This window comes from Archocentrus centrarchus, chromosome 4 (assembly GCF_007364275.1).
Source record: "Archocentrus centrarchus isolate MPI-CPG fArcCen1 chromosome 4, fArcCen1, whole genome shotgun sequence".
Lineage (NCBI taxonomy): Eukaryota > Metazoa > Chordata > Actinopteri > Cichliformes > Cichlidae > Archocentrus > Archocentrus centrarchus.
The window spans coordinates 18,298,717-18,442,895 of NC_044349.1; the positions used below are offsets into that span (position 1 = coordinate 18,298,717).

Sequence of the window (144,179 nt, forward strand, 5' to 3'; positions counted from 1 at the left end):
TTTAAAAATCATGCAATTGCATAATGTAGCAGGAGGAAAAACAAATTTTTAACAAGCTTCAGTTTTTCACACAAAACCAGAACTTTAAAACTGATTTGCAACACCGTTAAACCAACTGCTCATTCTATGTAAAAGAAAAGTGAATGAGAATGAAGAGACAACAGTAATATGACACAGACAACCCAAAAACCTGAAGGTTTCTACAGCAGATACAGTGCTGTTGAGTAAGATGAGGTGGGGCAGTGGAGAGGGGCTCTTCCTTAAGTCCACTATCACAGTTTTGAGGATATTCAATTCAAGGTTGTTCCGACTGTGCCGTAGGGCCACCTGTTCAACCCCACGTCTGCATGCAGACTCATTACTGTCCTTGATGATTCTATGACCATCAGGTCATCTGAAAACTTTTGTGTAGGAGGAGATACTCTTAAAAGAGAAATCAGACAGTTTTGAAGCAGACATGGTTTTTGATTTTTATGGGCCAGTTCTGGTAACTTTTTGGTCACAGTGGATCTTGTATTACCTGTGTCACAGTAAACCCTTGAGGCAAACTTCTCCCAGACTACCTTTGGTGCGAAACCAAAAATAAATACATCTGGTGGTTAAAAGTTACCACTATTATTACATTTTCTATTTGACTGTAATTCACGAGGGAATAAAACTGGATTTTTTAATCCACTATATTTATCGGAAAGAGAATTACTAGTTGCATACTGGTTAAAAATGCATACACTTAAAAATAACTAATATTATTCTTAAGGATCAAAGAGGTCAAACTGTTAAACATTTCTCAGAAGACACAAACATTGCTGAAAACTTTGTATATTAGAGCTTAGTTTTTCTTTCCTCCCACCCCATTAATCATTTCATGACTGAGATGACAGATGTATCTCATGGCCTCTTGGGGAGGGAATGACCCCTACATGAGAACCACTGGACTGATCTGCCTAATCATACAGCTGCATTGCTGAAGCCTCACCTCAGTGAGGTACATTAACAACGATACTTCCATAAATAATGATGCATCACTAAATACCTCCCATATGAAAAAAAATGACACTCACACGGGCCATATCTCCATGTGTGTATTACTTCTGATCCTTTAGAAATATTTTGCTGATTATTTATTTGTAATGAAATATTTATTTTTACCTTGACTGTTACTTTTACTAAAGGCTTGGAATACTTTATCCACAACCAAATCTAACAGACTGACATAGCTGTGTAGTGGAGGAAGTGTGACCAACAAGCTAAATGGAAACCTTGGGTAGTCATATTTGAAATTTATTCAGGAATGTTTCAAGGGAAATAATATAACTCAGGAGTTTAGGTGGTAAAGTAAGCAGATTTAAAAGCTAAACACAGGGAAAAGGAGGAATGTGCTGCAGATGGAGGAAGCATGGAAAAGGGCCAGCACACTGGACAGGCATGACCTGAGACACACCGTGTGGAGATAGAAAGGCCCACTGGAGCCACCTGAGCCTTGACTCTGTCTGAAACAGGAGTGCTTCGTTGACAAATCATCACTTAGAGACTCTGACAGGGCTTTCAGCAGACCTTACTGGCTCTTCTCTGCTCACCAACCCCTTGACACACAGCTCCCAAACCCTACGCTACAGTGTACGTCAGCACTGTTATTAAGGTAATTTGCTGATTACACACACAATTGTCTCACCTAAGTCTGCCAGACGCATATCAATCGACAAGTAGGTTTTCTTAACTTTGTGTAGATTGTTCAGGATCTGGACTTTTTATTTCTCTGAGTACATCCTTTTGTTGAGTACTGGGGATTTTCTTCTTTTATATGGATTGAAACTGTTGTAATTTAACCAGTCAAATGTGCAATATTTATAATATTTAAACCCTTTCTTCTCCTATAGATAAAAAGATTATGTGAGTTACGGCTGGCCAAACGTGACAGACACAAGCTGAAAACTCATGCTGAATGCTTTTGTTTTGAGGCCTGATGATGGATAAGTGGACAATGTGTCACAGACAGGTAGCTGTGAAAAATTGCACTTGTTATGCCTGTAGACAGGCTGGTATCTGTGGAATTCAAAATACTGAAATTCCTTGTAGGTTTTTTGACAGTCTGTCCTCCTTATTGGAAGTAACAAAAGTATGTATTAGGTTTATTGATTTTTTTTTTCCTGTCTGAATCCTCAGCATTTTAACTGTCAGAGAATAAGCAACTTATGTGTGTTAAACCATAGCACCTGTTTACAGCTGTATTTCTATTTTAAGTTGTATATTTTCTCCCTGAATCTTTTTAGAAAATGTTTCAAGCAGAGCTTTCAATGAGAATTAATATTGATTGGGTTAAAAGTCAGAACTGAAGACTTCCTGTCCAATAAAACTGGAATACTTGACATGTTGATTTTTAGGATTCTGCAGAGCACCTTACAGTAAATAAGAAAGGCCACATGTTGTTCATGTTGCTGATGAACACAAACCAAGAGAAAATGTGTATTGCCCAAGTTGGTAACAAGGACAAAAAAAAATTAGTTTCACAAAAAATGGTATAACAAGATGAAATGCTGTTTTCCTGATGTTTTCTTGTCCATGTTGTCAAATGATTGTTAAATTTCTTTCTTTCTTTCTTCTTTGCAGAATGTAGCAAAAGATTGGAAGTGCAGACGTTTGTCATGAATCAAATACAGAATCTCGGGTTCATGTTTAATGTAATGTTTAATGTGGTAGCATATATATATATATATATATATATATATATATATATATATATATATATATATATATATATATATATATATATATATATATATATATAATACTTTTGTGAGCCACTGTATATATATATATATATATATATATATATATATATATATATATATATATATATATATATATATATACAGTGGCTCACAAAAGTATTCATACCCCTTGAATTTGAACTAATGTGAAAGACCAACACAAAGCGGTATACAATTGTGAAGTGACAAGAAAAGTATACATGATTCAAAACAGTTTTTACAAATAAAAAACTGAAAAGTGTGGTGTGCAAAAGAATTCTATTATATTCTACTGTACTTGAGCACTCAAAGCACTTTGTACAACATGCCTCATTCATACGAGCACTTCTGTATTTTGCCCAGGGATACTTTGACACACAGACTGGAACAGCCAGGGATTGAACCACCAACCTTGAACTACTCTGCCTCCTGAACTTACAGCCACTTTGCACACTGACATGACACGCAAAGCCACATGTAGGAGCACTCATTTTGGAAATGCTCTTATGGGTCACTTTGGAACAAATGACTGATATGGTAATTCGGATTGGAGGACATGTTGGTATGAACCTTGGTATGAGCAATGAACGGCACAGAGCAGGTACAAAGAAAGTTATGGAGACAGGTGAAAAAGAGAAAAAGGTCGACATCCTGTTATCTGTTTAAATCATAAACATACTAGAAAATGATGCAAGTAACTGACAGTTGTTATATGTATAAATCTGATGCACCTGCTTTTGTTTGGTAAGGTCAAAAATGTCAGATAATGGTGAGTGCCAGCAGTTCATTTTCATTTAATCATTTGCACATTTCCAGTAAAAGAACACTTTATTTTCAGTTGTTTAAGTGAGGGAAGGTCATGTGACTGACATTTACAGGAAAATGTAAAGTTGAATAAAGTATTTTATTATGAAAATAAACGTTTGCATTGAAGAAAAGTTTTTTGTTTGTCTTTGGGTTTTTTTGTATATGCTGTCAGTTGTAGTTCTCAGAAAGAAAATCAGAGTTGGTAAAAATCAGTACTGACAGGTCACGGGTGAACAGGAAACAGGAACAGGATCAGGAAAATACGAATGTTCTGGAAATCTGTCAGAAACATATTTATTAGGCAAATAACAATCTGAATTCATGTTTTTATACCCAAACTTGACTTGGCTGAGAAGTCAAAAATTAATCAATTATAACGTCAAGCTACTAATACTTTTTTTTTCTGTTCAGGAATCCAAGTAAATAACTGTAATTTGCCATCTTAACAAATAATAATGCATTTTACATTTTTTTGTACATACTGGTGGAATAGCTATTATAGAAACATAAAAAAATATCTTGGTAAGTACCAATACTGTTAATTTAGGGCGGCAGTGGCATAAACCTTATGTTGAGTGGTGGTATAATAAATTTGCTAACCGCTGTGTATACATTGCTCAAAAAAAAATTAATTAATTTTTTAAAAAAATGAAAGAACACATTTTATCCAAGGATGTGCGGAAGCGAATGGATGGGATGGATGGATGGACATTTTATCCAGAGTATAGCATCAGGTCAATTAAGCTTCTGGGATGTTGATCTGGTCCAAACGAGGTATATACTGGTCAAAAACAAAAAAAAAAAATTAAAGGAACACTTTAAAAATACATCCAACACAATGGCGGGGAAATCATGCTGGATATGCATACTGGTAATGGACTGGGTAATATGTTAGGAACAAAAGGAGCCACATCGTTTGATGGAAATGAAAATTATCAGCCTGCAGAATTCCTGACTGAATTCAAAGACATTCCAAAAATCAAAGCGACAAAGTGCAGCAGGCTAGTCTGTTTTGCCGAAATTTTATTGCAACAACTCAAAATGGTACTCAGTAGTTTGTGTGGATCCCTAGGTGCTTGTATGAATACGTGAGAGTGAGACAATCAATGGTGTCCTGGGGGGGATCTCCTCCCAGATCTGGACCGGGGTATCACTGAGCTCCTGGACAGTCTGAAGTGCAATCTGCTGTCATTGGATGGACCGAAACATAATGTCCCAGAGGTTTTCTATTGGATTTAGTTCAGGTGAGTGTGGGGGCCAGTCAGTGGTATCAATTGCTTCATCCTCTAGGAACTGCCTGCATGCTTTCATCACAAGAGCCCGGGCATAGTCTTGCAGCAGGACCCACTGGTGGACCTGCCAATTCTGGTATTCTAGGGCAAATGCCAATCAGGCTCCACGGTGCCGGGCAGTGAGTGCAGGGCCCGCTAGAGGATATTGGGCCAGCTCTCCTAGAGTAACTGCCTGAAGGAGGATTCTTTGAATCTGGACTGCTGAAATTATGAAATATTTTTGGGATTGTTCATGTGACCTTTCTGGTACGGGACAGTCAATCAAATATCCACCAAGTTCAGCCAACTTTATGGAAAATAGCTGCACCTATGGAATCAATGCAGAAGCTTCTTAGACTCCTTAGTCAAAATACCGATTTGATTAGCTCATCTTAGGGCATGCACAATCACACTGATGAATATTTCAGTTCTTATTTATAGGCTTAAATCAGCTCCGCTTTTTAAAAATGCATACTTTCACAAAAGTTCCATGATAATAATATTAACTGATTCAAACAAATATTCACCTTTGCAATTAAAGCAGTCAGAGAGATAATAAAGGGAAGGCATGCTGTTCTGGCCTTTGATATTCAGACTACATCTCCATTTCCTTATAATATTGATTTTGGGTAATCACACCAAATTTCCTTCAAACGTTCTATTTATGGCTTTTTGTGAACACCGCTGAAGTGTAAATTGCTCATACTTTTGTGCTTGGTTGTTTGATGATGGCAAAAACTGAAAGAAGTGATGAGGGGAGAGGGACAAAGGTGCTGGTTGAGGTGAGCGGTCTTCCATCAGTACAAGGTGATGAGTTTATGCATCCTCACTCCTCATAGGCTCTGGGGCCATGACCTCCCATCCATCCCCTAAAAATCATTCATTTCACTTTCATAAGCGCCAATAATGACTTTGCTCCAATGAAAGGGAAAGAGGGGAGGCTGAAACACTTGTTGGGAAGAAGTGGAATCTTCTTCCTGAAATGGCAATTGGTTGTGCTCTTACAGACTGCTGCAGCAGATATATAGCTATTACCAAGGTCACATAGGACAGGAACAACAATAATTTTCAGCCTCTCATGTAGAAACGCTGCTTCATGCAGCTGGCACTCAAACAGATTGACACACGCCTAAACATATACGTGCATGCATAGCGACTAATCGCTCATGCTCACATAGTGGCGAATGGACCGATGGCTTGGCGCATTGTAATATGCTTGGGAGCCTGTACAGGGATTAGCAGCTCATTTCAGTGGCTGCACAGTTGGCCCTGGCAGTCCCCCAGAGGAGGGAAACAGCTGTGTGGGGAGTATGTGTATGAATGTGTGTGTGTGTGTGTGTATAAGGGTTGGGGGGGGAATCAGTCTAGAGAGTGAGTAGTAGGGGGCGTGCGCTTATCTGACACCAAGGGGCAAATTTGAGATGGTCCAATACCAGCTTAACCAATACACACCAGTGCACCTAACTGAAACGGCAGCTGACTGAAATGGCTCTCGCCTCTCAGGAGAGGTCTTATCACATTGCTCCTCACTTTAAACAAACTACAAGTTTGAGGGGATTTAGAAAGGCTTCAGCATGGGAATATGAGGAAGCATGGAGGCATGTGTTGGAGAACATTTGTGATAATTAAAAAAAGACATACAGAGATCCAGCTTTGTTTTAAAATAAGTTTCAAAAGGAAGAGCACAGACAATGGTTTCTCTCTTTTTTTTTAATAACGTGGTCAGACACAAAAGGCCCCTTACTTTGTTGTCACAATTACATGCGAGACCCCTGAGTTTAATTATTTTTTCACAGGACTAGCTGCTCTGGTGGCTTCTGGTGATTGGATCCAGGTCGAACTCATGAAAATATGAGACAGATCTTGAGTGAAGAGAGGTCATGTGAAGATGTGCAGTGGGGATCTCACACAGACCGTGACTGGGAAGAAACAGGGGGTATCTGCTAAACACATATAAATATTTAAGTAGAAGTTAGCTCCTCTATCATCTGGAGACTCGGTTTCTTTGCTCATGCTTCTGAGGTGACAAGGTGTGAATTCTTTGATTTGATGACCTGAACCTGAGCCTCACTGACTCTTCCCACACCCACTCCCCCTGTTTATGTAGCCCCTTTTGCAGTATTTGCTTTCCACATCTCATCCTTTCAACTCACATGCAAGAGGTGAGAATAAAACAGAAGTTTACACTTAAACTCGCCGGCCTGATTTTAGCTGTCATTGTTGCTGTAGTATAAATGCTGCGTTGAAGCAACTTTGTTGTTACAGGTTAAGATTTCATGACTGCTGGTGGGCTCACTTCCGGAATCCTAAAACGTCAGCTGTCAGCTCCAAAGCAAACACTGCCGACTCCTCGAAAGGGAAAAGGAAATACAGAACAAATCCAGAGTTCTCTACTCCAAGAAAACCACTAACAGAGTAATACAGTATGACATGAGTCGGGGACTCATTCCTCTGGTTATTTCCCAGGCACTCCCAGTGTTTTAGAGAAGAGAACTTAAAAAAGAAAAAGATCTTCCCCAACCGATGTCACAGTTAGTCATTTTTCAGACAAAGGAACTTTTAACTGTGTTGTGTCCATTCTATTATATCAAACACCATGAACTGTTGTGGCATTTACATGAGAAATGGGACTGGTGGTGAGCTTAGGCTCCATCTCACAGTTAGCATCTCTCTAATCCAATCTACTGCAATGGTGCTGGCATCTCAGTACTAGGGCTACAGCAGCAGGGGACTGCTTTGTTAGGATAGGAAGGGTGTTATAGTTTTGAGACCCCCAAACTTCAGAGAGGTCACTGGCTTTGCTTTTCTGGCTTCCTCTTACTGTGGCGACATGAGGCATCAGATGAACTGTCACTATGTATTCAAAGGCAACGCTATCCACATAAATAAAATATTTTAGTTGAGTAAGCTTCCCTCCATTGATAGTAGTCATGTTATTTCAGTGCCTGTGAACAAGGACACACAAGAAGCCTATTCAAATAAGTCCTTCCTATGTCCTCACACCTGTTTCTAGACACCGAATGGAGAGAAAACACATAAATATTTACTAAGCCCTCAGACACAAAGATGCAATTGCTTTTATTCAGGCCTCCACCTATTGTAGTCCTCCCCCCCAGTACACAGAACATCCTCAGTTGAGGTTTCAATGTTTGGGTGCTGGAGAGGTTTGAGAAGCACCCTGGTCTCATTGTTCCAAACACAACAGCTGTGACTTAATGAGTCCATTCCAGTGATCAAGTCTTTGCCCAAGTCTGAGCTGCTTCCACCGCCACCTCCACATTGACCACATGACCATTGTCGCCAGGGTATTCACTGGGTTTTAATGGTAAGACACACAAGAATGCAGCAGTGGCTGAGCCTTTGCCACCTCAGAGAGATGGTGGGAAAGCTGCTGAGCTCAATTCTAACATCTTATGTTTACCATGGCAAAGCAGTGACCTATAGGGTTCACTCTAGTAATTTCTGGAGTACCTCCCGCACACACAGACATATTTACTAAACTTTTTTTCTTCTCTTTACCCTAAGAGCGTTCACGATTGCTGTGAAACTGTGGCTGTCGGTTTCATTTTGAGAGCCAGCAGTGTCTGAAATAGAATGCATGGCACCCTCATTTAACATGGACACAATAACGAGGATGAACTTCTTAGATGTTTTTCTGTCAACAACATATCATTACCCACAAAAAATGTGCTCAAACTGGGTTTCTCTGTGATCTCTGTGGCAGCAGTTTGAGTAGAGCTGAATGAAACGTGACGCAGAACAAACCTGCAGCCTGGCAAGGGATGTTAGGATGTTGCCATAGCTATCGAGATGAAATCCACAAGTAGTTGTTTAATTAAATCCAAGCCCTTTTGTAGATTTGACAGTGAATAGTGTGACAACAATAGGGGCATAATATTAAAAGTCTATCATTAGACAGTTCTTGTGGAGCCATGCAAGTAAATTCATTTTACTTCCACAATGAAGTGATTTTACTGAGACGGCTGGAAACAAGCTTTTTACGAATAAATTATTCACACAGATGTGGCTCATAACAGGATTGCAAAACGGCCTTACATGACCATAAACCCTTCCCACTGTCTTTTATTCCCCCATTTGCTTCAGCAGAGTTTCACTTATGTTACAAGGCTAATCGTGTGGAGTGGTCTCTATGAGTTTATCCTTGAAGAGGGGAAAAAGAGTACCTGTCAGCCCGCTGCATATGCATACAAAGTGGGACGCTTCTTTCTTAAGGACGACAGAAACAAGACTGTATTAAGACTGGGAGCAAAGACGCTGCTGAAGAGCCTGGAGTTACACACCCTTAACCCCAGGAATAGCACAGCATGGAGCTGTCATTTGAGTCAGGTATCATTATCGCAGCAGGTCTGCGTTCTTACTGGAGGCTGACAGCTTTATGATTTGATTCACTAGTGCTGTGAAGTAATTAAAAAGGAGGGTTGCATTAGAACGTCTCGAATATAAAAAATAGACACCTGAAATGGCATTATTCATGTCTCCATTCAGGAAATCTATATGGAACATGTCAATAATCAGACTGTGTATGCTGAAAAAAGAAATGAATATCAGTTGCATAAACAGTGCATCTACCAGCATGCATGATTGCCTTTTAAAGATGTTTTAATTAATCTTACCCATTTTGTATCACACTACCATTATCAGACATCATACTGTGAATGAATTCCTGTCATGTGCTCTCTTCATACATACTGAGCCAGTTAACTCAGACAAATATCTGTGTGCGTGACCCCGGACATGAATCTTAGGGACAAAAAGCTTGTTGAAAACCAGCTGGGCCAAATTCGTGATAACCTTTCCACCCGTGCGGTTCTTCCGGGGAGGCACCTCTCCCTGTGCCTTCCACTCATCTCCTGGACATGCCATGCAAAGTGAATGACATGATATTAAAGCACTTCCTCATCAAGATTGAGAGCAGTACATTCCTTTTTTGCCTGCAAGCAGTCAATTATTTGACAAGTACACATAATGAACAATGCAAGACTAGTCGGAATTTAATCAAAAGGCAGAGACAGGGGCCCAGTGCAGATGGGAAATGATTAACACAGTTAATCAAATATCCCAGCGTTAGGTTAAACATGGCAAGCCTATCCCATCGTCTGAAATATGGATGGGATCCATTGCACATTTCCATTTTTCCATTTCCTCTTGCCTGTGGAACATTTATTGCATTTATTATACTGACCCCTATTTATTCTGCTTCTTTCATGAGAAGTATTTATGTTAGTCCTGACATCACTGACTAATTTCTCCTCTTTGGTGAACCCTAATGCAAACAAATTTGAGGTGGCTTTAAAGGAAGTGGTATAAAGTAGCATTTTTCTGAAGGTTATTTCTCTGAGGTTTGCTATTGAGAACATTTGTAGAAAAAAAAAAAAAAAAACACCCACACAGAGTTTGTAACACCGGCTCACAAGAGAAAATTCAATGCAGCAAGCAGGTCAAAGCATAATGGGTAAGAGACTGTACAGATAAGACTTTTAGCTTTCCTTTTACATCAGATAGACAGAACTCATAATTTAACAACAAAAAGAAAAAAGAAAAGGGGGTCAATTTTGCTTTATGTACTGCAGAGCTGTTAAAGACTATGAGCACTCAAATAGTGTGCTTGGTACAGATTGTACTTGTGTTTCAAATGACTTTATATTTACATTGCACAAGGAAAAATTATACTTATTACATTGTTTTATACAATTATTAGTTAGACTGTTTTACCAATTAACATTTTATAGACGAAAAATTTAAATAAACATGACAAAAAAAAAACAAAACATATAAACGAGAACACAAAAAAGCCCCTTGGGGTAACATTCAGTAACTGACCAACTACAGCTGTAATTACCCGTTAATGCATCTGTGTTGTTGATGACGATGATGTTTTGTTGTTTACCAGTTAGATTTTAGTCACACTATTAGGTTTTCTGGTGTAGTAAAAGTTCAAATTAAGAAATCCGTGTGGATTCTCATTTTTGCGGTGGTCTCAGGTGTGCTGTGATGGAACTTTCTTTTTTTTTAATCTTTTGAAATATCGCTTTATTTTGCAAACACGCAGAAAGTCTGGAAGAACCACTATTGTTCGTTTCCCACTTTACCGTGCAACAGTAATTTACCGTGATTACAAAGTATCTCTTGAGAAATTGGGACAGAACAATTTAGTTCATTGTCCTCAGAAATTAGCGTGTCTTTTCCCCCTATTGGATTCATCTGTTCTTCAGTGTGCCAGGATGAACACGCCACTAATCAAGCAAACTATTCGATTGGCTTGGAAAGATTTCATTCGGACTAATTTGGCTTAATAAACAGTTGTGTCGAATAATTGTGACTGGTGCAGTTCCAGACCTATTAAGGCACCAGTATTAAAGGATATGATTTTGTTACATTTACATACGACCTTGCACATTTGCACACAGCATGTGTTTTCTGAAGCGTGTGACTGGGAGCCCACCTTTAAAAAGTAATCAGCCCTCAAGAGCAATTTGTTTAGTCATATGTGCAAGTTTTGACAAATTGAACAACCTTCGACACTGGTTGTTGACTTAGTAATAAGTTTAAGCATCTAAGGCAACAGACGGCATAAATTTGGCCATCTTTTCTGCCTTGGTGAGCAGCCTCTGTATTTAGAACAGTAATGTTTTATGGAAATAAGCTATATGTATTTAAAACTTATAATTGTGTTCCTTTATACTGGCACAAAGCAGTTACTTTTAAATTAGCTGAATTAATAAGAATGCAAAATTGAAGGGAGGAATGTCTGTCTAGAATGATGAATGCTTAAGTAAGATTTTGCTTCAATTAAAATTTCAGGCAATTATTCTAAAAGATTATTGACCTCTAAAGGGACTGGTGAGGTCACTTATTTTCCTCTGTCTTTGTAGGCTAGTATTCATCTTAATTAGAGAGAACAATTGCAGGCGTTTTCTGCTCGTACTGGAGGGTATTAACGCCAACAGATTATCCTCTGCACAGTTCACTAATAAAGCTGATTTCTATTATTGTCTTTCCAGGTAAAGAGACATTTTGAAGCATTGTCTTCTTACACAGTCTTCTCTCACGCTGCATGCTGACCTCTCCCTCTTCAGCAGGACTTTTTTTAGACTTTGCTGTCCTCTCAGCAGGCACAGGAAGGTCATCTTTGTGTCAGTATACAGTTCACTGTATGGCTGTTTTGCTCTGCCATTTCTGTGGATACACTTTGTCCAGTTTTAATAGAAGTGAGTGATAAAGCACAGTGGCTTCTTGGATTGTGTGAAAGCGAATAATCCTCCTAGTTATTTGCTAAACTTACAAAAACAAACTTTTTTTTTTCAGATTGGTTTGTTTTTGTATTTTACAAAACACATTTGGAGTCTTTCATTCAGTGAATATTTGGCATATATTCATAAACTTTACATCCACAGGAGGCAACTGAAGAATAACTGAGCTACAATACAAAAAAAGTACTGTAACATTCCCTGAAAATTTCTAAAGGTGTGTGTGTGTGGGGGGGGGGGGGGGGGGGGGGGGTTTTAAATGATAATAACAAAACTTGATGAATTGTGATCGTGAAAACAGAAATTGGGCACAACAAAAAAAAATATGTTGCTTTCGAATGCTTTGCAATCATGAATAAATTGATTTTTTTTTTTCTTTCAGTCAAGCCATTGCAGAGTTTACTGAGAATTCTTTGGGTTCTCAGTGCAAAACGCTGCAGCTTTTGTTTAAAAAAACGTGTCCACATTTACAGAACGCAGAGTACCATGCTGCAAAGTGAAGCAAATTGGAACTGCTGGCCTCTGCTGAACCATATTACTGGTGACCATATATCATTTTTTATAGGTCACAAGTGAAGCACATCTGTTTCCACTTGGCTAAGATTCCATATAAAACATTTGAATAGAGATTGCTCACCTATATCTGTTGCTCCCCCGTGCTTGTTTAAACCAGCGTGTCTCTCATATATCAAACCTCAAAAAGAGCAAAAGGCCTGTTTTGTAACAGAAAATTGTTTTTGTTTTCTTTTTTAAAAAAGGTTTTATAGCATGAAGTTTAAGGGGGTGCTGTGATTCTTTAATGTTTACACCGTGACACGGTTTGCTTTAAAATGATTTGTTTATGTAGCATAGTATTTTAAAAGTCAACGTATTTGACAGTTGTGCAAGCCAGAGCCCAACATGCTCACATGAGACCTTTTTTTTTTGGTCAAAATTTGATCTCAAAGCCCCTGATGTGTTTGACTTCTTTTTAGACTTCTTTTTAATTGCTTCCTGTCTGCAGGGTCAATTATAAGTCCTGGGCCCTTTAAGGGGGAACTGGGGGAGGCGGGGGAAAAATTGGGAGGTGACTTCAGCAGCTTTTTTTTTTTTTTTTTTTTTTTTTGAACAGACAAAGTAATTAAATCACTGAAATTTGAGCAAAATGGTGAGATCATTCTTTGGGACTTTGATAATAGTTTTCCTCGGTGTGTCAGCTCTCAGCACACACATGTTGTCTTCCATTAAGAGACATCTCGAGCTACCTTTCTTGGGTGTGTTTAAGAAATAGAAAGTGGCAAAAGACAAACAAAACTGTATTGATTTAAAACAACACTCATACTCTTTTATTAATTATTGACTTAGGCGCGGTTGCACGGTGGTGTAAATACCCCACTGATAATGTACTTAACACAAAATATGAGCCTTGAGAAAAACACTCAAAAGCTGTCAGCAGGCAAATTAAAAACGCATAAAACAAGCTTTCATTAACATATGGTAATCCATTCATTTTTAATTAACCCAAACCACAAAGTAAAAACAAAATAATGCCTGAGTGTCACCCAGCACTTTATAGTTTGAGGAACATAATGGTGAGTAATAATTTTACTCTGTTTGAAACTTTGCAGCATCTGCTGAGATAAAATTTGCAAACTTAAAAGGTGACTTCAAAAGAAGATCTATAACCTGCATAAATAAAGCCAGTTAAACGAAGGCGGGGCTCAGTTGTCTGGTCACGCCGAAGCCATACGTGTGAGAATCAAATTTCAGCAGAATGCTTTCAATTCTATGCAAATTAACCATTTCAAAGACAGCTATTTTAATTTGTCACAGTAGCAGCAGGTCTATTAATGAAGGCCACATTATATTCAAAGGACGTCCTGCTTGTGCATGCTGGTTCACTGTAATGGCTTACTTTATTCCCACCAGTGTTTCCCATTCTGTGACTATTGAAAATATCAAATATTGCACCATTCAAATACAGACTGAACTTTTTTGTAAAACCTGCTAAATTAACATGCTAAACAATATAACTTCAGTTTTTTTTTTAAAGAATCCCCTTTAGTCCCACTTGCTTCTCTAAATAAGCTCTGTACTCAGTTCAAGCTGAGCAGACACAGGGAGACACCTCAAGGTGCTGCAGAAGTGAGGTCAAAACTCCGAGCTACATGGTTGCCCGTGGCTATATAAATATTAACCAAGACTCCACTGTGGAGGGAGGCCTTCTTTGATTACGAGTCTACTCCAAGAGTTTGATATCCAGTGAGACCACTGAAGCCAGCTTTACAAAATTGATGAGAGAATACAGAGAGACTCAGGAGGAGTTTCACTTGATTTGGAACAGATTCATGCAAACGAATCAGGGTGAGAAACATCACTGGTTCACATTTCGCATACCTGAAATTTCACTTTGAACTTTTCATCTGTATAGGTTGGAAGAGATGTGAGAAAACCCTATTTTGGTTAACTAAAGCCGATTGTTTTGTACGTTAACGATTTAGGTTACAAAAAAAATTAACAAAAACCCAAAAAAAAATGAGCAAGTTTAAATGACGCCTTAATTACAGAAGGTGTAATTGGAATTTCCTTTTTTTTTTCACCTCAATATCCCAGTGTCTTGACACAAAGCCTTTTTACTGCACATCAATTCATGCTTGATGTGCAGTAAAAAGAAAAGAAACCAAATCAAGTCAGAATTAAGTTTGACCACCCACTGCTCTTAACACATGCACCCTTTCCTGTAGACACGCATTGACACGGTTTTCCAAAGTACTTGGCAGGTAGGTTCTTGGAGAACTTGCCATAGTTCTTTTGCGGATTAAGGCTGTCTCAGCCTCTTTTGTCTCTTCATGTAATCCCAGACTAACTCCATGATGTTGACATCAGGCCTCTGTTGCGAGACCTCTAATTATTCTTGTCACTTAATGACTGCGGCTGTATGGCTGGGGTCATTGTCATGCTGCAGAATGAATCCTGAACAGATCAGACACCTCTTTGATGGTACTGCATCACTGAATTGAAAATATAAACATCTAAAATGCTTAAAAGATTTTTTGCACAGGACTGTATATCTGTACATCTCTCAAGTAATTCTAATAAAAGTAGACGATAAAGAACACTGAATGCATTTGATTAGAAAATGAATGAATGATCAAGGGTAGACGTGCTATGAGGTGATTACCTTGGTGAGGTCTTTGTCCATCATCATTGCAAGGACACAGATTTGTTGGAATCAGCAGCAGTCTTGTGACTGGTCATGTGTGCCCTGGGTACCAATCACGCGCAAATATTTTGGGAAAGAAACAGTAAGCACTATTAAGCGACAACTGAAGGTTAAGAGGCAGCCGTGGAACCACATGGGAAGTAGGACGGCACGTTTACTCTCAAAATGCATGACATAGGTCTGTTTGACCTAAAGCATCCATCTGCTGTCTGCTGTCATTTTCAGCTGGAAACAGTGCAGTTGTATTGGCAGCAGATCTGCTTTTTTTTTTTTTTGTCATAATAATGAACAAAAATAATAAATAACACAATGTACCAAAATAACCCCTATCCCAATTAGTTACATTAGTTACTTCATTCTAAATACAGAATATTGATGAAGATACATATATACCAATATATGCATTAAAAAGATCAAAATGAAAATCCTTTATTCCATATATACTGTATAATAATATTGATATGCAGATAAGTCTATCATTAGTGATTAACAGTGTTAAGGTTCTTAGAAAAATGACCTAAATGTGGTCAAAGAATGCTAATTATCTCAGGAGTACTACAGGATACAAGCTCATTGATCCGGTGTTTCAAAGCAGGGGATTTTTCAGATTACTATTTAATTATACATTTCCCCCCCTACGTCACCTGCAAGCGGGATGAGCTGCTCATGATGAGTCATTTTAAGTGAACTGACATCACCCAGTGTTCGAACTTTAAGATCAAAGTTAATGTGAGATTTGGAGATTTCAGACACTCTTGTGATAATTACAGAAAGCGTCTTGGACAGCTTCAGAGCGCGTAAGAGTCCTGGTAGATGTTCTACAGCTCTGTCAACATGGCAGAGACCAGAGCGTTAAGCTTGATTGGACACTAAGGAGAATACTACATTCTGTTAAGCATTGTGTTTTGGTGCATATCAATAAGCCCTGAATTTTGCTGGTGGAAAAGACTCCAGCTCCAATCCCCAGTTTTGCTTATTTGAAGAGGTTATTAATAAAGCTGTTGTTTATGAAAGATTTTCAGCCCCATGTGGGAATCACTCTGTGTCAAACAGATTTCCATTAAGGATTTCTCAGGTATATTCCCAGTGTCTGACTTAATCCATTGTCTTATTTGATTGGGGACTATTTTGAATGGCTATGTTTTATACTATTAGTTAATCTATAGTTCATCAGCGATTTTAATATCTTTCCTAATCACGCTTTGCAGTATATATTCAGTAAAATGACTAGAAATGTTAGGATTGACATTATAAGTTGCATTGTTTTGAAACCCAGGAGGGTTTGAAATTCCTGACATGTGCCAAAGGGACTCCAAAGATTTTTCCATTATCACAGAAAGTTTATTCCTCGAGGCCGGGAAAGAGATCGGTAGTTACTTATTTACTATGCTGAAAACACACATTAACATTTTCAGGTTTGGTTGATTAACAGTATATAGTTGATATTTGAAAAGGCTTTGATAATTATGATGTTGTTTTTCGCCTCGACGTGTTTGGGTTGTGTAAGAGCCAGCAGGTATCATGCGCCATTTGGTGAGTGATTATGTGCAATATTCCGCTACCTTTGCAAGATATGATTACATGACAGTTTATCATAACAATTGCACATGAACAATTTATGTGCTGGTCAAGGAACTGACTGCGCAGGCCAGGATCATACACCAACAAGGTTGTCATTAGCAAAAACAAACCTAATATCTTTGTCTTCACCTGTTTATAATTTATAGTGCTGTGCATTTTACAATTCAGTGAGCTGAGTACATCCATAATAATAATATAAGTCTAATGCCCTCTGTTGACAATCTGAGGAAACATATTCAAATGACTCCAAATGCAAAATGGCAGTTTAAGCTGTTGCAGCCAGAGAGAACACATGTGTTTTTAGTCCTGCCTTATGAATAAACATTTCTCCAGATATGGATGCCTGTCACTGGATGACCTTTCATTACATATGTTTTCTCTCTTCTTTTTTTTTTTTTTTTTTTGTCCCTTGCAAAAACGGCCTGTATTACTATGTAAAATTATGCTTATGAAAACATAAGTCTGCCCCTCTCCTGCATTCACCTTCACCTGGCAAGCATGACTCAACTTCACATTTCCCCACAGTGGGTGAAAGACAGTTTTTTTATTGAAGCCAGGTGTGTGCCTATGTTCTGCCTGATGTTTAAAGGACAGCATTCCTTAACCAGATTATGGCATGCTTCAAGTATTAGCAAGATTCAGATGGAAACATGGAACAGCTGTGTTTATTGGAGATATTCTGATACCAAAGTAGAGGCCCTATTAAAGAATGCCAAATAACAGCTGTACTGATAATTAGATTTTCAAACTTTCTTAAATATGTTTTTTGTTTAAAATCATATATTGGAGCTCAGCTTCATTGCAAAGGGAAATGCTGTGCAAGATGAGCTATAATAATGTGCATTTTACACAGTTTTATCTGTAAGGAGTGCCAGGGTCAAAGTCCCGGTAGCCTGAAAAGAAATCCATTGACTGCTGAATGGTGTCATGAATCATGCAGAGGAGTGATGAAAAAAGCAGCGAATAAAAAAAACAAAACACATTCACAACTGAGAAGAGGTTCTTGGTTTGAAAAACTGCTTGGCTCTACACACGCTTGGCTCTACACACCAGCGGCAGCTTGACCACCGCTGCATGGGCCAGTGTGCTGTCCAATGGGGCCAGTTTGAGTGAGGGAGAAAGTCTGTCTGTACTTCCATGTTCCTTTTGATGCTTGGTAGTATTACAGTAGAATGACTCCACTGTCATTGGTTGAATAGGCTGGACTGCCTACTGTGACAGAGTATGGGCCTCTCATACCCAAAAGGAAGGCAGTGTTGCTTCTTTAAGCAGAAAAAGGAGCCAAAATGAAGGGGGTGTATTGATAAAAAAAAAATAAAAATCCTTACTTTCTGTATGATGCAGTGGAATCTCCCCTCTGTGTGAAAATAAGCTGAGCTGAGTCCTCCTGGGCATGATAATAAGTTGATGAGAATAGTCTCATACGTCTAGACTCCGAGCCGTAGAGGATCTAGAATCCATGTCAGGTTTTAGCGCAGCCCTTCGCTCAGACAGCTCCTGCAGTCGGCAGCCTGGTATCAACTGCACTGGCGCTGTTCACTGGAAGCCCGCTCTGCGCTGCTTCTTCCAAGTGGCTCAACACTGTGAGCGGGATCTTTTCCACAGGCTATCCGCTGAAACTTGCCCAGTCCCCACAATATCATTCAGGGGAGCCAGGAGAGCAGCACCGGCGGCGGCTACAGTAGCGGAGAGCGGTCTTCGTCTTCTCCCCTCCATCAGACACTGAAAAGCCCCCACTCTTGTCTGTCCCTCTCAGTCACTCAGTCCTTTTGGTCCCCGAGCTTCGCTTCTTTTCTTGACTCTTGTTGTTGCCGCTGCGTCGGAGAGTGAAGGCGCACAGGAGCGCCGAGAATATATGAGCCGCTCAGAGGTGTGCATGAGGTGTTGATGAGTTAGGACTGAGCGCAGAGCAACACCTTGTGTGCCATGGAAGTGTGCGCCCGGTGCAGGGGAATGTACGGGCTGAAAGGGAGACCCGCCGCTTGATAGCCAGCCTCTGTCCCAGATAAGGCGAGCATGCCTCAGACCTGCAGACTCACTCTCTTCGCTGCAGAGGAGATCCCATCAGACTGCACTTCCACAATCTGACATTTTTTTTTTCCAATTCTCAATTTCCTACCCACTGTCTTCAATTCAGCCCCGTGTGGCTACACTGCTTTTCGAGAAAGGTAAGAGTAGTTTCTTCCCCCCTTCTTTTGCACACCCAAACTTATGAAACATCTAAACAGAAAACTATTTTGACAAGTTGATGTTGAGTATAGTAACTTTTACCTTCGTTCTCTGTCACTTTTGGACCTTACATTTGCTTTCGTTTAAAATAATATATGCTGCGACAGTTTCCGTGTACAGTGTAGCTGTTTAGCAAATTCAGATTATTAAAAAGGCAACATAAGTTTAACGAGTCTTAAAAACAGAACACCCGAGTTTGTAGTAGCGTACCGACGGGCACCGTGGTTAATTGGGGTGCTTAATCAAAAAAAACAGAACCAGATGTGGACTGATTTGTTCGGCTGCCGACTTTGAATGTCTGAATTGAAACATTTTAAAAGTGTGTGTGTATGAGGAGGGGGAGAAGCAGCGCATTTCTATGAACCAGAACATGTAAAGCATCATTTAATTGGGATTTATGCCTCCAAAGTTGAGGTGGAGTTTGGTGGTGGTATTGACCACTGAGGGTTTTTAAATCCACTGATGGGTCTTGTTGCTTTGAATGGGGATTTACGCTGGAAGCTGTGACCTGAGAAGTGTTGTCTGCCTGTTTCTGGAGAGCATTCACAGACTAATCCATTATAATTGGGGTTAGGCTATTTGTCCAGAAAGAAAGAAAGAAAGAAAAAAGAAAGATTGGAGCCTCAGCTACCAGTGCAATAATTCGTTCCCCCCCACCAACCCGAGCTAGCCTGTGATGCATTTGGCTCCAATGGTGGAAAGTGACGTTGAAATTAAATGGTGAAATAAAAAATGAAAACATCGATAAAATGGGAACTGATTTGGCTTGCTTACACTTAACTCAAACCCAGTGGGCGCAGAGTGGCAGTAAAATTAGATCCTTTTACTGCACATTTATTATTTAGGCCCACCGATTCCAAACGTGTCTTGTCAACCATGTGTTAAAGAGTAGGCAGGAGACGCGCACATGCGGTGCGGTGCGTGCCTCTCCTTTTGCTGTAGAAACACGCAGCGGTCAGTCGGTGATGCATGGCTGCCTGGAGCGGAGCAGCAATCTTCAGTGATCGATCAGAGGATTGGGTTAAATTTAGCTGCAGCAGACTTCACATGCCTACAGTTTTTTTTTCTTTTTGTCTTGTGTGTGTGTGTGTGTGTTGCTTATTTTTAGATATTTTTCAAATAAGAGAAAAAATAAACCCCCAAAACAAAGTGATTGTTCAGCTGTCCACAAATCCAAGCTATTAATAAGAAAGTGGTGAATTTTAAGGAATTCATTAGAAGCATAGGTGCTGCTCCCTGAAGACTTTTTTTTTTTATATATTGTGGACTCAATTTCCTCATACTTGTACATAAAAAAAATGTTAAAATTAAGCTAATGCAAGTGCAAATTCCAGCTGTTTGGAAGGAACATATTAGCATATCAAAGTAGTCCTTGCGCAATTGAAGGAGTCATATTATTCTGCCACTGGTTTTGGCTGAGCCTGAAAGGCTTCAGAATGAGTGTGTGAGCCAGTAAAACTCAAACACTAGTTTCTTCCTCCATTCTTGTGCGCAGGTCCCTGTGACATCTTGTGTATAACATATGTGTCATAGCGTCCTCACCACAAGGTAACCATCAGTCATTTATAGTAAATAGTGGGATGAAGGAGGAGAAAGATGAAATTCAAAATGCATAAATTCAAAATGTATTAATGCTCACTTAACTGGATTCATATTGTATTGTTTCATTTGGGAGTCTGAAAAAAAAAACCAGGTCTATCTACACTCAGTGGAAATAATGTAATCTACCTGTGAATGCGTCCTAAAGAAGGAAACTGTCTTCTCAGATGTCGTTGCCTGATATCTTAAGCCCGGCCATTATGAGTAGTTTACCACTGAGTCTAGTATGAGAGCACCTTTTTCAGCCTACAGCCTTGTTTCAATGGAAGTGCGTCCGGTTTCAAAGAACTGAAGCTGCTCTTGATATGTCAGAGCCCCAGATTGCCTCTATTCGCTTGTGTGTTTGTCTCCACTGGCAGATCAATAAAGCTCGGCACACTCCTGTATGGGTTTGAGGGAGACATATCACTCTTTTCTAAACTTTTGTGTATCTCACTGTCATAGAACACAAGGCTCTCGAGCGAGTGTGACAGGGTGAATGGGTGTGAACGCATCAAAATTTGTCACATTACGGACTGGATGCTCCCATTTTCTGCTGGGATGTTCCCTCTCCTCACAACAGCAGCTGAGGTTTTTGGTTATTTAATGTGTGGATTAATCAGATATAATGCAGCCTTCATTGCCTCTCCAGATTTTTGAAACATACCAACAAGCCATGCAGTTCCAGTCTGGTTTTATTAAGGTAATTTGTTATTGATTTTATTCACCATGAGCGTACACGCGCCGATCAGTGGTGACATTTGCTCACTTTGCTTTGTGTCTCGGTGCCATGAGTGTGGATATGAGCCTGCGATTGGCGAGCCACCATGACTGCTTTAAAGGTTGCTTTGTGGCTGAATGGATCACTCGTGCCAGTCGTACACTATCAGGATGCTGTTCATTTATGTGGGTCCATCTTTGTTGTCCTTCCTGAGCACCGTGGTCTTTGTTAGCCAACAGTGTGCAAGGAACAATGACCAATTTAAAAGTGCAGTTGTTACAAATGATGTGCTAGCTGCTCCATAGCAAAATCAAAGACATGATGGAGGTTGTGAGTGTGTCAGCAGAAGAGGATTGCAGGGAGTTAGAGCGCTTAGATTTACATCCCATTGCTTATTTGGCGTGTAAATTGTGGGTTTGTGTTTTCAGATGCAATCTTTTCTGTTGCCTTAACCACCTACATGGAGTCATACTGTGCGGATAACTGCTTGCCATTAAAGGGAATAAACAAGGCTGTAAAAGAAAGCTATGGCAAATTTGATGTAACGTGCAGGGCTTTGGTGGGCCAGTGTACCTCCCCTTTCAAGACTGATTTTATTTTACGATTGGCAATCAGTAAAACGCTAGTGCGCTAGTGTGTTCCCCTCCCTGCCATTTTGTGAAACATTTGTTTCCACTTGCCAAAGGCCTCTGGTGCAGCGGGGGATTCGGTGCCCCTGAAATGGCAGGTGAAACTTTCTGCTTGCCTAAATAATTTCCTAGCAGAACATTACTCTGCAAGGACTTGGGAGTGGAAAGTAGGGCTCCATTCAAAGTCTGATGACAAGAAACAGCATGAGCGTTAGCTGATAGATCTCACATTGGTTTGTGTGCACTGGCTAAGTGGCAGTCTCCCTGAGCTTATCTGGCATCTCTTTTTATGAAAGGTATTTGGACGATAAGGGTGTTGCAAAACTGGGTCATAAAATCTCCCTCTTTGTATGTCCTCTGGTCACAAGATGATTGGGTGTTATATACATTGCCCTGTTTCCTGGTTACAGTTTACGTATTTTACATTGTGTTCAAAACACTACTTATTAGTAGTGTATGTTTAGGTCACACTAGAGAGAAGTGAAAAAATACCTATTAAGATATCACTGGGGGTGAGTGTGGGGGGGTATCAACATAGTGTGATTTAAAAAAATTTGTTTTATGTTCATTTTATGAGATATAAAATCTAGAGATTGCAAACAAATTTGAAATGGTTAAAAAAAAAATTTTCTTAATTTTAGACCTGATACACTGGTTATTTTTGATGCTTTTATTTAAGTTGTTACATTTATTACTATTGTAATTTGAAGAAGGCTAAAATTTAAAAAAAAGACACACACACACACACACACACACACCAGCCCGGTCTCATTTTTGTGCTATGTGAACAGGACTTGTCCTTATCTGTGCACAGCTGCAACACTATTTGGGAAAATATTCAATTTCAGTGTGACAGAGGAGAACTTGGGAGGCAAGGCTCTAAGCAAACAGCAGTTATTGCGGCTCTGCCATAGCAGCGGAGAGCAAGGCCTGGCTGGGAGAGAGGGGGGATCTGCGGACGTCTGCCAGGGGAAGGAGTAATGTCTCGACTGGATTATAGGCGAGCGAAGCACATCCACATTTAAAAGCCCCTTTTCCAACAAGACAGGGCTGTTATTTAGGGATGGCGTGAGTAAACATGCCAGAGCAATATATTTCCTCCATATAGGCTGCTGTTGTCCTGACAATTGTGACTCGTTGCAAGTGAGAAAAGTTTTTCCCTTTTTTTTTTTTTTTCTTCAAAAATAATCTCGCAATGGGATATGGATGTTCTTCAGTATATTCAGACCGACCTTCTTGCAGCAAACAAAAATGGTAAGCAGTGTTCCAGCGTTTCAGTATCCTTTTACTTTTTTCAAGTAGGAGCGCTTTCTTTTTTTTTCTTTTTTTCATGTGTTTTAAATTTATGAAATGATTTACGCACCTAGTTGTTGACTTGCTATTTAGCGGTCTTGTGAACTGTGACCCTCTTAAAGAAATTTGTAAGAAGTAGAAACATTGCACTGAAACAACCAGTAGTATGTACTCCAATGGATAAAAAAAGGAGTAAACAAGAGGTTATTGATCTACTGAGAGTTAATTCAGAAAACTGTAGATGCTTTTTTACATTGAAACGTTTAGGAATGCTTAAAAAAAAAAAAACAGCCCTGATTTCCAGTGTCGTAATAGTCTAAAGAGTCACATTGACCTGCAAGTAAATCCACACCCATAAATGTTGCACTTCCTTATTTTCAGCTGAAGTCCTGCCAGATACATGACAAGCAATGTTTTAGGTTTTTTGAGCGCGCCCATCGCAGCATATTTTATTCTATACATTTATTTGGTCATCGGGTTGATTTTGGAAGTCTGAGGTTTCTTTAATTCTATTTTATTTTACAGTATGTAGTTAGGAAGTGCAGAAGCTTTGTTCTTGTAACGTAGCTGCCAAGTCAGATGGAGTTGAGCGTCTGGTCTGGGAGTTTCAGAGGAATATCACAGGCATGGTAAGTTGCTAAAAACTAAGCTAATCAACAAAATAATTGTCTGTTCAATTGCTACCATGCCAGAGACATCAAACACAGCCGAGGTTGAAAAAACAATCAAATTATCTCTTAATGATTGCTCATGCTGACAGATGAGTGCTTGTGAGTCGGTTTTGTTTGTAGGCGACATATGTGAGGAAGAATGAAATTTTGTGGTCTCTCGCTCATAAATTCTGTGTAGATTTTAATAATCTACATAGATATCCATCATCACCTGTAATGAAAACAATTTTATCTTATTATGTGGTTTTTGGCAGTGAAACAGAGAACTGTATTAGTCTATTAATTTCCTGCAGTGAATCATGAATCCTGCTGCTTTTATCCTCACAGCACCCTCCATGTGTGGTCCACAAAAATGTTTCTATTTCCTCTCCAAACTAAAGTTTGGCCCCTATGCCGGCATTCTCTCTCTCTCCCCCCTCCTTCCCCCCCTCCTCTCTTTCTCTCTCTGCGTAGATAATGTCTCTGCAAATGATTTAACCGCCCTCGTTGAGGCTCCTTCCAGTAATTGAACAAGCAGAGACTGGGTGCTTTACAGGAAAACAATAGTCATATTATCTCAGATCTCTACTACTCTCAGATTCAACAAAACACAAGGTTGGACTGGACTTTGTGGACTACTTCGAGTCTGAATTGAAGAAAAGAATCAGGTTGGCTATCTCTTGTCAAGGAAAAAAAAGGGGGGGCGGGGTGCACGGGAAAATGGGTGCCATTACTTTTCTAGGCTCGATGCAGTGAATGTATTGCATGATTTGAATGCACGTCTTGCAAGCTTCACATGGGGGTGAAGTGCAGCCTTAGGTTCTACTGTATTGACTTGGGATGCATGCATGATTGTTAATAACTGATCATAAATATGTCTTGACAAACTGATAATGCTCATAGCAAGAATCTCAAAATACGTGCCACTGGAATTATCATGTGCGTTTATGATTATGTGCAAGTATTGCGCCTAATATTATTATTATTATTATGAAGCTGATGATGAGGCCCATCCTTGAATATGAAATTGTGACTGAAACCTCTATATTTTAGTGTGATTGCTTCAGGTTGGTATTTGTTTTGTTTTTTTTTGTTTTTTGGCAGAGCAAGGGGAGCTTTGATTGTGGTGCTGTGGAGCTGAATTGACCTTGTGTGTCAGAATGAGCTTTTTCTACGCCTTGTTTCATACAGAGCACTGTTAGACTGAAATGGCCTTAGGAGGAGTTGTTCTTGACAGAGATGCATTGTTTCAGGCAGCCAATAAACCACTGCACTGAGTGGCTACATCTGTGAACCTCATCTTGACTACAGTGTGGGGCTAGCAACAACACGGCAACTGTCACAGCTGCACCTGCTGCTGTCTCAGTACAGAGCCTCCCTCTCTGTTACCCAAAGAGTCGCATCACTCTTTTCCCTGTGACAAGCCAGAGGCAGTGGTCTCTGCTTAGGTCAACTGAAGAGAAGCTTCTTGGGAAAACATTTTGAAAACAGAGGACAAAATGTCAGTCGTCACCCCCCCCCCCCCCCCCCCCCCACACACACACACACACACACACACACAAACTTAAAGAAAAGAGATGTTAAAATAAAGTTTCTGCCCTGAAGGCCGGGATTCGTTTCCGCTGGAACTTGGTTATAAAATTCTGAGTGTAAAACATAGCAGGGGATTTAAGAGTCCTGGTTTAGTAAAACATGACCAACACTTGAGGGTCCATTCTTCAGCGCATTTGTCCAGCCACAGAAGCAGTCTGGGGTATGATATGACAGCAAGCTGTCTCTCTATAATAATATGAAGGATGAATACAGATAAATGGAGCTGACTCTTCTGTACACACACACCCCATGTTTGTGTATTGAGGCCATTCAGAAGATGATCTGATCAGCTACAAAGAGATTCAGGAGCATTAAAGGCTTTTAAATCTCATATGTACACATATTTGCTGCGCCGCTGTTAAAAGTCACAAAGCTGAGCTCCGGTATAGAAACACGCAAGTAAAACTCGGGTTTCTGCAAACACTTCACATGCTTCAGTAACTACCTGAAAGAGAATGCAAGAAGCAAGAAAATATTTTGCAGAAAATGACTAGTGAATCGATTGTACATGATAACACAACCATCATGCTGTCTCAGAAACAAGATTATTGGAGGGGAACAATGCCGAGAGAATTTTCAGCCAGGAGAAGTGATGCAACATGTCCACTTTCCTGCCAAATTGAACTTAGGAGTGTGAAAAGCAATGCAAGGACGTGAGGAATGGGTCTGACGTGAATGCAGATAGTGTGGGATTAACACAGGGGAAGATTGAGCGACAGTGGCCGGTGACTTCTCTTTACAGCTTTGCTTGTACAGCTGTGCCAGGCCTGGCATTCATTGCTGCCTGTTGGATCCAGCTCCTCCTCCAGTGCCGTGGGGGTGAGGTAATGAACATCTTAAATACTGCAGAGAAGTTGCTCCTGAATGTGTGCGTGTGCGTGTAGATGGAGACGTCAAATTATTCATGTATTTATAATGAAATTTGGAGTGCTCAATATTGACACCTCGGTGCGTCTCTGTACTGATTTGATCTTTTTGGCATTTGCACGGGAAAAATACATATACAGGCTGCCCTAATAATTCATCATGCCTCCTTCTAAATGAGGTGTGAGGCAGCTCCGCTGGTGTGAATTCTGTTATAAATCACACATACCCTGACTGGTTTATCCATTAGGCCGACCGGTTTGTCTAATTCAGTCCCTAGCAAACTGGTTTAAGTAATTAAGATGAGTGTGAGAACTGCAGCTTATACTTCACATCTGTTATGTTGTGACTGTGAGCAGGATGTGTAGAAGCAAAAGTAATGGTATTATTTGCGCAATTGCAACAAAATTGAGTGCGCAACATGATAGGTTCCTCACAGCAAGCACAAACAATAGTGGCGTGTAATAAATATTTAGGGCTAAAATCAAAATGCCCTTTTATAGCGATTGTTTTATTACTGGACAAATGTCCAGTGTTTCTATATGTGGCAAAAAGGTTGAATTTTATTTTCTTTTTTGTTATGTTACAATGCATTTTAAATGCTTTATGCGGTTTAAAGAATATTTTCTATGCACATAAAATATTGCTTAATCCTTCAGATTACTGTAAAAAATATATATAAAAATAATAAATTTAATAAATTTAAATATATGTGGACTTCTTTTTACAGTGAAAGTCAAAACTTTTATCTTTTTGCATTTAATAACTTTATAAAAAATAATTTGAGGTGTGTAAGCAGCCCTATTTTCAATTTTTTTTTAAAAAAAAGTCTAATTTCAGTTTGTTCTAAAAAAAAAAATAGGTGAGGTTTTAGGTTTGGTGGATATTTCGTGAGTGTGTGTGTGTGTGTGTGTGTGTGTGTGTGTGTGTGTGTGTGTGTGTGTGTGTGTGTGTGTGTGTGTGTGTGTGTGGCATGAAAAGAGATAAATGAGGCCAAAAAATGTCATGAATTGCCAAGAAGGAAACGTCGGTAAGCCAATGAAAAAAAAAAAATCATTTTTCCTAGTTCATAGCTATGTTTTTGTTCTCAAATGAAACAACTACTGTGACCATTAAAGCGAACATACATTTATGTCCTTATAAATCACCCAGTGATAAAGTGAAAGCAAGGTTAAATGATGACCAGACAGAAAGCTCTGAGCAAGCTGTACAAATTCTCAAGTACAGCATCTGTGCCCGGCAACACGTTTCATTTTTAGCTTCAGCATCAGCAGCTGAACCAATGTGATGAGTGCTATTTTGTAGTAGTTGATGGAAATGGGAAAAAAGCTGTGTAAAGAGGACAGTCAAATGGGGGGTGGGGGTGGGGGGGTGCTGGGGGGACTGGTGCATTTTTTTTTTTTTTTTTTCGTGGCAAAAAGTGGAGCCAGTGGCATTTCTGTCATTCATCAGCCCAAGCTGATTACTAGTGAGTCTGGAGTGAGCTGACAGGAAACGGCTCCTGCAGCCATTACCATCAACCCGGCCCGGGGGTAGGCGAGAAGCTTCAACTCCAAGAGGCAGAGACCTGCCTAAAGGATGGAAAAGTTTTCTCTGCGGTCCCAGAAAACATCTCCCTGAGTATCCATGTGACGCAGTATATTTTGTTTAAATGTTGAACTTGTTTTTTTTTAAAGATCTACCTAAGACGAACATTTGCTCTGTAAATGGGCGTGTTGAAATGTAGGTACCAGACACCAAAGCTGAGCCTTAACAGTCAGCGAGAGATGGTGAATGTTGCAGACGCTGCAACGCCTACTCACTTTACAGTTTCCTGCAAGGGCCAAAAAAAAAAAAAAAAAAAGGGATCTTTTATTCTCTCACCTGAAAAGGCTGTAGGCTCCTGTGGAAGCAGTGTGGAAAAGGCAGGATTGTGCAGGCATTACTCTGGGACAGTGCGAATATTTCCTTAAAGTCACTGCACACAAGGCTTTCTCAGGTGCCTGCTTGATATTTAAATGGTAACAGAGTTTAGACGTTTTGCACAAAAGACAAAAAAATGTGTAATGAAGCGTTCATAACACAATTCATACAACTGGAGCATGCAGCAGTGGCCTCAAAAAGTGCTAAAGGTTGCTGCACATATTTTGGTGTAAAAAAAAAAAAACAGGGTGACATTACTGGTGACTGTATTGATGTTTTTTTTCCTTAAGTTACCTTTTATGACATTAATTCATTTACCCATTTGTCTTAAGTGTTAATAAAAAACAACATATATGTGTTGCCCACGGTGAGTTTTAGGTTGCACATTGCGTCATTTCTTGAATCTTCCTGCATTTTCACGTTTTGCAAAGACTGATATTTAAAGAAATCACTTTTCTTCAAATGGCCCAAGAAAGCAAAAGGTTGCAAGTAGCATCTCATCGTTAATGTGGAAATTCCAGAAAGTTGTGTGCTACACTTTCAGCGGCCCTTTAATTAATTTTGTAAATGCGTAACCGTTTTCGCTGTTGTAAATTCACCTCATTCTCACCTCTCTTTTGCATCCTTGGTATTCACGAAGATGAAATGTTGTTAACAGGAACACGTTAAACTTAGCTTTAACGTTTCATCCACGCGGCTCAGTTCACGTTTCTCCATATTGACGCTTGTTGTTGTTCAGAGGATAATCTTTCCTCCCCAACAAGAGCCCTTGTCAAAGTATTGCCTTGCTCTTTCACTGTGGGACTGTGTTTTCTCACTCACTTCATATTCATAGTGAGTCTTATTCTTCTGTCATTATTCTGTAAAACTTAGAAATGTAGCAATTACACTTCAATGGATTACCTATGCAGACATGCGGAGATTCAAATCTCGGCTTCGTACTACCTCCAGCGCGGCGGTTCAAAGCTACAACGTGCCCTGCAATCCGCTATCGTTTAGCAGAGCACAGAATTGGTCAACCTCTCATAGTTTGTTTGGGAATTTGAATCCCTTTGGTATTCAAAACAGAAGGACCTTATGACAGGGAGATAATTTCACAGTGAATGTTTTATCGCAGTCCGTTCGACACTCTCCTGTATTTGTCTGCTCACTCTCCTTGTGTCTTTGGATTCCCTGACTTTGGTCCAGTTATTCAGAGGGAAAAAAATAACAACAAAAGAAAGCCCTGTTTATTTCCCCCCTTTTTGTTATCACAAAAGCGCAAACACATATTAAACATACACAAGGTGCAGAAGCAGTGATTGCTGTATCTGCTGTCCTACTGTGGGTGGCAGGGGACGATAACATAAGCCACGGATTCATTTACATATTTTTTTTTATTCATGTCAAGCCCAAATCATGGTCAGTTGGGAATTGGGGAATATTTGTGAAAAGACTTGTTTTTGCCCATAATGAACATTTACTGTTTTTTCTCCTGTGGCGTGACACATGTTTAGATTTGGGCACAGGCAAAGTACAGCAGCACTGCTCTTACGTCTGCTGAATGCAAGTTTTCCTTAATCATCCGAACTGTAGCTGAAACTTTTCCTCATATTTGAAAAAAAATCTAATCTCTCTCTTGGTCTCAAAGAAGACTGATCCATTGTAGAGTGAGCAGGCAGGAGTGAGAACCTATAACACCTTAGTTATTAAAATTGGGGCGATGGAATGAGCCAATCTTGGCTTGTTTGCATCACAATCCCCCTCTACAGTGCTGATGTTATGCAAATGAGCACTGTAGAGAAAGCTCGGCCCCAAAACTGTCCTCTCCCTTTCACAGCTAAAGGTGGGGAGAGGGCAAGGAGTAGTGACACTGGAACCGCACAAGGAAATTTAATGAAGCAGCCCGAAAATTCAAAGCAACCCAAATTACTCGGCTTTTGTCATGTTGCTGTGTATACATGTCACATTAGATGCTTTTTTTTTTTTTTTAACTCTACAGTCTCATCCCTTTTTTGTTCTTTTACTGAAAATATGTATCATGTTATTGTGCAGCAAAGATTCATTTCTGAGCAGCAGCAAAATGCCTTTTAGACGTTTTCTGGCTTAAAAAAAAAAGAAAAAAAGGCCAATATACATTCATCAGTTTAAAAAGCACCATTACCTGTCATGCCAGTACTGAGTGAAGATTTAGGGCTGACAAGTGATTGCATTCAGGAAAGACTACACCCACTTCTTTTGTCTAAGCTTCCTGACGAGACACAGTGCTATACCTTGTTTTAGCTTGACGTACGCCGCTCCCCCTGTCTGACAAAGGCATTCATGCCATCTTTTAGATTGAAAATAGATTCAGCACTACTGGCATAGAAATGTGCTTGGATGAAGTAGGCTACAGTACATCCACTCCACTGCTGAAACAATTTATACAGTATTGCTTTTGTTGTAATAGGAAGGTCTGTTGCTTTTTTCCCTACTTTAGCGATGACTGAGATTATGCAGTGTCCCTTGTTTTGACCGTGTTTGTCCTTCCCCAGGGCCATACAAAGGTTAAAAGCATTAATTAGATATTAAGCACAATGCCTCTAATCTGAGAGAATCAACACTCAAATCACAACAAACAGAAACATAAATTTCCACAATAGCACAATAACTTCTTTACGGGATTTTATGGAACTGTGGCTTTCTGATGCATCAACAAATATAGAGAAATTGTATTAGGGGCTGTCAGTGCACTGCAGTGAGTTGAATTCAAGTAAAAGCTTTTATAAAGACATTGTTAAATATAAATCCACAAAGGAGCAGATGATCCAGACTGTCTGGAATGTAAATTCAGTGTATGCCAAGTATTTACTTAATGACATATCCTTCATTTGAGGCGCATTTAAAACATTCCTTCTTTTTTTTAGTTTCTCTGTTGTGATTTATTTTCACGCTCACTCTTCTTCATTTAAATACGCCTCTCGCAAGTCATCATCTCCGTTACTTTCTTCATGTTTTGTGTTGCTGCCCACTACCTTAAAAATTAATCATCCTGTTTAATAACGCCTCACGATCACAGTGCATTATTGATGCTCAGTCCTTAATAGAAGGATGAAGCGAAGAGTTTACCCATTCAGCTGCTCTTTTTTTTGGGGGGGGTGGGGGGGTCACAAAAGCTGCTTACTGGTGCATATCCATGTAAATACAGCACATTATTATCATAGACAAAAAAACCAGGCCTTGTGCTTCCAAAAGGTCTTAGTCTCTCTTTTGCAAACAATCGCATTGTTTTAGATGAGAAGTGACTCGGCTACATACAAAAAACGTGTCCATGCAACACGAATGGCTCAAGCATCATTTACTCCAATAGTTGTTTGTGGCTGTGCATCTTTTCACATCTTCGTCGCCACTCCTAAACTTGCACTCACCACATTACAAACAGTGATGAAATCTGGCTAAAACTGAGAAGATGAGTTTGGGAACGTGTCTGGGCTAAATGCAGAGCACATTTTTCTTTACCCCATAATGTGTCTGACTAATTTTGCCATCGCACAAAATGGATGGATGGATGGACATTGAGTACCTTAACAAATGTATCTTTTATGGTGTACTGAGGTGCTCTCTCTCGGCATCAACTCTGCAAAGTATTTATGTGCCCACACTAATTGGATCAGGTTTCACGACAAGGGACTATACACTACATATTGCATGCATTCTCTGTATTTCAAGGTGAATCACACCTTGTCAAGGACTTATTGGACTTGATTGGCAGGTACTATCACCATGAGATGCCCATATAATGGCAGGGCTCACTTACCTGACCTACCTATTTATCTTGCTGTATTAATGTCAGCCTATTAATTCCTAAGCGGAGGAACATTTGGCAAAGACACCGTTTAACAGCCCTGGCTGAATCATTCTTATCTCTGCAGACCTGAAAGGAATAGTTTTGTGCTATCAGCAAGTGGAAATGACATTTTGAAATTTCATTCGAGATAATCCACTTCACTTCCCAGTAAAACATCAAAATTAGAACAAAAAAATGTATGGAACCGGTATTAAAATTGTGTTACCGTGGCAAATCATCTGGCTATAATCCATGTGGACAGACAGGTGTAGGTATCTTTCAGCACTAATAGGATTTTTCTTGCATTGCTAACGTGATTATGAGGCTATGGATTTAATATATATTCAAGCAGAGGGCGATAACACTGAGTGCCTAGGAATGCAGTTGAGAAGTGCCATGTGAGCTCATTGAAACATATTATATACTGACATTCTTAAATGAGGGAATCTTTACTGATAAACACGAGTTTCACCACATATAAAACCACACCAGACCTTAAGCACGTTTTTTTTTTTGTTTGTTTTTCATATCATGAAGTAAAATATATAAAATAGAGGTGGGGAATTAAAATAAAGCAATGCATTGTTTCTCTTTCTCTTAGACAGTCCATTCATTTTTGAATGTATTGAAGTGCTGGAGTGTTTCAGGGCTTGGCTCATGATTGCTTTATTTAGTAGCCATATGTCCTAACCAGTGGGGAGCACCCTAATCGATTAATTGAGTGGCTCATAAAAATGATGAATGGTGCAAACACTAAGAGCAGTGAGCATGACAAGTACCACGCTTATGTCACACTCTCTGCTTCTCTCACGCACGCTACTCCCTTTTCCGTGTAGCGTGGCTTGCATCATAGCTAGATAATGATTCATTTAATCCAAATATTGTGATCAACAGATTCAAAAACAATTGGTTTTATTTGCCCTCGGATGATGAAATGTGTTAGATAATACAGGAAAGCTCTAAATGAACTAGCCTCCCAGTTACAGTGTGACTAAAGGAGATGGAAAAAGTCCAAGCAGTCCTAATCAGACATCTCTGGCCATATTAGGGTTACGCTGCAAAAATCTTCCATGCAGTTTTCTCTCTTTAAAACCAAAACAACCTTATACTTTGCATTCCCTGCTCCATTAACCATTTACTACCCATTGTCCCCTCTTACTGCAGCGTAGTCTTGTTGCGCAGCATGCGTGTTTGACCTGGTATTTCACTGGCTTAGCTCCTGTCAGGGTCAGGGCTTGTGTTTGGGGCACCGGCAGTCACACAGTGTTTGGTTGGGTGTCATTCAGCTCCTCTGGTCCTGTTCTGCTCTCAATCTTTCCCTCAGCAGAGAGGTCAGCCTCTGATTCCTTCCTGGCCTATATCTGACTCAGTGGGGGCTCCAGACTCATCTGCTCACCAGCCCAATCTCTGTGCTTGCAAAATTACATCTTCAGCAGTGTCAAAGCAGGGACGCAGTTGAGAATATATTTCTTCCATATTTGAGACTGGGTATTCTCTGACTGAGCCTCATACTTCTTTTTTTTTTTTCAAACTGGGCAAGAGAAATACAGATAACAGAATCCTTATACTATATATGAATTCATGTATGAGGATACTTTTGGGAAAGCCCAGTAGAAACCAAATGTGTTTCCCTACATTCAACATGTGGTGGTCTGTTGATTCTGATTTACATTTCAGTGAATATCTGGCCCTGCATTTCCCTTCCTTTGCATCCCTGTGATGTTCTGTGACAATTAACATCCCAACTCTTTCTTGAGGTTTGTTGAAAGCTCAGGGGCTAATTCAAGGGTCAAGCAAGACTTGCAAGCTGTCAGTCTCTTATTGTAACTCATGTCCCACTCCCCCACTCAGGTTCTTTATTCTGGGTCCCCCTCTATTCTCCCAGACCTCGTTTTATAGAATGGCCCAACTCTTCTTCTATTCTCCTGTGGCCCTCTAACAGCTAGAGAGGGACAACCAGGAGCTTTGTCCAAGAAGCCCAGCATTCTTTCACATCTGCCTCTTGTTTTCAGACCCCCACTGCATTTAAATTTCAAACTGTCCTTTTCAATCAATCCTCTCTCCCTCTCTTCTAATACCCCCCACCCCCCTTCCTCCCAGTCACTAAGCCTTTTATTTCTTTTTCTTAAGAAGACCAACTGCTCCTGCAATTCCTAATTTTGTCACACAGTTGTTGATTATAAAGCATTCTGTTGTATTGCCAGTATATCAAGCACACATATGTTTAAAGCCCCTGGGCTCACGCCCCTGTGGCTTCTACATTTTTCAGAGTACTTAAACATCTGTCTGCAATGACTTCATATTTAGCCCAAACAGTCTGATGCTTGTTGACATTTTAGCAATCTGTGCTTAACAATCACAGAACACTGCCTTGGTCATGCATTTCGTGAAGCAGAAGGACCCATGTTGACGCTCATCGTTTGTGCGTCCCCGCATAGAAACTCCAAACGTCAACACAACACAGCAGCATCAGAGGTGCCCGAACCTGTTCTGAGATCGCACCGGAGTCGAGGGCTATTTAAGAAAATGGCCAAAATATGCTCGCTGGCAGTTTCCGTTACAAGACGAAGAGAGAGAAAAGAAACCCCCAGCTGAGAGGGGAGACCTCAGCATGTTTAATGAGGAGAACGGCAGTCAGACAGTCTTCCTCCAGCCTGCGCCTTTGGTGTCTCAGCATGTTAAACACTCACAGCATGATACAAAATATATTAAAGTATAGGACTGTTATCATCGATTACAGAACACCCGTCCCCATGTACCAGGCATCTGCAGTCGTCTTTTTTTTTTTTTTTTTTGTGGCGGGGGGTCTCAGCTGCCTTGAAGGCAAAAGTGTTTAAAGGCATCTTGTCTTTGTCTTAGGATTCTGACACAGGAGGTGTGAGCGTGCTGTCTCTTTTTTTTTTAACACCAAGCACTGATGACAAGGAAGTAAGAATAAATCATATTGATTCAATGCCATAATCTCTGCCTGAGACCATCGTGTTTACATGTGCAAACACAATGCAAACACCCTCAGCCACGAAGATGACACACATACACCCAAACGTATGTTTTAACCTATTTTGAACATAGCTAGGTATAAGGTATCAATGCAAGGTATAAAATACTGCATTGAGTTAATGATTTAGTTGTTAAGAGGTAATTTAATGTGACTGAATGCCTTTAAGTTTTCCCTCAGTAAGTTTGAACAAGTTTTTGGGTGTGGCAGCTAATTGAGTCAACCGCACTGCTGCTGGGAAAAGCAACATGTTTACAAGCACTTTATTACACTATATTGTAAAAAGTATTTGCTCATCGGCCTTCACACGCATATTAACTTGAGTGACATCTTGTTTTTAATCCATTTGGTTTAATATGTCAGTCCACCTTTTGCAACTATAACGGCTTCAACTGTTATCGGAAACCTTTCCACAAAGTTTAGGAGTAGGGCTGGGCGATATGCACCAAAAGTAATATCTCGATATTTTTTTCTTCCCAAAGGTATAAACAAAAAGGCACTTTGAGTCAAAGCTACATGTCCCAAATGTCACACAGACATTTTTATTAACATTCAACTGTAGATGTTCATGAAAAATTGATAAAAAATCAACTATTGGCATATTTAAATAATAATGCTCCTCAAATAAATCAATGCTTTTTTTCCTCTATAAAAAGACCCTTAAAAAGACCCTTAAAATGTAAATAGAAAACATACAGAGCAAAAATAGCAAAAGGCTGACTTATTCTTTAAAAAGCCAGTCTGGTGAAGTCTGCTTCGCTGGAAAGTGCTTCCTCCTGTGTGCACTCCTGTACATCCAGTACTGTGACAGACTGAATGAACAAAATTCCATCTGCAGGATTTTAGCCATCTCAGTAAATCCATAGACATATGCGCTGTGTTATCACAGTAACGGGCCCACCCGGTCAATGCAGCGTCTGCAAGCACACGAAAAAGACCCACTTCCGCTATTAAGGTCACATAAATTAAAGTACAAACCAACTTCTGCTACGTATGGCGGCGCCGTCTTAGCCGGGGACTCTTGGGGGTCCGGGCAATGCCAAAGCGTACAAACGGACGCAGTATGAAGGCTGTATGTACACAAAACACGGCGACAGTGGAGGATTTCAGTTTTCCGAAACTCTCCAACCTCACTGGAAAAAGTTGCTAAATTTGTCACTAGTCGCTTTTTTGGAAAAAAGTCGCCAGCGTGATCTGAAAAGCCACTAAATCTAGCAACAAAGTCACTAAGTTGGCAACACTGCCATGCTGTCGCTTCCTGCATGATTTACGGGTGAAGTGGAGAGAGGCGGGGCAGTGTGAAGTTGTGCAGAGGCAAACTGGGAGAAGAGAAAGGTGAACTGGTGGAGCTACAAGTATGATACACCTACACTATATCGATATAAACGATATTGTCTCATCTTATATCTTGTATGAAGATATATCGATATTTTTTAAAATCAATATATTGCCCAGCCCTATTTAGGAGTGTGTTCATAGTCATTTTTGACCATTCCTCCAGAAGTGCATTTGTGAGGTCAGACACTGATGTTGGATAAGAAGGCCTGGCTCACAGTCTCCACTCAAATTCATCCCAGTGGTGTTCTCTTGGGTTGAGGTGCAGTTCCTCCACACCAAACTCATGGATCCATGTCTTTATGGACCTTGATTTGTACACTGTTAATACTGTGTGCACACAGTCAAGTTGGAACAGGAAGTGTCCATCCCCAACCTGTTCCCACAAATTTGGGAGCATGAAGTTGTCCAAAATGTCCTGTTATGCTGAAGCATTAAGAGTTCCTTTCACTCCAGACAACAAATCATTGTTTTAGAGTCCAGTGGCGGCATGCGTTACACCACTGCATCTGATGCTTTACATTGCACTTGGTAATGTAAGGCTTGGAAACAGCTGTTCAGCCATGGAAACACATGCCATGAACCTCTTTACACGCTATTCTTGAGCTAATCTGAAGGCCACGTGAAGTTTGGAGGTCTGTAGCGATTGGACTCTACAGAAAGTTGCCGACTTCTGCACACTATTCGCCTCAGCATCCATTGACCCCGCTCTGTGATTCTATGTGGCCTACCACTTCATTGCTGTCATTCCCAGTCACTTCCACTTTGTTATAATACCACTAACAGTTGACTTTGGAATATTTAGTAGCGAGGAAATTTCATGACTGGACTTGTTGCACAGGTGGCATTCTATCACGGCACCACACTGGAATTCGCTGAGCTCCTGACAGCGACCCATTCTTTCACAAACATTTGTGGAAGCAGGTGCCGTTTACATGAGACCGTTTTCATTTTGAAACAGCATCGTTTTGATGCGTTTCGGCCTTCTGTTTACACGACAACGGAGTGAAAACGATGTGTTTCGGAAACGGGGTCCAGAGTGGAGCGTTTCAGAAACGCACCGGCTTGCGTTCTCGTGTAAACACTTGAAACCGGGGTGATTTGAAAACGCTCGACTTGCACATGCGCACAATGGTTGCGACGGTCATAGTATTTCGTGCACGCGCAAATTGATAAACAGTACTCGCGGATTCACGAGTGCTTCTTATGCTTTTTTGTGTTTTTACCGTTTTGTAATTCAGCGTTGTGTGCACCAGCGATCCAACCTCATCGTCAGTCCACACAAAACCTCTCACATTGGCCGTTTTGTAAGTAAAGAACAATTTGCCGCACTACCTACTGTGTCACTCCACGCATGCGCGTCTTGCATAAACAAACTTTGCAAAGAGAAAACAACGCCAACTTGTGGCCTGGCATGGGAACTACATCGTTTTCATCGTTTCACATGTCATCGTTTAAACGCGGATCGTTTCTGAAACGCTATCGTGTAAACGTATCAAAAATGTATCAAAACGACACCGTTTCCAGTGAAAACGGCTTCGTGTAAATGGGGCCGCAGTCTGCATGCCTAGGTGCTTGGCTTTATACACCTGTGACCATGGAAGTGATTGGAACACCTGAATTCAATGATTTGGATGGATGAGTGAATACTTTTGGCAATATAGTGTGACTCAGGTAGCACCGTGGTAAGGCAGTAGACCTGTTATTGGAATAAACATGTTAAGTAGGTCACGGTGTCTTATCACGGGTGTAAGCTGAGTAGGACTAGTGCAAATCTTTGAAATTGCACTTGCCACGTACTCTCTATCCAGTAGTTTCTGTTTTCCGCGTCTGTGTGCACACAGAGGTCACAGAGGGAACCTGGTGCAAAGTGGGACTGCATTTGATAGCAGTGACATTTGGTGACAAGAGCGGAAGAGCTCGTGTAATAAAACAGATTTTTCGATTTTCCTCCAGGGTAAGAGCCTGCCTGAACGTCGCCTTCTCAATGTGCACATGTTCTTCTTGAAATAGATTTAGCTATTAAACACTCAAACACATGAGTAAATTATGTGTGTCCTGTTAGGGAACCTAATTTTATCAAATTGTTAATTTTATCTGAGTCTTCGTAGTGTATTAGTTTGTGCATGACACTATGATGACATCATTTGCCACACAAGGCATGTAAAAGTATGTACGAGTTTTGTTTTTCCTCCTAAGTAGACAAAACAGTAACAGATAAGACTAAGATGAAGATCCTTAAGCTTGTATGGCCACTATCCACCAGCTTTATTGTTAGACAATCAGCTTAAGATCTGATTACACTGTACGTTTAGACCTTGAGCTTATTGGCTGATTATATGTAGCCACTTGCCTGATAAACTGAATCAGTGCCACGTGGACTGATTAAAAAAACTAAAAGAAAAAAAAAAGAGGTCAGAGTTTTATTGGAATCCAGCATGTTTGATCAACTTTCATTTGTTAAGCCTCATGACTGCATATTATTCCATTGAAACTAAATACCCGGTGGCTGTGTGTGTTCTGCTCCTGTTAACCTCTTTTAAATGGCTCTAAAATTAGAGGTCTCAGGTGAGGCACAATGTCATAGTAGATGAGCTGATTATGGCAGGTTTAATTATAACTTTGTTGGCTAATGTGTGCGCTCTGCATGTTTTCTCGGTGATAAATTATTACACCGTCTGAGAACTCAGACAAAATAGATCAAAGACCCTTCAGGCCGTGGATATTCTCCAGTGTAGAGGAGACATCTGAAGCCGATTTTTTTTTTTTTTTGCAGTCCTGACTGTACATGACAAACAAAATTCCTCACGGTCTTTTCTTGTTAGCTGCAAGTATAATGGATAACATTCAGTCCCTTGAATCTTAACTAACAATTGCAGGCTGAGGACTCAGAAAAGAAAAATGGAACAGTGTTTTTGAATGTGCTAAAAAAGAAAAAAAAAAAAAACAGTTTCTAATGGGGTCCTATGAGCCTTGTTGCCAGAGTGATGCCATATCCCATGGTGAATGTGCTAATGGTCCATGGGAGTGAGAGGATTGAGCTTAGCCCAGCAGTGTAAACACACAGACAAAGGGAGCCGTTAGTTGTGTGAAACACATGCCTGGGCGCGCAGGTAGGCATTAGGTTTCACCCTACACAGCCTCAGCGCTGTATCTGTGGCAGGGAGGAGGCCATTTGCTTTTGTAGCGAAAGAGAGCAAAAACAAACATTCAGACTCGCACAACAGAGGCAGGTATGGATGGGCTGCGGAGAGAGGAATTTTGGTTTGGAGAGATGTAAGGGAAGGGGGCTGGAGAGATAAGGTGGTTTGTGGTCAGTCACAACAGAGGGAAGTGACCATTTGCTTGGTAGTGTTTGTTTGTTTGTGTAGGGGGTGGAAAGAGTCATAAAATATCACTCAAACAGAAGTGGAGCTCTGCTTGAGTCGAAGTGGAATTCCAGTAGTGCATACCTGGCTAAAAGTAGCTACGTTACTCAGATTTTTGCATCACATATTTTCCGCATTTTGTAAAATATGCGATGCTGAATGTTTTATCGGATGTGCAACCTTTCTAAAATGATAACCCAATGTTAATACAGCTTCCATATTTAAGAAAACTACCTCTGAAATTGAGGCATTCCATTAATTACTCAGATAACAGCAATTGATCGAAGCTGTATTGAGAGGATTTTGGCTGATTATTATTAATAAAGGCCATTATCATTAATATTTCTAGCATTAAATGTTACTGTCACTAACTTCAACATTTTTATATCATGGCAGCTCTTAGGAAGAGCCAACCAACTTTTTGCTCGGTCAGCTAGGTGCTTTTGTTGCACAGAAGAGAGAGAATCTGAAAGATAAAGGTACCACGTTTTAGCACATCAAAAAGCTTACTGTGATGTTACTTTGTGCCGTGGGACAGTGGCAAAAAAAAAAAAAAAGAGAGTAATTTAAAGGGTTTAAACAATGTTCAAAAGCTGTAAATGTATTCTTTGAAACTGGAACAGAAAAAATCTAATTTGACACAGCTTTGATAATTTTTAGCATCACTTGGCTATGGGTCTTGAGAAGGTGGACAGGGCGGGCCCCATCTATTTGATGATGGTGCTGATCCCACTCAGCTCAGCCCTCCACCCCCCCCTGCCAGTGAAATGGTTAGCATTGAGCTGCCATCAAGGGATTTCCCTTCGCGGGATTATTGAACTTCTGGGCTTATTTTAGTGGCTTGCATGGGGTTCGTGGCATTTCACAGTTGTCACATTTCTGCAGTGGGACGTATATGCAGCATCAAGTGCCTTGTGACATGAGTGTTACAGGATGAATTCCACTGTGAAATCGCACAGGGACAGAGTTCACACGTAGAATTATTATCATTGCTGAAGGGAATGTCTTTTTTGTTTTTTTTTTTGTCTTTTCTGCAGGTGAGAGGATCAATGATGAGCATCTCTGAGACCACTTGGCTTGGACTTTTCTAATCAGAACCTGTTAGTCACAACACAAATCTGCCACACAACATCAACACCTGGCACCATGTCTTGCTCCCTGTGGAAACTACACACTTTCTGCTGGTTTCTCATCACTCTAGCCCAAGTACACTCCACAGAGGGTAAGTAGCTCTTTTCACTTGTGTCAAAAACATACTGATTTGTTATCATGCTACGATTTTTATAGCATCTATGGAATCAGTGTTTTTTTTTTTTTTCTTTTTCAAGCTCACTAATAAAAGCCAATGCCAAATGTTTTTTTTTTTTAAATACTAGTGTCTTCTACTGGAATATAGCATAAGCAGTTAAATTCTGACTCAAGCCAAATCTGCTCTCTGAGTGCAGTCACTGCTTGTGTAAGTAATGCAGCTTGGAGGACAGTGGGCACAGGCGGATGGGGGATAATCTTGAGTGGTTTCATTAGTTGGTAAATTGTGATTTGTCTGAGATTTTCTGCTTGAAAGCGTCAGTTGTTCCCAGTGGCATCAGAGCTGGATCCATTTTTAAATTCCTCACTAAAATGTTCTGTCTCATGGCAGGCACACACAGATTTCACACCTCAAAAAATATAAAGCTCGAATGTGTTTTAATCATACTGCATTAAGTTTTGATTAAACCACTCTCAGCTGTAGCGTAATTACAAGATTTATGCATCCAAGCCTTATCTCATAAACTGTATCCTCTACTTATTAGTGTTTAATCACAAGACTGGAGGTGCTTTACTTTAGATGTTTGATTATTGGATTTAAAATAAATCAACGTTGGCATCTTTTTAGTGGAGTATAAGATGAGTCTTTACAGATTTGGTTCGCTGATGCCAACTGTTTAAGATTTTGCCAACTGTTCACTATACCTGCTTTATTACATCTTTAAAAAAACTTAATAATGTAGGATTACTCATTCAAGTTTGCAAGGTAATGATTTCTCAAGATGCTTAATTCACACTGTAGCAAGTCACACTGGCACAATATGTTAGACCATATGGTCTTCTCTTGTATCACCTGGGTTCAATTTGATCTTTTATGTAAGAAATGTGAAACTGTATATGAAACAGTCACACAAATTATGTCAGTGTCTTGACAAGCATAGGCATACATATGTATATGTTTTCTATAAATGTTGGCACTTTACTAGAACCAAATTCGAAACCTCAGGCAAAGAGCAATTACGGGACCCATGTATATACATGTAAATCTATTTAAGGAAAACCTCAGAGGTTTTCCATTCCATGTTGTATTGCCTCTGGTGTTCATCGGGTGCTCCACAAAATTCAGTCAGCAGCGTTTGCAATAAAGTCAGTGAGGGATCTTGTCGATACACTAATGGTTTTTAAGATGCAGCCACTACAGCAGTGCAAAGGAATGAACTTCATGTGCTGCGTGAGTCCACTCCGGCATTTGTCTGCGGCAAACAGAGAGACAAACACGGTGAAATGTCCACTCAGAATCAGGGGGCAGGATGGATTACACAAAAAAGAAATAACCCCATTTATTTTATGACATTTGTCATTCACCTTTTTCTCTTTTTGGTTAGCATCCTGCCCACACCCCCACCCACCTTCTTCCTTTTCCCATCTCAGCTGAGAAACAGTTCATTACAAACAATATCCTCAAGTAAACATGCTTCATTAAACTGCGTCTACCCCTAATATCTTTTTAATGCATTTTTATAATTGAATTAAATGGGTTAGTGCAATGCTGTAAATAGTTTAAAGTTAGTTTTCCAGGGTGGGTTTTTTTTTTTTTGTATCTAAAGGAAGAGTCATACTGATACTGACCTTCATCTATCTCATTCCGTCACGTTTGGACTCTTGTCCATGGATATCTGTATTTATTCATCTGACTCACAGTGTTTCCTAGACTCTCATCTCCAGTTCCCCCTTTTTTTCCCCGCATCCTAACCTCTCAAAATGCATTAATTTCTACAACCGATATGCTGCATACATTTCAGACAGCACTGTACAAATGCCCACATGGGCCTCGTTATGACATAGATATTATGATCACTTATGATGATATGAGACTAAATATTATCTGGGATGTTGGCTATAATATAGACCCGTTTTTTTTCCAGTTTCAGTCTATAATTTAGCTTTACTTTTATTAAAAAGACATCAAGTGAAATTTCTTTAGCATAAGAGTACTCAGGCCATTAAGACAGTTATAAAATGTCCCTTGTGCCACTGAAGAGAGATTCCCAATGTGGAAAAATTAGGAAGGACAAAACTTGACGAAAATATCTTGGCCTCTGGCAAATTCATTTTGACCTTTCGAATACTCCTTAAATTCATAGAGGTGAGATACTGAATTGTTTGAATGTCCTATTATAATAGAAAGAGTTTACTGGAATTCTACCATAGATGCCAACAGAGCAGATTTCAGCTTATAGGTGAGTGTCAGGCTTAGCACATTAATATTCACAATGCTGTATGAATGTTTTGCCTTCCCCTAATTAATTATGTTTACATTCTTTAATTTACCTGGTGATAGAGAGCAAGGGCAATCTAAACACAATGATTAATAGAGTTCTATCTATCTATCTATCTAACTGTCTGTCACGTTAGTTTGCATCAGCACAAGCTTGCCCGCTGGCATTCACAGTGGTCTTCTTTAAAGCATTGAGTTTATTTCCTTTTTTCCCATTGGTTTTCCCTGTGGAAGTCACCATGGCAACCCACCTAAAATGAGGTGAAGGTGTAATTTACGAAGTAATAATATTTTTTTTTTCTCAAAATAAAAAAAAACTGTCATGGTTTACCCTTGCAATACATGATTAAACTGGCTCACATATCTTTCAGAATAATTTAGTCAAGTCTGGTGGGGTTGAAAAGATTTGTATGTATCAGCGACAGAATAACAATTCACACCTAGCTCTGCCACACACTCGCTTCAAAGGCTTCCCAGTGATTGTTAAAATTACGTGGGGCCGAACTGAAGAGCAGGGGATTCTGTTTTATAAGTGTGATAGGAGGGTGGGGGGGAAGAGTCGCAACACGACTTCCCCTACACTCTTCTTTCTACACCGTTATTGTTTTGAAATGATCTGAATTATCAACAAATTCTTGAAACTATCAACAATTAACAAGCAAATTTACCGTATTGGATACTTTTTAGGAGGTTTGATTGATTTTCTTTTCCATGTGACAGTTTCGCAGTTTACAAAATGTTGACATGTACATGCTCATGTTCTATAAATCTGTTTTTCTTATATTTGCTAATAATCTTAAGTAGGTCATGTGGACTTTATGCAACAAAAAAAATCAACTTCAGTTATTTTCTCATGTGTATTGCTATTTCTTTGCAGTATAACAGCTGTTCTTTTTTTTTTTTTTTTTTTTTTGGAAAAGTGGCAAGCAAGCTTGAGAATTTGCAAGAAATAGCCTGTTACTGCACCATGGTCAATGATAAGAGAAGGGTTTTAAAAGCTGTCACACCAAAGTCAGTAGAGAGAAAGAATCAAGGTGTTTTGAAAATATAATTACTAGAAATAAAAGCCTTGGGCATAATGTGAACCAGAACCTGCGAGGGCAGGGCCTACCTCCTCCCCGTGCTGTGCCACCACCTGTTTGACCCGTTCACCCTTTTCTTATAACCAGGAACACATATTTATTTTTCCAACTCGTTTCCTTTTTCCTGCGCCAGTGTCTTAGTCACAAGTATTAGGGCAGGAAGATAGTGGTCATGAAAAGCAGATAACTATCTAACAAGTAAATCCAATCAGGTAAACTATAAATCCTGTTATCATAAGCCTAGTCTTTAGAGGCACAGCCACTTTAGCTCTGACTAATAATTTGCTTTTCATTCTGTCCAGTGGATGCCTCTTTCTAAGTTGTGTACGCTGTCTTAAAAATAACAGAATATACTCTGTTAAATAAATAAACCAGTTTTTTTTATAGTCATTTGTGAGAGTCGTGTCCATGGAAAGAGAATAGCACCCTGCTGCGTCACCATGCTCCAGTCCTCTGATCACTTAATTTGGCATTTAGCTATGAGCCAGCCTTTGAAAACATTGGCCCATACCTAATTTGTTAACAGGAAACAAATCCATTTTTACATAATTATTTTCTGAAATGTTGTTTTTTTTTATATATACTTTCCAATTCGCTTATTGTTGAAAACAAAAGGCTAAAGGGCTTTTTTCTTTTGTCTTGTGTGTCTTAACCAACTTCTGTTGGTTTTGTTTTACTACCTTCTGTGTGATGTCATCGTGGTTGTTTGTGGCAGACTGGTTGTTTGTGGAATCTGGCTCCCTGTGGAGCCAGGCAGGCGTGGGGGCCTGTGTACGAAGGCCCACCATGCTGTCATGTCTCTTTCATCGCCAGCCAGGCTTGGCCAATAAGGAGATAAGGAGACAATGACTGGGAGAGCAAGCAGTGGCAAGGTGTAACCACAGCCCCCGGGTCTCCTCCCTGCCGAGTACTTCAAATCCTCATTAGGATTTTCAGCAAAGGAAGGAGGGATTTTCTGGATTAGGGCTTTGTCACAGCTGGCTCCAGGTTGGTATTTGTCATGCACAAGCATGGTGAAATACTGACATCTTGGCACTCTCCTTTCTCCCACCCAAACACTGACATTCCCTTCACCTGGCTACTGAGGCAGTCAAAAGATGTTCCACTAACCCAAAATCTATAATTATTAACTTGCTGCCCTTGCCAAAGGTTTTTAACAGCTTTCTAGTGGTCTGTGCTATGTGTCTGTGGATTTGGACTGCTGCATCAGCATTCTTCTTAATGGTTATTTATGCAGAGATAACCTTGGAAAGCGTCATTAGTTTGTTGTTTGCTGTCACCATCCATAAGTCATGCTGAGATCTCGGGCCACGACACAGACGTGGCAGCTCAGACGTTAGATGCGATGCCTCTCTTCAACCACAGCGGTTCTTCTCTGTTTCACTGTTTCAGTAATGGCAGGGACACTAAGCAGTCTTTCACAAAGCTGTATACCCCATAATGTCTCACACATTTCCACAAGTATATATATATATATATATATATATATATATATATTTTTTTTTTTATAAACTGAAGCAGAGGCTTTTCTGTTGCAAATATGGTTACTGGTTTAATTAAGTCATGGGTCTTACGATTATCTGGTACAAAACAACAAGCCTGTGTTTTCTTGACATGTTGCTCAATCTCTAGCATGGTCCTTAATTGGGTTTCAGGCTTGTCTGTGAGAGTGGTTCAGCATGACAGAGTCTCAGACTTAGTGTGAAACCTACCTTGTCCCATCATTCTCGATGCTGATCTTTGTGGATCAGGCGTTCATACGCGTCCCACAAGCCCTCTGCTTGGTGGGATCTCAGGCACCCTTAAGATTAGTCATTTATCCACATGTCCCTGTCTGTCTTCTGTTTTACCGTCATGCTTTGACTCACTTTGTTCTCGCCCAGGTAAACTCATGTGGGTATATCCCAAACAATCTACACAACATGTTCTGATAACCTTATCAAGTCTTTTCTCTAAATCCCAAATATGGGAAAACAAATCTGTCTTATCACTCTCCAGTGCAGTGGTCTATAACCAAAGACTGTTGTTCATGGAAAATTTATTGTTTTGTGCTTTTGTTGGTAGTCTCTAATGTGACCGTGGCAGATGTGACTCGAAGTATGTGAGCATCTTCATATAAGCAGGTTTCAATTTGTTGCAGATATGCCTCTATTTTTAAAAGTTGTCTTTTTGTTTGCCCTTGTGTTCTATATTTGCTGCTTGCTGTGCCTCAAACTTGGGCTTGCTGCAATATTTGATGTTAAAGATTCTGGTATATCTAGCCAAAAAAAAAAAAAAAAGAAGTGTTGAGAAAAGTCCTAAAGCTGCCCGCATGGCAGCAGAAATAGCACAGGCCCATGTGCTAGAGCAAGTGTGTGTAGTGGACATCAAGGACTACAGACAGACCTCATGCAAGGACTACTGATGAAGTGTTGTCTGGAAGGGGAGGATGAGTAGAATGTTTTTGATTATCCAGTGTCGATAGTATTTCAAACAAGAAACAGCATGAACACCTTGTCCCAGACAAATGAACTAGCTCAGCCAGTAAAAAGGCAAATGTAGTTTTTTTTTTTTTTTTTGCTGTAATGATGTGAAATTTCAAGATGATTAGACTGCAGAGTTCAGGTCACATGGGTAGTCAGATAGACTTTAGCTTTTTCTGTAAATTAGAGACTGATGAAACTCTTATGAATGGACTTTTACTGTGCACTCTACGCGGTTTTCCTTCATAAGGTGAATTGCATGTATTTATCAGTGCGAGTAGTTCAGTTCTGCTGCACCTTCTGATTTCAACAACAAGCGCAGCCAAGGCATGAATGCAGTGAAGTAGTCCCGAACTGCTATTTATGAAGCCGTCGACTCATTTCAACGACTGAAATATATCATGTAAACAACAACAATCTGCAGGTGCTTTAAGAGCGTGTAATCACGTTTTCATTGTGAGGGCCACTGTTGAATGACGCGCTCACAGAAAAGTGTAGGTATGGTTTGAATGTCATGCAAAGAAAACTGATTGCAGGACATGTAATGACAGATTCTGTTAAGAGAGCATAATATATCTAGAGCCTTATGATTTCACAGATTTTTACAGTTCACTCTCAAGAGTCACATGTAATATATCCCTGCTTGCCCTTAGTGGAGTCCTGTTCTTCATTCCTGATTTAGAGCAGCTATAAATCCTAAAGAGGCTCCTGTATTTGAGAGGTGGTGAAACTACACCCATAAATATACAGAATTTAGACCCACGACCTTTTGAAGTAAGTCTAAATTCCATGTTTATGAAGCTTGTTAACTTATAGTATTTCTCCATGTTCAATATTTATTCTTTTGTTCAGTGTTTTTTTTTTTTGTTTTTTTTTCTTCTTTCCTTAGAAAAGTGTCTCATCTAAAACCCATGTGAGCAAATACTGCAAAAACAGGTTGCAGTAAATAATGAAGCTGTTAAGTTAATTGCCCATTTACGAATGCCCCCACTCAGAATGAGGATGCCACGACATGTTGGTTTACTTGCTGTCAAACTTCATGCGTGCCAGCTCAGGGTGTTTATGCTCTTGCAAATCACTGTGACTTGACCCCATGTGACTTAGCTTTTGACTTCGTGAGTCAGAATGACCCCTGAGTGTGTTTTTATGTCAGGGGCTTTGGCCTCTGCTTTTAAGGCCCACTCTTGGGTAAATGGAAAATTGTAATCAACGACTATTTCTCTTAAGGACATGCTATAAATCAGTATCAAATGAATGAAATGAGTGATATCAGATCAACCCGCACCCCCTTAGTGTTTTTATTTTACTTACCTATGCTTCTTAATTGGTCTTGTACCATAATTTCTAACCCCCCCCCCCCCCCCCCCCCCCCCCCCCCCCCCCCACACACACACACACACACACACACACACACATCATCATCAAACCCCCACACCATTATTTTAAATAGCCAGCAAGCAATAAATAAGGTTGATAACATGAGCGACATCTAATAAATTCTTAAATGACAACTTCAAAGTGCTCCTGCTGTGACATGTGTGAGGGCTGGAAACAGATGGAGGAGTGAGAATTTTGGGCATCAGGCTGAGTCTGTAGACGTGATTCAGATGAGGTTATTCCAAAAGTAAAATTTTCTAATTAAAAAAAAAAAAGTCGGTGTAAACCTTCATTTGAAAGGTGTGATGATTCATTTGAGGGAAAATCACATATAAGATAGAAGGTCATCGAGGTAATATTTAGCCTCTGGAATATAATGAATAGCACCAAATAAATTCATGATAAATGGAGTTAAATTCAATTTCAACTTTCTATTCAAGAATTATGAGAAGGAATATTTGTACCAAAGGAAATCTTAAGATAACTATCCCATGATTCAAAAAAAAAAAAAAAAAATCCTTCATCAAAAATATCAAATCAAACCAAACAACTCTTACTCTTGTTTTGTACTTTGGAGTTGTGCATAACCTTGGATGAGGCCATTGTGTCAGAGTAAAAAAAAAAAACAGCATTTTGTCACATAACAATCTGCTGAACCTAGAAGGCAGCAAGTCTGCAGTCTTGTCTGAGTAAGAGCTGCATAAAGAATTCAGTTGGAGCAGTAGTCGTGTCATCGGGGCATGACTACCGTGTTGGTCAGGGAATTTAAATGCCAGGTGGGGGTCAGTTGAAGCACTAGCTGAATAATGTGGCACAAATGCATACACATGAGGGCCGAGTCTCGAGGAAAGGAACCACCGCTGTGGCCTGCTTGAAGAAGTGCACTTTGGGAAGGCAAACATGTAGCAGATGGATCCTTCTCATTTGTGTGTACTGCCACTGGTGACCCATTGGGAAATGCTTCTTTACTGAATTGAGGAGCATCAAATGCTTCATTGGAGCAGAGAAGGAAGTCTGGGCTACCCAGCGCATCTCACTCCAATTTTTACATTATTTGTAATGGAAACTGTGAAAATGGTATGGGCCTGACAAACATAAACTAAATCTAGTCTGATTGGGGTTTAGCAAAAAAAAAAAACCCAAAAAACAATGTGATTTATGTCCTTATCACATTTACATTCTGGATCATTTAATAACATATTGTCAGTGTATGTACTGAGGTCCAAAGACCCTGTTGTCACTAAGATGCTTTACTCTTTGGAGGAATTGGGGCTGTTAATCGGGTTTCATTTTCACTTATAATTTCAGGTTCTGACTTTTATGGAAAAAAGATAATTCAGCTTACGGTTTTCCTTTGCACTGATGCACTTTGTTGCTGGCTTATTTAGCTATTTGGACACATTTTGGTTTCAGAGAGTTAGCAAAGGTTTAGCAAAAACCACAGACGTCAGTGAGCCATCATGTTAAGTAATCATAATCATAGCATTAACCAATATAACCATGTGATTTTTACCACAATCCAGCAGAACTAACAGGGACTGCCCCATATCAAGCTCTTTAGGACTGACTCATGGGATCAGGCCACAGCTAATAAGACAAAGCAAGCCATCAGTTTACTTTAAAATTAAATCATTTAAAATTTCAGGTAAAATTGCAGTTTAATTTTTTTTTTTTTTCAGAAAAAATTCTAATTTTTGTCATTCAAAATTTTGTTTGGCTTGAAGAATTTTTACCTCTTGTCGTAAATTTATCACACCGTGATAGCAGAATGGGTAAAAAGCCTTGACCTCTCTTTTATAATCTGAAAATGTATAGCAATTTAAAATTCAAGTCTGGCAGTGACCATTTGTTAGGGACCATGAAACAAAATTTACTGTTTGATGGTCATCGCAGCCATTTCATTACCGGAAGATGTCCTTGCTTTTTTGTGTGACCTAAAAAGCACTCCCCATTTCTCTCTCCCACAAACACAAACACACACACACACACACACACACACACACACACACACACACACACACACACACTGCCTGGCCTCAGGGCTATCCGATATTAGACACCGAGATGACACTGTGTGCTTGTGCAAGTGCAGTCAGCCGACATGTGCAGATAATGTGAAGTCAATAATGCTTTATGAAAAAATGGGATTTATGACCTTGATGAGCCCCATAGAGCTTAATTAGGCCTAAAGGTTGATTTACATACAAGTGTACATGGAACTTGATGAGGTCGTGTTTTCCTGCCGGTGTTGTGCATTTTTATTCTGTCTGGCTGTGAGACTTGATCAAATTCTTATGGATTAGAAAAAAAAAAGAAAAGAACCATAAATACAAAGACCTTTCTCAGCTGTTTGGTTGCCACAGGATTATATTTCTGTCCTGTGCAATGATGCCATTTCCAATGCAGGCTTATGTCTACAAGTGCTGGTTGGAGATGAGGAATAAACTAAATGGGGAGAAAAAGTCTCTGACAGGTTAAAATTCTGTTTAAAGAGGCCCACCTAAACCAAAAGGATGGAAAATGACTTTTTTTTTTCTTTCATGGCACCTATTCAGAGAAAAATGACAAGATCTTTTTCAGAGTCATGTACCTATATCAAAGATGCTCCTGATAGCCCCCCTGCTGTTGCTATGGAAGTAGCGGAGATGTAAATGAACTGGAGTGAACTGGATGGTGGAGAATACAAATGAGGTTGGAATGCTCATTCTCCTGCTGCTCTTTGCCTCTTGTTCTTCTCCCAATATCTTTCTCTGATCCTGTCTCCCTCTCTGTGCAAGTAGGTTTCAAACTAAAACACTAATGGTATTCTATATATATATATATATATATATATATATATATATATATATATATATATATATATATATATATATATATATATATATATATATATATAAATAATTTGGCAGACATTATATATGTGTGTGTGTGTGTGTGTGTGTGTGTGTGTGTGTGTGTGTGTGTGTGTGTGTGTGTGTGTGTGTCCTTAGCATCAAATGTCAAAAACTTTAATTATATACAGATGTTTTGGGCTGAATTACAGATGAAACTGCTACACGTGTAACTGCTTTTTGCTGTTAGCCATACCCCAAAATAAGTTCAAGTTAATGCAACGGAATTCCAAAGAATATTAATATCTGTCAAGCAAGTAGTGTAATTCTTCTTCACAATGGCCACACAGAATCTGCAGTCTACCATATCCTGCTGTTTGCAGGATATATGCAATATTTTCTTTTTTCCCCTCCCCTGCGTGGACCTGACTTCTTAAGAATACATGCTGTTGTAAAGGATATCTCTGGATTATAGAATCAGCACTGTGGGAAGAGTTTTGACTTAAAGGTTTCTTTTCCTTCACAGACTTGAAGGAAAAAGGGGGGGGCTGCGGGGTGGCAGAACCTGGGGGACTCAAGCTGTGTCTCCTGTGGCTCCAAGCTAATGCTATAGGCCACACTTTCCTTTCACCCAAAATCCCCCCAGCAAGCGACCTTGTCGGCTCAGGAGTGCAGAATAATGGCCGGCCGGGCAGAGATGCTAGCTCATTTACAAGCAGCTGTTTAGCTCTCATCAGAACAGCGAGGAAAATCAAAGGGCTGCGTTAACGGTAGACGACAAGCATCGGGAGCGTCCCCGTCACACTTTTCATTGGCTCTCGACAGAAAAATTATCTGGTGTGACATCAAAATAATCTGGAGACCTCTTTTGTGCTCAGGGCACAATGATGACTGTGTGAGTGACTGAATAGACCTTTTGATCAGCCTCTGCTTTGCTCCTGGACTAGCTCTGGAAAAAAAAAGTATAACTAGAGTTGCAAATAGTCATTTTGATTTAAAAAAAAAACCCATTTGCTGGATGCAATATAGCTATGATGAAAAGCAGCATACTTTATCATTTATGCATTATAGTCAGAGGAAGAAAATTCTGAAAAAAATTGGACTTTGTTGAAAAATACTAAAGTTTGGAGTCCTGATTAAATACATCTGTTTCAGAAGCATTTCGGCTCCACGTTCTTTATGACTGTAGCACCTATGTCTGTTATCTGGCATGATGAGACGACATAGTCTCTACGTGGCTGACAAAGATCCTAATGTCTCCTCATTTCTGTGAAATAGGAAGACATTTTCGTCATTACCTCTGCTTCAATGACACTCATATCCTAACAGATGGTCACTTTCCGATTGATTTGGCTCATCTGCGAGAAAAATGAATTAAAACATTACACCAACGAGACGGCACTTAATCGGTCCAGCGTACATATGGGAGGTTTCTCACACTTCTTCACCTTCAGTTTCTGGATGTGCTTAATGTCGTTGCAAAGGTTACTTTAGGTAGTAAACGCCAGGCTGGGAAGCTTTAAATAGAGGTTTGTCACTGGCTTAATAAAGTGCCGTAACCCATGGAAATAGAGGTGTTATCCACCAATCAGAGTCAATTACTAGCATGTTCTAACAAGATTTACAACAAGCACATGTCAAAAGGTTAAGTGCCCGGGTTTCTTTTAAAGCAAAGAGATGTTTTATAATGTTCCCTTGTTGATTGAGACATGCAAGCTGTTTTTGAAGTTTACTGTTGAATTACATCAAAGAAAGCGTAGAGCCCTAACTGAATGTTTTGCTGGAGCATAATGTCAGTAATCCTCGCCTTGCTCCATGATAGCCAATGGCAATGAACTGGAGTGATCTTCTCGTGGTTGTGGGTGGGGTTAATGGCTGTCCAGAGTTTCTGATTAGAAAGCGTGTCAACAAGGCCACGATAAAGGTCTGGCCAGTAATATCTCTTCTCCATCGTGTTGCCATGGTGACAGGAGTGAGCTTTCCATATTATATCTTTTCTTTGTCTATGCCTTGAACTTTCACTCCCTGCTGTTTAATTAATGCGGAGAATAAAAAAAAAAAAAAAAAAAGCTCCTTCTAGATGTTTGATTGATATAAATCTATCTTTTAAGAGCCTGTATACATTTGGGTGCACTATCTTAAAGTGAACACACATCAAAGTCAGTACAATAGCATCTCATGTTTTAAGATCTCTGAAGTGTGCGTTATCAGTGGAGATGGGGGGGTGGGGGTGCTGGGTTTCTTTTTTGAGCATGGGAAACACCACGATAAAATGAGCACATCTAAAAAGTCTTCTCGTGCGCAGTCTCATGATGGTGTTTTTTTTGTTTTTTTTTTCTGTCCATGAACCATCAGTGTACTCTTGGGTGGCGCCATTTTGTCTGCTCAGCAGCCTCTTTGTAGAAAGCTCAGAGGTAAAGAGGTTCCTGAAACATAATATAGCAACAAGTGCCCTCAGCTGCTCCAATTAACCGCTGAGCTCTGTCTGGATGGGTTTTTAGAACATCAGTAACGGTGCACAGGAAAACCAAAATAGATGGTTTATGTAGTCAACATTTTAGCATCCAATACATATTGATATTCTTGACATGTTTTGCTGTCACCGTATGGAAAGTAAATAATTTTCATATCATACATTCCCCCAAATAGTTATGCTAATGGCCCCATGAGCAAAATAATGATTACTTTTCTGGCTCATTTGAATAATGAAATCATTTAGTTAAGTGAGACAGTAAGCATTGGATTTGTTTATGTTTGATTCAGAGTGATCATATTATTCTCTTGTAATTGCAATGCGTGATCGATGGCGTTTTGGTTCCTTCATATTATCTATATGAAAACAGACAAAGAGGATTTATTTTCAGTAGTCACACAAAGCCTCTATTATACAATATAAAAGAACCTCAACAAAACATTATTCAAAGTGCACATTTTCGGCTCTCGGCATAGCGGAGTAAATTATTTTTTTCTTTTTTTGGCTTATGTTGGTCAATACTTATTTAAGTGAAACAGTGACAAATGTGTATGTGAAGAGAACAGATTTTCTGAGGTTTCTCATCCAAAACTGAATAAATGAAATTAAATACTTGTACAAACAATACGACATTACTAACATAATTGAGAAATAAGGACTCCCATCTATTGCACTGACATTTGTTTACTGAAGTATTGTTTGTCCCCCCCATATTGATTTATCTTTGTCACCCATCTCCCAATGAACTAAAAATACCATCTGACACCAGAGAGAGAAAAAAAAATCAGCCTCGGGCCTAATCAATTGAGAGAGGCTTTTGGAGGTTGTTTACGATCCTGCTTTTGGTTCATGATGCACAAGCCCAGCTGGCGAACAAAATGAGTTTAGAGGACAGCAATTTTGTCTGAGATCCAGGAATATGAACAAGAAAATAATTTCACAACAGCACGGCTGAAAAGTTGCTAGTGCATTTCGGTGGAAGTCATACAGCGCTCTTGAGCCTACATTTATCTCCTCGTTGCTGTGGCCACTGTTTTCCTACTTAAGCAGAGAGACTGCATCAGCTCTAAATCATAAAAAAAGCAGAAGTGGAGACTGTAAAGGTACTGTAGAGCGATTTAAGTGTTTTAACAGTGTTCCAGAAACGCACAGCATCAGCGGGTTTGGCTGTGAATTTGGAGATCAAACTCAGAGGTCTTACGCGTGGCCAAAAAAATAGATCACTTCAAGCCACAAAGTGGGCCAGTGCAAAATGTATCCCACCCAGCCATACTTATCTGCTACCCAATATATCCATTTAAATATGACCTTTATATTAAGGTTAGGGTTAGGGTTAGGGTTAATTTTAGTAGCATGTGTTTGTTTCAGTTATTGAAAGCGTATATTATAGTGATTTCTATTCCTCAGTTGCACCATTTGTGAAAGATGTGAAAGTTGTCATTTCCTCATTTGATAGACGACGGTTGGCAGAAAAGCAATGGATGAGTTTTCATTCCACAGTTGCCAATTTCGTGTCATGATTTAAGCATAAAAATTGCAAAATGGTTTTGAGTGATGTTTTACATAGACTCTTTTAGTTACTACACATCGTACTGCAGTCCTTTTTCACAAAGCTAAAGTACATTGACATGAACTCAAGATTGGCTGTCAAGTCCTGTTCTTAACATGCTGTGTTTTCATTTTTTTTTCCACTTGGGTTTATTCTCTCAAGCCAACATCTCTGATATATTGTTTATCACCTTAAGCGTTCTTTTTGACTCGAGAGAGGGAGAAAGAGAGAGAGGGGGCTGCAAAAATGAAATGCGGCTGAAACCTATCATATCTGAAAGCCTTTCCTTTTAATGTCTATTGGTCACATGAGAAAGTTTGCTGTCAAAAAGTGCAAGTGGAGGAAAAAAGATCCTTCCCTGATGATTTTATGCTCCCAAACAAATAAAGTCTTTTAGTGATAGGCCAGGGCAGCTGCCCTCATCCATACAGACATATCCTTTGTTTACCCTGAGCTCTTCACCGAGCACCTTTAGAAATAGGACTTTCACCTGATTGGCTCACAAATGGTGGACCTGGCAATACAAGCTGACATTTATCTTACTTTGTAAAATACCACAGGAACATTTCCAGGCAAAGCATAAAATACAGAATGCTAATCCCCTGCCACTGCAGCTTTGCGTTTAAATCACACCAAGATAATTGTATTGGTAATTAATTGATGAATCATTCAGGAGGGCAAAATTAACTTAGACTTTCTTGACCAATTTACTCGGTGGCTTTAAGTAAACAGCTGCCACAAAAGGACATCTCACAGAATGCCTCATGAAGTAAGAAAGTGCTTCATGATTTTAAACAACTGCACATATGGATAGCCCAGACTTGTCCAGGAGCCAAACGAATTAGTGCATTAGAAGTGGCGGCGGCGTCCTTTATTTTCTTCTGTGACTGTGAATAAACCTCATTAGGGAAACACAGTCTCTGGAAACGAAGCCATCAACCAAGCTGCATTAACAGTGATGTTTAAAGCGCTATAAAGGCAACCAAGATGCAGATAAACTGTAGTTTTTGTTCAGTTGTGATCTTAGTCAAAGTTTACAGAGGAGCATCAGAAAATCATTTTTAGCTCTGTGCCACTTTTCTTTGATATCTGACACGACATAGCTGTAGGAAGCTGCTCTCAGCAAAAAAGACATACAGTATTTGGAGCGGTATATTTATGCAGGTTGTTCACTTTTAGTTTAAATATGGCTTTTGGCATTGTTCATATTCGCAGAGCCACAATATTGATTTCTTTTCTATTTTTCCTACCCCTTCACCCTCCCTGACAGACACACACACACACACACACACTCATAAACCTTTTTTTTTTCTAGACTCCCAATAGCCTTGCCTTCGATTGTCAGCACTGCAAAGTGGATTAAATTACACTCATGTTGTCATGCTTGTTGTTCTTTTTCATTTTGGATAGAAAAATGAGCATTGCAAGTAAACCGCAGGTCTCTAGTGATAGACTCTGCAATGTCAGTGAGTTCCCATATTGAAATGAAACGCATAACAACAGTGTAGAAAAAGAGAAAGAGAGAGAGAGAGAAAAAAAACAGGTTGTTTAAAATGTATTTATTTAATTGTTTATTTTAACATCACATTGGCTGCTAAAAGTTGTCCTTATGACACTGTTGTTGTGTCAGCATGCTAATGTAGATGGTCACAAGGGGAAACAGGGCTCCAGACATTTAAGCTGACAAACTAGACTTTAATGACAAATATTGATTTTTCTTCTTTCTTTTTTTTTAGTACCAGTTAAGGCACGTGGATGACATACTAACACCATTCGCTCCCTGGTGTGGTTTAGATCTGAAATGTTCACTCGGCATACTGATGTATGTCAGAGTTGTAGTCCAGCCTGAGGTTTTACTCTTTAGATTCATCATTTATGTTGTTGAAAAGTTATATCTTCTGAATAAAATAAGAGAAAGCATGCTTGAAGATGCTTCCATTGTGTATATCTACCTCTGATGTCTTTTGTCTTCTGTCTTCCTTCCTCTGTGTCGGCGCAGCTCCATACCTCTCTTCGATCCGCACTGATAGAGCGCCTTCTCTTTCTCTTCTCCCTCAGGGTTTAGTCGAGCTGCCCTGCCATTTGGCTTAGTGCGGCGAGAGCTGTCTTGTGAGGGTTACCCCATCGATTTGCGGTGTCCAGGAAGTGATGTCATAATGATCGAAAGTGCCAACTATGGCCGAACAGATGACAAGATCTGCGATGCCGACCCTTTCCAGATGGAGAATATAAACTGCTATCTTCCAGATGCCTACAAGATCATGTCACAAAGGTAACCCTGCAGACATCTCTATATAGTGCCAAAAAAAAAAAAAAAAGAATTAGCATAGTAACATTTTCTAGTTGTAGACCACTGTTGACCATTTTATTCGCATCAATGCGAAAAAAACAAAAAGAAAAATCCTCTATATCCTTTGTCTTTGGAGTAAAATTCACCCAGAACAGAAAAACTGAATATAAGTGTGGAAGAAGATTACGCTACTGAGAAAGTTGAACCTGAGCAAAAGAGAATTAGAAATGTCATCAGCACTTGAGTGTTAAACCAGTTTGGACAAACAGTGCAGCGAGAGCAGATTAAAGCACAAAACCACAAATTTCAAGGCACCAGATTCCCATTTCAAACTTTTTCACAACATTCTCAATAAAGCATATATGTATATACATTACTTTGCAAATGTGCAATCTGGATTTTTTTTTTTTTTTTTTGCTAATTGGGTTAAGTATGCTAATATTAATCTATAAGTGTTATCTTTATCATACTGATCTCATGTGTTGACAATTTCTAAATTCTTTTTTGGTAAGTTTAAGAGCAGGTTGTTTACAGGATTCAAAGATGCTCCATATCTGACACACTCACACTGATTGATAATGTTAACTTTAGCATCTGATATTTCTTTTAGATTGGCACAAAAAAATTTGTCAAAATTTACTAAATGCATTCATTGAAAAGTTGGAAATGAAAATGCACGGACAGAGTTATTCTTCTGCAGCTGACTTTTTTGCATATGTATTTCTAGGAGTTTTCTTTTCGGGTTGCAAAATTTGGGGTGGACAGCTTTAGAATGAAATATACAATGTGGCTCACAAAACCTAAGGTTTGCATTAGTCAGTTCACTGCTAACTCTGCCAAAGTCTAATGGCATAAAATCATGTGTTAACCATTTGGTACCGCCAAGACCAATAATGATGTGGCTGGAGGGAGATAAGTTTCTCCATTCCTGTTAATTTATTTGGAATACCATAAGAAGACAGTATGAGAACATATTGATTGCTAAAGAAAGGTCTCAAGGAAATTAAAGGCAACTTTCACCAAATGTCTTTTTTTTTTGTTTTGTTTTTTTTGAGCTGGGGCTTGAAAGCATGAAATACATTAAAAAAAAAGTAATTTTAATGACATTCAAATTTCCCATTTTCACTTTACAGGTCTGTTGAGTTAGCACTAGATTGCTGATATTGGTTAAAAATAAATGGTAACCTACCAATAGTACTAGTAGAATACATGTTTATTACCAGTCAGAATTCAGCCTTCAGTCCTATCTGAAATTTAGTTATTTAGTTTTTGTGAGGCAACAAACACTAAAGACATTTCATTCTAATTTGGCAAATTATTAATCATTTTCAAAGTCAGTGGAATGGGTTGTATCTCTCTGCTCTGCTTTGATGCTACAGGCCGAGTCAGTAAATCCAGTCCATTTTATTATTACCTAATTCTGACAGTTTCATGTCACCAAGGATAAAAGGAAATTTCTAAAGGAGTTTAGCTCATAAATGTATTTATTCCAAGAACTAGGATAAAGTTGTGCCAGATAATACCAGCTAATATCACCAGATACATAATTATAATTAACCAAAAATCGCCAGCTGCTGCAGTGTGTGATTCCAAAATTCTACAGGTAGCTGAATAAAGCTTTGCATTGAAACAGTAAATCATATAGTTGTCAGACTTGAACTTTTTTTTTCACTTTCCTTCATAAAACTCTTCTTGAAATATTTATTTTTGTTTAATTTTCGTTTCATTTTTATCATTAAAAAAAATACACTGCCACTGGATATTTTCCAGCGTATTTGATTAAAAAAAATTTACCACAATTTAATGCTACCATCTCTGTATCTATTATTAAATGCAAAGCCACCCACAGTTCATTGACTTGCACATACACTGGCAAGCTCGATACGGTTCCACCAGGAAGGCCGTATACATGAGACTTAATACATGAGACCAGTTGTCACATAGGGATGCCATCGGAGCCAAAGTGCACGGGATGGAATGACATATGACTGCCACAGAGAGAGATATTGGACGGTATGAGACTGTCAGCAACTCTGGCAAAGCCGCCTTGGGAAATAAAAAAATAATGAAATAAAAAAGTAGAGCCCTTGTATTCGGGGGGGGGGTTATTGTCAAGTCCTATTTGATGAAGTCAGATAGCTGACTCACATTGTCTGTCTTGAAAGGCTGCAGCCTGCCTGCTCTCCACTTGTGGCCATATGTATTACGCTGCCCTCAGCCTTGCTCATACAAAACAGTAAACAGTAAAGTGAAGCACAAATACTGACCCAGCAGGAGCCTGACAACAAATCCCCAAAATACTCTCCACCAGTTTCTCTAGTTCAGACACTGGTGTCTGTAGGACTGGGGTTCATTCCTCACATCCCGAGAGTGCCAGAGGCCGTATTTCAGATGTTGTTTTAAGTGTGTTTTTAGCATTGTGATGTCGGCACTATTGTGTTCAAAGAGAGATAAAAGAGGTCTCTGAGAGAGGCACAAGTTCAAAATCCACAAAACAGGTACAAGACCTTACAACAGGATACAACAGGAAGAAATGCACACAAAGTTCTTTTGAGCTCACCATAGAAGTGTGAGAACAGATTAGTGATGATTTATACGAGTATGAACCATAGATTTGAATTTTTATGTAGTGTGTGTCATAAAAGCAGAAAGCGTACACTGTCATGAAAACTTGACAAATGTCCAGGACTGCATATGGGACTAATTATGCCGTCTTTGTTCTCTTGTCCATTTATTTACAACAATAGACTGAAATAGGAAGCAAATGTAATGAAAGATTGCCCCTGCTGCCAAAAATAATTATCCTCAAATGGGAAAAAAGGAATGTGGTGATTGTTTTGCTTATTTGGAATGCAGTGTTTGTTTCATTGGCATGAGGTCTGAGCCTTTCATTCCCCACAAGTCAAAACTCTGGTCTGTTGTCTGGCTCTTGCTGAGGCTAACTCAGCTGAAAAACACTCCCCTGCACATACTGTATATGGAAAAAAAAAAAAAAAATCCTACTGTACAGCTTACATCAATAAAGGATTCAAGAACCCAAAATATTTGTTGCCATAATTACTCCGGTCTACTAATTTAAGTGTGCGGGGGAAATCATATTAGTACTCGTGTATGGAAAACTGTGTTCACTTTTAAACATCCGAAATTGATGTGGCCCCGAAGTGTGGAGAATTGGATTGAGGCTTCACTGAGTTTGATAGATCCTGTTGGCACTCCAAGTTGTTTTTATATCTGGCTGGCATATTATATTCATGAGCACAATGATTTTATGAAAATAGCCTTAGGACTGTTGTGGCTCAATTAGAACATTCAGCTGCAAGCAATTAGTCGACTCAAGTGGGTGATAATCTGTACAGGAATTTTTCATGTGGACACCTCCCCAGCAGATGTGAAACTGCATGGCAGTACAGTTTGAAATAATTAATTCATTGGTAATAATATTCAGTGATGTGATGGTGTGTTTTTTTTTTTTTTCCCCTTTCTTTTCAGGATTTTAGTTGTTAATGATTACATTTCCTCATCTACCCTGATGATAATGATAATGACTACAAACACATTCTCACCACACAGATAACATCTACTAAATTAAAACTGTAATTTAAGTGCATTTGAATATTATTTTGTAGTGCATTTAGTTGTGCGTGCACTAACCATCTGGTGTGTAGATGCTGCTGATCTAAATCTGTCCATCAGTCTCTATCACAGTTCAAGGAATAAGAAAAGACGACAGTGATGCACCCAAACTAATAATTTACTCCAAAAAAAAAAAAAAAAAGAAGATATACAATATGAACAGCTCACATCTATTGATTTCTCTTTGACTAATGATGTTCATTGTAAGTATTAGATAACAAGATCATTGATTGCTGTAACATAACATGATTGGTGCCTGCCGTGCCTGTGGATCATGGGCTTTTCAAAGAGCGTATCATTGATGAAAATGATCAGTGCAGATAGCGCTCTAACAGAGAAGATTAAATTCATCAACAGGATTACGGGACAGCATGAGTTAGACTGAGCTGATTATTAATTAATAATTATCATGACAATTATTATTATTACCAGTCAACAGCCGGCTTTTCAAACCGTTATATTTCATAATGACATATTAACGACTTAAATGCAGCAGTTTCTTTCTTTTTTTTTTTTATACAAATATAACATGTTGTAATAACATTTACATGTAATTAGCTGCATCTTTGAAGTTGTCAATAAATGTGAAGCAGTTCTGGAGACTAAATGGCGCTACTTAAACTATTTATATCAATGACAGGACTGCTTGCAAGGCTCTCCGAGGAGCTCCATTGTTGCCGCCTGACAGCACAATGCCTTGTTCTTCCTCTCTGTATGTACAACGTTAGTGTTTATTTAAAGCACAGCTGATTAAGATTTCATAAAGATCCAGATTCAGCTTGGACATTTCAGAGGGATGTTCAAAAGTTCACGAGGCATGAAACTGCTCTCGACTCAAAAAAGTGTAGGAACAGTCATCTCATTAGGGAAGCAACCGCTTATACTACTGTTGAATTGCATGAAATGTAAGTAGAGAAATAGATTTAGCAGCGCACGTGTCACAGCATTTAGATGGGTGGGATAACAGAGCTGGTTTCCCATGTGTGAAGTCTGGAGTATGTATTTGAGAATTTGCGCAATGCAACAAGTGAGACCTGCTACTGTTTGATATTAATAGTACAGCAGTACATATGACTTGCAGTTATATTCACCAGAGCTTTAAAAAGATTCATTTTACAACTTGCAGTATCGAATACAGTGTAGCATCGAAAACTGATGATTTTCCTGGGTCTCAGTATCGAGTTTGAACTTGTAGAATTGTGACAGCCCTAATTTTAACATCATATTAAAGTAGATGCTTCCCTGTACACTGAAGTGACATTAACATTGTTTCTAAGCCATTCCTGAAGTGTTATCTTTATACTTGGTTATTCTAGCTTCACATTCTGTCATCCCATAAAGGTCAGATTTTGACCAGCAGAATGTCACAGTAGTATTTCTATTGACTTAACTGGCATGACGATATACCTTTTCTGGTTTCAAAATCAATAGCCAGACAGATGTGAGTCAGACAGCCTTCCCCCTGATTCTTTAAGAGCCTGGAATCCCCCTGTTGAGCGCCATTGCCAGCTCCAATAAATGTAGCAGAAACGCAAGCATATGACAGTAATTATAAGTTCCTGGGATGTCTTACATGGATATTGGGTTGGATCGCAAGTTGAAAGCAATTCTGATGGTTAATTTCTAACAACCTATTTCCTGAAAGATTATTGGGCCACCCCCTTAGAAACTGGTCTATATATACTGATACTGGAGGTGATTATACTTATAAAAAGTGAGTGTGTGTGTGTGTGTGTGTGTGTGTGTGTGTGTGTGTGTGTGTGTGTGTGTGTGTGTGTGTGTGTGTGTGTGTGTGTGCGCGCACGCATGCGTGTGTGTGTGTTTTTCGTGTCCTGTTCACAACAGATTTTTTTTTCTTTGCTGCTATTCTCTGGCCTTGGAAATGATTTAATTTTTCAATGGCCTGTCTGCTATCAACAGGCTTGCCTCTTGAGAGAGATGTCTGCCTTGATAATTGTGCCATGAACCTCATCAGCATTTCAGATGAAATGGAGCTAGACGGGTCACTTTGAGTTTAAGAGATGCTAATTTGATTGAAATTCAAACTGGGAGCACCAGGAAGTAGATTGTGCCTTTTTCTGTAATGTGCTCCCCTCACTCATGTCGCTTTTCTCCTCCAGTTACACAGCGATTGCTTTCACTGCTGCTGCTACTGTATTTTTTATATTGTGAATTACAAATAGCTGCTTTGGCTTTCTGTGAATTGAACGATAGCGAATTGAGAAGTGGGTGCAAAACAATCTGAGATTAAGCAATTAAGGGGCATCTTACCCTTAGTCTGAAATAGACCAGTCACATGAGCGGCACTCGATGCGTCACACATGCAAAACTTCAAATGGTTATGAAAGATCACGTTTGCTGTCTGCACTGCTTTAGTTTGAAAGCTTTTCATTTAACTTGGCTTTTTATGAAAATATGTACATTTATTTGCATTAAAAAAAAATCAAAACAGAATATAATTAAAGTATTTCATAATTCACAAGGTTTTCTAACCGATCAGCTACTTTTTTTTTTTTCTCTTTCACACTATTTGCAAAGGCAGAAGGCAAAGGTGATGATGATAAATCTGGTGTGATGAGCAAATTTCAGTCCACATTTCTGTTATTGCAGTATATTTGTACATGGTCATAAAAGTAAAGGCGGCATATAGATAAACTGGTAAACTAGTGTTATACTTTAAAAATAACTATAAAAAGCCTAATTGATTAAAATGACAGTGTCTACTTGTGAAAAACAGACATGAAATAGAATTCCTTAGGATTTAAGAAGGCCTTCCACTTTGTTTTGTATATATCAATTTACCGACTTGAAACAATCATTATTAAACTAACATATTATCTTCATGTCCCATTATTCCTCTGACATGCTTTATGACGGCATGGCAAAAGGTTAAATATCATCTGGATACATGGTATCAGGAGTGCTAGCAGTTCACCGTGTTGATATCTTATTGCGTTCTTTCCCACTGCCCTGAGATGCAGATCATATTTAAAAGAGATTTACATGAAATCCAAGCAGCACACTCTAATTGTACCGATGTCTGCCTCTCCCAAAAGGTCAGAGATGTGATGGGATTACATTTGGAACACTTCAGTGTGATTAAAAGGCCGGTGGGAGAAATGGAGGCAATCAAAGCAGAATGATGCTCCATCCTGTAGTCATTTTAGTTTTACTTCAAGAAAACTAATGATCTGATTTTACATTCAGGGACTAATTTAAATATATTTTTTCAAGACAATCTCAAATTCAAAGTATTTGTGAGAAGAAAAAAAAAACATAAATGAGTAGAGCGAGAGAGAACTTTTTGACTTAAGCTCATGACCTCTGCTCCTTTTGTCTCTTCAGACTTTGTTGCACTTTGACATTTAATTATTTATAAATCAATCAATCAATCTGGGGCTACTTTATATATTTTTATAGATATTTTCAAATTCAAAGTATTTGTAAGATTAAAGATTAAAGAAAGAGCTAACTTTTTAAGCTAGTGACCACTAATCCTTTTTTTATCTTTTCAGACTTTACTTATTTATTTATTTTACTTATTTATGTATTTTTGGCCAACCTATGGTTAAAACACCCCACAAATATGTTCGATATAAGTATTCCAAAAATACTTTAACAACATAAATACATAAACAACTCTCCATAGTGTCCTTGATTTAAGCTCAAGCACAAACACCCCCAAACAATGAATTGGGGGAAAAATACAAATGCTCCCTTGATTTTGCCTCAAAAGTACTATTTATATTTAACTCCTTTAAATCCTTTTAAGCGCTAAAAATAAATTGGTAGTCTTTCCGCATTTGCTTCACCGAAGTCCTGTTTAAGCAATCAAGGTATTCATAGAAACAGTGTTTCATATTCTCAAAGACAGCGGAGACATGCTTCCTTTGACTTAATATTCATTATGTACATGATTAATTACTATATAGCCTCAGACTAGCAAAAGATAGCCAGCGATATCATATTTTACATGTATTTAATTAGTGTGCACTTTGAGACCTGTGCCCTACCAAATCCAAATGCTGAACTTTTTATGGGAGGAATTTCAATTACATGCTCTTTCTCAAAATGAGGGTTAGAACTGTGCATAGCACAAGTCATTAGGGTTTTTTTCAATTGGTCTCAGGGGATGCCTGAGGTTTCACAGATGAGACAGGCATCAGAGTCACACAATCACATAGATCAGGGAGACCCTGCTCCATTGCTCTAAAATTAGGGCAATATATCAGAAAGAGCTATCAACACTTATGTCAACATTGTTTTATAAGAAATATGACATTTTTCTGTGTTTATGTCCTGTTGTTTCATACATTTGCCTGAGTAATGATGGCAGGCCTATGTCTCATTAGTGTCACAAATTTTATTTTTGAATTAATTCTGCTTCATACGCCTAATATAAAGTAGGCATTCATTTCCCAGTCTCATTGGTATCTGATAGATAAAGCACTGTGATTTATATTGCTCCTGCATGAGATGCTTATGCATGAGCAAAGGGGAAACAATCGTCAAAGTGACCATATAATATATGGAAACTGCTGCAGACTGAAGAAATATTAGCCACAAAAACAAGCAGCATATTATGGTCCCAGCATGAGGTGCATGTTTTAATTTCAAAACAGTCATTCATTTCCATAAATACAGCTATAATATGCTGATATTTTCATCCGTTATCACTCGCGGAGGTCATTAATAAAGGGAAATGCCCCTTGAAATCTGCACTAAACAGAGATGCGCACAGATGTGGAAACACAAGTGTTTATGTTGTTTTGCTTTGTAATAAAATGTACTGTTTTAAAATTGCCAGAAGGGAAAAAAAAAAATATTTGTGCTTCTCAGTCAAACAAAGAAGGTGTTTTTTATCAGACATTTGAAAAAAAGTTATGAACTCTTTCAGTCAACATGCATGCTGATTGTTAGAAATAGGAAGGAACATGAGGAACGTGAATGAGTGATGTCTAATTATGTTCCCTTCAGTTGTTGTGCTCTGTTTTTCATTTAAACGCAGGAGCCTTTTTTTTTTTATAAGTTTCTGGAGTCAGTTTTGTGTTATGAATCACAGTCACAAAGCCCTGCATGCGTTCCTGATATTCAGCTAAAACACTGTTGGTTTGTTTTTAAGCAAAAACTAAAGCGGCACCAGTTTCCAGGCACCTATGTCAATCCATCACCGTGCACCTCAACAGTAACCAGCTCTACCCTGTTCCACTGAGATACCTAATATTATATTAATAACATTTGGACACAGAGCAGCGATTACATCTCCAGCCCAAAACAAAAGCAAAACCCAAAGCACAATACAGTGCAACCAGTAATACATTTTCCAATGATCTGCTGTAAATGGGTGCACTGGTCTGTGATAAGAAGAAACAAATATTATCTCTGGTCTCTGCTAAATCAGCAGAACAGAGTTATTGATCCTCCTCACATTGCCAATAGAATTTTAAGTCCCCTTGGTAGCAAAGATGGCTTGCTCAGGGTACTGATGTCATTATCATGATTTCAGTGTAGCAAGATGGTGGTCCGCGACAACTCCCTGGACCTCAGAGCTTTGGCTCATCTAGAATGTCTGCTCTCCAGATGTTAAAGGTGGTGACTGAAATGTAATGCTGACACTGCTGCAAGTGCTGGTGAAATGAAAAACAAAATGTAATATTATTTATTTATTTTTTTAAATGTGCTTTTAAACATGTGTTGGTTGGTTTCTGAAAAGCTTGATATTGTCTGGTCTTCTGGGTTCTACAGTTTCAGATGCTGCAGTTATTATTAATGAGACCTTTGATGGCATTTTGGGTGCCTCATATAGCTACTCAGCATGTAGGCCCATTCAGAGGAAGCTCAATCAATAAGTCAGGACATTTGAATGAAACACACAGAGACTGTTTATTCTGTGCAAAACTCACCCCACCAAAGACCAGCGTGAGGGGTAAATTCCAAGATCACATGAGGTTCCTGGGCAGTTGTAGTCCAACACAATCAGACTGTATTTACAGTGATCAGCCATAACAGTAAAACCAGTGCCACATGCGGGTCCCTCTTCTGCTAACAAAACAGCCCCCAGGGTCCGGTGGAACTGAACCTGAAAGGGCTATCCTGTGGTATCTGGAACCAAATCATTTCAATCCTGTGAGTTCTAGATTGGGGCGTCCTTGTACTGGGCATGTTGTGGTGGATCAGATTGGGATCAGAAGGATGTGAAGGCAGTGCTGACCCGATGGGTCTTTGTTGTGTTCTTCAATTCGGTACTGAGTATTTTCTGTATTGTGAATAAGCACATTTTTCCAAGGAGTGCTGTTGTTATGGTGGTATATTCAGTTCAATTTAATTTTTTTTATATAGTCATCTCAAGGTGCTTTATATTCTAAGGTAGTGTAAGGACTCTGCAGTAATACAGGAAAATATATTAACTAACAATGTTTTAGTGTCTGGTGTACCCATGGCACATACCAGCAATGCAGTGCTAGAACTCTAAAAGTCAAAACAATCATTGCATTGTTAATGTTATTTATGTCCTTAGTCATTTTTTTTTTTTGGATATTTTCATTGTTGTTGCCTGATTGGTATGTCCACCAATATCCATTATTTCAGTAATACATACAACCCGCCCCCACACACACACACACACACACAAACACACACACACACAAAGTTTCACCTGCATGCAAGCAGTTTTAAGTTTAGCGAACTACAACACGTGTAGAAGTTTGTTTGAATTTAAATATGATCATAACTCCACCCAAGGCTCATGGCACGGGCAGCACCCTCCTGAGCTTGAGAAATCTTGTTCAGCTGAGATGCGGACAATTTGTAGCGCTGCAGCTCCTCCACTGCACAGCGTAACAAAGAAACATAGACATCGTCTCGGCGAGCCCGCACAACAGCGGCTCCACACTGGGCCAACAACAGGCTCTCCTGTTCATCCTCTGACAAACCAAGACTATCCAGGCCAATGTCAAGCATGTCAACGTCAACGTCTCGTGAGCAGCTAGCTCAGGCTGTAGCTGGCTAGCACCCTTGCATGGTTCTGACTTGTGCTCGGCTCATCAGCATTCTCCATGTGGTCATCTCAGCTCGTTGCGGGGACATCAACTGGATTCTCCTAGCCTTTGCACTCAGACGAAGCTGGGTCATGCTGTGCGATAGTCTTTCCCAGCACTTTCTATAAATGTCACCTGGCTTTCCAGGGTTGAATACTGGAGCTGGCAACAAAACACAAAGGTGTCAGGCTCAGTCAATGCTCTCCTATCATTTTCAGTCCCCCACAGACAGGCCATGCCTCGTGCTACTTCTTATCATGAAAAGAGAAACCACACCCCTGATGACAGAAGATTTCTTCTTTTCTTGCTTTGATTTGGTACTCATACCAAAATGCAAAGCAGCCCATGCACCAAGTACTGGTGGCTAACACCAACAGGGCAGTTAAACTTCAGGTTGGCAGACAACAGAGCTAACTAACAGTACCTAGCTAGCCCAGCTCAGTGGTGTTAATAGTGAGGTGAAGAGCGTAACAACTGACTGTGATGGCAGGGGTGTAGGCGAAGGCCTCAAATATGTTATCACAGGTCATCTGCCTTAAAATGCAAATGTCTTCAGCCAGGACAAACAGGGCAGGGATACATCACATTCTGTGCTGTACCGACCGAACTGACTGAAAGGGAACTCAGAATTTAGACAGGTAATACTGCATTATGTTAAGGGGTGAAAAATATCTTAGAGGCATTCTGGAATTTTTCCTTGACCCATACGCATTCAGACAGATTATCCACTCTCGAAAAGAAATAAAGAGTACAAAGCACAAAAAGCCTCTTTTATAATGGCATGAAGGAGAAGGCCCAATAGGAACGTGCTGAATGAAAAGCAATGGAACAGGTCATAACTTTATTGCTCCCAGATTAAATATCATGGCTACTTACTCGTTTTATTTCTTTGTAGGTGGAATTTGAATATTTTCTAGCCTGAACACAAGTTAAGAGCCTTTACGTTTGCAATTTTAAGAGAAACGGGTAGAACCTGTACACAGTGTTTTGGTATTTATATATTTATTTCATTCACTTGTTGAGTTTGCTTGAGACAGGATTAATGCATTTGAACAAAACAGTTAATGTTTCTTTCCCATGTTTTCTCTTGTCAGATGCAACAACCGGACCCAGTGCATTGTAATCACGGGTTCAGACGTCTTCCCTGACCCCTGCCCAGGGACCTACAAGTACCTGGAGGTCCAGTATGAGTGTGTTCCCTACAGTAAGTAGGACCCTTCTGTCATGAATTGGAAACTCTTCCTCTTCCCTTTCCCTTTCCCGCTGCCCCTTCCCCATCTTTTTCCTCTTCTTCTCTGCCCTCTGTCTCTCCTCCTGTGTTATACCATATCCTGTTCCATTTCTTCCAGACAGTCTCCTTTCTTTGTCTGCAACACCTTCCAGCACCCTGTTTCTCCTTCTCTTCTTCCATCTGTGTCACACCATGAACTTTTCATGAAATATGACCTGTTAAACCCTTTGGTCCTCTTCCACGCGGCCCTTATTATTGATGTGCTCACTGTGTTTCCAGCAGATCGACAAGCCTGGTTATGAGGTAGCTGAACAGAGGGAGGGCAGAGGAAGTCATGCTGACTCTCCTTAATAGCAAGACAGTGTTTCATTACTCAAGTCTTGTACGGAGAAGTCTATCAGGCATAAGCACAGCTCACCTTGATGGCTTAATATACATTCGCACAACAGGTGTTGAAATATGTTAACAGATGTTTCATTATGTAACAGAACAAAATAGCTCCACTCATAAGTCAACAAGGTAATATTTCATCTAAAGAGATAGCGTTAACATTTTGTCTCTTCCTCTGATGTTAAAATATTCATTGCCATTCAGCTTCCAAACAATCTTTAGATTGCCCTTTGTATTAAAATTCTCCTTTGTCCTTTAAGCTGCCATGTTCATTTGCAATTTGTGAAGGAAATTCCCCTGTGTAACCTTTACAAACTGATTAATGACAAAGATTTAGATGAATTGCCAGAATCACTAATCAGGTGGAACTGAAATAATTAGAGTCGGGGTGATGGGACAATAGTATTTGGCAGCTCTTGTAGATCCAAATGAGTATTTCGCACACTGATATCTTTAGATGTGTTTCCGTTTTGAATATGCTCAAAATGGAAATTATGCTCAAATCTAAATAAAACAGCTGCATTTGACAGTGCATTCTGTTTCTCTATAACACATCTGTTCAACGCTGTTCATTACCAGTAAACCTGCTTAAGCTGTTCCCCTTAGTGTTGAATTAGAATGCATTAGTGAACATCATTAGATGGTGAAACTCATTACAACTTAAAGGTTAACCTCTCTGAGGCTTTGAGGACCTGTAATTAAACATGGAATAAGCAGTAATGGGCATTTGCGTCCAACTTATTGAGAAAAGACGAATCCTGGAGGTCCTGCCTCAGACTGTACTCAACTATTAACTTATTTCTTTACAACCTGTTTTTTGGGTGGGAGGGGGAGCTCACCTTATAGTCAAGTAACATATTGATTCCATGTCTTGCTGTGATACCTCAAACTTTAATAGTAGGATTAACCTCAAGGTGCACTCATGTCCACCCACTTCTATGATTGTTTTTTTTTGCCTTCATCTTTCACTGAGGAAACAGACTAGGCTGTTAGTGTGCAGTGAAATATAAACTTCTGACCAAGGACTTTCAGCCCTACCAAAGTCTGTCTAACAAATGAAAATAAAAGCAAGTTTTCACTTCACTCTAAACAGTTTCAAACATGCATGTCTGTAGCCCCATCTTTTTGCTTCTCAAGGTCCATGCCCAACCAGAATAGGACCAAGAACACAGAATGTATCCTATCGCAACTGCCCTGGTAAGTGTATAGTGTTCTCCCAGTCTGATTCAGTCCACACAAGCCCAGTCCAGCCTTTCCTATTCAACCCTTTACTGTAAACAGTGATAGATGTCAATTTATAGGCAAGTTGCCTGTTTTGTTGTTCTCCTGTAACCAATCCTCTGTCTCCTCACCCCCCCCAAAAAATAACAATCCATATTCCTCATATCATTTTGTAGCTTCAGGCTAATGCAGATCGAATAGATCATATGCCAAATAGAAAGGTTCACGATTAAAAACAATTTAGTAGTCCAGAAGCTTAGGGACCCCTGGGATTTGCTGGGATACAAGACTTGAGAAGATGTTTTTCAAGAGAACGTTTTAAATCCCCATTAAGCTGATCAGCAGGGCAACCGAAGACAGTGTCCTCATTTTGCCCAGTTACTACCACTCCTCAAAATCTCACTGTCCCCAAGAAATATAAGTACCAGTTACACAACAGAAGACTTAAAATGTTTTTTTTTCCCCTCGCCAATTAAATTCATTCATTCTATTTTCTAAGTCTTTGCATAATTACACTTCTGTGCAAGTGGCCTGTGCAATAACTTACCTACATTCCAGCCATTTTCATCCTTTGGCTTTATAATTTGGTTCTTGTCATGAACTGCCCTCATTAGCAGCATTAGCTTCATATTCCAGCCAAGGATGTAAATTTTGCTTTCACCTGGCACTGACTCACCCTTTGAATTGGCTCCAGTAATTGCTTGAATCAAGCAATATAAAAGCCAAGATGTTTCTTTATTAAGATTGTTCTATGCAAGCAATTTCAAATTAGTGAGAAAAAGAAAAAGAATGATTCCTTCTCTGTTCTGACTTGTAAAACTGTGTCATGCCAGTTGGCATAAACAGGCCTTTGCTAGTACTTTCATTTTCATCACATGCTAAGGCACGTAAACCCTCAGCTCCATGTGACAACGATGGCCAGAATAGGAAAACAGGTGAAAAAATGTGCCTCCAACAGCATGAGCATTGAACCCTTTTTGATCGTTTTGTTTTGCACCCTCACCCTCTCCCAACCCCTTCTTATTTTTTTCAGTGTATTTAATGCAATGCTTCAATTCAACACCAGGTCACCTAACTTGAGCTGACAGCAAAAATCTATTAAAAAATAATAGAAAGCCAGATTATTAACAGTTGCTAGTAATGGTCATTCCAATTTAATTAGAAGAATTTTTTTAAAAGATCAATCAATTTCCTAGAAGAATGTAGTTTCATGGGTTAAATGTGGATTGGAATGTGTCTCATGCTTGTTTTAATGTTGCTGTATATAAACTGACTTAATTTCTTCCCTTCCCCTGTGCAATCTGCAGGAAACCTCCTTGGGTATCTGACTCACTCTCTTCATCCACTGAACGATTTCTGATCACACTGATTGCTATTTCTATTTTTTACATTTCTACTTATGTCATCAGGTCTTCGGTCATGTGTTCTCCCTTTATTTCCAGATTTCCTTCACCCCATGTCTCTCTGTCTGCTTCTCACCTCCTCTATTTTATGTGGCTGAGGCAGCTTCAGTGAACTGTTGTTAGTTTGTTTGATTCCTATCCATATGAGATCTCTTAGTTAGGTGCAGTACACTTGAATTTCTTCTGCAGAATGGAGTGCATTCATTTGTGGATCCTTTTGAATTTCAAGTTTCAGTAAAAAATTTTTTTTTTTGTTCTTTTTTGCCACTGAAGCCAAGATCAGATGCAACAGTTTCTGACTGATTTCAGTTTTGATAGGAACATATATTCAGAAGGAGTATTGCAAGACTCAGAAAAAAAAATAAAAAATTATGCTCACGTTATCCTATTGTGAAAAAGACACAAATGAATAGGAGCGTGGATTGAAGGGCACAAAAAAAGAACTGTGCAGAAATAATTGTTGAAAGAATCAGTATCAAGTGAAATACTAGTGTGCTTCAAACACCCCACAGATAGATATTATTTATTGTTGATGCTTTATAAAAGTAAAAAAAAAAAAAAAAAAGTGTGGCAGTACTGATCACAAACTTAGTTTTCTCATAGAAATTGCACTGAATTACTTAATTTCCTTTTCTGTAATGTCCCACTTGTTGCCTCTTATAAAACAATGTAGATTCAACACCAAACAGACTACTTCTGAACTGTCTAAAATTGTCCAGTCTGACCTAGGCTTTAGATGTACCTTGTTTATATACATTGTGTATATATATATATATCACATTATTGTATTGTTGCAGTTAAGAATTAGCTGCTGCTCACTTACAATGCATATGGCATTCTTTTTTATGTTTTAGTGAAATGTGAAATGTTTTATTGGCTATTGACATCTCAGTTTAATGGACTGGATAATGCTTCTTAGCACAAGTGCATTCAGAGTGCCTTGTTTGACTGCGCCCATGATGGCTAATTTATAGCAGACTTGTATGGAAACCAAAACAACTATACAAATTGTGCACAGTCTTATGGAACATAAAATTAAATACATTTTTCCACAGTGAGCGCATAAGAGGTATATTAATGTATTTTGCTCCAACAATTTACAGTGATTACCTGCTCCCTTGGTCTGCAATGAACTTATTTGTGCATGGCTTTATCTTTTTTAAAAGTGGTAGATAATGATAAAAGTGTTACACAGAGACTTTGGTATTTTATTTTTCCCAGAATATTAAAATTGGATCTTTATTATGTTAAAACTTATTTAAATTGCACATCAAAATGCTATCAATTACACTGCTCAAAAATGAAAAAAAAATTGAAATAACACAGAATCTTGATGAATAAAAGCTTTATTGATATACAATGCAGAATTCATAAGCTCTTTGAGGGTTGGATTCAAAATCACACCAAAAGTTACAATTTAAAATTGAAATCATGGTGTCATAGAGTGACTCAGTAATGTGTGTGTGGCCACCACGTGCCTGTGTGCAGTTCCGATAATGCCTGGGTGTGCTCCTGAAGAGACGGCAGATGGTGTCTTGGCATTCTCCTTCCAGGAGAGTGATCTCCTGGACAGTCTGGGTGTTCTCTGAGGTTCTCAGTTGGATTCAGGTTTGAGGAAATGAAGGCCAGTCAATGGCATCAATGCCTTTGTCATCCAGGAACTGCCCACACGCTCTGGTGAAGCCTGGCATTGTCCTACACTAGAGGAACCCAGGACCCACTACAACAGCATAAGGTCTGACAGTGGGTCTGAGGATTTCATCCTGGTATTTAACAGTAGTCAGGATACAGGTGGTTAGCACGTGGTGGTCTGTGCAACTGTCCAAGGACATGCCCCCCCACTCCATCGCTGACCCACTGCCAACCACTCATGCTTGATGTTATTGCAGGCAGCTTAACACTGACCAAGGCATCTGCAGATTCTTTCACGTCTGTCAACTTGTGCTCAGTGTGAACCTGCTCTCATCTGTGGAGAGAATGGGGTTCCAGTGGAGAACATGCCAGTTCTGGTGTTCTCTGGTGAATGCCAGTTGAGCTGCACAGTGCTGGACTATGACCAAAGGCCACACTAAAGGACGTGAGACCCTCATGTCTGTGTCTGATGGTTTGGTCAGAAGTATGCACATGAGTAGCTCACTGGGGGTTGTTTTGTTGGGCTGGGGTTGATGTCCTTTTATGGCCCTGTCCACACTCTTGAGACTGTGTTGGGAGGACCTGAAACCTTCTCGTTACAGCACATATGGATGTGCCATTCTGCAGGATGGTGTCTGCCTGTGCAACCTGAATGGGCTGTTGACAAGGACACTAGCAAAAAGCAAAATTAGAGGAACATGGGTCAGGAAGGATATGGAGAGTAATGGCCTGTGGCCACCACCTGCTAAACTGTCCCCTTTTGGGGAGTTGTCATGTTGTTGCCTCTCCAGTGTGCCTGTTGTAGCTTTCATTCGTGCCAAAGCAGGTGAAACGGATTCACAATTGCTTATGCTTCCCAAAGTTTAGTCTACTATCTATCTAATCCTTGCTGAGTTAAAAAAAAATAATTTTGAGCAGCGTATTTGTACAGCTTTCTACTTTCTAAGAAAAAAAGGAAAATTCATCTTGGTGGTGAGTGGATTTAACTGAATGACTGGTTTTATGACAAAATCAGAGTAGCTATTTTACTTACATGAATAAATCGCACTATATTGTTGAAGTATAGTGTGATTTGTCCATCTGTAAGATGTCAGAAGGTGTCAGAAAATATGCCTATTACAGTAGTTTATGCTGATTTTTTTTTACCACATTTTTAACTAAAGAGAGATATATCAGAATGGTTAGAATTGTTGGAATCAGATACTGAATTGGACTGAAGATAATGAAAATAGTGCATGTTCCAACTTGGCAGTCAAAATAAATAAATCAATAAATAAATCCACCCACCACTTTGCTATAAACAATTGTGACAATTGGTCGTGATCCCAAATGTGACCACACATTTTCTGGTGCTCTAATCTAACCCTTTTTCTAAGACAGGACATTGACGTCTGTGTGTCATCTTTCTCATAACGTTCCTGTTTTAATAGGTGTACCCGTCTTGTTCCATGTTTCATAACGTGTTTCTGCATATGTAATCGTGGCGATGACACTTAATTCATATTAATCTCTTTTTTTCCCTTGCACCCCTTTCATTCTCTCTTCCAACGCTTAAAATAGAAGTGGAGCAAAAAGGTAAATAACAGACACGATCCAAACCCTAGCTCCTTGTTTTGTGGCATCTAGTTGTAAATTACCTATTTTCCCATGGTGGCCTCTACAAACCCATTGCAGACGTTATCTTCAGAACCCCACCCCCCACCCCCCTGCCAACTGTAATGTTAGCAGCCAGTGTTGTGCTACAAGGGAAGTAAAGCTGGCCATAAAAGAGACAGTACACATGCAGCCAAAAGATGTAAATGGGGGAGTATTGGCTGCAGTCCATAGGGGCATCCTCTTCTCATTCTCCCTGGGTGCTTTGCTACTCAGCAGAATCTCATATTGCCTGGCTTCTAAACCCTTTTCCATAGCATGCCATGGTAACAGTGTTTCCTGGCCCTCTTTTCAAGTTATTGCTATCAACTGTCCCTTTTTCTCTCCAAGACCCTTACCCTTCTCACCGTTTTCCCCATTATTCTCACCTGACCACTTGGTGCTCTTTTTCTCCGTTGATTCTTATGCCTCCTATACCTCAGACAACAACCAAAACACCTCAAGAGACCCTTTCAATTTTTTATTTTATTTTTTTATTTTAATGATTGTGATATTTGCACCACTTCGTAATGACAAGCCTCTCAGGTATATACCATAGAATAGGTGGTGTAACTGAGACATCTAAGTATACACATTTTGCAGACTCCGCTGACTCCTGCTCTGTCATAACCTCTCCCGTCTGTTGCCAAGTGACTTTAGTTGGCTGCATATTTTTATTTACAGGACCAATTGTTATGTTAAGTTTTGTTTATGTTATGTTTCCCCTCATTTGTGTTTTACTCAACAGTTAATGTCTATGAGGCCAGCCTTCTTTTTGTTTCAAACTACTATATATTTAAACATTATGCTTAATAACTTTCCTATTTCTTTGTATATTTCTTTCTATGCACAAAACGTCCTTATATTGGCTATAGATGTTAGTTGTGTTTTGGCCACTCATTGATATGTGTTTGTCCCCACTCTTATTGGACAACCTGTAAAACAAAATGAAGAAATTAGCTATTAAATTGGTTATTTAATTTTATGTTTGTTTTTTTCACATTTTAACCTTTCTGTTTCTCATTCTACTCTTTCTCCATTACTAGTTTTTCTTTGTCCCGGGACACTGAAAGCTGTCGGTGAACCTTCCTTTCTATTTGAAGCGGAGCAGCAAGCTGGCGCCTGGTGCAAAGACCCACTGCAAGCCGGCGACAAAATTTACTTCATGCCTTGGACTCCCTATCGAACAGACACTCTAATTGAGTATTCCTCCTTGGATGACTTTCAAAATGCCCGTCAAACCATCACCTACAAGCTGCCTCACCGGGTGGATGGGACTGGATTTGTGGTCTATGATGGGGCCGTGTTTTTCAACAAGGAGCGTACCCGCAACATTGTGAAGTTTGACCTGCGGACTCGAATCAAAAGTGGTGAGGCGATCATCAACAATGCCAACTACCACGACACGTCACCCTACAAGTGGGGAGGAAAAACAGACATTGACCTGGCAGTGGATGAGAACGGGTTGTGGGTGATTTATGCCACAGAGCAGAACAATGGTATGATGGTGATCAGCCAGCTGAACCCCTACACGCTACGATTTGAAGCTACCTGGGACACAGCCTATGATAAGCGCTCAGCCTCCAATGCCTTCATGGTTTGTGGAGTACTGTATGTGGTCCGGTCCACCTATGAAGACAATGAAAGTGAGGTCAGCAAGAGCCTGATTGATTATATTTACAATACCAAGCAGAACCGTGGGGAATACGTTGATATCCACTTTCCCAACCAGTACCAGTACATCGCAGCTGTGGATTATAACCCGCGAGATAACCAGCTCTATGTGTGGAATAACTTTTACATCCTGAGATACAACTTGGAGTTTGGCCCGCCTGATCCGGCACATGGTAAGAAACAGTAATAATAATAATAATTTCTCCTGCAGACAATAGTTTCAGTTGCATTGCTGAGATGGTGATTTTAGTTGCTGTCAAGTGCACTTTTATATTCCTCTGCTATCCCCATCTGTGCATCAAGTGTCACAGTTGACTGATTTTTAATTTAGAATCTAATATGTGCTAGATATGTTATGGGAAGCTTTGGAGTGTAGGAAAGCATTGAAGTGAGCGGGGCTCTGTGGTAAACAACACCTCGAAGCCAGTTACCATATCATAAGGGATCAGTATCTTGGGGATTTGGGAGGTTTACCATCCGGGCGTTCCCTGAGTCCCTGGTGCTAAGGCTCCAGGGACCCCTGCTAGCATATTCTTTTTTTTTTTTTTTTTTTCTCAGAGTGAGTAAGACAGGAAGAGAGAGAGAGATACTCTCACCTCTGGAAACATACATGCCTGGACAGGTGCAAAGTCTGGCCTGGGGCAAGGTTAGATAATTCCCCCAGTGATGCTGAAACTTGAAATCTCTGTTGGCCATTAAAAAGTGAAAAAAAAGAGAGAAAAAAAACACTTCACTCTTCATTTTCCGGTCTATAGCAGGAGTGTAAGGATTCAAGGTTCTCTGTAAGACAGTAAGAAATGGCAGGCACAAAAGAGAAGGATCAATCATCCAGGGTCACATCGACAGCATATGTTTTTAATTTAGCTGTCAAGAGCTGAGCGGTGACTAGCCTAGGCTTGCAATAGTCCTTAGACTGAGAATATAATAACAGTAATTATCTTAATCCCCTCCACACCCAGAATCCTAAGTCCACGTAATGCTCAGCGTAGTCAGTGATGAGCCACAGAGGTCAAGCAACTTTTTCACAGATTATCCAAGAGCTCAGTATTTATTAATGTGTTCGCTCGTCCACTTTGGTAGTGATAGGACAAGGGCTAGAGCTGCTAGATTGGGTTCAGCCAGTGGAACTGCATCAGTCTAGCCAGACTAAAGCAAACTTGAAGTAAAATGCACAGGGTTCATTAACAAAAATATAAGATTTCAAACTTTTCTTTTCCACCTGTGAAAATACATTCTTTGTACTCGTGAAGAAATGGACAGCCACTGTATAAGTGCCCATGTTACTTTTTCTTCTATCTTATGAAAATCAATTGGTGCATGGTTTTCATGCCAGTAAACTGACCAGTAAACTGACTTTGAAGCAGTCAACAATATCTTTTCAGATTAACTGATATGGATTCCTGGAATAAGATGTTTATAAACACACTGCACACTCAATCAACTTTTTCCTTTGTTAAATGGACACTGATTATTTTGGGGCAAAATCAGGGGCTATAAAAGGATCTGCCCCCAAAAAAGACCACACTCCAGTGGTCTGAGTGTCTTAAATCACGCTATGCCAGTTTGTTTATTCACACAGATACCTCTCAAGCATCAAAAGGGGCCCATTTCACTTCCTGTCTAGGATGTTAAGAAATATACGGTCTCTGACATCCTGTATTTCCCTCTCCTTAGGGTTTCCTTATTCTCTCATCTGTATTTTAATGTCTACAAGGACTCTGTTCTCTCCTCTTGACAAATGAGACATGAGCCTGGCCCTGTTGCTGACTAATGTATGTTGAGTTACAGTCGATGAGAGCAAGGGAGAATGGTCCAGGATGATCATCAAGATGTCAATAAACTTGTCCTCCCACATGGCTGATGTTGACACATAAATGATGGCAATTTTTTCTGGCTGTCACGGGACGCCCTCTCTTTGATATCTTTATGCTTGTTTCAGTGCCTGCATCACTGGGCACTGAAACAAACTATCAGAATGCTTTTGTGGTGTTAAAAGTTGAAACTATGTGTTTTGAGCAGTGCCAAAAAAAAAAAGGAAACTAAAAATAAAAGAACCATCAAATTGTCTCATGCACGGGTAGAAGCCTAGACCACATGCACATGCAGTAAAGGACTGTTTGTACAACAGAGCTGAGCTAATTAAATCCATAACTGTAACTGGCTTGAACATGCAAATTCTGCTGTTGATTGCTGAAGGGGTTTGGCTCATTATAAATCAAAGAAACAATCCAAAGAGATACACTGTATTGCCAAAAGTTTTCACTTGTCTGCCTTCACACGCACATGAACTGGAGTGACATCCCATCCTTAATCCATTTGGTTTAATGTGATTTTGACCCACCCTTTGCAGCTATAACGGCTTCAACTCTTGTGAGGAGGCTTTTCCCAAGCTTTAGGAGTGTGTTTATGGGATGTTGGACAAGAAGGCGTGGCTCACAGTCTCTGCTCTAATTCATCCCAAAGGTGTACTATGGGGTTGGCCAGTCAAGTTCTTCCACACCAAACTCGTTCATCCATGTCTTTATGGAAGGGGCCATTCCCTACAGTACCTGTTCCCACAAAGTTGGGAGCATAAAATTGTCCAAAATGTCTTGACATGCTTAAGCATTAAGAGTACATTTTTCACTGGAACTAAGGGGCCAAGGCCAACTCCTGAAAAGCAACCCCACACCATAATCCCCCCCTCCATCAAACTTTACACTTGGCTCAATGCAGTCAGACAAGTACCGCTCTCCTGGCAGCCAACAAACCCAGACTCATCCATCAGATTGCCAGATGGAGAAGCATGATTTGTCACTCCAGAGGACATGTCTCCACTGCTCTAGAGTCCACTGGTGGCATGCTTTACACCACTGCATCTGATGCTTTGCATTGTATTTGGTAATATAAGGCTTGGATGCAACTGCTTGGCCATAGAAACCCATTCCATAAATCTCTCAACGCATTGTTCTTGAGTTAATCTGAAGACCACATGAAGTTCCGTAGCATGAGCTCTGCTCACCATGTGTCCCGGCATCCACTAACCCTGCTCTGTGATTTTTCACCGAGCCCCTGAGAGCGACCCATTCTTTCACAAATCTTTGTAGAAGCAGTCTGCATGCCTAGGTGCTTGATTTTATGGAAGTGATTGGAACGCCTGAATTCAATTATTTGGATGGGTGAGTGAACACTTTTGGCAACATAGTGTATCAACAGCCATACCATAAATAGTTATTTACTTTTAACAAGAGTGTGTAAACAGCAAAACAATAGTTCTACTTGAATCAGTATGTGCTGCGCAGTGTTTTAGTCCTAAGAATCTAACAGGTAAAATGGTTCCAATCTTTCAGTCTTTCTAGGGCTGTGTTGCACTTTTGATTTTATTTTTTTATTTTTTTTAAAAAAAGGATGTGCTGGTTTAAAATTTTCCTTTATAGATTTTTATTTTTATAAGGCATTTCAGAGATTAAACAGAGGCTCGTAGAACTGGTAGGAGCTAGACCAAAACTTTGCTTTTACTGCACTTTCTGCTCTTTTTTTCCCTTGTATTTCTCAAGTGCACAAACAACTCAGTCACTTGATTCGATCCGTCATGGAATGCTAAACATCAAAGTGATGCTGAGACCTTGTGCGACAGACAGTTGGGTTCTTGTCAAGTCCAATAGCATTGCTCATGTAGAGACAAGATCATCTCTTGTAGGATTATGGGGAAGTGGATGGGGTCAGATTCAACAAGCAGCTCCACTGGAAGTGGACATTAAATGGGTCAGTAAGTCCCTCTCTTGGCTTTGACCAACAGCACTATAATCCACTCATTTAACCATGGCTCCATGCATGTTACCCTTTTTGCATATAGGAGCCCAAACAAAAGGCACATTCCTTTGTTGCATTTTTTAAAGTGAGATGATTACATTGATTTGAATGAGGTATTCTCAAAGAAAACTCATTATGCACCAATTTCTATTGAGAATGCATTCATGCTGAGCTCTGTGGCCTCAAACCACCGAGTAAGCATATCAAAAGCTTTTTATACCCGAAGTGGGCAAAAACAGGCTCTGACATTTCCAGGATGGGACACAGGTGAGCCTTGGAACCTTTTTATTTTATCCCGTGCTGTAAAATCACTACTGTATAAAAGCCCCCAGTGCTGCAGTTAACACCCACGCAAATCAAAACCACCTTTTTAATTGTTCAAATGTCAATACATTTGCATACAGTTTCAATCTTTGCTGCACACTCAAATTATACATTTGCAAGTAGGGATCGTAAGAAAGAAAATGACCCAATTTGTTTAAAATGATAAGGTACGGCTCGCTGACACGAGTTGCCAATTAGCTTACAAAAGTCTGCATGTGGTCAAAACAATGCCCTGTAGTTTGTGTGTTATGAAAGTGCTTTACAGTGCAAAAATGTTCAGCTGTTAACAAATGCTTGTGACTCATATGCATTAGCAGTCACCCTAGAGAGCTTACCTCTTATAGTCTGATAAATATACAGCTCTCTAATAAGCAGCACTATGATTTATTTCTGTCTTCTGTGGCACTTACATGGAGGTCAACTTGTGCGTGGCAACATTTAGAGAGAAAACAAGAAGAGGGGAAAAAAAAAAAGATGGTCACTCAACATCATCATTAAGTTTTCACAGCCGTCTAAGCTCCTCCGCTAAGATGCAGTATGTGTGTCAACCGTTAGTCGACGTGTATGTGTCACTGAGTTTGAATTTGTTCTTTATTTTTAAGGTATTGCCATCGCTGATTTGCTGGCTTGGTTAAGGAGGTGCTAACTCCAAGTGTTAGTAATAATTAAAATGTCTTTTTTTAAATTATTGTTATCAGGTTGTGGATTTGGGGACTGAGGTTGTTTTTGGTAAAATGGTAGAAACTTCTATCTTGACTGACTTGCTCGTCTGTGGTACAGGATCGTGGTTCAGGATGTGTTAAAAGTTTGTTTGCCTTGACAACAATCACAAGTGGACACAGTGATGTGAGTGGGGAAGGTATTTATATGGAAAATAACCCTTTCTGTTCTTCAATAACTACGGCTTGTTTTCTGTCTGTTTCCCTCATATTATTATTTTTCAGACCCCCCCCCCCCTTTTTTTTTTTGTTATTTGCAGACTCCCATTTTCCTGGTTGGTGTTCAGTTGAATCAACCTACCTTTAACCCTGACAACCAAATCCACATATCTGTCCTAAAGCATGCATCATGTTTTTGACATCCGTGAATATGTGAGGGTCACCTTGGGTTAGAGTAATGCCAGTTTTGTCATCAGTGAAAGCGAGGCTACATGCAGACATTGGCGTGCCTTCAAATTTGTTGTCACGGGCTTGTCTGTGCAGATTACAAGCATGCGTCCTCCCAGAAGACTATTTTAATAAGAACAACTACTCATCCGTGGTGTCCACAGCTGTCCGTATTCGCGTCTGCAAGCAAGCGTAATCACGGCGTAACATTAACCACCAATCACATCAGAGCCTTGTTTCCGCTTCGCCCTCCAGCTGATCCAAACTACCAGCAGCCATTTTTTTTTTTTCTTTTAAGTCTCCCTCCTCCAGGAATGTACATGAGCAGCGCCTTAGATCCACGTCTTCACCCACAGGCATCTGTTTGACTTCTCTCCTGAAGTCAGGCTAATGCCTAAGTCAGACTGCTCAAATAATGCCTAGTGAGAGCAGAGCACACTAAATGACTGGATTTGAGCAAATCCTTAGCTCTGCCTCATGGGAAACTGCATACACACAACAGGGCAAAAATGGCCGTCGTAACATGAAGATCAGGGTACACATGCTGACTAATGCCCCAAAAGAAGAGTTTTTGTTTTTGTTTGTTTTTTAAGGATCAATGTTTTAATTATTTCTCTTTTAAAAAAAAAAATGCAATTTTGTATTTCCCATCGATTTTCAGTTTCATTTTCTATTGATAAATTCCTGAGTCTTTATAAGTAACTATTCACCTCTGTCAGGGTGACTTTAATTCTGACCACACAAGCCCAGCCAGCCAAGACTCAGCCAAATGAAACACCTCACTGCACAATCTGCAACAAGTCTGTATAAAATCCCCCTGAGCGAGCTGACCGCTTGGAAGGCCCATTTCTTGGTTCCAAGTAGGAACAAGTTAATTCAGCAAGTTTCATATTTTCTTGAGCAGCTTAAATATGTCCCTAAATCTCATATTTTTCTGCCCGGGCACCTGATATTTTTAACTTTGTTAGGTAAATGTCTCCTTTGTTGCTTTTAGAATACAAAACTAATATCTTCCTGTTTCAGTTCTTCATTCCTCCCCTGTATCTATTTTTGTTTTTTAACACCATTTAGTTATTCTGTCTACATCGTGACACCGCTGTTCCCCATTTGTGGTTACGATATAGGAGTGAATTTAACTAGGCTGATAAAAAAGGGAAATTCCACAATGGGGATTTAGAGTATTATTCACGCGTCTCAGATATTACTTTGTGGGATAATGCCTAACCATCCAGTATCTGGTGGTAATAAAGGCTATTGCACATCAGGTTAGGAGATCACCTGTTTCCTCTGAAATATGATCATGATCCTTGCTGTTACTCCAGCGCTGAGCAGTGGCTACTGGATAAAGAATACCATTTCACTACTTATACCAAAACACCACAATATAATTTTCTCCTATAGTACTGACCTGCTAGTTATAAGTTCTCTTGGAATGCCTTACATGCTGATGTTATACTACTCTACACAACATAGCCAAATAATCTCCACTGACAGCATACAAGATGCGGGCAATAGCAAACCCGGGGTTATGATTTAGAATGTCACAAAGAGTTGTTTTACATAAAGGGGAGGGGGATGATTATAGTTACACTGAGTCCTATAGCCAAGGGGATCCGCAGTCTCTTGTTTGATTACAGTCAGACTGTGAAACAAGACGTATTAAAAGAATTATTACTCAGACATCACAATGGTCCCCCATCACTCCCTGACACATGCCTTTGAGGAGATTTATTTCACACGGGCATGATTATTGTGTCTATGGGAGTCTGTGTTGCTCTAATCTGTGGGTTTGCATGGACTTTTGTGTTTTTTTGCAGCTCCGTGCTCGCAGATGCACACATAACCGCTCAGATGCGCGTCTTTGTGCACTTGTGCACGTGCACATGACTGTCCCCAAAATAGACACCCTCTCCTGTGCACAGTGTTACATATCAGTCTGTCTGGCACACTTTGAGTTAATGCTTGAAATTTGAGGCACGTACAGTTCAGAAAGCTGCAAGGAAAAAAAAAAAAAACAGGCGGTAGTCAGGCAGCTGCTAAGTCTGTTCTCTATACTTAGGTGTCATTTTGTGTGTGAGAGTGTATATGTTTGTATAAATCTGTATATATGTCTGTGCTTGCTTGAGTGAGTGTGTGTGTTGCCTCCAATGCTGCTGTGTAAAACAGAAACACTGGAGACAACAGAAAATAACATAATCCAGCTATTAGGTTTTGTTCCCTAAGACATAGATGTGTACTGTACACACCTCACAAGGACATGACTCATGGGAAATTATATGAATTTTCACTCGCCTTTCTTAATATTTACTGCTGATACACAAGCAATCATACGCTGTGTTCCCTCCACAGCTACAAATGCAGCGTAGAGTGAAAGACGTGTAATCCAATTTCCTTTGTGTATTATTGTTATTATTGGTAGATATCAAAATGCATCACAAACATATTATAAATCATCACGCTATTTCATACTCAAGAACAACTCTATTTCCATATGAACTTAGATGCAAGGCTGTATCCAGAGAGGCTTGAGTGCATGTTTGAAACAGAGATGTATTAGCACAGAGAATTATTTACAGTTTTTCTCACACTTCGACGCCTTATTTCAATTGGTCTATGCTCAGCGTTGAATGACTTTAAAGCTGATGGTTTATTCGTCGGTCCCCTTCCCAAAAGCTTAGCACAGCCCTCGTTTGACAGAAACAGACTTGGAACTGTTTGAGGTTTCATGGGCTTGTTAACGTTTCCTCTTTCACTAGTGTGTGATTACCACAAGCCTTTTCCTTTAACACACAGGTTTTTTTGTCTTTTTTTTTTTTTTTTTGCAAAAAAATGGTACAGTAGGTACAAACGGTACAATAAATCTCTTAAGCAGCTTCACTTCCCATCATGTGATTATTCCATGACAAAGCAGGGGGACAGAGGAGGTGATAAGTGAGATCTAATAATTATTTTAGCTTTTTATGTGGCAAATTAGCTGAAACGAATGCTAAACGTGTGCTCTCTTACCACTTTCCCTTCTCTCACAAGATAAATAGCACCTGATAATGTGTATGAAACATTACCCTGATGAACAACCATGCGGTGCCTACTGAAAGTGAAGCCATTAAACATAATATAAAAGACACACATGCTGTTGGTTTTCATTTGTCACCTTGGTATGAATACTGAGTCCTGGTAAAGTCTCATCTGGGCACTGTGTGTGTGCGTGTTCTTATGCATATCCTTTGCTCTGGCTCAAAACTTGACGTGCCATGCTCCTCTCCTGGATTCCCATCTTATTGTCTGTCATCAATCCCAGGCCTGTAACCCCTGTGGTAATAACCGAACCAGCAAGATACATTCAAGTGCAACAATGTGTGGGTGTTGAATCTCACAAAGAGGTTATGAATAAGTCTGCCCTGACTAGTGGCAGTGCTTTGGAGAATATCACTCCATGCACTCACACTATATGACAGCTAATTGAAGCTTCCCCTTGGGCTGAGTGCAGCACAGACATAATAATCAAGGATCCTGTCCTGGTTTCACTATATAGCCCAAACGTGGGATTTGGTTCTTTTGTCATAATCAAAGGAACATTGCACAGGGAAAGTTCAGGAGCGTCGAGGCATGTGTTGCCACAGTGGAAAAACAGAAATATTTGTTTAATGTTCTGAATCTGAAAAAGGTACGGAAAGGGCTGCTACAGCACCACCAACAGATCGATAACATCCCTCACTCTACTCCATTCACTCTACTTAAAAACATATCTACTAAGACATCTCTGTGAAGATGTGACTACCTGAGAAGAGTGTCCATTGGAATGCTTATGGGTTAATTCCTCCCAGCTTTCACTGGATTATATTAAACTAGTCTATGGCATAAAGGTAATAAGATTATTGTGTTTCGAGTAGGATTATGGGATGGCAAGCTATGTACACGGGAACAGCAGTGGTCAGAGAGGCTGCATTGTTTATGAACGAATCTCTGTGGGAAGTATAGCCTACATTCACATTAGCCTCATTTTCACACTGGAAAGCGGATTAGCTTGCATCATAAACATGACATGAAACCTCCAAACTGGATTAATTGAGCTGTTTTAAATAATGTGTTCTCTTCATAGTATTCCTCATTACTGAAGCTCTTTAAAGTACAGCTATGATGGTGTCCACTCAGATCAGCTTTTTTATTTATTTTTTTTTTGTAGTTAGCCAAGTCTTTTCCTTATCTAGTGCCAGCATTTTTTTTAAAATCCACCCCACAACCCTTTCCCTAAGCCACAGGGCTGTCCCTCTCAAATGGAAACCTCTTAGTTCTAGCTCTGTATTACCAGAGTCTAACATTAATTATTTTCCCAGCTTTGCTGTTGACAGCAGGCACCATCAAAGAATAAAAAGATTGTGCGTTTTTTGTTGTTGTTGTTGTTGTTGTTTTTTTTTAACTAGCACATAAACCTCAACATCACAGCATTTTTTAAACACAAGTAGTCCTGTTGAATGAGAGTATAGACAAGATACAGTTGTTAGTTGACATGCAAAAGGAATGTACTTGGATTACAGCAGATGCCTCTTTGATTTATTGGCTGTAGTGGTGAGCCCTTTATCTCGAATCACGCTGCCGAACAGCAATTCATTTTCATTTTATTTCTGTCTAGATTCTAAACCTCCCACCCACAGAGACTGGGATTTTAGCCTTATCATCTTTCATACTTTGGAAATGAGAAACCCATAAAGGGCCCCACCGTTTCTTGGGAGTCTTCTGGAAGTTTGCCAAGCAACTCTGACCCAGACGTTGATGAAGAAACAACCATAATAATTTAAACACTGCGTTGACACACATGCGTTTCCTTTGGATAGACCCACAACATTACATGCCATGACTTGTAAAGAGAAATTTGCAAAACTTTTTTTTTTTTTTTTCTTTTAGTGACTATTGCTTTCACATCTCTGAGTCTTCTCAGTGAGTCTTGAAAAAACAAGGGCTATAGCAATAAAAGGGTATTTGTGCAGAATAGAGACAGACATTTCTCCCAGCCAGCTAAATGCTGGTGCTGAAAGGACACTAAGCACAGGTTGTCTCTCAACTGCTGTGACAGGCTGTGCAGCCAAGAATTTCACTGTGTTGAGTAAAAAGGATACAGGTAGGGGAGAAGGGACAAGAGAGGGGGATGCTGAGGTGAAGCCAGCCAGCCAGCTAAATCTGCCTTCAGCTCAGTGTCAAAACAGCCAGTCAGCTGTGTACACCTTCATGTCACCTGCTTGTGCGTGTGTGTTTGTGTGTACAATATGTAGTCCTATAGCCCCCAACAGGAGGGAGCACAGAGAGTCGTCTCCTCTGGTCAATAGAGCCTAATTCACCACAGGTGGCAGCCAGCCTCAAAGGCGATTTCCCTTCAGCTCAACTGTGTTGAAGCCTGTGATCCACACGGTGGGGCCCATGGTGGTATTAGAATTGGTGGGGGTGTGTATGTGTGTTCTGTGTGTGCGCGTGTTTGGGGAGGGGGGGGGGGTACATATAGAGATGTTGTTACCAGAAGACAGAAAGTGTCTTCTTCTTGTCCAATTTGACCCCATTGTTAGTGAATTTTCATACCATTGCCCGCTATGCGTGCCTCTGTTTTTCAGCACCAAGCACTCCCTGCGTCGCTTGTCTTACCTCCTACCTCTGACTCCCTCCTCGTTCTCACTTTCTGTCTTGTCTCCCTTTCGTCTGATTTCACAAGGTGTTGCACCACTGACAACAACTGTGCTCAACTCCAGCAGCGCACCAGTACCTCTTCACATTTTCTGCATGCTCTATAGGTAGCCTAATGGAGGAAATCAAAGTACTCACATGCGATTAGATTCAGTGTGCACATTGCATTCCATTCAGAGCTCCTTTGATTGATGCAGCTTTTCCCATTAAATTCAACCAACAAATATTTTCTGAGGGGGTTATGCTTTCTTTTTGCACTTGCAGATTTATATCAAATAGTCAATGTTTATCAACATTTCATCTATAAAGCTCCCTCATGTTCAACTTTTATGAAATGTAATTACACTGTTACTCTCACTCCTCTAGTGTATCACATGAAAAATGTCTTCATAGTTTTTCCTTAGTGGCTCATGTTAAATGTAAGGAGTGCACTATTTTTCTCCTTTTCTGCGACTGAAACATATTGTTTTTGCCCGGGGCATTGGAAGAGTTACTGCACACCTGTTTTATCAGAGTATGAGTTGTAGGGAGAAACAAGTGTAAAAATGAATGTTCTGGCACCGTGGCTGCACATACAGGTTCTGTGTTGCTCTAGTGAAATTTAATCAGCCATGCCACAAAATCTTCCAGGCAAGAATGATTGCCAGGCAGGAGGATGTTACTGTAATTATTGTCTTGTTCGCTTCAGACTGAGTGCCTTGGATAAGCCATAGTCAACGGGAAAGCAAATGCGCTTGTTGCACAAAGCACTTAGTAGCAATTTACACAACAGGGTACTTGGATGTATAAGCATTACAGCGTCGAACATGGTGAGAAAAAAATAGGAATGTTACTTACAGGGGGCACTGTTGAGGTTTAGTGGTACATGAAGACTTTCGCCCACCAGAAGGTCAAGCTTTGAAAACCTGCCAGGTTGAATATTCTCAGAAAATACTCGGTATACTATGTTATGCGCACCAGGGGTGCCACACTAATGAGCTGACCTCACACAGCAACCACAGGTCAAGCTACCATTTGGTTATTATTTTTATTCACAGCACTGCATCGTGTTTTCGAAGGCTGATAAATACTAAAATGTATCTCAGTGAGAGCCCAACTCTGTAAATCACGGAAGCAATCATGTTATTCCCCCCCCCACCCCACCCCACACCATATCCCACTGCACTACACTGCAAACATCACACACAACAGTCCTCCACCCAAATATTTACTTCTTTTTCTCTCCTGCTACACAGCACCGCCGCTGTCAGAAGTCACCACGTCTCCGCCTCTGAGAACTACAACCACCACAACAACAACCACAGTGCACTGGGGTGTGGCCAACACTACCACCACAACAGGGCTCAAGGAGGGCAGCAGGGGAGCGCCCAGGCCACGTCCTGTAATCCCACAGACTACTTCCCCTCCGCCCCTGGAGTCTTTCCCTTTACCTGAACGCTTCTGCAAGGCAATTGAGAAAAGAGACATAATGTGGCCTCAGACCCAGAGGGGCACGCTTGTGGAGCGACCTTGTCCCAAGGGAACACGAGGTAAACAGGGCTCTCTCTCTCTCTCATCTCGGGGGCTGACTGCTTGCTGCGTTCAATATGACCTGAAGCCTCCGTTTGTTAGATCTGTCAGATCTATCCCCTTTTTCTTTTTTCTATTTATAAATAGCAGCAGTTTAAGTGTGTGTTTTAAGGAATCAACAGTGACAATGTTAACTTAAGCAATCTGTAACGCCTGTGTTACGGAGTAAAAGGCTCAGTTGTTTTTCCCAGAACTTGTGTAGAGATGCGCATTCCTCATTTGCTTGTACATGAAATCCTGTGCTCATTAAACACAGTGCTGATTGAGACAAAAGAAAAATGTCATTTTGTAGCAGTAACAGGCTAGAAAAAAAATAGTTTTCTATACAGCCAATAGTTGCTGTGTAAATTATCGTGGTGGACAAAGTGGAAAGTATAAAAAATTTGATCAGGCTTATATTTCCATGCACACATACAAGAAGAAACCTTTGTGATTCATATACGTTCCAGCTATAAATTATGAATTTGCATGTTTGTTTTGCTCCTGTGCAGCGTCTTCCTTTCATCTCTGTTTTTGCCTTTGTTGTTCCTAAAAATATATATTTGATTCAACTTGACAATTCTCTTCTTGTTTTTATTTTATTTTTTTCTGTCAGGCACAGCATCTTATTTATGTGTCCTTTCCACTGGGGACTGGCACCCAAAGGGCCCTGATCTCAGCAACTGCACCTCCCACTGGGTCAACCAAGTAGCCCAGAAGGTTTGTATGAGCTCTGCCTTGCTGTTTTCCTTCTAAGTGTTTTTCTTAAAATAAAGGGTAGACAAAATAATGTGTTCCTGTAAAGGACTTCAATTCCAACAGTAAGTTGCTCACTGAAAAAAAATAAAGGTGGCAGCAAGTGTGGGTCAGATTAACTTGAATTTCTCAGGATGATAAAAGGACTGACATGTCCTATATTTTTGTTTTTTATAAAATAAGTAAAAAAAAACCTGTGAAATATCTGTGTTAAAAATTCAAATGGTCAAAACTGTGTGATGACAAAAAAATATCACACAAACTGTGTTAAAAAGAGAGATAAGAAAAATGCAGATTGCTAGGAAATACATGTGCACCATGCAGTTGTAGTATATATTTAATTATTTCATAATTATATAATATGACCCCATTCCGTAGAAGTGACACCTATTTAGCAATTTACATTATAGATATTTACATGGGTTAGGGTGTTAGGTGTAGTAGTTAACGCATTCACTGTTACATGCAAAAGATTCCCGGTTTTGGATTGGGAGGAGACGCAAACCCAAACTCAGTGCTCCTAGTGCTGGTCTCAGGCCCACGTAATTGGGAGCACTACATCAGGAAATCAAATCAAACATGTGGATCCGTTTGCTGAGGCGCTCACCTCGGAATAAAGGGAGCTGCCAAAAGTGCCAAACATCTTACCCTCTGGTTTAAAGTCTTTCATAAAAAATATTTACTGTTTTTACCTTCTGCATAATCTGCACCATAGTTCTATTTTGCAAACCACTCTCTGTAGATCTTTTTTTTTTTTCTTCTTCTTTTTTCTTACCACACAAAAAAAAAAAAAAGAACTGCCACTACAGCAGCTTCTCCCGTATGAAGAAAACATTAAACCCTCTTTTTATAACTGGTATTTCAAGGACTCATTCAAGTGTGATTTTATGTTAGAAACAGAGCTGCAGAGAGCTCTCCAAGTCTGTCTTCTTATATTCTCATAAACATTACTCACTCTCTCCCCATGCAGATCCGCAGCGGTGAAAATGCGGCTAACTTGGCCAATGAATTAGCCAAGCACACCAAAGGCCCCATCTTTGCTGGGGACATCAGCTCCTCAGTGCGCCTGATGGAGCAGCTGGTGGACATCCTGGATGCTCAGCTGCAGGAGCTCAGACCCAGCGAGAAGGATTCCGCAGGACGGAGCTTCAATAAGGTAACCAAATCCTCCGCATAATAAGACTGTATTAAAGAAAAATTACCTCAAGTTTTTCATCAGTTCCCACTTGCTGAGTTACACTCCGTAATTTACATAGCTTTTATACTTTACTGATAAGTTAATACAACTATAATACAATAGCTGCGTTTTTTTTTTTTTTTCACCAAATGAAGTCAGCAGTCTGCCGATCTGTCTTCTTCACTTCAAGTTCAGCGAAGCTGTAAAGCAGGCAAAACAAAGAGAAAAGCAGTTATAATATTTTAGACTCTGAAAAGGACCAGATGTGTATTCAGTGTCATAAGAATGAGCCACAGTGATTTTATGCTTCGGCTTCAGGCGGGTGGTATTCAAGACCGGTCATTTATTAGTTAATTTTTCCATCTAGCACTCAACCCTACATTATTTCTACAAATCCTTTAATCAAGCTCGTGAACTTGTGCAAATTACATGTCTCTATTTTGTATCTGTTCTTTTCCTTCTCAAATAAAAAAGCTTCAAAAGCGAGAAAGGACATGCAGGGCATACATGAAGGTACTGAAGCAAAGCTTCTGCCCACTGCTTGCAGCTGCTGTCCCCTCTATTCCTGTACTACTGTACTATATATGCCCTAGCCCAAGTTCAGCAGCATGTACCCTCTGCACTGTCATGTATCCCCTCCTCCCTGTGCTTCCTGCTTTTTTGAGTAATTGCTTCACAAAAACCACAGTTGTATTCAAAGTGCTTTCTAAGTCAAAGAGAAGTCATCTCCAATTACTTAGGTGGCTTCTTTTTGTAACTGTGTATGTGTCTTTGTGTTTTTATCTCCCCTGTATGCATTGACAGTTATGGTGTATTTTGTTGTTTCTTCTGTTTTTTCCCCCCTGTTATTATTTATTGTGTTTACTCAAGACTGCACGCCTACATGAATAACAGCACAACTCAAGTGAACATCCTCTTCTTACGTCCCCCTCATTATTCATTTGATGAAGGATTTACTGCTTTGTTGTGATGTATCAGAACCCTTCCTAAGGATCATTTCCTGAGCATTCACTGCATGTAAAGGGAAAATTTAGGTTTAAGGTCATTTAAGTAATCGGTTTCATAAATTAAAGGTGCAAATCTATAGCTCTGTAAGGTTAGTGCAGGTCAAACTATATTTTTTTCCTTTCTTTCCCAAAATGCTTTCATAGCTTTGGGTTCACACATCAAAGTTTTTTGGCTGTATCTCTATCCCAACACCATTAGGGACATCAGTGTCCTCCACCTGCCACCAAAGTCACCCCCCTCAATCCATCTCTCCTTCGGGAGGGTGTTAAAATGGATCAAGCTAATTAGCCAGTCAACGGCCGTGCGCTTGTAAAGGAAGCAGGGAAACTGAAAAGTATATACATAGTCATATCACCCACCCCACCCCATTTCACATCATCCTTTTGCTTTTTAAACTCACGACATTTAGATTTGACATCCGAACAGCGTCAGTATCAGAGAGGTCACGTCGATGTAAACTGCAACAGCATGAGAGGATCAGGGACAGGGATTGTTGAGTCATCAGTATCTGACATCTGCCATACTTGATGCAGTTTCACATTAGCTGCCCCCCACCCCCACCCCCCTCTTTCTCCAGCCGTCGCCAGCATTGATTACCTGATTACATGCATCGGTTTTATTATTTCCCGAAGAAAACCCTGCATCTTCTGGATCCTGTGTCTTTCCTGAGCTTTTAGACGGCAAAAATTGTAATGTTAAAAAATGTTTGCATACAGGACAAACAGTACAGTTGGAATAAAGATTTTGGCAAACTGCACAGTTTTTAGAGCCTTTGCAGGGTGGCTTAATTACGTGTACCACAGTCAAGCATTTGAAGAAAAATGTTTCTGTACACTGAAGTTTGCAATCAGAGAATTTTAATTGAGATCAGCTATTTAGACTTTCACCAGGCCGTCTCCTACTATCCTGTTATCAGACAGACCCGATAGGCTCGGTACACTGCGGCCCAAAGTGTCTGCCTTGATGCAACATCTTTGAAAAAGAAACCTGACTATCACTGATGTGCCTCTCCATCTCTCAGCAGTTCCTCCTTCATTAACATTTTAAAAATTCTCTCCTTTTTTTTTTTTTTTTTTTTTTTTTTTGTAAATGTGTTGCAAGTCAATGTTCACGTAATGTATACAGCTGAAAAATAAATATCCTTTAAGCTTCTCCATGTTCATTTTTGTCCATTTAATTCCTAACGACGTGACACTTCAGCACAGCATTTCATTAATTCATTTCAGTGTCTGCATGTCACAGCTCTTCTGTGGAAAAAGTCATTTGTTTTTAGGCACTCAAGATTCTTTGTTTTCTGTGGATTTGTTTTGGTTATCTGGTTTAATACAGGCCATTGTGGACACAGTAGATAACCTTCTCCGACCAGAGGCGCTCAAGTCCTGGCAGGACATGAACAGCACTGAGCAAACTCACGCCGCCACCATGTTACTGGATACTTTGGAGGAAGGGGCCTTTGTTCTTGCTGACAACCTCATGGAACCGGCTATTGTCAAAGTTCCTGCAGATAATATAAGTAAGTAAAGCAGAGTTTGTGGTGAGCGAATGACAAGCGTTCATGATTGATGTGCGTCTTGGTTAATTTGATTACTCTCAGTTCATTGAAAGAGTAACTCCTGTGATAGCAAAACAAGGCTGCCTCATAAAAAAGGACTTTGTTTTCATAATAAGGGTTTAAAGCTCGGGGGAACAGAAAAACAACGCGTATTAGGTTTAACAAGTCGCTTACTGACAAAGTGATGAATATCAGACAATTAAATAGACTGGATTCTCTGATTGCGCACGCTTACTTTATAAATGTATGCGTCTAGACCTTGTAACTCTATACACTAATGTGAACATTAGCCTGCTGTGCAGTCAGAAAAAAAAGGACATTGTTTATCCAGAGCCTCCTCTTCCTTCTCTCATTTTCTTCAGCTGATAGGCCATATAAGAAAGTCCTTTTGTCTCTCTCAGCACCGCTTTATTCATATTAGTTGGAACACCGCTGGGATGAAACAATCGCTGTTCTGACTGACGTTTTTATTGCATAGCTCACTGTCACTAACGTTTAGTATTCGCATGAGATGATCATGTGTCCTCTGGTGTGCACAACTGAAACAGCTTGTGCAGAAATGTCAGGAAGAAAGCTGCGGCGTAAATGGTCTCCACTCTGCTTTTGTGGCTTTGAAATGGTCTTAAATGACCGATTTCTTTTTCTGTTTTTGCTTCATCTTCTTTTTTTTTTTTTTGTTCTCTTACTCATCCCCTGCCTCTCTGCTCTTGGCAGTCCTGGATGTGTATGTTCTCAGCACGGATGGCCAGGTCCAGGATTTCAAATTTCCACAGTCCGGCAAAAGCGGGATCTCAATCCAGCTCTCAGCCAATACCGTTAAGCTCAACAGTCGGAATGGTAAGTTGCAAAAAGAAAAGAGAGAGAAGCTTGGTCAAAGTTAACTCTGGTAACTTGGACACCAAAAAAAACAAAAAAAAACAAAGTGATTATTTGGCATAGGAGAAACTGTGAAATATATTCATTTTCAAGAGATTGTGTGCAGCACTGAAGGAGGACAACAAAGTTTATCTCAAACCCCCCCCAAAAACCCTGTGATTTAAACCTAAAAATAAGGCCAATTGTAAAAGTTTTCAGCGGCTATATCTCACTTCTCTTTCTCTCGTTCATGCAGATAATTGCTTGAATAATTTAAATTCAGTTACACTGAAATAAACTGAGTCAGTTTTGGGGCTTTCTTGTCTTCTGGTCTTCTACATATTTTGTCCCTTCAGTTTTTTTTTCTTTCTTATCCTCCTATTGTTTTAATTGCTTCACTTTTTCACCAATCTCATGTTTGTTTAAATCTTTCACTCCGCAGGAGTCGCCAAACTGGTTTTTGTGCTCTACAAAAATCTCAGCCAGTTCCTCAGCACAGAAAACGCCACCATCAAGATGGCCAACGAGGCTTACAGCCGGAACGTCTCGGTGGCCGTCAATTCGGACATCATCGCCGCCTCAATCAACAAAGAGTCCAGCCGTGTATTCATTAATGACCCAGTGATTTTTACCCTGGAGCACATTGATGTGAGTCTGCCTGCAGGAATGAATGGATGGGTCATATTAAAAACACCAGGAGGGAAGATCTAGAGCAGACAGAGATCTGCAATTTGAATTGTAAATGTCTGGCTAGGTCAGTCGGCAGTTTATTTAAGTCATTGAACATCAAATTAAAGGAGTCTTTAGAACCTAAGTGAATTCTTAATGAAAACTAATTCTTTAATCAACATTGGGATATAAATGATACCCATTTTCTTTTATAGTGGGGGAAATTAACTCCTAGATTAGCCCTACAATCTAGGATGAAATTACTGGAGCACCAATTATCTTTCGTCTTTTAAAGTTGTCACTGGAGTTCCCAGAGGGCCGCGCGTGACTCCATTCTTTATCAGAGAAACTGTGCAATTCCAAAGACATGCCGTCAAACAATTATGCTTCTCTGTTATTAAGGCCTCATATACGCAACCATGCCTCGCTTGATTTGGCAAGCATGTGCCAAATGAGATACAACATATGAATTGCTTCATAAGAGCTGTGAAGTGAAAAATCCTCATCCATATCAGTGCAGAAAAATACTTTCTATGAGTAGGGGGTAAATGGCCTCTGTGTTCTACATGTGCTTCAATTTCAGGAAGTCAATTATTTGGACACTTAACCATATCTCTTGTTATCTGCAGATGGAGCACTACTTCAACTCCAATTGCTCCTTCTGGAATTACTCTGAGAGGAGCATGATGGGCTACTGGTCCACCCAAGGCTGCAAACTCCTGGACTCCAATAAAACACACACCACCTGCTCGTGCAGCCATCTCACCAACTTTGCCATCCTCATGGCACACCGTGAAATCTCAGTATGTCGAGTTTTCTTTCAAGCTCACCTTTTTTTTTTTTTTTTTTTTTTTTTGAGATTTTCTGATTAAATCATGATCAGACCCGTAACATTTTAGTTTCTGAACTTGAATGTTAATGCTACAAGACTGCAGCTGTCACATTGTGGCTCAGTGAGTAGACCTGTGCATCCTGAGCTGGCTGATGTTTTTTTATCATGCTTCTATAATGAAATAACCACAATTCTTGAAATACATACTTAACTTTTTAATCAATATAATCATCATTGGTGCCCGCAGATATATCTTGGGACTTTGTTGTGTGTGTGTACCCAGTTACATGGGACAGTGACATAGCCCCTAAAATTTGAAGTTGGTTTCTCTGCAAGTGCTTTTGTCACTCCACATTTATCTCATTATGCTGGAATGTAAATGACGTAAGTTATTTCTTGATTTTAGTCATTTACTGTCAAATAGAAAGGGGTGTTTAGTAATCCTGACAAGATCATACAATATGAAATCTAATGCTTCTATTTTCCCTGCCAGAGCTGAAAGAAAATTGTTAGACCCTCTCTCTTCACACCCGTCTTTGTAATTTTCCCTTCCGCTTCAGAACAACAGCGAAGTGCACGAGCTGCTCCTGACTGTCATCACTCGCGTCGGCATTGTGGTGTCCCTCGTCTGCCTCACGATCAGCATCTTCACGTTCTGCTTCTTCCGGGGCCTGCAGAGCGATCGCAATACCATCCACAAGAACCTGTGCATTAATCTCTTCATCGCAGAGTTAATATTCCTAATTGGTATCGATATGACGGAACCCACGGTAAGCCGGAAAGATTTCACCCTATCGATTCGGTTTTGATTTATCTCTCTCCCCTTTTTTCCTCTCACCCTTCAAGCAGAAGACCCTTCTAAAATAAAACAGATGAGACTTTAAGTATTGTTTGTTTCTAACCTCCCCCACTTGTCCCTGACATGACAGGAGTAGAACAGCACCATTAATATAGATTACTAAAGGGACATGTCGTCCACTTGATGGGTCTTTTTCCCTTTTTCACTTGCTGAGCCATAGGAACTGCAGATTTTGGTTTTTTGCAGCTCCAAATGATTGAATCTTCTAAATCTAACCCCACAATACTAATGGCATTTAAATTTGTACTGTGCTGGTGGAAAGCTAAACCTGTGCTTAGTCAGAGCCCATGTGGTGAATAAATATTCATGGTTTTTCTCTGCTGTTGAATGAGATCGGCATAAACGGTGAATGCCGTCTTTTCAGAGAGCTTTAATAAAAGATGGCGAACATGATATACAATTTTCAATAAAAAAAAAAAAAAAAAAAGTCCAATGGAGACAACACGCGTCATCTTTAAGTTACTGAGCTGAAAGTTTATTTAATGCATTTTATTAAAAGCCTCGCTGCACCGTTTCTTCTCTGTTCATTATTCTTTGATTGTCTGAATCAGTTGTTATTCTCTTCTTCTCAGATCGGCTGTGCCATCATCGCGGGGATCCTGCACTTTTTCTTCCTGGCTTCCTTCTCCTGGATGTGTCTTGAGGGAGTCCAGCTGTACCTCATGCTTGTAGAAGTCTTTGAGAGCGAATACTCACGGAAAAAGTACTATTACGTGTCTGGTTACCTCTTCCCCGCCATTGTTGTCGGTGTCTCGGCAGCCATTGACTACAAGAGCTACGGGACCAAGAAAGCGTGAGTGCAGCTTTTCTGAAAACATTCTTGGAAATGCAGAGCAGACATGCTGAACGCGGCACTGTGTGGGCTTACCTGCTGTGTCTGTGTGTGGCAGATTTTGAAAAGAAATCCACTCGTCATTTCTGCCAGCACCTTATGTGCGTCCCTGGCGACTACACCAAAACATTTGAGCGCCTTTTGCCAGGGATGGGCAGCTGTTCAATTTTTTATGTCATTTGAAAGTGGCTGACAGACTCAATACTGTGGTTTCAGGGGAGGCTGCAGCTACATTAATGCCTTTCTTTTCAAAGACCCTCCTGTGACCTCTTGTTTGTAAATGCTCTCTTAAAGAGGAGAGCGCAGTGTAGAAAAAAAAAAGCCTTTTGCATAGATTAATGGCTATATCTCAGTTAAGACTCTGGTATTAAGAGGGGCTGCTTGGGGTCTTCTCCTGTTTTGTACAGCAGTATTTGTGCTCATTTTGGGAAAGGGCTCAAAGTTAAATACTGATAATAAAATACATAGTAGACTAACATCAGTATCATCAGCCCAAGTTACCAAAAATGATCTCTTTCCTTTCCATTTTTAACTCCAGGAGCATGATCTTTTTTTTGTGGTGTGTACTGCCTATAACTGATTTATCTGTTTCTCTGACATAGGTGCTGGCTAAGTGTGGATAATCATTTCATATGGAGCTTTATAGGACCTGTCACCTTTATCATCATGGTAAGCTGTTTTATTTTCCTTTGAATACTGAGACTGACAGAGTGAGGAAGGGACTGAGAGAGTGAGATGGAAGAGATGCAGGAGAAAGATAAAGGAAGTGAGATGGCTGAACTGCAGGGAAAAGTCAGAGGGATTCTTTTGCTCCGAGCCTTCTCGGCGATGACAGGTTCATTTTGCGCCAAAGACAGATTTCGAGGCGTCCAACAATTCTTTCTGCCTCTCACCACTTGACAAGGATCAGTCCTTGATGGTGTACTTTAACCTCACTTTTAGACAATTTCAGGAAGTCTCATATCACAGAAATCACTCGATGACCTTCAAGTTACGTGATGAAGGGAAAAATAATGTTAACAGTTGGCTCAAATGGTCCATTTTACAACACACATGGCAAGTAGGGTAATGTTTATAGCTCCTTTTTCCTCCTCTGCATCCACCTCTTTGAGTGTATTTGTCTGCCTGTAAATACCAGATGACAGGGTCGGAAAGAAGGAAAGCAAAGGCATCCCTCTGTTTGGTCAAGGACCGCCAAGGGTGAAGGACATATAGCATATAATATTGACATATGTCCCATTGAGGCATGCAATTATTTACTGGTCATGACATTATTATCTCTCGCTCCATCAGAGAGGCTCAGAAGAATAAGACCTTCGGGAGTCTTACTTCCCGAACAGGAAAAAAAGAAAGAAATAGCAGGTGGTATGCCTCACATATATCCCCTCAGCTTCCCACATCATGTATTGCTTTGCCCTCATGCACACCAAGGGATAAGGAAGCGCTGCCGACTCCTCTTGCTGCTGTGCAGGGAGGATGGGTGGTATTTGTTCAGTACTGTGTTCATTATCCAAGCTAATGGCTGGTACTGTATCTACAGATGCAGTGACCTCTGTTGAACATCAAGCTGACACTGAAAATATACTAGAGAAAAGGGTCAGCCATGTCAAATTCCATTGAGTCTCTGCACACTATTGGCAGACTGCTTGGAGTTTTCAAAGTAAAGATGTAGTACTGTTACGCTTTGTCTGTGTGGCAGCAGAAAAAAGACAAATCTGCACACTAGACTGCAATTCACAGCTTTCTCAAAAGCAAACATTGCCACGTTTAAAAACGGAGGAAGTAGAAGGTCTGCGTTGGATTGAAATGTCTTGGAGTGAATGCCGAAATACCCTTTTGTTGTTTTCAGTGACCCCCCCACCCCACCCCACCCGCTTTGAATGTGCGAGCTTATAATTGAGGAAAAGCTAAGATTGTATTAAAGCAAACATACATTTCTCCCTGTCTCAGCAAATGCTCTGTCAGCCACACTGGAATGTGTTTCCTTTCCCTAAATTGGGCCCTCATTGTTTTCCAATCGAGTGTTGCTCTCATAATGATTTGCATGAAAAATATTTCTGCAGTGGAAATGATGATCAGGATCCCGGTGGTGATGACCAGAGAGATAGAATCATGACCCTGTGAGGAGCTAATGTATTGTAGCAGAGCTAATATGTGACAGGAATGAGGTTTTGCTGCACTGGCTTGGGCTTCGCGCGCTGCTCCTCTCATTCTGTGCAACAATTGACTCAAAAAGACAAAGTACTGTGGAAAGGGGCATCTCAGGGGAGCGTGCAGGAGCAAGGTTTGTCTGCACCATCCGTGACCCTGGGTTCTCTACAAATTGGCTTTGTCCTTGTCAATGAAAGAGAGAGTTAGAAGGCGAAAAGGCACATGAACTGGAGAAAAGGAGAGAAAACAGTTCTGCTTTGGCTTATGTCTGGATCCCCACGTGTCACCCAAACCGTGTTTGTGCCAAGTAACACCAGTTTTGACCTAGGGTGGTCATGTTTTTTTCTCAGCCTTGAGTTGTTTTTTTTTTGTTTGTTTTTTTGTTTTTTTCATACCCCTTTTCCTGCAGTTTTTTGCTGCTGGTTGAAACAGTTCCTAAATAACTGACTGAAAACAAAAAGCTGAGAGAAGGCATTTAGATCCTTGCTCTTAGGCAGAGGTTGCCCTGCTCCTGGGCACAGGGGGTATTAGCTCCATGAAAGGAGGAACATGGAAGTAATGAGTGGTAGGGGGAGCCATTAGTATGCTTGAGATAACTTCAACACAAGGCCTCTTGGATCATGACACGTCGTGAGCAGTTCTTATCTTCTGGACAGCTCCATCTGCACCTTTAATATTTTATCCCCAGCAGTTCATTTGGAGTTCAGTGTGTACACACACAGTCCGCTTCAGAAAAAGCTTTCTCCTCAGTCCCAGTGTGGCGAGGTGCTTCTGCATGGCTTGCAGTGATGATTCAGAGACAGAGTGAAGGATAGAGGCAAGACAGCTCCGCTCTAGCAAGAGGGATCCCCCGGGAAGGGCTGCGAAAGCATGTCGGTGGGGGTGGGAACATGTGCCATGCTGCTAGGTTACTTTAAAGTACTGTGTCCCTCTCCTCTGTCTCATTGGATCCATGTCACCACTCCAGGCTGTGTGAAAGGGTTTTTCAAAAGTCCTCGTCCTCCCATCCCCTCCCCAACCCCCAACCCCCCACCCCTCCCCTTCCCCACACCCACTGTCTGACTCATGCAGACAGGAATAATGGCTGATAACTGTGAAACAAAACATAGTTTCAGTGCCGTCTATGATATAAAAGAAGGTTCCCATTTTTTTCCCCTCTTTCCCTCACTCTTTTTTTTTTTCCCCAGCCATCCCTTTCTTTTAGAGTCTGGCTTATTGTGAGTGGCTCCATGAGTTGATTGCATGTGGAGGGGTGATGTATTGATCACAGGTAGTCTTTTGATAGCAGTGTGCACCAGAACACTGAGAATTTCTGTGCAAGACTGAATGGCTGTGGTCTGAGTCCAGCTCACAAAGGTCCATTGCATTGGCAATCCATCTCCATTTTTCTTTTGCCAGTGTTGTGGTGCTCTAAAGACAACATGGTAACACTGAAATGCACTGTTTGGAAGCCTTCTCAGGGAAAACAAGCTTTTTTTGTCCCTGCAAATGTGTTTATTTGTATGTTTTGGAGGTTTTTTGTTACTCATATGGCACTGACACAGGAGTATACATAAATTTGTCTGCTGTGTTTCTGTTTGTTTGATCTTCTTATTTGCTCTATTGGAGACTCACGTCTCAATTTCCCTCTGTAAAATATTCCTTGACATTATTTATACATGCCTGGCTTTCAGCACAAATGTAGTATGGTTTGTGTGAGTGCGTACATGCACATGCTGTGTCAGGGACTAGTTTACCCCCAGAATAAATGTTTTTGAGGTAAATTATTTGGAAAGGGCTCCTTGCTGGACCACACAGCCTTTGTGTCTCTAAATCACAGTATTGATTTTTTCTTTTTTTAAGGTACCAAATAAATGTGCTCAGAAACACAGCACATAGTATCCCTGTCTCAACCTGATATGTGCCACTGGTTCTCTAAAGATTTAATACATTAAAACAAGCAAGCAACAGCCACCCCACCTCTCCTTACCCCCACCCCACCCCTCTCTTTTCATCTGGCCACAAACAGGAATCGAACAAAATATACCATGTTCCCTCAAGCCTTTTGTAGCTGGTTATACCTTATAATATTTCACTATGTGCATAAAATGATATGCAGTTGTTTTGTACACCAAGAGGCTCTCATTTCTTCTGCTACTTTTCATTCCCTCCTGACATTGCCAGAATGGTGCTGTGTTCCTTTTTTTTTTTCTCCCTCTTTTCTGTTTTTTTTTTCTTACAGTGATGGATTTTAATGCATTTCCATGCTCTTATTGATATAGAATGACACTAAATTTGGCGCCAGTCGGCCCCGTCTGAGACTAGCTGGAACGATAGATGTTTATTGGATTAGTCTGTGGACATGCAGAGTTGAAGGCTCTCCTCTTTTAATACTTATGGGCAAATTAACAGTTTTTTTTCTCTGTGTGCTATAACTTCAGTCATACATCTTCATGTATTAACACTGCCATTACTCTGTTTTGACAGCTCAATCTCATCTTCCTGGTGATCACAATGTACAAAATGGTGAAGCACTCCACCACCCTGAAACCAGACTCTAGCCGACTGGAGAATATAAAGTAAGTGAAGCGTCATATGCAGAACCCCCGCATTCTCCTGCTTATGAGCCATATAACACCGGTGTTATTCTGACACATCCCCCAGAAAAAATCAAGGCTCTTTTAGTGCTAAGATTTTTTTTTTCCCTACTTTTTCCACCTGAAAGTGAGGCCTGATTTTCGAAAAGATTCACATCATGTGGAACAGTTATTAGAGGAGTTTAACATTTTCATTAAAAATTCCAAATTTTGCATTAACTCAATGTGTATAATCTGTAATGATGACTCCATACTTTGTGAGTCATATTTTTCATGCTTTGGTGTTTTACTCCAAACCTCTAGCCACAGAACTGCTCTGGCATGACACAAATCACTGTGAGGCTGCAACGTAACTATTCAGCGTTAGCTCTGGCAGGGTGGGGTGCAGCAGAACAGCTACCATGTGTGTTTGCAAGTGGAAAATGTCAAACTTCGCTCTCTCTCTCTCTTTTTTATTTTTATTTATTTATATATATATATATATATATATATATATATATATATATATATATATATATATATATATATATATATATATAAAAGCAAGAGAGAGAGACCAGCTTGTAATCTTTGACAGGAAAAAAAATATTCCTAACACATCTGTCACCATCTGACCACCACCCCACTCAGCCGTTTGGCTTGTAGCTGAGACTTGCTGAGTCACCTCAACATTTTGTTCAGGGAACAAAAGCACTGTTTTCTGAAGTGCTAATTGTTTGCTGCTATTGTTTTGCACATATATTGTAAAAAGGAAAAAAATATATATATATATTTATTGCTGTTTACTCCAGGGCCTTGTTGGTTACAGTCTTGCAGTCTCATGCCATTTTGTATTATTTACATTATATTAGTATGTTTCAACTTTCACAACGTTGTGCAGGAACAACACTTTCTTTTTTTTTTTTTTTGCCTTTTCTGCCCAGTGTTTGTTATTCTTCATTTTACTTAATGAATGCGTGCAACAATACAGCTGTGTGGTGAAACCGCAATCAAAGAGAACAGTCACAAAAAGGCTTACTTAGAATTATAGGTTTATTTGAGACAGGCTACTCCCTTTTTAAGGAAACCGCTACAGAAAATGTTTACTGAACTTGGTGGCGCTGAGATTGCTGTGCATTTTGATCTTGAATGTTAGAAATGACTTCTTTTAAGCTTGTTTGTACTGCTGAAATGCACTGTGGCCTAATAGCTGTTTCCTCTGTGATCATTTTTTGTGTGTGTGTGTTTTCCGTGCCAAAGTTTGATCTTAAAGTCAGACAATGGTCACTGCATGTTGCATGTGAAGGCAAAGTTAACGCACACCCTCTCCTTTCTTTTCTTCTATCATCCCTCTCCTCTGTCTCTTCTGCAATCCACACCAGTAATTATCGCGTTTGTGACGGCTACTATAATACAGATTTGCCTGGGTAAGCTTCTACTACGCACCTCAGATAATTTTACGCACACAGCACCACCCACGTGCAAAGGAGCATCAATGCATATTCAACTACAGACAGTGTGCTCAGACCAAATGTTGTACATGGGATTTTGTAATTGAATCATCATCAGCAAAATATACAAGTCTCAGTTCTTGTTAGATCCCTTATTTCATTGCCTCCCGTGATTTCCCTTGAATCAAAGTTGAAGATATCTTACTCAAATGCCGACTAACCCAAGCTGTTATGCGCTCTAATCTAATTGTGTTTCTCTCTTCCTGCCTATCATGCTCTCTAGCTATGAAGATAATAAACGGTTTATCAAGTAAGAACATATTGCCCAGAAGTCTCTTCCTCAGCTTATAGTTTATTCTCTCTATTCCACGTTATTTCCTCGTGCCTTTTTTCCTCTTTCTATCTTTTCCTTTCCCAAACTGCAGCTTCTAAGCTACTCATCCACTGTCCTTGTGACTGGTCACTTTCACCATGTTCATCATTTTGAAATCCAGTTTTTTTGTTGTTGTTGTTGTTGTTGTTGTTGTTGTTGTTGTTGTTGTTGTTGTTGTTGTGTTTGATCATTGAACTGTGGCCGCTGTTGGTGTGCGAAGGCTCCGCAGGACCTTCACACACGAAGCAGGGAATTTTCCTTGAACTCTTTCCACGTCTGCATAGCTTCTCCAGTTCTGATAGCACACTCAGTAGATAAATATTATAGTATTTATTGCCTTCTGAGTTATGTTGCGCTGTCTTGTTATACTGGTTGGTATGTTTTAATAAATAGAAATCAGGGCAAGCTTTTGGTTCTTTCTTGTCTGTCTGAAGGCAGAATCTGCACATGTTTGGGCTGTGAGTGTGTGAGGATGGAGGGGTGGGGACAGCGGGGAAGGGGTTGTGAGGATGTCATGTGTGTTTTTAAGTCATTTTATTGTTTTCCTCTCACCTGGTTTTCAGCTTTTTCTACATATTTCATAGTGGAATTAGGTGATTAAATATTCCAATCGCTATTCTGCCACTGAATGTCTCTCATGTTATATTTGGCCTCTTTTTGTGTTTCTTTTTTGTTGTCACTTAGATCCTGGGTCATGGGTGCTTTTGCTCTGCTGTGCCTGCTGGGTCTCACCTGGTCCTTTGGGCTCTTCTTCATCAGCGAGGCCTCAATCGTTATGGCGTACCTCTTCACCATATTCAACACCTTCCAAGGAATGTTTATCTTCATCTTCCACTGTCTTCTCCAGAAAAAAGTAAGTTGTCATCCGCAGTGCTTAAGGTTCTTCTTTCAAGGTGAAAGGCAGGTGGGTTTGAGCAGTCAAGGCCAAACCTTCAGCAGAATTCACAGATGCTGATATAAAGAACAAAGACTGCCTGATTCTGGGTCTTGCCCAAGTCATATGTAAAGTCAACATTGTATTTAAACACTTGGCTGTTTGCCTATGTAGGTCCGCAAAGAGTACAGCAAGTGCTTCCGCCACACGTACTGCTGCGGAGGGCTGCCAACTGAGAGCTCACATGGTTCTGCAAAGACTTCCACCACACGGACCAGCGCACGCTACTCTTCTGGCACACAGGTAGGCCAGCAATTTTACACAGTCTCGCCACGTGCCACGATGAGACGAGAGCACGCTGCGCACATCGCACAGATCATTGGCATTGTTATTAACCCAACAGTTTAAACAATTGCTCAGGAAAACGTGCTTTCATTGTGAGCACGAAAAAAAAAAAAAAAATGCACATTCTGCATCTTAACCTCAGAGGTAGATGAAAAGACGCAAACATTATTCCACTTTATTTACAAGCAGCATCTGTTGTACTGCATGAGTACCTTTCTTCTGTTCTGGCCCCTTTAGCTCTTGCTTTTATCCTTTTTCACTAACGCCATGCGCATGGGGGAAAAAAAAGTATTGCACTGTTTAAAGAGCATTCCAGCCACATTTTACTACAGGGAGAGCCAAAATTGCAAAGAAGAAAAAAAAAACTCCATCTTTGCTTTATCCAGTTCTTATTAAAGGCTAATAGACCTTAGCCGACTGTGCTTATAGAGAAACATCCCCATCTCAGTTTAACCTCCGGTCTGTTTTAAAGAGGTATGACTGGAGCTGAAGTCGCTCAAAAGTTGACTTACATAAAATTAGTTTTGAAAAACTCATATAGAAGAATTTAACATTTACTCCTGCCCTTGCCTCACTGTATATTAGTGGGCTTGTTAAGAGTGGTAGAGTGTGTAGTATATACAACAATCAAATGAAAGCTGATCTGAAAGGTGAGCGGGCTTGTTTAAAGTCCTAATGACTGTCCCTTGTTGACCTGACAGAGTCGTATCAGGAGAATGTGGAATGACACCGTAAGAAAGCAATCTGAGTCCTCCTTTATCTCAGGTGACATCAACAGCACCTCCACCCTTAACCAAGGTCAGTTCACCTCACCTCATTTCTCTTCACATGCACACCTATGCACACATTTCATCATCCAGCTAAAAATACCTCCTTCGAGTTCCAATGATCTCACCAACACTGTCTAGGGTCTTACCCCGGTAATCTGAATAAATGATTCAGCATGAAAAGACACAACAGTACAGTTAAAAAAAAAAAAAAAAAGATTTAGGCCTTTAGTGTAGGCTGCCAGCAAAGGATTACAAAAATCCGTCCTCAAATACTCTGTGAGCTGTCATTCTGGCCGGTAATGTCAGTCTTAAATTGGGGCAAAGCTGAAAGAATGTTTTTTTTTTATTATTATTTAAGTGCTGGCTATCTAAAGTTCATACCAAAGCTCAGGGGAAACATGGACAAAACTTAAAAGGCAGGGAAGAGGGGTGGGGTGGCAAAGTTTGTTTTATTTTTTTCTTTTCTTTTGGAAAATCTTAACATTGCAGTAAAAGGCAGTTTGTTGTCTGGCATGTAAGGTGACCTCTGTTACTTTACAGTGGGATTCTTGTGGGAGGGAGAGAGAAAAAAAAACTGTCATTTATTATTTAGCTTGAGCACAAATATGATGATGAGAAGATGATGTTCAACTCTGGCTGACCTGGAGTGTTTAGTGTGTTGTTAGGCTTTCTGCTACTTCTGAAATGGCTTTCCAAGCATGCGAAGGGAAAGAGGGTTTACACCAAGGTAGCTTAACTCCACTCCCTCCTCTCCACTCCTCTGACTGCTGTCGCTGCTTCTCTTTGCGGTCACTTTTCTTTTTTTTTTTCCTTTTTCCTGTTACTTGCCACAAATTACAAGATTACACCTAAGGCTTTGAAGCACATTTTGATTTGCTGAATATCGGTATCAAAATAGAAGTCTTTTTTTTTTTTTCTTTTTTGTCCATCAGTATCATTTCCTGGAGATGTTAATGTAAAGGTTGGATATTGATCACTCTGGGGTGTAGCTGCCTCGTTACCCCGGAGAGACAGTGCACTGAAGGATGGCTCTATCTCCTAGAAGCACTTCCCTGTCATTAAAAACATCCCTGGAGACTTCTCAACATGACAGATGGCATTTAACACAAGTGATAAATGGCAGTTGAAATACCTCAGATCCTTAAAACACACTGCAAGTAGAGGGGGAAAAAAAGGGAAAGAAGATGAGCTTTTGGAAGGAAATGGCAAAAAACTGAGACTTAACAATAACTTTGACTTGGAATTATTCTTCTTTGTCTCTTGCGAGTACGTCCATTTGGACCGAGTCCAGCAGCGAAACCTTTGCAAAATCACAGGGAGGAATTCTGGGAAAATGCTTGATCGAGATAATAAATGAGCTTGACTTTGCCAGCAGTGCAAGTAAAATGCAATGATGAATATAGCTGTTTCAAAAGTTAGTTGGTAAATAAATGGGTTATAAATGCCTTTCAGCAGAGATAATGAATGAAATAACTAGTTAGCTGTAGAAGGCCCGCAAAAAGCGGAATATTTTTGCCTCTCCCTGATTGCTTTTCGAACTTAACTCTGTATGACCACAACATTAAAACACCCTAGTTTCAGTTTTGCGAAAAAGCCGAGTGACACCACATGCCTCTTAGATAAACTACTGCTAATTTTCTTCATCTCTTTTTCTCAATGGTTCTCAACGCTCCTCAACGCTCCTCTTCTGTCTTGCTGCTCCAGGAATGACCGGGAACTATCTACTAACAAATCCTCTTCTGCGACCACAAGGCACTAACAACCCTTATAACACCTTACTGGCTGAGACAGTCGTATGTAACACTCCCACAGCTCCAGTGTTTAATTCGCCAGGTGTGCTTACTTGATACTTTCACCTGTATTCTGCCTGTTCTTCTCTCTTTACCTGCTTTCTCTCCCTCTTTGTATCTTCAGTTGAGTATACAGCACACTAAAAGAAAAGCAGGATGTTCTGCAGTATCACCTTTCCTTCTGAATCACTGTCTCCCAAATGCGTGATACACTTCTCAGTGTGAGAGTGTGTCTGTGTGAAAATACACACGTTTCCATGCACAGCAGAGATTTTTGTGGCTCGCCTCAATAGAGCCTCATATGTGTTCTCATATTTCTAATATCCATACTCTGAATGGGACATGATGATTAAGATGGGAAAGAGATACTACATGTTTTGCCTTAAAATAATGTGAATTATGCAGCTGCGGTATAAACTGCATGATTAATTCTTTTGACTTTAAGAGGTAATTTGTTAGGTTATGTGTGCTTTAGAGGGAACTTTTCCTTTAATCCATTAAACTGCAGTATTGCAGTATTAGGTAGATACACATGCAGACAGAAAAGATTGCTGTATTGTAACACAGTTGGGCTTGACTTTGAAGCATATAGTACGCTGTAAAGACTGTGCTGTGATTTTATACACACACATACACACACACACACACACACACACACACACACACACGTATGTATTCTATTTTGAAACTGAAATGGCCTCCTTTGTCATGTTTTGTGCTTTTCCCTTGTGCTTCCTTCTAGTGACCTACAGAGAGACAAGTATGGGAGTAAAACTTAACTTTGCCTATCAAATGTAAATTTTTTTCAGCATGCTTATTAAAAACAACCAAAACCCTGGCACAATCACTGGTTCACTTTAGGCCATTAACACACACTCAGTGAGCAAGCGGTTCACAAAATTAACTACCCAAATTTGAAAGACAATAAAAAAAAAAAATTCTTAATCATTTTGAAATATTCTTCCAGAGCTCCTAAATGCCCAACACTCTGCTATTGTTTCTTCTACTTAATTTGAGATTTAACCAAACAAAATGTGTTGCTTTGCCCCCCCCTCCCCCTCCCCATCAGAACAGCTTTTGTCAGAAAGGTTTCTTTTTTATTTTCTTGCTGCCTTTTTTTCTCTCTCTCTCTCCCTCTTCTTTTCTCTCCAAATGTTTGTCCTTGTGTGGCATACAGCAGTTTTGGTGTCCAGTAGTATTCCCCTCACAGTTTTTCCAGACAGTACCTGTCTGGACGCTAAATTGCCTTCTAGCAGGCAGAAACACATGGATGTCATGGTTGCAGCTGTTCAACCTCAGTTTTTTTTTCCTTCATAAATGTTTTGCAATTTCCCCAAATTTCTATAAAGTCAATGTAAAATCATTTCCTTTAATCACAACCAATCCGCCCTTTTTGGGTACTGACTGACATCACCATCTTAATGTTATTAGTGTGATGCAGTACATATAGCAGCGTACACTCTGCCTTTATCTCCTTTCTCAGTCATGGAATAACCAGTATATTTTTTTTATATTTTTTGGTATTTTTTTCTGCTGTATTCCATGACCTCCATGCTTTGAGAAATTCCTAACATGACTGAGTCTGACCTCAGCAGCAGCTGTTTTTTTCTTGAGCTGTTCTGCTAGTGACCGGGGTCTCACTGGGAACTGTTACTGTGACGGATGCCGAGTGCCGAGCTGCGGGCAGGCTTTGACCTTTGCCAGCTTCGGGTACACAAGCTGCCAACTAATGGACAGCAAGTGTACCAACACAAACTCAACTTAAAAAATCTACAACAATGTGGCTGCTGGCAGTTAACTCAGAAAACTCAAAGCTAGTCAATGCTTAATTATTTCATTTGCTGAACCCTTGCTCTTGCTAAGTTGCAGTTAAGACCGTTACATTTTGTTGTTCTTTTGAGTGATTCTTCATGTTACAATAAATCATTTTACTTTCTTTTGTACATCAGCTGCTCTTAGACCAGATAGCCTGAGCAGACAGACATGATGTGAGTTGTCTAAAGTGAGTCCTTTCACCTGCTGTGTGTGGTGATGGTGGAGTGCTGCTTGTGGGCTCCCCTTGTAGTGAGAACAAAGATGGCTGTCCCATGTTGATACATGACTACTTTCCCTTTTCTGTCTATGTCATCTTTTGCCATCTCTGTCCTTTTTTTTAGTTCAGCACATCCAACCTATTAGTTGCTAGAAAACCTTTACGTGTCGTAGCTTGCCCGTCTCTGGCTTCATACATGTGGACATCTACTTTTGCCCGGTGTGTTGTGATGGTGATTACTGTCTGTTTCTTAATGTTGTTTGGGATCTTTTTCAATGCATTGTCACATTTGTGGCAGAACTAAATGCACAAACCCCTCTGTTTTTTCTAATTTTGTAAAAGGGAAAGTGAAAATGTATATGTGAGAAAGTAAAATGATTTCTCATTGCAGATGATGCATGCCTGTGTATGCTGAGGATTGTGCCTAACTAACAGATTTACGGCATGGCTTTATTTGACTTGATTTTTCTATGTGAAACTGCATCCTAAACAGCATTAAACCTTTGTTTTATTTCCTGCAGTGTTATTGGTGTTTGACTAATGTAAAATCCCCTCTCATTTTCCTTTCTTTCCAGGGCACTCACTGAACAATGCGGTGAGGGATACAAGTGCAATGGATACTCTACCGCTAAATGGTAACTTTAATAATAGCTACTCACTCCGTAATGGGGACTTTGGCGACAGTGTGCAGGTAGTAGACTGCGGCCTGAGTCTGGACGATGCTGCCTTTGAGAAAATGATAATCTCCGAGCTAGTACACAACAACCTGCGTGCCTGTAATAAAAGCCACCAACAGCAACAGCAGCAGCACCACAGTTTACATCATCCACCCCACCACCAGCAGCCACCGCAGTACCACCATCACCACCACACGGAGCGGGCTCCGCCCAAGGTGACGGTGGTAGGTGGCAGCAGCAGCGAAGATGACGCTATTGTGGCTGATGCTTCGTCTTTGGTTCACGTAGGTGACACAGTGGGCCTTGAGCTGCACCATCAGCAGGAGCTGGAGGCACCTCTCATCCCCCAGCGGACTCACTCGCTTCTGTACGCACCCCAGAAGAAGGTGAGGACCGATGGGGGAGTTGACACGTTTGTCAGCGAGCTGACACCCACCAATCCTGATGATAGTCTGCAGTCCCCAAACAGAGACTCCCTGTACACTAGTATGCCTAATCTAAAAGACTCTCCATACCCTGAGAGCAGCCCTGATGTTGTGGAGGACCTGTCTCCCTCCAAGGGGAGCGAGAATGAGGACGTTTACTACAAGAGTATGCCTAACTTAGGGGATGGCCAGCAGCTCCAAGCCTATTACCAGATAGGCCGAGGGACCAGTGATGGTTACATTATTCCCATTACTAAAGAGGACTGCATCCCTGAAGGCGACGTACGAGAAGGACAGATGCAGTTAGTGACAAGCCTTTAAATGTATTTAAATCATCCCCAGACCTTTCCCAGCCTTCCTGCAGCCCTGAACTCTTGGAGGACACTAGAAAAGGGAAGGGAAGCATTTCTTTATTTTTTTCCCTTTTTTTTTTTTTTTTTTTTTTTTTTGAAGAGAAGCCCCACCATTTACACTAGCCTTTTTTGCGAATCAACATCTCCATTGCCATCTTCTTTTCATGCCACCCTTCCTATCTTCCCTGCAGACCAACAGACTTGGAGCACAGCTATGGCAGTGCAAAGTTTTAATGAGACTGTACATAAAATGCAGAGTCAAATTTCAATTTTAAGAGACAAGCCAACTATGTATTTAAATGTGCTGCTGCTGTTGATTAATTGAAAAATTTTTAAGGTACGAAAATTTTAAAAAAGTAAAAAAAAAAAAAAAAAAAAATTAAAAAATGAGAGCGCGAAAGAAACAATACCGGCTACATCCAATCAGCAATCTCCCAGTCAAAAGGCTGTACATACACTCCCCAACAACCTAGCTGAAGCCTCTTTTTGTTTTTGTGCGTGTTTCATTTTAATTGTATACAAAACGGTACCCCTGGACCAGGACATGGACATGTTTGCAAAATGTTCCTGATCAAACTGTTAGAAAAGGAAAATAAGGTCCTGGTCGGTCTCTGTCACCATCAAGTTTGGATTGTATAACCACTAGCAATCAAGCCCCTGGCCTTATATTTTCTCAACTGTAACTTGAACTGTTGTCAAGGAAAAATGGCTAAAAATATATATTTTGTTGTATTGCTAGTGTAAAATAAAAATGAATGGGAAACCATAAATATGAAGAAACCTTTTAACTGCAAAATTTTACGTTTGAGAGACTATTGTGTAGAAGTTGCACATATGTTATACAGTGTGTTTATGGTTCCAACACTTCATTCATGGTAGTGCGTTTGAACGTTAAGGCTTATAAAAAGAAAGAACGAGTCAACTTAATTACAAAGATGCATTATCACCTTTTCCACTTGTGAGCAGTGTTTTTTTCCTCCATCGATATCGCCCATATTAAAATACGTTTATTTGACTTTGCCATTTACGTTAGTAGAATGGGAATGCAAAAACCCCAGTTAAGGCGACTTATGCATTGCACAGTTTTTTTGTGTAATTCTGACAGATATAGCTCTTTTTAAGTAACGGCAGAGTGATGGACAAGCGCAAGTGAAACGAATGACTTTTAACAATAAGGTTCCTATCATAAATGTAGTTCTTCCGCTTGGGTTTGGATATTTTATTTATTAAAATCTTTCCAAAAAATAAATAAATAAATAAGTGGGAAATGTGTGAATATTTTCCAGCACTGGTATACATGCTGTACTGTAGCTCATGTTTTTTATGTAAACATGTTACCAAGGGGCTCTTCACTTAAGACTGATGTAAAGTTCAACACTTGTTTAACAAATAAAATAAATGTGAGATTTTTTGTCAAATGCCAGTTGCTTTTTAATTGTTTGTGCTTTTGGTACTATTTCAGAAAACAAGTTTTATTATTTTGCTATGGACAAAATACACTTTTGACTCAGGTTACAAGTTAAGTCCCAAGCACCTTGAAAGGTAAATTGGTGAATTTATTTTCGAGAGGCTTTACTTGCTTTTTGTTCTGCTATTGCTTTGATAACTGCAGAGTAGCGAGAGCGCATTCTACCGTATATGTTATAGAGAAGCCAAATCTTTCCATGTGATTCAAAGATGAGAAACTCAGGTAGGAAAATTGCATTGTAAATGTTCTTCTGTGTGGTTGTGACACTAATAAAGGTTCAAAAATGACACTGGTTCAAAGCATTGTCCACTTAGTATATTATTAAATGAGCACTAGGCTGCGCGCCATTAAAGGGCCTGGCAGTACAGAAATCTTGTAGTAAGATGTTGGCTTTAATGCCGCGTGGGAGTGGAAATGTGTCCACAGACCTAACAAGGGGTCAATGTTACACTTGGCTGCGGTTGTAGAAATATATTATACATAATGTGTCCAGCTATGACACATATTTGCTCTAATTAATGTCTGCTTCTGCTGGAGCCCACAGTCAGTTCCTGGTCGGTTTATGCCTCAGGTAGTGCTAATTTCTGAAGCATTTTAATGTAACACCAGTTGAGGCAGAGTGACAGCTCTCAGCAGGGTTGCTGGAAATTGCACTGTTTACCATTTGGCATTGAAGGAAATGACTCAGAACTTAGCAAAAATGCACTTTATGTCAGTGCACATAAGGCTGTGTGGGCTGTGTGTTGTTTTGACTTTTTCAACAATTATGTGACATTTTGTGCAATTATCTGAGGCTTCAAATTGTCATAGAAGAATTATGTTCTTTTTTTTGTGATCTCTTGTACAGACCCCTTGAATGTCAGTTTGGAATCAAGTGTTGTGGTGATTGTTGACTGTTGAAATGGCAGGCATAATGACATGCATAATAATGAGAAAAAAAGCATATTGATTTCCTGCATTGTAAAACATGCAGCACCATTTCATCTGTGTTTAAGATGCCTTAATGTTTGAAGCATAAAAGTAATTTGAAAGCATAAAATTAGTCTTAAGAATGACAAATATAAATATTATAACCAATTGATACTCTTTTTTGACAGTAGAATGACAAAATATGTTCCGTAAACTCAATTAAAAGTAATTCTAAAATGACAATACATATTAAAAAGAAGTGGCTAAACCACACTTACAGAAGTCAATACCTTTTATGCGTGCAGAACATTATGTTAATTTTCACCGCAATTAAACACCGAAAGCAATGCCTCATTGTTAGAAGTTATTCAAACCTGCAGGTTTGTCATTGTTCATTGTTTTTGTAAGGATAAATCTCACTCAGAAGCACCGTACACCCGATTTATCTGTTTACCTGAAACAAAAAAAAAAAGCTCTCCAGTGCAAGATTATGTACAAATTGTAAAATAAAGTTCATTTTAACAGCAGAAGCTCACGTTTCAGTGGTGTCAGTAGTCACTCGTAATACAGGCAAACAAACATTTGCCAACCCTTTCTTCACCCCTCTCTCTAACCGCAGTTTGTTTATCCCAACACGGTGACCTTCGACGTGGATAAACTTAGTGTGTAAAGCAGGTTTATTTTCATTATTGAGGACAGGGAAATATGATCTCAGATTGACTGCTTGTCTCTGATAGACAGTGTGGACTATATACCCTCTAGCTTTGCGTGTGGCCTTCTCACCATCCAAGATCTTCTCTAATTCCCTGTCTTTTGCTGAGGGAGAGACTCGCCCTTTGTCAAACATTGATTCAGAAGTAGGCCAGGAGCCGAGGGGCTGAGAGCTTGGTTCCTCCCACGGAGGAACAAGTCAGCCTCTGGAAACAGAAGTAGAGAATACTGTCAGCAGAATCAGAGTGAAACTATTTAAGACGAATGGGTTATCGACTAAAAGAGGCATGGGAGTAAAATCTGACCAAACATAGCTGTGACTGTCTGATTGTCAAGTCTGAGATCGTTTTCAGGATCTAAGGATTTCTGTAGGACATGATGAAATTGCATGAAAGAACTTTTCCTGTCGATGAAAAGATTTAATGTGTGTTTCCAGAGCACATCGAAGGTCTCCGACATCTTTTTTTCCTCTGCAAGAAACATAAAACAATGAATCTTTTCCACAAGGGAGATTTTGTTCACAGATAGATTTAAAAAGCTTGTCTAATCATCTGTTTATGATTGACTGACTGTTTAATCAATTCAAACATAAATTCACAAGTTATACCTCACCACATTAATAAACAAAGCAAGTGCTTAAATGCATTTTATAAGCCATCCATCCATTTTCTTCAGCTTATCCGGTTCAGGGTCGTGTTTGGGCCGGAGCCTATCCCAGCTGTCATAGAGTGAGAGGCAGGGTACCCCCTGGACAGGGCTAACAGAGTGACAGATAACCATTCATAATACCTACTGCCGATTTAGAATCATGGATTGATTGTGTGTGTATGTTAGGTTAACATGCATGTCAACCTAAAGTGCAAGTCTTTGGACTGGGAGGAAGCCGGAGTATCCAGAGAGAATCCAAGTAAGCATGGGGAGAACATGCAAACTGAGAATCTCCATCCAACCAGTGGATTCAAACTCAGGACCTTATTGCTGTGAGGTGACAGTGTGAACCACTGCGCCACCAGCCGTCAACCCAAATGATTCAGTACTTCTTTCAAAAATGGAGCACGGTGTGACTATTCTTGCAAGTATGCATTCATGTATTTGTTGAAAGTTTGTTTAAGAAGTTCATTTTCAAACACTTGGGTATTTCTTTGAGGTTATCAATAGCTGCTGCAATAGCTACTGCAATAGTCACTCCTGTGAACGGAAAACACTGCCAATTATAGATGCCATCAACGTGGATGAAGGCGATCGTGTACAAGCAAAGGAAAACCTCTGAAACCACAAACAGTAACTGGCAGCGCAAAAGTAACTTCCCAAACTCTTGAAGTCAAAGGGGACCCTTTAACTGCTTACTCTTTTCTTCCCAAAGCCTCCTTTGTCCTGTCCCCAACTTCAAATGTGCAGATTGGCGGCCCATGGGCGACTTAGATCCGGTCCCGTCGAGGTGAAAAATCCAATTAACCTGCAGCTCCAGCTGCCTTCGTTATAATCCCCTCCCATAATTATGAAATTACTAGATGCAGGATTTCAAATGAAAAAAGGATGAGAGCGATTGGCTGAGAAAAAAAAAAAAAGATGAAATGAGCCATTCCCTGCCAGTATACAGAGTTCCCATTTACCTCAAGGAGGAACAGCTATTTCTTATGACTGAATTTGAAGGTGAAACCCACAAAGTCCTTGTAATCAGAATAACACAAATCCTAACCACAACTTGAGGACAGTAAGGATGGTGAACTAGTCACTGAGATTAATGGATAATGATGCATGGACGTTTACCTTATTGAAACATATAAAAACAGGGCCAGTCTGAGTGCTTTGGACTCTCCAGTGGTATAAATGTTTCATTTTGAACGGCTTTAAGTGTTAAAAATCCAACATGAAATAAAATAAATTAAACCAAAAATGAACCAAAAAAAAATAAATCAGCTTCCTTCAGACGTGTTACTAAACACAGCTAAACAACAGACTGCAGTGAGGTGCGGTTCATGGCAATGAATTTATTTTCATGAAGTTTCTCGATTGCGTTTAAACTGTGAAAAAAAAAATAATGAATGAGGTTTCACAAATTATCTTGCAATCTCATTAAAATCATTGTAGATGCTGTTCCAGTCTTTCATAAATACAGAGCAAAATAAACCATTCATCCCCAGACTTTTGAATTTTTCAAAGATCTACTGTGTCTCGCCTCACTCTTAGTGCAGGCCCTTCCATCTCAACACTCCTGCCTCCAGCTCTGTGAATGTTAAAACTGTGAGCCTCACAAAGCAAAAGTTTTTGATTGCTGCGCTCAGAACACAAAAATAAACAACTGAAAACATTTTAAATTAAATGAATTATTATAACATGCAATGAGCTGCACAACTGCCTTTTATGTGACATCAGTGGTCAAACAATTATATTGATTAATCCATCAATGTATACATAGTAGCAGTACTTGTACTTATATTCTTGTATTCCGTCTTTGATGCATTTTTTCTGGACTGTTTTTGACTAATGTATGCAGTGCATAACACATTGCACATGTCCAGTTCCCAGGGAGTTTAATAAATTGCAGGACACAATTTTCTTATGTAATAACATGAGTTATCACATAGTTTTTAGTAATCAGGAATGATGCATTCTTTAAATCTTGTGTTCAGGTCCTTCACAGCAGAGAGACTCCATCTTATCAGTAAATCTAATATTCGTCTGATAAACTCATTGGCACTCGCCAGAGGGAAGCCTCAAGCAATAACTACAGGATCTCCTGCTGTGTACAAGCTTCTGCAGGCCGTTACAGATGACTCCCACTCACAAGACACCTACTGCATGCCATGTCTCACGTAAAATAATCCATTATACGGCTGTATTCACACAGCAGCAATGTCTTTATTCATCATCCTACAAGAGGAGAAACAATGTGTAACCAGTTAACGTCTGCTCGCCTAGCCTACTTTCTAAAGGACATTTGAGAAGCAAATATGGTATGGCAGGACAGCTGTTTCCGTCTTTGCATTGCTTTTATTGTAATAGGGAGATTGACAGAGACATGATAACGCACACTTAAACTTAAATCTGAGTGAGTCAGACAACTTGAATATCTTAACAAAACATAATACAACAGGGACGAAAGTCAAGGAGACAGAAGTTCTCCTATCAATGAGCCAGCGTGATAACCACCTTCATAAATGATGGTAACACTTAAAAAAACCCCAAAAAAACAAAAACCACAGCCATAAAGTTAAAGTCACAAAACCACCTTCGGTTTGCAAGGAGAACTCCTCGATGCCATCCTGATTCAAAGGTCTTTGCAGGCTTGAAACATCAGGGAAATGTGTTTTATCCTAACAAATAAAATATATAAAAGGCAAATAATAATAGCTATTATTATTATTATTATTATTATTTGAAGAGCGTACTCCTAACTACATACCAATGTATTGTAATACTGATAAAAACATTAAATGCAATATGTTAATATGTAAATTGCAAAATATGCATTACATTTCCAAGGCTCACTAGTATATTTATAATTGATAAACGGGGGGGGGGGGGGGGGGGGGGGTCTGTAACCTTGGGTATTGGTGTACATTCCAGCTGAATATTGATTCTGAGTTTCCTTGCTGGTGGCAAATGCGCAAGGAGGCTATGAGGAGAAGATATAAAATATATTATGAATGTCTCTGTTGGATTGTAGTTTCTCATTAAGATTCAGAGGGGCCTTTGCAATGGAACCTTGTCATGCTAATCCTGGGCAAGTGGTCCCACAGGGTCCCAAGAACTGTGCGCGAGCATAATCTTGAAGAACATTTTTTTTTTTTGCCTGTGATCTTTGTCATATTACTTGGGTTGCCTTTGTGTTGTCATTGTCCTATTTGTATAGTAGTTTGTCTTAGTCAAATATCTGGTTATAAGAGAGCAAAATGCACAGCTTGCTCCACTTCTCCTCCATTTGAAAGAGAACAGAAGCAGAAAGGATTTTCCATCTAAGCATGTCCAACAAGTGTTAAAAATGCAAATGCATTTTGTTGTTTATGAAATTATTTGGGTTCAGGCCACTTGTTTTATTAATGAATAATCAGCTAGTTCATGTGTTCAAATGTGGAATATCCATAGCTAAAGCAATAAAACAAGAACAAATAAACCCATCAGAGAAAATGAATATACAGTATGCTGTATAATTTAATGTCTACTGAACTGTAGGTCAGTTTCAATATAGCATGAGTGAAGTGTTGTGAGATCTAATCTGATTTCATTTTATTAAAATAAGAATGCAGTTCTAGGAATCCATTGCACTTCTCTGATTCATATCAACATCTCTTTTTCTTCTTCTTCTTTTTTTAACTCTTGGCCAATAACAGCACGCAGAACTACTTTGTTGGTTTACTACACATTAAACTGAAGGTCTACAGTTTTTAATGGAACATTGGTGAAACAAATACAATTTACAATTTCAATTTTCCTCCTCATCATATGAGAGAATAAACAAAGGTGCCCAGGCTGTTTCTGTACTTTAAATCAAGCCTGACATGCATACACATTATTTTGGAAGTGGCTGGGTGGTGCTATTACTATGCGCTGCCATTGTTTCATCTTTAGTGGAAAGCTCTGAAATCTATCCACAGCACATTTCTTAGCTGATGAAATTACTGGCATGACCTTTAAAGCCTTCTCTTTAAACTTCTTATGTCTGAAATAACAATAAAATCTCTTGTCAATCATGTAAATTACATCTCAGATTCAATGGATCGCATTGCAGGGAGGAACGGAAAAAAGCATTATGTTGACTGAAAAAGGGAGGACAAGCAATTAATGATATCTGAGCTGGGGTTTCATATCCCTAACAATCATAAATGATCAGATGGACTAATGTCAGGCATGCTTCCGCCTTCCAACTCATTTCTCCGTTAATTCAGAAGGGTAAATTACTTTGCGCTTATTTGTGATAATCATAGTATTGACACTCAGCTCCATGAATGGTTCCCATTACATGTTCCACCAAAAGCCCTGGAAATAGACTTTTATTATGAATGTATTTCAAGTGTAATGGAATATTCTGGTGCTGCCACCTGATTGATTAGTTTTACCCTTTGTGTACACCACATGTCTGGCTGCAAAGGTCCTAACTTTCTGTCATTTTAATAAGAGACTCGGGCCTGATTTTGTAATTAAATGCATAAGACTACACTGTAATGCAATCATTATGGCAAATGTTCATTTCACCGTCTGGCTTTTGGGGAAATGCAATATTTCCTCCCTGCACATGTACTCTTCAACTAAGTTAAAGCGGAGCCTCGGGGATTCCAACAGATGCTCGATGGTTGTGTTGTCTTGAGTACATCGGGGCCTTTTTTCAGCTTGAAGGTGATATCAAGTAGGAACCACATTATGACTCACTTCGATGTTATAGCTCACAGCTGTGACTGGTAGATCAGTGAAGTCAGCTCTTCAGCTGATATTTGAAAGAATCGCTGGATGGCCGTTTGTGTGTGTGTGTGTGTGTGTGTGTGTGTGTGTGTGTGTGTGTGTGTGTGTGTGTGTGTGTGTGTGTGTGTGTGTGTGTGTGTTTTAAATGCAGCTGTGTTGGTGCAACTTGAAGGAGACCCTGTTTAAAAAAAATCAGACATTTATGTATTTCAGTGCTGCATGTTGCAGGCTGATTAGGATCAGGAAGAAAAAAACATGCAGAAAAGAATAATTTTATATTAATGAACACATTTGTCTCTGTGTTAGCTCTGATGCCAGTTTTCCAAAAGATATGGCATGCAGTGGCGGGCGTAATCTTCTGAATCTGAGTAATCTTACATATAAAAGCTTTTTGGTACAGGGCAGCTGCATCTCTGCATTTATGTCTATAGCAATAGCAGGTCCAACAACAACATAATCTAAGCTTTTCTCAGGTGCTTTGGTTTCTTCATTTCATGCATGTGTGATAAAAAAATACATTTGGTTTGGTAACACTTCATAATACGTGACTAAGTCAGTAAGTACACATAATTACAGGGATGTATCCTGTGAGTAAATTTAAGTTCAGCGTAATTTCCGGTTAATTTAGCCAAAAAACCAATAATGTCTCCCCGATCCTACATCGTAAGCGCGCTGTACTTTTTGGAGTGTGGGTTGTATTATGTAGTGGCTCAACCTAACTTACAGGTATTTTACAGGGATGTACCCCCGTTAGTAAATTTAAGTTCTGCATAATTTCTGGGTAAATTAGCCAAAAACCCAACAATGTTTCCTTGTGATTACATAATTACAGGGTACTTATGGCCTTAGATGCAGGCCGTATTATGAAGTGTTACCTTTGGTTTTAAAGTTACACAAAAATAATACAGCTTTTCATACAATAACTCCACATACCCTTAACAGGAATCCCCTTCAGGAATTGCAGGAAATGTTTCTGTTTATCGCAGCCCAACAGTAAAATGAGTATCTGTCATTGTACATAATCTAGGCAAGTGGAAATAAGGTACTGTGTGGCTGTAAAGTCACAGAAACCTTCTCTATAACACACTAATGTTCTAGTGGACATTGAAGTCATGAAAGAACCAGATGTTGGCTTTGATACTCAGTTTTGTTGATGGCTGAATTAAAAGCGGGGAGAAAGGTGAGATTTATCTATTTCTACCCTCTTGTTTCATTGATGGCTAATGTCTCCACTAAAACAACCTACAGCTGGACCCCAGTCACTTTCACACAAAAAACTGCAATTTAAGAAAATAGACACCATCATGTAGATGTAGTCTAACAAACAGCTTTTTTGGTCCAGTAGGCAGACAAGATTAAGCACTTAAATTCCAGAGCCCTCTCACCCCCACCCCCCCCAGGCTAAAAAAACTAGATACCATCACAGCCCACACAAGCTAACTGCAACCTCCGCATTCAGTGATTTTAAATGGGGTCATTTAGTAGCACAAGTGCCAATCCTATTTTCGCATTAAGTTTCAAAAGTTGCTGATGCCATATTGAGATTTGTTTTTGGAAGCAAAAAAAAAGAAAAACGAAGCCACTTACATTTGTATTCACAGTGTGGCTCCAGTATCTGCAGGGCCTGTCTTTATGTGGCCAGTGTGCCAGCAGCATTGGAGGAGAACCAGATGCAGAGAAACTGAGGCCACAGTCACAGTATCAACATGTGTCATCTGGATAGACGTGTCAATTTAAGTGTGCCGCATGCAATGTGCTGTGCCTTGAGCGGCGCTCCATGCATTAATTTCCTGTTGTCTGAGTTCAAAGTGTTTGTCACCCTGTGTCAGTCACATTGCCGGTTCCTCTCTCGCTGCTCAGGGACCTCGCTGCAGTTGCAGGAAATGTTGTTTTCCCTTAACAGTACACTGGGTCACTTGGTCGATAGCGGCAGAGGTCCGCTGGGGTCAGGTCAGCTGACAGGAGTGCCCACTGTCACCGCTGCATGATAAAATGCTCCCAGGATTAGTGGCTAGTCTCTGAATGGAGAAGAGAGGAAATATACAGACAGATGAGTAAGAAAAGAAGTAAAGGGTGATGTTACAGAGGAGAGTGGGTGGAAGTAGAAAGCAGTCAAGCCAAACAAAATTTCTACTCTGCAGAATTTCTCTGCTGTGATCAATATATAACGACCATGTGAAAGCCCAAGGCTGGTGGACAAAGTAGATGGCTGGACAAAACAAAGGTCCACTTGATTAAAACAGCACTGCGGATTAACGGGGCCCTCTGTACATATTTGCTCAGAAGCATTAATCAACACTGGATAGACTACTCTGAATAATAAGCAAGGTGATTATGCAGCACTGAAATGCTGCTCATGTTCATGATTTGGGCACGAGCTGGTTTACAAGCCACTTGATGGCTGAAAGTGATATAACAACACCAATTGTGAAACACAATAGTAAATCAGTGAGCAATCAGTGTGCGTTTTATTTATTTTTAAATTCCCACCTCCACCAGAAACATATCTGATTAATGGCTTAATTTAACATCTGCAAGAACTCAGAGATGCTAAATGCTACAGAAGGATATGTTGCCGTTTTTTTTATTGTGTGATGAATATAATCAAATGTTAAACAAACATGTCAAAATGCTGACTTAAATGTTAGTCTTGTATTTATATACTTACAAATAAATCACTTGAGAGCTCCAAACTGTGATATCTGCACTAGCTCATAAATACACAGTTTCAGGAGCATCACTGTGCTCCATAAGTTATGATTATGATTTCCCGATCATTGAAATATGCTATCTTCTTAAGTACTCATTATCTGAATGATTTACAAATAGAAAGGAACTCTTTCTACTGTCATTATTCTTTTTTCATAAAACTGCTTTGTCTTGGTAGCCGCTGGAAAAGGCTCCACAGCTGAGAGCCAATATCATGAATTAGTGTGTATTTACCCTAAAGCGGCCCCCGCGACTCATGTTAGCTTTGATTCACAAAAGTTCAACAGATCACAAACCAACCAAGAACCATCATTGACTCATAATATTGATATAATTGGCACTGATTTGTAATCTGACACTTTTCAATGGCAGTTTCTATTTGACAAAGAACATAACATACACAACAAAAGGTATCATTATAGCACATCCTCTAATTAACCTCATGAATATATATTGGTTTGTTAGTTTTTCCACCATCTTAGATTTTCACCTTTGCATCTAATCATCACCCTCAGTTGCAGCAGCTCAGTGTTATTAAGCCACAGCACAGTGGAGGAAAATGCTGACTTATCCTTTCGCACTAACGCCACAATTTCTTTGAATTCATTTTTTTTTCCCTCCCCCATATCTCTTAAACTTAAAGTTGACTGACTGATGGGCAGGAGACAGTGTCATTTTAAAACTTCCTTCATACTGACTGACAATGATCGTTTTAAATCCGCCTCACAGGATTGCAGGGCTCAAAGTAATGGTGATAAGTTCTAATTGGGGTCGTATGCTTCCGCTTAATCCCCCAGCCTTTACAATATCGTTTACATGGTATCATGAGTCTGCTCACAGTCAATCTCGAGAATCCATTACATCAATTAGAAAAAGTTGTCAGCAGTCAATTAATATTGGAACAGCCATGCAGTGGGCAAGCCACTTGCCCATCTTAAAAATGCCTGCAAGTGAAAGTATTAGGAGGGATTAGGAAATTAATCTTGTGACAGTGCAAGCAGGTGACAGGAAGCTGAAACAACTCAGTGCAAGAAATTTTAAACTGGTCATACTGGATTAAAAGAAAAGTTATGTTTACAGGCCTAATTTGATATTTCTATGTAATTGTCACCTTTTCTCTGAATTCTTTTTCCTGTGATGGAAACTATTTATATATTTAATTTTTGTATTTCCTTTTTTACTTCTAGTAGGTTTGTAGTTAGGAATATGTGACATTTTAAATGCATTATGACCTCCAGGATAAATATAATACTTATTCAGCTTTTGCATTAATCTTCTGGACTTTACATTTCTGTTTTCTGTCCTGAATTTATGAGGGCCAACGCCTTACAGATCAAAAGAGAAAGAACATTTTTCTGCTACAATAAAAAAAAAAAAATTCAAGTCACTGCTACACTTTTCAAGGCTATCTTGCCCCAAAGCCTAAATTTAATGCAGTGGGCTCAATTGAATCTCAGTCATTTAGGTGTCACTTAAATGGAGTTCCCTGCTTTGTTTGTCTTGTGCGTGTGCCACAGGTAGGGGAAATGCTCTGTAGCAAGCAAACATGAAACAGCAAAGTCAACCATGGACTCAATACAAACATATTAAAAATAACTTTATAACTGTGTCGAATGTTGTAATGTTATAATGTTATAATGTTACGTTTAACAAAATTAAGGATTTCTTCAGTTCAGGGTTTAGTTATGGCTATTTTAGACATTTTTATGCAGAAATGTTTTATATTGCACCTTTGAGATTGGTAATATTACACTGAGAGGAGCTCCTGCTTAAACTAACATCCTGCCTTTGGGGGAAAGTTGGGTAAATGCTGTCTAATGCAGCACACTTTCTAAATGTAAGCATAAGGGATGTGAAAGAATCACTTAGAAATTCCTTTCTTGCTGAGGCAACTTGTTGCGAACTGGTGCTAAATAAATCTGCGTGCTGTTATTTTACTTGCAACAGCGCAGCCTTGTGCGATTGCATTGCTCCCAGAACATGACGCTTTGGTTTTATTTTATTTTCCTTTGTTTGGTTTATTGGAAGGATTAAATCAGTCAAAATGTTACCAAAGTTCAAGTGAAATTCACAAATAGCTGAATTATTTGTCTTGTGTAGCAGCGCTCCTGTCAGCTACTAAGATCTGTGTGATCCAAAGGAAAGAGCCAGTCCTCATAAGTATATTAGCAAAAGACACGAGCATGTGTTTGAGCCTGTTTTTGGAGCAGTCACAAGACACAGATGAGCAGGGAGGATCAGGTCACCGTGAACCCACAGAGAAAAGTAAAGGGGGGAAAGGGGGGGACTAATGTGGAAATGGAGTGTCATTGTGTTTCACCTTCATTAGCCAGAGACTCACCCAGACTCGGTGTAGTTAACTACCTCAGCTCTTGCCTTGCATAATGACAAAGGGACATAAAACAGGGGAGAAACGGGGGTTACACTCGCCTTAAGAGGGAATCACTGCTGGAGAATATAATCCACGTCAGGAATTTATTAGTCTTCTTGCCACTGCTGGCGCAGAGGGGAAGAAAAAGCAAAAATAATTTTGGTTATTGTAGATTTTATGTTATGTTTCACTCTCAAACCTGGAGGAAAAAAAATTAGCATGAACCACGCACCTAAGAAGAGCGACGGGGCTGTTTCTGGAAGGTACGTGTCCCCGTCTGAATGCAGCAAAAGTTCAGACATCCGGTGACTTTGTGGTTAGAATGCATACAACTCCAACATCCCCGGTCTAATTTGTTAATTATGTTGCACTCGGCTTTAAAAGTAGTCTATAAACAAAATAGGCCATGAAGTCCAGATAAAGAGGTTTATTAGCTGCATTATCACCCTGTTGCCATCAGCTAATTACATTATTGCTTTAATGCAAAATTCAGGAAACTGGCAAACTGGCATGATGGATATGAAACCATCCAAACTTGAAGTCATCACTGTGCTGTTAGTTTGTGAGGCTGCAGAGGCTGAAATTAACAGGCTGTGTACCAGCTGATGTATGCTTTCAAAATGGTTATAAGGTTTTTTTTTTTTAAATTTGTTTGTATTTTTGTTTGAAAATAGAAAACTGGACATTTCCTTTTGAACAGATGTTCAGCTTTCTAAATATTACCTTTGTTCTCCTGACATGTTTGTGTTAAAGTACCCACACCTGGAAAAATTCAGTTATTATTAGGATGCATCCCATCTAGGTGCTTTACAAATATGCATCTAGATGTCATATACTGCAGTTTGTTGACCGACAAACATCAACATCCTGAGATGTCTTGAAATCTCACTCATTTTGGGCAGCCTGAGCTAAAGAATGTTTCCCAAGTGTATGAGTAACAGTTTCACAGGATAAGAAAAAAAAACCAAAAAAAAACACTAACGATTAAAATCCATTAAAAGAAATGTAATAACGAACACGAATGAGATAAATGAATTTGACAAGACTGAAAAAAGCAACTATGACAACAATAAAGCAAGCATCAAGTCATTGAGATGACATTGAGCTATGCAGACATGTTTAATGATGAGCCCCGGCTTTTCCCTTTTGTACATTTATTTATCCTTCTTTATGGCAGAGCGTTTTATTGCTGCAGCTGTTGTTTTCCATGTCATTTGTATTAAGGAATGAGGAAGCATCCTCTCCAATCATTGGAAACACTGACACCACTGTGATTTATAATCCCTGTGAATAATTTGCAAAACATTCAATCTCTCGCCGCGTATATCAGTGTTTCTCTGAAAGATACACTGATATAAACCTCCTCATTTAAGACGGCCCGTGGGATGCTTAGGACAGAATTTCTTTCAGCGCATTCAGAGGAGGCTGTGGGCACGGTCGGCTGCGCTCGACTGTTAGAGCATTGTCACCAGTTGTTAACTTCCTCAGAAAAAGTCTTTCTGGTGGCAAAGTTACATTTTCCACCATACTACAAGTAAGGTTTTTGACTTGCATCAGTGCTATGCATTATGAAACTGTAATAGGAGGTGTATTTCAAAGTGACATAAAAATGTGTGTGTGGACAGATACGCAGACTTCATCGTGAATCTGCTGCTGTGTGTTTTTCTTTATTTGTATTGCCGCATAGATAAATCACTAGACACTTTTATAGTGTGTGCTATGGACTACAGAGAATTGCTTTTTCTGGAGGAATGCAGTACCTTTGTGTACATAACCATGTGCTAGTCTATTTATCATTAGGTAGTAATTTAAGTAATTAGGGCAGTGATAAATCAATTTTTTTCCCAAAAAGGTTCAGGGACAATTGTGCCATTGATTTGTAATTCAAACAGTGTTTAATATGAAGTAGCGTTGTATTTGTGGAGCATGAGTGCCAGTTATCTCTAACCTTTTAAGTTTGCTTTTCATCAAGCTTCAGGTCTGTGTCACTCACATTTATTTATGTCTCTATGAGTCTCCTTTCATTCAGACAAATGAAAACACATTTGCTACTTCATACTTAAGCACAATAGCACAACGGCACAAGGTTTCCATCAAATGTTCGCTTTTTTCCTACCCTATATTTTGGAGGCAATTCACAGATACAACACTACAGAATCTCCTCTGAGGCGTGCCCCAGATGAAACAAAGCATACACCTCAATAGGTTTCCATGGGACTGGCGGCTATCTGACTGGGTCTTGAAAGATTGACAAGTGAGCATTATTTTTCACAGGAAAGTGGCAGGCAGTCCCTTATGCGATATGGAGGCATGTGAAGGGTTGCTCTCTATCCTTCTCTCTGTGTGTCTTTTCTTTTTTTTTTTAACACCTCTGCTATTCAAGCAGGCCTCTGAGCATTTAAATGATCAGAATTCTGCAGCATGGCTGTCTGCCCCCATGCTGTCAAATTTGGACGGATATGTTTCAGCAAGTGAGAGAGGTAGACATGGACGATACACGTATACTACACAGAGTCGTACACATGCACACACACACACACACGCTCACCCACAAGTCCAGTGTCGCTTCTGCAGACAGGCAAACGCCTGTCGGCATACCCGGCAGTTGAGCCGGGTAGAAAAGTGGAAAAATGTGCTCCTCAGTGGAAATGCAGTCAATCATACAGCTGTCCAAAACCAGCAGCTATCTGTTCAGTTAGAGACTAGAGGGCAAAAGGCCAGAATCTTTTGTTGAACTTTCAGTCATTCGTCAAGTATAAATCTACTGTGAACAGCTTTTTATCGTTTATTGTTTTAGAAGAAATAACAGGAAATGAGAGTTTTATTTAATATGTCCTATTTCAGGAATCGGGATGACTATGTTGACTGGTATATGTTTTCAAATGATGTTTTATTGGTTTGAGGGCACCAGACCAAAACAACAAAGTGGAAAACAAAACAAAAAAAAAAGCGAGAAACTGAAAAACTTTTATAGGCAAACATTCATCTGTGCTGAGGCTTAAAGAGATTTGTGATCTGTGATGCTCGGCGGGTCAAGACAGATGCATTAAAGCATTCTCTCCTTTATGCAGCACTTTAAGAGCATATGTGACTATACACAAAATTAGATGGTCAATTGTATCTTCAAACACAAATGTCCAATTATACATCGCAGCCATATGACACGAAACAATACAAATATGTACATGGATCTTAACTGGTAGCATTTGGATGTTGCTGAGCGCAGATGTCATTGTCAACACAGACTGATTAAAGCTGATAAGAAAATAAATAAGCCACAGGCAGTCATTGTTATTGACAACACCATAGTGTGCCTCTAGTGAGCCAGAGCTTGCCAATTTTCTGGGAAAAAAAAGAACAATTTAGTCAGTGAGGCTAGATCCGTCTACGTGCCTGCCTTCTGGCACTAAGGGGAATATGGCTTCCTCCCGTGCTCTTATTGCTCGTCATTTGAATAAAACATGTTTATGTTACTATGCTAAAAAGTATCATGCTCAGGAACTCATTTTAAGTGGTAATGATCCATCTAGGTTTAGAGTAAATAAGAGTCTTGTAAAAAAAAAAATAATAAAATAATATATATATATATATATATATATATATATATATATATATATACTGATAGAAAGCTAAGCCATGGTAATGGCTCAGGTGTCACCTTTCAACATTGAATCATTTTACGTGATGGATTTAAACAGGGAACACTGTCCCTTCTTTGTAAATCTGATTAAATCAAACTTCATCCATAAAGCAAATAACAGAATTCTGGGAGCCCCACTTCTGTCACATGAAGCTGGTATAACTTCTAGAAGAATTTTCTTTTTTCTTCTCAACTTAGAATGAGGAACAGAGGATGACACAACGAAGCCAAGAATGACTGCATCTGCCTGCCTGCCTGCCTGCTCCTACTTATATCAGTCTTAACAGAAATGCCCTGTGAAAAGCAGATACACTCGCTGAGCGCTGGGCTGCTGCCAGAACTGATCGATCTGGAAATGTTATCATTCGGGTGATTTGTCTGGAGGCAGCTATTTTTGTCTGTAGTTTTTAAATTATTATTCTAATACCTTAATGAAATCAGGAACATTTTTCATATCTCTCCAGACTGAATTGGATTTTGGCAAATATAACACTGACCTGAGATAGCACAGTGCCTTTCAGTTCATTAGTAAGCCATTTCAAATTGTATCTCATGCATAATAACCTCAATCAGCATATTATCTAAAATACTGTAGTGGAGTTTAGGTGCCAATCTGATGGCAGGGAGGGAACCATGCCACACTTAAATTTTCTCCAATTTGCTCTTAAGCTGACCCTGTCAGCTGCACAGGATGTTAATAAATCGCCACGGAGCAATCTCTCTATATCAAGATATGAAGCTTTTGCTGGTCAGCAGAACATGTGTCTGCTTAGGCTGAGAGATGTCAGAACCTGCCTTCTATGCCCCTCACAGACACACTGGAAAAAATTGACATATTGGTCACAAATAGTTTCATCTGCTGGGTAAATCCAATATACCCGGATATCTCTGGGAATCATCCGTTTCACAGTGTGCACAGGATTCTGAAGAGACCTCAGAGTCCTGAAGCAGGATGTGTGAGCATTATAATGGCTATGACACACAACATTGACATTCTGAAACTGGCCTGTTCTTTGGATTTTCACAAGGGTGAAATTGAACAAATCAAATATACTGTATCTTGACAGTGATCTAAATCCTTAGAGCCCTTTTCAAACTATTTGGATATGAGATGCATCACTAACATTCAGCAAAAGTGGCTCCACATGTCACACTGTTCACTTTGACTCTGAAAACTGTCTAAAGGGATGGATTGAGTTTCATTTAGTGTAAAAGTTCCATTTTGTGGGCGAGTTGCATTTTCTTCTGAAGTTGAGAAGTTAAAATCACACCAAGTTAATGGCTCTTTATCTGTTAGACAAAGAACACATTTTCTTGCATAAGCCTAATGCAACCAAGTGTTAGATTTTAGATCCATTGTAATGTTTGTTGGCAGAGTTTAGGGTGGGGAACAGCTGTAGTCTCCCCATGTGCGCCCAACTAGCAAGCAAAGTATGTGTGTGGGAAATAAATACAAAAATGAAAGATCCTTTAACTGCTGGCTGGGAAAAATGTCCTTCACAGAGCGTAATTCATAGATAGCCCACAAAGGAAGCGAGGTCTAACATGACTAATCTCCTAATACTCTGACAAATAGATAATGTGTTGCACATAGAGAGGGAGTGGGGGGGTAGCAGCATACAAAGGCATTCTAATAGCTTCAGTGTTTTGAAGATGAGGACTATAATTGTCTTTTTTTTCTGCATTGAAAGGCTAAATACCATCCAAGGCTACAGTGGGTCATCCAGAATGTGACAAAACCATCTCTGGACAAGGTTGCCTAGACTATACTGTCCACATATGGAACTTTGCGGACTCAACACTGAGTGAAACAGCCAGTGCGATGAGATGGCTTTATTTGGTAAAAACCAAATACCTAAATGCATAAATCGTGGTGTTTTCTACACTTTTTATACAGCACGCTGCACTTAAGACTTCCTTGTCAGACAAAGATCAAAGACTTGCTTGTTAATTAATATTGTGTCCAGGGGTGTAGCTTACCTGGATGAAAGGCTCATTTGAAAATTATCCTTGTTTAATGTGGCTAAGGGGATTGAAATGCATTCAAAACATGTTGCATGGCCGTGTTTACTAGTAATAAAATACACATATTTTGTGTGTGGTTTGAAAATGCGCTGCGTGAGTGTAAACAGCAGAACTCTTTTGTGCCATGTGCGTCTGTTTTATTTAAATTTTGCAGACATTTAGCATCCTATGGTGATAATACGATTGATGATGATACCCTGACACTACCTGTACCACTGCCACGACGCTGACACTTATCATTCTAAGTGAAATGCCTAAAAAGATTTGGATGGACTGTAATGAAATTCTGTGCTGCTTAAACAGAATTTTAACAACTATAATGGCCAGTTTTTGATTTCAAAATATCAGGTCAAAATTTTATTTTAACATATTTAAAATCCACTTATTTGTTTTTTTTTTCTGTAAGCACGAAGTACCGCAGCAATTTCCTAATGCTGTGAACCTGTTCACCCATATGGCAATAAAAACCTTCTGATTCTGATTCTGATTCTGATCCATTTCTTCTTCTTTGAACTTTTCTTTTTCCAGAGTGGAATGACTACACAGCATGCATCTTTAATGGCAAAAGATATATTGGGAGCACAAATTTGAATGTATTTGGGATTTTCTATAATCTACACAGGCTCAGATATAAACATACATCCCCACTAGTATTTGATTAAATGTCACTTAGCAAGCTGTACCTCAGCCCTTTTGGTAGCCATCAACAAACTTCTGGCGTGATTCTGGCTGGATATTTGACCGCTCTTCTTGGCAGAATTGGCAGAGTTCATTTAAACTGAATGGTTTTTGCATGGACCTGGCTTTTAAGCATAGTCCACTAATTTTTGATAGGCTTAAGGTCAGGGGTTTGGAAAGGCCATTCCAGATGCTTAACATTAGCCTGCTTTATCCATTCCAAGACCAGTTTTGATGTGTTTGGAATCATTATCCTATTGAAACACCCAACTGTCTCCAAGCTTCAGTTGTCAAGCTGTTGATCTGAGGTGAAGCTGAACAATTTGGAGGTAGTCCTCCTTCTTCATTATTGCATCCACTTTGTGCAAGGTACCTGTACCACTGGCAGCAAAACAGCCCCTTCTTGGATTTTCCCATTGTTCTGAGTATTAGTCAAACAAATCCTTTTTATGCTGGCAAAGAGAAACTACCAGTTGTAGTCAATCATGATCACTCATGAGACATTAAAAGGCATCGGACTTGTTAAGTTCAAAGACCTTCCTCACCTCACCATTTTTTGAAAGATTTAAGTGAGTCTATCCCAGCTGTCATAGGGCGAGAGGCATTTCACACCCTGAACAGGTCGCCATCCTGTCACAGGGCTAACACAGACAGATGAGCAACCTTTCATACTCACATTCACACCTATGGACAATTTAGAGTAGCCAATTAACCTAACCCCAGGGATGAAACCGGAGTACCCAGAGGAAACCCACGCAAGCACAGGGAGAACATGCAAACTCCACAGAGAGAGAGAGGGAGAGGCCTGGGCCAAGGTGGAATCGAACCCAGGCCTTGCAGATGGTATTCTAACTGTGAGGCAGCAGTGCTAACCACTGCGCCACCATACTGCCCTACTTGTTTTACATATTTAACAAAATCTTTTCTTGAAGAAGAGAGACGAGAGAAAAAAAGCTCACACACACACACACACAAAGTGAAAAAAGCCCATAAAAGACTGCACATCCTCTGAAAACCAGGTGAGGTTTCTACACATCATTAGGCCATGGGAAAATGTCTTTATAGAAGAAAATGCTGCAAGGAGATGAGGATATTCATCACCTTGGTTTTATTATCTTTTGAGTCATGTGTTCATATGCTGTAAGACTATAGAGTAAAGAAGCAACCAAAAGGAAAAAAAAAAAAAAAAAAAGAAAAACATCTTCAATTTACAGCGGCACATCACCCCCGCTGGGTTTGCATACAACATCAATCCATTCATAGTGGGAAAATATAACACAGTTAACACGACAGGAAACATAGAAACAAACACACTCAATATACATATCAAAGATTTCCAACAGTTGCTAATAGAGCTGTGGCTTCCTGGCTCTTTTTCTTTCTCTTTTCTTGTTCTGTCTCTCTTTTCCTTCTATGTGTCTAAACATGTGATATGTCAAAGTCTTATTTCCATGTCCTGGCGCCACTTACACTCAAGGCAAACACAGGGCGGTATGTGTTGATTGTCAGCAGTGGCCATTTATCATCTGTCAAGCTTCTGTCCTCTGAGGAGGTAAATACACCCAGTGAATTATGGTTGTTTTAGTCTGCAGGCGGAATCCCACATGACAGCCAGCAGAAGGCCATGACAAAATCATTTATGAGGAAATAGTTTATCATGGCCATGGTAAACATTGTCCATCACACATGAGAAGAGCAATAGATTTACAACTTTGACGGCATGAAACTTGCATCGCAGACATTTAGGAGCTGAAGTTGAGTCATGAAAGATGTAATTCAGTGTTATGGGGAAGGGACCGATAATGTAACTGATATATTTTTGTTGTGTCTCATTTGTGTTGGATCCTTTATTTATCTCTCTTAAAATAGGGACATGGTCCACTAAGGATGTTAAATGATTGTTGTTAATTGATATTAAAATCCTTACTATGGTATAAACTCAAAGCTGTATTTCCCAGAGTGACCTTATATTCAACATAATGGAGAGATTTTTATTGTCTTAATACTTTAGTTTTTATACATTTTTTTTTATTTATCTAGTGTTCTTTTTACAGTGTAAGGCATATTAAAATGCTTTACTCAAGTCAGAATAAGAAATGCTGTACTGTCAAATAATGATGTCACTAGTTAGACATAAGCTATAGGCTATATTTTATATAGGGAAATGTTCAGAAGCAGCAAAATGTAAAAATATCAGTAATGTGTTCATTATGCAAAATAATATACATATCATAGTATTTATACTGTTATATGTGCTTTCATCTAACACTTGAGCTGGTTTTAACTTTGTTAAATTATCACTTGAAATCTGACTTACTTGAGCAAATGTGTGGATTACATTAGTAAAGATACTCAATTAAATTCCACTGCTGACTTGTTAATTGTGAAAGTGAGCTGTCTTTTATATACAATATGGCGCCCAATGTTAAAAAGGGCTCAGTATATACTGTATGTCTGTCATGGTATTGTTTACATTAGCATAACAATATCTTTGTCAGCTTACAATATATCATGTAAATAGAAGAAAGAAGGATTATTTACAGCTGAGGTTTGTGACACAGAGACGTGAACAATGATCCCGTCTGTTTCTCGCTCATGTATAAGCCACATTCCTATTGGAAAGTCTTTGATCCGTTCAACCAGATGGACGCTGTATTGAAAAACAGCGGAGTGGGATGGGGGGGCTGCAGGACTCACAGTTCCACACCTCATCCAGCAAAGTGGGCCAATCATTACCAGATTTGACCCTGCTTTTCCTGACTGCAAGGAAGAGTTCTGGCCAGTGATGCATTTTCTCTAAGAGCCTTCAGGCAATCCCAGCAAATGGCCCCAAACATATGGAGAGATGTGTGTGCCTGACTTTTTAAAAGCATTAAATGCTGTGGGGTGCATCATACTTGTGGCTTGGGATACGGCATTAGGAATTTGCAGCTGTCAGACCGAGTAATCTGTTTGGTCAAATAGCCAGGGCTGGTGTTGGCACCTGAAACTGTTGCCACTAACATCTCTATGCATCAAGGTGTTTCATGCTAATACACAATATGGCCCAGTCTGACAGACCCACAGTAAAAGTTGCTCATCACTCATCGTGCAGGATCTCATAAAAAAGTTGTGTGGAATGACAAGACCTTGATGGGTTTTGTCCTAATCTCCTGTTAGGCATCAATTCAAAATACCTGGGCTCAGATCCAGCGGCTTAAAAGTAATAACTCCTGCAGTCCTTCCTTCACTCACCCCGTCATTTTGGCCTCAAAACATGACTTGCAGTACCATTTACTTTGGGAAAACCAGGAAAGTTGTCTGTTTCGACAGTCCCCCTAATAATGTGTTGAAAATTGGTGCACACACACTGTCAAAGCCATAAAATGATATTTTCGATGAGGGAATCATTAATGATGATGGAAACCAATCAGTAGGTGACCCGTAAATGTCCAGGAATTGGTGGGCGTGTCTGTTTTGGCTAACAGCAAATGGTGTGTTCAGGCATTTGAACCACTTTATATTCCATTTGGAGAAAGGGACCACTCATCCATTAAAGAATATATTGTTGCAGTTGCTATTGAAGTGTCTCAGCTGAGAAATGCAACTGGCTAAATTGAAAATTGAAAATGATTTCACAATCTATTTCACTCAATTTGAGACATTTTCATAATTATTTTGTCACATTAATTATTTCTAAGCAATGCAATATCTGGAAAGACAAAGTTTTCTCGCGCTCCTGTCTTTGGCCGTAGTGAAACCTAATACACACTCAATCTAAAACCACTTTACAGAGAACTGCATCTTTTCTTAATATTTACTAGTGCAGTGCACGCCGTTGCAGCCATATTAGCATCTGCAAATGCTGGCTCTTTCAAAATCATTAGTCAAACTTGTCACTGCACTTCCTCTGGTACTGGCAATTGAAATTCCAAGTGTTAACTAGATAAAAAAGAAAAACTGTGGAGCAAAGAGAAGAAAAGGCAGGAATGCAAAGACACGCTGTGGATTCCTTCATGTTATGTTACTTGTAAAACTAACCAAGTGACAGCATTATGAGGCCACAGGGGAGTGCGGCCTCATCTGTAAAGTCTCAAATTAAGCATATGAGCCTAAATGCTGTCTGACTGTTGAGATAATCTGTGCAGTCACAGAAAGGGATACTTTGAATTTTAAAATGAGCTCTCATCTAAACAATTTGTTGCACTTCAGATACATCCCACTTGTCAAGTGGGATGTATAGATAGTGGACAGCCACAGTGATTGTGCGTTCATAGTTAGATGCAAGCGCAAAGCAGCAGTATCATACTTTTTTTTTTATGAGTTCAAACAAATTTGCTTGTGGTTGTATCTTTACTGACCCAAGTGCAAACTCAAGCCAGAGGAGCAGCTGTCAGTGCTCATGGTCGGTGGCAACCACAGAACTCTTTCATGTGGATTTTCGGCTTTTCCAGTCTGATCTTACTTTTTTTTTTCTAGTCAACGTAAAAATGCACATCTAAAAACATGCAGTCTCTCATTACACTGTGCGTATCAATGTACCTTTATAAATAAATTCATGCACACTGCAACCAGGCAAGAAGAATGGAGCTGCTTTTTGAAACCAAAAGCGCATCCACCCTTGGAAAAAATGTTCCTGTTTTTAAAATAGGAACCTGAGATTAGCCATCTTGGGATCCTGCCCTAAATTCACGTACTGATAAGATATTCCCTTTTTTTGTGATTTTCACTTATTATTTTTTTTTTTTACACTTTAAACTTTTTAATGTGTTTTTGTGCTCAGCAGTCTGCACTTTTTGAAAAAAACCCACACAACTTTTGAAAAGAAAACATCGGCATTGATTACAATACAAAACAGAAGGTTGACAAAGAAAAACCTAAATAGATTTTATGGCAAGGATAATCCAAACTATCAAACAATGCTTTATTTGCTGCACCTGCAAAATTGATGAAAACAAAGACTAAATTCATTTATTTAGAGAAGCTGCAACACTTTGCTTTCTATGTCTTTTAAAATCTGGCACAGGGGCACTGAATAAATTCAGTTTTATTTACACTCACCTGTTTGTTTTCTGGGACCTACAGCACAGGAGCCAACTAGCTACTTCATATCAGTGTATGCTGTGTTTTATCCACACAGACTGTTTCCCTTCATGAGTGTCGTCACGAGCAAGTTTATTGTTCAGCTTTTACTAATGGCGATTTTAGGTGTTTAGAATTTCAATTGTTTATTGGCATATCCGCAATCCAATCAACAGAGAACAAAGGGCAACTAGTATACAAGTGAGGTAGACCGACGGCACCCATTAGTGTCACCAATTAATTAACACACAGTAGTAAATGTGTCTTCCTCTTCTCTCTTGAGTTTGATTTGATCATTAGCAACAATATACGAAAATATATAATAAAATTCAGACGTGAATAAAAACAAATCTGCGAGTTTCCGTTTCACGATCGTAAAAAACAATTACAACAAATTAAGAGGTCCACCTGACTACCTGCTTCCTTCTTTATTGACTGTTATGGGAAATCTGTCACAGAACAAGCACAGGATTTGTTTGTCTTTCGCTTTTTCCTGATCCAGCGCAGCGCCATTCATCCAGCCCTTGTTTTCACACTCCCTGAGGCGCAGCAGCTTTTTAAGATGTGTAGCCACCTTTTTTGTGTGTGTGTGTGTGTGTGTGTGTGTGTTTTTTTTTTACTTAATCTGTGTGTTCATCTTTTATATATCTACCATGAAACTTGTAAGCAGGGAATTTACAGTCAACTTGCTGTGTAACACATGAAGTATGGATGGTACACAACACCTTTGGTGGAAGATTTTATTATTCTAAAGAAAAAGGGACCATGCTATGCAGTTATATAATTTTTTAACACGTCTTTCTCTCAAATAAATAAAAAAAAACACACTTTTTCACAAATATGTGTAAGCACCTTCTCTAGAGATGTAATAGCACAAAAGAAAATACAAGATAAACAACCTGCCAACCCAGCGCGGCACAGTTTTCATTTCACCAAAGGTGATGTTAGGTTTAAGCTCTTAGGTTTGTCAGCTACTAACAGGACAGGAATCCTGCATGGTTTAGGGTTTATTTTTGGATGTTTACTTGATGATATGAAGTTGCAGATATAGTGTACGAAATGGCAAAAAAACATCAACAGAGCGAGTATGCGGATGCTCCTCGTGCAATCAAATGTTTTTCATCAGACTCCTCTCTGTAAACATTGGCATCCCTAAGCAAACCACACAGTGATTAAGAGGAGTCCACAGTTTTCACAAAGACTTTCAACTTCTGCCAAAAGTTTCAGAATGATCAAGAGAGGCATGTTGTTTTCTTTCTCTATCTCGATAGATATTCATCAGACGTAACTGAAATTAGCTCATAACCCCTGATGATCACTTTTGACTTGCTTTGTAATCCTTTCTTAATTATATTGTAGTCATGGAATGACAGCTCCAAAGTCTTACTGATTTTGAAGTTTCTCCATTTCCTAAATGAGCTCATGGTATGGAATTGTGACCCCTTTGACTTTTTGCTTTAAAGCATTTTTTTTTTTTTTTTTGAACATGAGCAGTGGACTCTTGGCTGCAAATTCACCTTGATATCACAGAAAAGGAATGTTGTATCTAAAACCTTTGGATGTTTGAGAGACAAAAACCGAGATGAATGATAATTTAGATCTGTGCAGAGGTCAGATGACAAGTCATGGCTGAACATGGCCACAACCTGCGCTTTGATTAAAATTCGACAAAAATCCTTTACTGCTCCAGAAACCAACAACTTAATGTGACTCTCTGACCTGACATTGTTGGCCTTACTCCTCCTGCAGACAGTCAACAAGATTAATGTTGGGATTAGCCTTAATCTGCTTTGTCTTGATGAGAGCGGATTCGGGTGTGCAGCAAAAGCTACAAATATAAGAATAGTATTTTGGAAGTTTAACATCTTAAAGTGAGCTATGTGAGAAAAAAAAGCTATCTTTTTTTTTTTTTTTGTCATCAACAGGAAGTAATGGAATATGGATATTGGTTTTTACACCTTCTTGTACTTTTTGCACTGTGTAAATAATTGAAAGAGGAAACATCTTGAATGTTTTCCAAATGGTTTCTTTTGTTCTTGATCATTTGTTGTGCAGAGCTGGTTGTGTTTCTCACGATGCATCATGAATGCACGCTACAGCAAATGCATTTTCTTTAAATGTGTGTGCAATTTAAAGAATGCACTGTTTTAATCATTAAAGGCAGAAAAAGTTGGGTTTTTTTTTTTTTGCTATTATGCTATATTTCTGTTCTTACCTTCACTGCACCCTAGGAACACAGGAGAAGTCAGATCAACGTTGAGCATTGTTACAGTATCTGTTTGGTGCTTTTTAGTGAAAACAGAGCTCTGCTAATTGTTTACTTTATGAGAAGACAGCCGATTTGTGGCTACTCTCTCGGGGTGTATGATCTCACTTAGAGGAGTATTTGCATTTTCCAAGTTCACAGATTCTTTTGTTTGTTTGTTTTGCGTGTGTGTGAATAAAAACACAAAACATAATTCTACAATATGCAGGTTTTTACAGGATGAAATATATCACATTATATTTCACTTATGCTCCCTAACCTGAAATGATGAGTGTCTTCATCAGTCAAGGTCTTGTTGATGAAAGCTTAAGGCTCTGCTAAGAACTTTGCCATTACAGCGCGACTGCCATCTGTCTGGTAAGGCCGATCGAACCCCTAGGACAGCGGCCCCTGCCAGCACTGCTCTGGGGAGGCCTCTGAACAAATGGGTGAAGAAAAGCTGCACAGGATTTATGGTCAAGTATGAAGGAGCCTTGACAGATTTTCATCCATTTATGAAGAAGTGGTGCTAAAGTTGTGTTGTCAGCAGGAGGAGGTGAAGTGCTGGCAAGCAGCTCTTCTTGGCTGAAAAATGTCCGCACAAAGCAATCAATAGATCTGTAATAAGGCCTAACATGTCCTTGCGTGTGGTTTTCTTTTTAAGCCGCTCTTTAGATTCCCTTGTGTCATCACGGCTACTCATCAGAGAGATCCGTTTCAATGCACATTAATAAGAGCAGGGAAGACGTCTCTTAAAGATTACTTTTCTTACTCTGCTTCTTGCTGTGATCAGTCGGGTCCTATTTGTGCACACACTCTTCTGCCAAAAGTCAGAACACTCGAGGTCAATAAACATCAGAGATTTTTTAGTTTTATGCTTTTGTCTGTGTTATTATCACTCATGGGTTTTACTTGAAAAAAGGGTGTCCCATTAGTGCAGACCAGTGAGAAATTAAAGGGGAAAACCTGAACCCTTGACTGCTACACTGAGGCAGTCTATTTTGCTTTGCGGCAGATATAATTACATTGTAATTTCTGGTAAAATACGTGGAAATTCAATTGAATTCTACTTGAATAATCTAGGGCATCTGTAGTATCCAGATCTCAACCCAGCTGAACATCTGTGGGACATTTTGGACTGTCATCAAAACACTAAATCAGGAAATATCATTTTGAAGAATGGTATTCCAGCCATCCAGCTGAGTTTCAGAGATTTTCAGAATCAATGCCAAGCCATACTAAAGCTGTTCTGGCATCACATGTTGGCCCAACACCTTACTAAGACATTTCATGTAAGTTTTCCCTTTGATTTGTCACACGTCTGCATGTGCAGCAGGATTTGGAAATATTTTGATTAAAGTGTGACAGCTGAGGGGTTGTTTGATTATTTTGGCTTACCACCATCAATCCAATCTGAAACTGCACCGACACAGTTCTGCTAAAGCATACTGGCAGAGTTTATGAGTAAAATTAAAAAAAAAGCATGCCTGTTTATTCCAAATTTTAACATATGAATATTAGAGTCCAGCCACAAATATTAAAGGTAACAGAAATCTTTTTAGGGACTGGAACCGAATTTATAATACTTAATTTATAAATATTTTAACCAATAATTATCAGTCTTACTTTTGCTTAATCTGAATTCATTACTATTCAAGATTATGAAATAGTTTCCATTGCCAAACTGTGTTAATAACTAGTCCTGTTATGACATTTTTTCCAGAAGTAAAAGTTATTTTTCTTGAATAAAATTTGTTTTTTTTCTCCAAACATTATCACATAATTAGTCCATAAGTCCATTCCCTTTGCTGTATGTAAATAGCATTTGGTACAGGCCACAATAAAGCTCTTCCCCGAAACATTTAAGATGTATGGGTCTCTCTGGAGTATTTAAATCCAGCACAGATGACTGATGACCACAGCTGCCACAGAAGTCACATGACATGTCCTTCTTGGTCAAAGCCAGTGTTGCAACCCTTTGTAAAAGCAAAGATTTGGCAAATAAGTGCAGTGAAGCATTGAAGATAAATTGTTCCTATCACCCAAATTCATTTATCTCTTCAGCTTCTGATTTATGTAATTCCTTATCTACAAAAAGGGGCATTATACAGCGCCACTCTGCATCTTTACAGAGATGATGCCCACTTACAAGGCCAAGTTTTTCATTTCCAAATCATTAAAAATATATGTGTCAAAACTATGGGTGCTTTTTATTCTTGCTTCCTACACTCCCTTCTCCTCCTCACATCTTAGCTCCTCCCAGCCAGGATCAGAGAGAGGGAGAGAGAGAGAGTTACAAGAAAGAGATGCAACAATGAAGGAGCCATAATTGCCTAATGAGAAACTCTTGGTTCCACTGCATCAGTCTTAAGTGATGTCAGTTACACATAATGCGCTATGCAGCTGGATCACCTGTTACACCAGGCTGTACAAATGTCCCCTCTTATGGGCCTCTTGATAAATAAAATAGCCAATTATTTATTTTAATCATCATTTAGTCTTTCTTGTTAAATCTTAACAGTAATACACCACAAAAGAATGAGTATATGTTAGGTATAAAATAAAATAAAATTAACAAAAACAAAAAAATCCACTGCTGGTCTTTGCGTAATGCTACAGCATTATTTGTATAATTTACCATATATACTCTAATGTATTAGACTTATTGCACAATGTGAGATGCAATATAATGTGCCATTATTTAGCACCTCAATATGGAGTTATTGATTATATCATGTGTCTCTTGCCAACATTCAGTGGTCACGTGTGGATGAGATGCATCTTTGTTTCCAGAAGCCTCCCTTCACTTTGCTCCTTGCCCACATTAAGGGGCATTCATGAATTCAGAAGATTCTTGTTGATGGTGAAGGTAAAATGACTTCTAAGTCACAAAGAAGAAAGTAGTTTTCTTAGAAAGGCTACCTCTTTATTTTGTTGATAAAAAAAAATGTGGAAATTTATAAAATGTAATTTTTGCTTCAAGTGATTGCATTTCCCTTGTAGACAGACCCTTAGTAGACAGACCCTTAGTCAAACATATCACAACTGCATTTGGTCTTAATATACTTCTTTCAATAAAAGAAATTAACAAATTCTTCCCAGTTCATACTGTTCACAGCATTTTAAAATAGCACCAACTGGGGAAAAAAAAAAAAAAAAGAGTTTCTAGATTTGAATTTGAGATGCTGGTTGTGTGACTCATTCAGAGTTCAACATTAGTTCAAAGATGCTTTTTCAAATGCAGTCACTTTAATTCATTTAACTGTCTGGCCAGCGGTGACTGCATCGTGCAGCATGTTGTTTTCAATAATCCTGGAAGCCAGCCAATCAGTTATTTCTGTCCCGAAGAGAAAAGGTGGCTTATGTAAGTGACCTCGTCATCAGAATGCATTTCAACAAAGAACTGAAAGAAAGGGTCTCTAATATTAAAAAAAAAAAAAAAGTGTGAGCAATGTTGGTAGCAACAACAACACTGTGGTTTCAATAATGCATAAATAATGTTGGTGAAGGGTTAACGGATCAGGTTATGGCCCCGTCTTGAGTGTTGCTGTTAGTGTACCATTATTTGCAAATCAGTTTAGCAGGTGAATGCATGAAACAGCTGAAAAAATTGTAACTCCTTTTCTGGCTCTACAGGGAGTGCGAAGAGAAAGGCCTGAGGCTACAGGCTCCACCAGTTTCAAGGATAAGGCTATTTCCATGAAACGCTTACACTGAGTCAAGTTTTGGTGGTGAAGCTGCACTGTATGTATGTAATGTAAGTGCCATGTTTTAACAAGGAAGAAGAATGCTTTAGCAGCCAATTAGGAGAACAACAGTGAGTCCCCAATTTAAATGACAATCATTATTCTCATATCTTGCACAACTATTGCCACAAAGACAGCAGCAATGAGAAAGATTACAATACAGTCATTGTTCAGTCCAGTCATGTGATGTCCTTGTATGCCTTGTTGGCTCTTACAAGAGGTTGCAAGAGAAGAAGCTTACAGGTTACATACAAAAGCCTAAGGCTGGAAAAGATTTGCTCATTTGGATGTATGGGGACAGTTTCTTCTTTAGCTATGTGACAGGATGTTTGAGTACTCCATTCTTTAACATGGGCTTACTAAATACGAAGAAATAAAATCAATAGAGTTAGAAAACCTCATCAGTCTTTACCTGGAATTAAACAATAATAGCTACAGAACTGTCTAGATCAAAGAACAATCGCTCAAATGCTCTAACAATCAATAATAATCGAATAATCAACGGCAACTGTATTTTATACAATATCTTTGCAATCCTCCTGTCTTTCCCCCAGTCTTCTCCTCATTGTTATTGTGACAAAACAAATTTGTAGAATAATGAGGTGTAATTTTTTAGAAAAGAATGCTTAGTACAATGTTAGGGGATTATACCTATTTTAACATGGGATTTAACGTTGGCTTAAACAGAGGATTAGTGTGTCACATTTATCTGACACTTGTTAGGCCAACATTTTATTTCCTGTTATTACAGGCACTTTTGTCTAATTGTATCATCTGGTTCACTTGTTATAGTGTGGTCAGCACACTTTCAGTTTGCCATGAACAAAAGATGCATTTGTAGCTGCCTTGTTTCATCATTACACATAAGCTGTTAAAGAAAGTTTTACTGCTGTTTCTATGACCAGTTGCAGTATATTTACTTAGTCAGACTCCCGTTTTAAAGCTCCCAAGCTCAATTGAAAGTGCATCTAAAAAGATAATGGTCCATGGCGCAAAAAAAGGCCAGGAAGTTCAGCAGGTCTAAGACAACCGTGTCTGCATGCAGGGATGAAATGTAGTTTGAAAGGATATCACTTACAGATGTTGACTTCATTGTTTGCGTTTGTATGATGTGATATCTGCGAGAAAGTGAATCCAGCAGTTTGAATCCATGTCT

General features: G+C 39.6%; 1 protein-coding gene across 5 annotated transcripts; it reads left to right on the forward strand.

Moving 5' to 3' along the window:
• Positions 1 to 18,411: 18,411 nt before the first annotated feature.
• Positions 18,412 to 113,815, forward strand: adgrl2a (adhesion G protein-coupled receptor L2a). 5 transcript variants are annotated; one of them, XM_030726719.1, is made up of 24 exons: positions 18,412 to 19,044; positions 40,879 to 41,063; positions 57,200 to 57,413; positions 69,196 to 69,305; positions 75,539 to 75,553; positions 76,657 to 77,457; positions 89,412 to 89,705; positions 90,341 to 90,444; positions 91,451 to 91,636; positions 92,132 to 92,170; positions 93,995 to 94,178; positions 94,932 to 95,054; positions 95,515 to 95,720; positions 96,371 to 96,544; positions 97,134 to 97,343; positions 98,005 to 98,225; positions 98,867 to 98,933; positions 102,882 to 102,973; positions 105,479 to 105,647; positions 105,843 to 105,971; positions 106,715 to 106,811; positions 108,488 to 108,616; positions 109,316 to 109,333; positions 111,181 to 113,815. In XM_030726719.1, exons 2-24 carry the CDS (start codon positions 40,988 to 40,990, stop codon positions 112,026 to 112,028), a joined length of 4,506 nt encoding a protein of 1,501 aa, XP_030582579.1. In that variant the 5' UTR covers positions 18,412 to 19,044; positions 40,879 to 40,987; the 3' UTR covers positions 112,029 to 113,815. The 5 variants fall into 5 exon arrangements, with proteins under 5 accessions (XP_030582579.1, XP_030582580.1, XP_030582581.1 ...); XM_030726720.1 differs by lacking the exon at positions 75,539 to 75,553; XM_030726721.1 differs by lacking the exons at positions 75,539 to 75,553; positions 92,132 to 92,170.
• Positions 113,816 to 144,179: the final 30,364 nt, after the last annotated feature.

What these genes read in the sequence shown, in the direction of transcription:
- adgrl2a (XM_030726719.1), top strand. Translation starts at nt 40,988, where the DNA reads ATGTCTTGCTCCCTGTGGAAACTACACACTTTCTGCTGGTTTCTCATC. An exon ending in TACAAGATCATGTCACAAAG is followed by an intron (nt 57,414 to 69,195) that starts GTAACCCTGCAG and finishes TTCTCTTGTCAG; the next exon opens with ATGCAACAACCGGACCCAGT. An exon ending in ACTGTCTTCTCCAGAAAAAA is followed by an intron (nt 105,648 to 105,842) that starts GTAAGTTGTCAT and finishes TTGCCTATGTAG; the next exon opens with GTCCGCAAAGAGTACAGCAA.